The 109,286-nt window shown below is 38.5% G+C and overlaps 4 protein-coding genes across 6 annotated transcripts; 1 reads left to right on the top strand and 3 right to left on the bottom strand.

Annotated features, from left to right (window-relative positions):
* Positions 1 to 554: 554 nt before the first annotated feature.
* LOC102786699 (ATP-binding cassette sub-family C member 12-like) lies at positions 555 to 21,548 on the bottom strand. Its single transcript, XM_087843229.1, has 29 exons — positions 21,501 to 21,548; positions 18,675 to 18,820; positions 18,397 to 18,543; positions 17,586 to 17,733; positions 17,172 to 17,399; positions 16,493 to 16,666; positions 16,098 to 16,245; positions 15,530 to 15,678; positions 15,206 to 15,313; positions 11,867 to 12,094; positions 11,719 to 11,790; positions 11,469 to 11,593; positions 9,478 to 9,550; positions 9,107 to 9,310; positions 7,227 to 7,361; positions 6,976 to 7,075; positions 6,722 to 6,820; positions 6,045 to 6,148; positions 5,175 to 5,357; positions 4,792 to 5,018; positions 4,566 to 4,703; positions 4,230 to 4,419; positions 4,060 to 4,149; positions 3,748 to 3,937; positions 2,550 to 2,709; positions 2,390 to 2,468; positions 2,129 to 2,242; positions 754 to 918; positions 555 to 684 (listed from the first exon to the last, which is right to left on the bottom strand). Exons 1-29 carry the CDS (start codon positions 21,546 to 21,548, stop codon positions 592 to 594), a joined length of 4,065 nt encoding a protein of 1,354 aa, XP_087699355.1. The 3' UTR covers positions 555 to 591.
* Positions 21,549 to 23,215: 1,667 nt separating this feature from the next.
* Positions 23,216 to 80,268, bottom strand: cep89 (centrosomal protein 89). 2 transcript variants are annotated; one of them, XM_087843905.1, is made up of 18 exons: positions 80,034 to 80,078; positions 79,431 to 79,537; positions 78,774 to 78,920; positions 78,379 to 78,571; positions 75,946 to 76,009; positions 74,801 to 74,896; positions 72,935 to 73,183; positions 72,229 to 72,371; positions 70,291 to 70,341; positions 69,690 to 69,773; positions 68,753 to 68,856; positions 67,836 to 67,951; positions 66,635 to 66,815; positions 65,973 to 66,140; positions 64,716 to 64,857; positions 62,885 to 62,974; positions 35,789 to 35,937; positions 23,216 to 24,267 (listed from the first exon to the last, which is right to left on the bottom strand). In XM_087843905.1, exons 1-18 carry the CDS (start codon positions 80,073 to 80,075, stop codon positions 24,081 to 24,083), a joined length of 2,313 nt encoding a protein of 770 aa, XP_087700031.1. In that variant the 5' UTR covers positions 80,076 to 80,078; the 3' UTR covers positions 23,216 to 24,080. The 2 variants fall into 2 exon arrangements, with proteins under 2 accessions (XP_087700031.1, XP_087700003.1); XM_087843877.1 differs by lacking the exons at positions 23,216 to 24,267; positions 35,789 to 35,937 and adding an exon at positions 62,443 to 62,678 and having other exon boundaries at positions 80,034 to 80,268.
* zgc:165481 (E3 ubiquitin-protein ligase RNF182) lies at positions 35,795 to 56,339 on the top strand. The gene is made up of 2 exons (XM_006779709.3): positions 35,795 to 36,077; positions 54,247 to 56,339. The coding sequence occupies exons 1-2, from the start codon at positions 36,014 to 36,016 to the stop codon at positions 54,990 to 54,992; spliced, it is 810 nt and encodes a 269-aa protein (XP_006779772.2). The 5' UTR covers positions 35,795 to 36,013; the 3' UTR covers positions 54,993 to 56,339.
* A 1,108-nt stretch (positions 80,269 to 81,376) lies between the features above and the next one.
* On the bottom strand, positions 81,377 to 108,943 carry rhpn2 (rhophilin, Rho GTPase binding protein 2). Of its 2 annotated transcripts, none has more exons than XM_087843781.1 (15): positions 108,767 to 108,943; positions 103,515 to 103,630; positions 99,037 to 99,165; positions 94,394 to 94,469; positions 92,957 to 93,034; positions 92,547 to 92,671; positions 91,619 to 91,785; positions 89,711 to 89,898; positions 89,354 to 89,510; positions 87,738 to 87,857; positions 87,431 to 87,625; positions 86,909 to 86,985; positions 85,405 to 85,551; positions 84,187 to 84,342; positions 81,377 to 83,536 (listed from the first exon to the last, which is right to left on the bottom strand). In XM_087843781.1, the coding sequence occupies exons 1-15, from the start codon at positions 108,830 to 108,832 to the stop codon at positions 83,270 to 83,272; spliced, it is 2,064 nt and encodes a 687-aa protein (XP_087699907.1). In that variant the 5' UTR covers positions 108,833 to 108,943; the 3' UTR covers positions 81,377 to 83,269. The 2 variants fall into 2 exon arrangements, with proteins under 2 accessions (XP_087699907.1, XP_087699946.1); XM_087843820.1 differs by having other exon boundaries at positions 86,939 to 86,985.
* Positions 108,944 to 109,286: the final 343 nt, after the last annotated feature.

Below are 109,286 nucleotides of genomic sequence, written 5' to 3'. Positions count from 1 at the left end.
TACTCAGGACTGTAAGCTGTCATCTGTGAGGCGTGAGCGGTGTTTGTTTGTAACATAGTTCACGGTGGAGAATAGCTGCTGACATAATGTGGATCCGAAGATCCATAATTGGCCTACCTGGGGTCGAAAGTCTCGATAAATGCACGGCGTTTCGGCGGGAACACCGGCTTCTGCGAGTGTGACGCTTATTTTGAGCGATGAGAAAAAAAACAAAAACAAAAACAAAAAAAAAAAAAAAAAAAAAAAAAAAACACCCGGAGCCGTGGGTTGCCGACCCCTGGGCTAAAAGCTAATAAGATGGGGATGTGTTTAACTCTTAAATTATGAATAATTTAACTCAACATTTTGTCAGCAACATTGGAATATAACTGCAGTAAGTTGGCAAAACATGGTTTTACAGTTTGTTACAATATTTTATTTACTGTAGATTTTTTTAATACAACACAGATACACAATTATAGATTTAAACGTTAAAGACAAAGACAATAAAATAATTAACATTTTTAAATATACAGAATAGTCATTAAAATAGTAATCTAAATACATGTGCCTACTCCACAGATGTTCTTTGGTTTCAAGGTTTACTTTGTTTCACAAATTTACAGTGTTTGAAGCAGTCAGCAGTAATGAGAACATAGAGAATGGCTGTTGCTTCAGTGTATTTGGATCATCCAACTCTGCCACCTGTCATATGGAGCAATTAGTAAGCATAAGATGACACAACATTAATCTGTGCATATTTGGGGTTGTTACCTGTCCATTATCCATGACCAGAATACGATCTGCTTGCACCACAGTGCTGATCCGATGAGCTATTGTGAGCATAGTGCTATTACGTAAGGCTTCTTGGATGGTGTTTTGGATCAGAGCATCTGTCTCTGCATCTATGGAGGCAGTGGCTTCATCCAAAAGAATGATCTGCTCAAGAAGAGGACAGACCATTAGTATAAGCAAAAACAGTTTTAAAGGAGGACAGCATGTCACAATACATAAAACGCCCATACTTTCTAAATACAAACGTGGCGATTAGCAATCTCATACAAACGTGAGACATTACAGAATAGTTTGAAGAACAGGCCCATAATAATCATAACCCTTAACCAATTTCAATTTGGCCTCTCATTCATTCACGGTCATGGGGCCCCGTGAATTCGAGCCCCGGCTCAGACAGTCTCGGTCATCGTGTCCTTGGGCAAGACACTTCACCCGTTGCCTACTGGCGGTGGTCAGAGGGCCTGGTGGCGCCAGTGTCCGGCAGCCTCGCCTCTGTCAGTGCGCCCCAGGGCAGCTATGGCTACAGTGTAGCTTGCCATCACCAGTGTGTGAATGCGTGGATGACTGAATGTAGTGTAAAGCGCTTTGGGGTCCTTAGGGACTAAGTAAAGCGCTATACAAATACAGGCCATTTACCAGTCTCATTCACCTCTGGGCCATTTTGAGCATGGCTGCCCTTTTTTGATTCCTGAAAAGTCCCATTATGAATCAGAGAAGTCCGTAAAAATAATTTGCCTTTGTCTTAAGTTATTTTTTTGTATTTTTTTCCACAGGAAGTTGGCCACAGGGTGGCAGACCTCTCCAAAAGATAACGAGTGAAGATTATGTTGCAGTGGCCATGTAGAGAGGAAAAAACAGACAGAGACAAAATACTGGTGACTGCCTGTGGTGCCACTCAGCCTCCTATGTACGAATTTCAAAATCTTACATCACCTTGTTCTCAAGTTTTTATACTCAAGATTTTTAGAAATTTGAGATTCAACTCTGTCTGAGATCTTTAGTAAATATGTCTGTGGCCTCAATTTGACGCTCCTACGTCACCTCAATCTCAAGTAGCATTCACAAACTTAGGTGTACATGCTGTCCATCTGCCCTGCAAAGTGACGACAATACCCTACCAGGCTTTTAAGGCTTAGGGGTACTTCTGAAGAGGAATCTAAACATTGTACTGGTGACCTCAAGGGGAAAAAATTAAAATCAGGACAGATTTGCGATGTTTAAGGACAGTGCAGAGCATATTGACAGAGTCGCAGGAAATTGCTTTGACTGGCATCAGTGAATGCAGTATGTGACAGCATTGTCCCAGCCAGGTGACAAACCATCAAGCCCCCCACCAAAAAAAGTGCACTCTGACCTTGGAGTTACGGAGTAAAGCTCTAGCCATACAGATCAGCTGTCTCTCGCCTACAGAGAAGTTTTCTCCATTCTCCATAACATGCGCTTCAAGCTTCCCCTCCAGCTTTGAAATCTGAGGAAACAAATCACATTACAGCTCCACTCCACTATCCTAATTCATCATGTATACAAACAAAGAGCAGAGAAAAAAAAAAAAAAAAAAAAAGGGCTGTATAGGAATTTTAAATGTACCAACTTTCACGTTGCACTCAAAACATACCGAGTCCTTCATGTAGCTCTTCTCAAGCGCTGCCCAGATCTCCTCATCACTGTATTTATTAAAGGGGTCCAAGTTGTACCTGCAGGGATGGGGTTCATTAGCCAGTTACTGATCCACAGTGGTCAAACCAATGTGAGATTTAAGGGTTGGCCAAGGTTACCTGACTGTACCAACAAATAGCACAGGGTCCTGAGGAATCACAGACAATTTGCTACGCAGGTCTTGCAGGCCAATGGACATGATGTCCACCCCATCTATCAGTATGGTTCCTGCTGCAGGCTCCACAAGTCTAAATAGAGCTACTCCTAAAGACGATTTTCCTACAGATGCAAACCGCAGATTAGAGTAGCTCAATTAACCTAAAACGGTTAAAATTTACATTAAAATGTGCTACATAAATTATTTTAAATCAGGAATATGGGAGGATTTAGAGTCAGTCACTAAACTTTCAGCACAACCAGGTGTAGGCAGGGGTGCCATCTACCTTAGAGGGTTGGGGTGGGGGAATAATAGCAACAATAAAAAATAAATAAATAAAAAATTTAAAAAAAAACCCTCCTACCATTAACTAATCTTCTTTATTAACCAATCTTCATCTTAATTATAATCAGCTTATCTTTATTAAGAAGTTATTTACCACAGGCCTTTAATGTGGCAGTAATTAAACCATTATTTAAAAGCCATCACTTGACCCAGCTATCTTAGAGACTGGCCTATAATTGGCTAACTTTATCTCAAAAATTCTTCAAAGTAAAACAGCAGTTTCAGTCAACTTTCAGAGCTCACAGTCCAGAAATGGAACAAGTGAAGGTGGCAAATTGTTTTCTTTTGGCCTCCTACAGTCAACTCTTTGTTCTTGCCTTGTTAGACCTCAGCGTTTGCTGTTACAGTTCCACAGGGTTCTGTGTTGGGACCATTTCTGTTTACATTATATGAGTTTCCCTTAGGCAGTGTTATTATAAATAGCATACATTTTCATTGCCTGATGATACCCAGACTTATGAAGCCTGTTGACACACACCAATTAATTAAACTACAGGAATCTCTTAAAGAAATTAAAACCTGGATCACCTCTAATTCCCTGCTTCTAAATTCAGAAAAAACTGAGGTTGTTGTGCACTGCCTTATCTTAGAAACATTACCTTGGCCTCCAGTAACATTGAGGATATTAAACAAACTATGTAGGACTGCCTCCCTATATTTGCACACTCTAAGATTAAATTGCCTGTCTCAGAGTGATGTTGAAAAACTAGTTCATGTATTTATCATCATTTCTAGGGTGTATTGTTGTAAATCATCATCACCCAAAGACTAGATGAAATCAACAAGAGAAACAGCTACTGAACCCAGAGCCTTACCAGAGCCAGTCCTTCCCACGATCCCCAGCTTCTCTCCAGGTTGAATGTGGAAATCAATGCCGTTCAGGACAATTGGTGCATTCTCTCTGTACCTCATCTTATAGTCTACGAAGGTGATGCCCCCACTGCTAGGCCAGTCCTGTGGGATCTGAGTCTCCTTAACATGCCTGGGAGCCTCAGACTTACAATCCTGCAAACACAATTAAAAATTTACAGGGATCAAGCAGATGGGTGTGTAGGATGTTTAATGAACTCTGGCCTTGGTCTCAGCAAAACAATGACAGGTGAATGATTTCAGGACATGAGTCTGACCGTGACATATTCCTGGAGCCGTTCCGCTGAGTTGAATCTTGCTTCCACTTCTATCGAGAATCTGGCTACAAGTTGAAGCATGCCTGTCAACTGAAAATGAGTTCAAAAATTATGTAAATCCATGTCTGAAAAGCAAAATGAACATGGATTCATGTGCTGTCCAAATGTACCTGCAAGGAATAGGATATCGCGAGGCCTTTCAAGGATGGACTGATTAAGTCATTACTGCTGAGCACTACAAAGAGAGCCACAAACAGCGTCGTAGTAGCAGCCATTAATTCCAGGCAGAAGGTGAATGCACGTGTGCCAGCATTAAACATGAAAAGGTATTTGGAGTTGATATCAGTCAAGATATTGAACCTGTAATATAAAACAGGAGTTTTTGAACATCCCACTGTCCACAGTCACCCCGCCCCAAAGAAACATACAATTTACAATGATGTGCTGTATCAAAAACATTGCAAAAGCAAGAGGTGATAGCCTAGTGACAAATTTCAGAAACTCACTGTTCTATAAGGCTGTCTCTTTTACTATAGGCATGGATGGTGCTGAGGCCATGCAAAGTTGAGGTGGTTAGAGAGAACCATGGAGAGAGACTGATGTTTTCTAGATTCTTCATATGACGTATACTCCTCTGGAATACACTGCAGAGAAGCCACAGATATATAGTACCTTAGAGGACCTGTTACTGTCAGTAAGTGTGTTTTATAGATTTAACCAGCATAAACTCACAAGGCAGTAAAGGCAAGAAAAGCTGCCATAATAACTGCAACTACAAGCATGGCGGGGAAAATAACTGAGATGACAAGAATTGTGGATGCGACGAGTAGAGAACACCGTAAGAAAGAGCCCATGACAAGAGGAAGGACCATTTCCACTTCGTCTTGATCTTTAGAGAAACGATTTAGAAGTCGGCCCGTTGGAGTTGTGTCAAAGAAACTCATTGGACTATCAATGATCTGCAATAGGAAAACAAACAGTTCATTTGTAGCTAGTAAACGTTCCCAGTTTTGGATCCAATACATTTGTAATAAGTAAATCCTTATCCATATTTAAAATGACCATGTGTAATGGTGACTAGCAGAGATTTCTATGGTGCTGAGAATTCACAGTACCTTTCTGAACAGCATGTCATGGAATTTGCAGGAGGCCTTCAAGGTGAAATAAGTGTAGATTATGATGTCCACAATGGAAAGTACAACAATGACAACCGCTGTTGTAGCATAAATAACCTGGTAGAAGTGAAGGTGTGGATTTTGAGAGATTTCTCCCTGGACTGCAGTTGTGTTACTGGATGACTTGGAAATAAAAACATAAATTAATAAAAAAAACGAAAAGTTAGTGAAGTCAGACAAAGTCATTGTATACATAAATGAATGATTTCCTAAAACTAGAAATAAGCAGAATTTGAGGAGTCAGAAACAGTTTTTCGCTTGCTACATCTGCCAGGCTTGGTCTATAATGTGTGGCTCTCTGGATTTTAAATCACGATACTTCTCACTCAAGTTCTTGACACTCAGACATACAACGTTACCACAGGATTTCATCTCCTGCTTTGTGAGCATCAATTACTTTTCCTCAAGATTTCCTCAAACTGATTTCTTATGTTTCAGGGATGACGCTTACTTAAGTGACAGCTAAAACCCTTGCTGAAATTTTTATACTGTCTTCAAGCTGAAAGCTGACCCTCAGGCATTCGATGTATTTTAAGGGGCAAGTGCATGGAAACTAGAGTGAGTGTGTAATGACCAAAACAAAGTGACAAAACCAAAGAAGATCAAAACATCAAGTTGTTTCAAGGAGAAATGCTTGGACTAGGCCAAAATAAACATTTTACACTTTACGTAGCAAAATGTAAATACAGAGAGTTTATCTTGCACAACAGCCACAAAAAAGGCAAGACTTCTTACCCTCTTGTGAGTTGAAGGCTCACAGAGAACCATTTCAACGTGTGTGACAGTGATAAGCAATGCAATAATTCTCACCCCATCACCACTTGCCATCCAGAAGCTAAACCACCAATTGCTGAAGACTGAGGATCCTGCCAACAGGAGCTTATTCAGGAGGATAATGAAGGAAACTGTGTAGCCTGTAACAACAATGAGCAGTTTATGCATCACGAGTTTGGCTGTGTATTATTGCTCATAATAATGTATACACAAGCATATGCAGCACTGGGAAACAGGAGTTAGAGGAAGAATTCACAGTGTACTCAGTGGTAGTTATATGGGGGAAAATCAAATGAAAGCTACTGATCAATATGTTATGTTGACTTGAATTTTAATATCTGACCGATTCTCTTGTTTGCTCTAAACAACCAGAGTCTGGAGTAGTTCTTGGTCTCACAAATCCATTCTTGTGAAGCGTTGTAGCGATTTATCTTCTTTGAGACTACAATTCTTGACTTTGCCAAGTTGTTAACAAGTGTCTTGGCAGTTGTGAGGGGATGTTTAGAACCCAGTATATATAGCCAAGCTTGTTTAACACCAGTAAAAAGGCTAATATCGAATCTTTTATTTTAAACTTAAAAATAAATTAAAAACTGACATGCAATAACTTTCTGTGCATTGATAAAACAATTTATAAACAAAAAACATTTAAAATGAAAATATGCAATTTAATTTCATACATAACCCCAACACTCCATGTGTGAATAACAGACCTCCAAGTGCCTGGGAGTATGTGCGGTATATTCTCCAGGAGATGGCACCTTTTGTAGAGGACTCCTGACTCACTAGCCGATTACCAGCTGGGACAGCGGCTTAAAAACAAAACAAACGTATCATTATAGAATGAAAAAGAAAAATACATATTTTTATTAGCTGACATCTAATATCTGAATTAATTTTTTTAAACTTGCTCTTCAGGGAAAATATGTCAGTTTAAATCAAATGTTTTTCTTCCATGCTTTCACACCAGGATTCTCAGTGCCAGTGCTTGCACAATGTCCGAGGTCAATCTCGTCCAACTGGCCATCAATAAATGATGCTAGTGCCCCAGCTTTCTTTTTCTTGATCTGACAGAAGAAAAATAAATAAATAAATATCAGGGACAGTCTTACAGCTCAGTCTGGATAAGCTTAAAACATTGACACTTATGGAACGCACACTTTGTTTTACAGTCAACAATAAGGAAAGTAATAGAACCATGATACATGACACCCTTACTTTGGACTCTCCCATCTGGTAGGTACTGATGAGCTGAGTATAGCGTCCATCGGCTCTCATCAGATCCCTGTGGTTTCCAGACTCCGATACCGTTCCATTGTCCAGAACCAGGATCTCATCACAGAACTCCAAATACTAAAAGCCACAAGGAAGAGCAAATTATCAAAACCAGCTCAACTCTGGTTAGAGCTCTAAACAGTTGTGTGCGTTACTGGCATGTGACAAATCCTTATTCTTTGGAAAAATTGCACCTTACAACTCATGAGCAAAATATGTAGGTCTTCCATACGTACTCAGCTATGTTTCTTTAAACCAGAGCTTCCTAAAGTGTGGGGCCCGCCCAGTATGAAAAGGGGGGAAAATAAAGAAGAAGAAAAGAACGTTTGGACACTGCTAGCATAATGGACAGGTTTTTTGACGGGGCTCCCACACAAACGCAAAGCGGGAGATGAAGCATCGCTGAATATGTTTCCAAACCAACTTCATTCTAAGCCAAAGACTAGAAAATATGGTGAAGCATATCTGCCCTTTAGTTTCACCTGCACAAGTGCCGAGGTAGGTCTCCCCTGCAGAATTGGTTTTCCCTGCATCGGGAGGACGCGCTGGGCTCTCCAAATCACAGACAAACAGTATCCCACATTCTTGATTTTTAATTCACAAACACTTCTTGTAATGACTAACTACTCCTGACATTTTGGAGATGTTAGCTCTTTATACAGTAAAGTTACAGCGGGATACAAATAACATCAGGTCGTTCCTGCCACGATTTGTTCTCTCGGTTCAAATCACAGACAAACAGGATCCCACAGTTGTTTATGTTTTTGAACCCATTTTGCACGGAGAGGCATTTTTTGAAAAATGTACTGATAGCAATGTTGAATATTATTACACAGGAAACAACAGCAACAACAGAAACAGCAACAACAACAAGTAAAATAATCACACCGTGACGCCTCTGCCTTTTTAAATGGAGGGAAAGTAACTGCATGTAAAACCTGCAGATAGTCAGATTAAGAGTATTTTGTCTCTATCTGCCATTCTGCAACTCATCTCATGTAAACAATAACGTGCGCACAGCGTGACGTGAAAAAAGGCACACACCTTTGACGTTGCGTGACAAACTCCGTATTCCTCGTTCACAAGTAAACGCAAAAAAGGAGTTTAAAAAAAACCACCAAAAAAAAAAAAAAAACCCACAATCTTAGTTTTCGGTGATTTGAAACACCGTTTATGTGTTGACAAAAGGCCCAAACGCCCAGAAACAGCTGTGTTTTCAAAAATACTCATGTAGGTGTGGACGTAGCGTACAAGAGTTAGTAGTTCATTTCATTGCTACCTGTAATTTATTGCAGATTACTTGTATTTGCTTAATTGTTTACCAAATGTTTGAGGTGTGAAATAAAGTGCAATGGAGTTTGGAAACAAAATATGGGTGTGTGTGGTTGGAGGATGTGTTTGTGCGAGGGGAGCAACAGGGGGGCCCAGTAAAAAAAAAGTTTGGGAACCACCGCTTTAAACGATAGCCTGTTTTCCCATTAGTACCTACTCTGATCGACTTGCACGGTTTTCAGTTAGGCCACAGTACCTGCTTGCCTGGGGTTAATCCGAGCAGGTACTAAAATGTGACGTTGCAACACTGCATGGGACCGATTGGCTGGCAGCAGCAGGTATATTTCTTGCCTCCACATCCATCTTTTTTGTAGCATTCATGTTGCATATTAATTACGTCGCCGGACACTTAGACGTTTTGTAGTACCAGATTACAATGGAAAACCAGTCGATCCAAGGCAAGTCAATCAGAGTAGGTACTAATGGAAAAGGTGCTTTTGAGCCCAGACAGCTCAGTCTCCACTACATAATAATTTAATACGTTTTCCTACCTGGAGCTGATGTGTAACCAGTATGACAGATTTTCCTCTCAGCTCTTTCTTTATACATTCTTCAAAAATGTGTTTCCCCACATAAGCATCAACAGCAGATAGTGGGTCATCAAGGAGGAAAATGTCCCTGTTGGAATACACTGCTCTTGCCAGGCTGATTCTCTGCTTCTGTCCCCCTGATAGATTTAGACCCCGCTCTCCAATCTGCCCACAAAAAGGATATTTATAATATTGTGAACTTTTGATTAATACTAAATTACAATTTGATCCTTCCACTTTATTGTAGCATCAATTTGCAAGCTTGAGTTACATCTTAAGTGAGTGGGGTAAATAAATACACTTAAAAACCCCTGTGTCGGTGTGTGACTCACCTCAGTTTGGTCACCATATTGCAGGATGCTTAGGTCAGCTCTGAGGCTACAGACATCTACAACTCTGTCATATCTGTTGGGGAGCAGTACAAGGCAGCAAACTGGTTAATACTATAGAGAAGTATATTTTAATAGGATGTGAGCTAGTCATTTATTCAGCCAATTATAACTTGTGGTTGACTGCGGCTCAGTTAGCAGAACAAGAGGTCACTGAATTTATCCCCAGTTCCTCGACATACTGAATAGGGCTGGGTATTGTCACTGATTTCTAGAATCGATTCAATTCCGATTCACAAGGTCCTGAATCGATTCGATCCACGATTCGATTTAATTCGATTCGATTCAATTCGATTTGATTCTGGGAAATTTTGACAGTCAGAAATATTATAATTCAGATCAGTGCATTTACATATTTTTGTATCTATAAAAAGGAAGCTGACACACGCAAGGCTTTATCAAAGGTGTGAGCGTCACAGCAGATGCCTTTGTGTCAAAGTAGCTGAAGATAAAACACAGAAAAACATGAAGGTGATTTTACTAGCCTGGGATTTTATAAAAAATATTCTGCAGTACATCAAAAACGAAAGAAAACCATTAATGAACATATGAACGTTACCTCTGACGTTACAGCGGTTTTATTAGAGACACGGCTAAGCGTTTTGCATTTTGCATAATTTTAAAAAGTTTAAATTGGTTCAGAAGCCTGTTGAACGGCAGAAATTAGGTTTTCTTTTCGGAAGAATGTAAAAGGGGGAAAAAAAAAAAAAAAAAAAAAAAAAAAAAAAAAAAAAAAAACAGCGGCCAACAGCGCTGTAAACAACGGTAGACTTGCGTAACAAGCAAGCGAATATTGAAGAAAAAAGATCTTTAGACGGGAAACTGTTCTTGAAGGAGAGAGAGAGAGAGAGAGCGCTGTGCATCGTGGTGGAAGCAAAACAGTAAAAGTCAGAGGGAATTCATGACGATGTTTATGTGAAGCGTAGTTTGGAGATATTGTTTGGGGAGAGATCAAACTAACAGCTTTAGAATCAGCGCAAAAAGGGCGTGAACACAAAGCGCGGACCCGCCGACAGATCAGAATCAGCGAGCTGTCGGCTTTCAGCCCCTACTGTGAGAAAGGCGACATCTAACTGATTCTGATCCGCTGTGTGTTTAAGTCTTTGTGCAGAATCCGTGTTCCTGCTCTCATTTACTGTCTTAGCTGTTTGGTGGTTGTTGAAATTTTGTGAGATTTCACCAGAGATTCTGGTATTTCGGGCAAAATAAATTTATATTAAAAAATCGATTCAGGATTTTAATAAATCGATTTTACGTTATCCAAGCCAGAATCGATTTTAATCGATAAATCGATTATAAAAACCCACCCCTAATACTGAACCCCTAGTTGCCCTTGATGCCTCCATCAAAGGGTGAGTGAGTGTCTAAGAATGTTATAAATGAAGAATGTTAAACACTGTATAAATGTGTATGTGATTGGATGTGTGCAAAAACAAAATGCTTTGAGTGCTCACCTGAATAGAAAGGTGTTACAGAAGTTCCAGTCCAATTTACCAATTAGCTGACAGTAAAACATGACCAAAATCATTTAACATGTCAAGAAAAATGATTTCATGCAAAATGTTGCATTAAATGTATCAATTCAGTTATACAATTTTGACATATTTTAAGGACTACTATTAATTTATGAACTGATGAAGTTTAGAGCAAACACTGGTTCCTAGTGTTTACCATCTCTGGCAGTAGAGGTGATACTGTCAGAAAAGCAAGAGGACCTCATTTTGGTTGACTATGAACCTTCCACCAACATTTCAGAATGTCAAAATAAAAACCGTTAGAAGTTCCATGGAAGGTATCAAACTTGATTTTTTGTGCCTCCCAGGGCAGATTGGGGATATGCAGTTGGAAAGGGCCACGATTAACTATCCAGACAAAGTGGTGGTTGACAAGCAGGAGATGGCAGCCATAAATGCAAGAAGACGGATTTAACTTACCTGGCCTGATCAAAAGGTTCCCCCATAAGAATATTTTCTCGAACAGTTCCATGAAAAATCCAGGCCTGCTGGCAAACGTACGCAAATGTCCCATCAGCTGTGACGGAGCCCTGAAGAAGGTGCATCTAAAAGGAAAGTGAGCAGGCCAAAAGACTAATGTCACTGTAATGTAAAGTTAGGAATAGTAAAAACATAATGTGAATAAATGCAGACAGATACAAAAACAATAGAACATACAAAAGAAACAAACCTGTTCCAAAATGCTGCAAATCAGTGACGTCTTTCCGCTTCCCACATTCCCACAAACACCAAGCAGTTTTCCCTTCAGGAAATATCACAAAGATTATCATTTCACATCCAGCAGAGTCTTGATAACTTCAGTTATTATTTGATCACACCTTGGGTAGTGTAAAAGAGATGTTTCTGAGGGTTGGTAAGGTCTCAACATTTTCATTCGGAGAAGTCACGTCCATATTGTGTTCCGTGACCTCATTAGCTGCTCTGGGCGGTGACTCTGACTGGCTGCGTTTGGTCCATGAAAGTGTAGCATTTCTCATCACTACAGCAGAATTACTGCCTGCTATCTGCGTCAGGTAAGGCTCAGGATTCTGGATGAGTAAGAGTTTCTGAAACAGTCACAGTGCATTTACAACATCATTCAGGTTTTTACCAATTTTGCTTTTCAGATTTCTAAAATCCATGACAGTAACAACTTTAACAAAACTAAAAAAAGATTATGAATTAAAATACTGTACTGCAAGTCCTAAAAGCATCATGAATAATACGAATCCAGCTTGTGATTAGCAGCATGGCCTTTTTCACTGGTTTGTAGAGGACAAGATTTGGAGAAGTGCACATGAGTGTGTGGTGAGCAGTGTTGGTCAAGTTACTTGAAAAAAGTAATCAGTAACTAATTACTAATTACCTCCCCGAAAAAGTAATCCCGTTACTTTACTGATTACTTCTTTTCAAAAGTAATTAATTACTTAGTTACTTTTTAAAAACACAATTTACAACCTGAATAGGTGATAAAGCGATAGATCTTTCAGCCCAATTCTACTTTTTCTACATAATCCATCATACAAAATGTAATCAAATGGAAAAGTCTCTTTTTAAAACTTGTTTTATTAGTTTTAATCTTTTAACTTTATGCATCAAGCAAAAATTTAATTATATGCAACATTCACTGACTGGAAGAAATTTGTTTAACATTTAAACCTATTTTCTGCACATTCCAACACATAAAATCAAATATTTTTTGTGTTTACACTCACTCTTTCAAATAGATGCAAGTAAAACACAGCAGAAAATAAATGAAGTCAAAGACTAGCAGTCCTTTTGCTCCATTTTAACCTGTAAAGCAGGAGTAGGGTAGGCGGAGGTTTACCCTGGTGCAGGTGTGCCGCAGCGGTCAGTGGAAGAATCCGCGAGTTTCTCTGTGAGTTTCCCATTAGGTGGTAGCGCACTCTGTGCTTGCTTGGAAGTCTAGGGGTTTTTTTTTTTCACTTTCTCTACTATGGTAGAGAAAGTGTGGCCACAGGGTAGGTCTGCAGGGCAAACTTGGCTAGGTCAGCAGTTAGGGCTGGGCGATATGACCCAAAATTCATATCTCGATATTTTTTAGCAGGGTGACAATATAAGATATATATCTCGATATTTTTTTAAAGCCATAAGTCACACTGTTTTCCAGATTTCACACAGGCATTTTTATTTACATACAGCATAGATTTACATGAAGAAATTACTCAAAAATAAATTATCAGCATTTATTAAATAATCATGCTCCATAAATAAAAGAAAACAATGCTGTTTTTGTGCAAAACAAAAAGCTCATAATTGTGCAGTCAAAATGTAAACTAACAGACGCTGAGCATAATAACAAAGACAGATTTCACAGCTGCTCTGTTCCCAACTTCTACTGCGTGACTGACAGCCTTGAGTTTGAAATCCTCTTTGTAACTACGTCTCTTAACAGGTGCCATTTATGGCCCTTATACACACACAATACCGTAATATTACGTTGAAGCACAGTACGTATCACTCCGCGAGGCTCCAGACTACGGTAGCCGTAATGCTCTGACAATCCATCAAGCGCTGCATCTCCGTAGCTTACCAAAGTCGTACTAAAATATCTTTTGACAGATTGCTGAGCGCCGTGTACCACCTAAAATCGGTTCGCGGTCAGTAAGCACAACCAGAATTCATACATAAGGCGCGCTGTCAACTTTTGAGAAAATGAAAGGATTTTAGGCCGTGCAGCCCCTGTGGGCTGTCGTTAGCATGGTTAGCTCGTTAGCGTGGTTAGCTCGTTAGCGCGGTTAGCTCGCTAACACGTTGATGCCGTCCAGCCCCACAACTCGCTAACGGAGATTTGCCGTGTCCATCTTGTCGCTGCCTGCAGGTGAAGCTATGGGGGAGGAGGGGGAGTTGTGTTCAGTGAAGGAGAGGTGAGGCCGAGTAATGTTGCATAGAGACAAAAGTGGACGAAAGAGAGGCAAACTTGTGGCTCCACAAGTATAATTATAACGTAACATAGACTATATCGATATAAAGGATATTGTCACATCTTATATCTCGTATGAAAATATATCGATATTTTTTTTAAAAACTCGATATATCGCCCAGCCCTATCAGCAGTTATCCTATCCTATAGACAGGCATTCTACTCTATTTTACAATGGTAAGCAACATTTTGATGTTTAGTGGTATTGTACCATCCCCTGATTTGACTGGATGAGCTCCATCAGGTCATCTTGACTGTGTCTACATGTCTAAATGAGTTGCTGCCTTGCAAAACCAATTACTTTCCATAGAAATACTTCACAAGTAAGCAATGCTTAAATTGTACTTATATTACAATAGTGATAAAAGTGTGTCTGAAGGTTCTCAGTCATCGTAGTCTAAGGAGCTTGGAAAGAAAAGTGTCTGGACTTCTTTAAGTTGCTTGAACACGTTTCACCTCTCATCCGAGAAGCTTCTGGGCCAGGATGTAAAGGACAAAGGTCACTCTTTCAAGGATGCCAATGTTCACATTTTGGAAATAGAAGACAGATGGTTTGAAAGAGGAGTGAAAGAAGCCATCTATGTCCACTGTGCCCACTCACATCCTGGGCTATTTGACCTCAGGAAATGATAGGGTGGGGCTAGGTTTCACAATGAGCTCACCCGAAACCTTGGCTGATTGTGACCTACACCCGCTTTCACACCTTGGTTTGTGTGATTAGGTAGAGGATCATTAGGGGGTCTCCAAAAGTTGATTCTGTTCATCTGGACGTAGCGTTTAGCGGGAGAAACGTTTCGTCACTCATCCAAGTGACTTCTTCAGTCTCAGCTGACTGCAGGTTTCCCCAATCTTATAAACAGTACATTTGTATAATGACTGAAACCAGCCCACTGAAGGAACAATAGGCTGGGAGGTCAGTTCCTTAATCTTAATTATGCAAATTCTCATGACCATTGATCATTTGGGGGTTTCATTGTCCCTCTTGTGGACACTCCCACAGGGCTTAAATCTGGGACTCTCCACCATTTGACCCTAGAACTGAAGAAGCTTCTCAGATGAGAGGTGAAATGCGTTCAAGCAACTTAAAGAAGTCCAGGCACTTTTCTTTCCAAGCTCCTTAGACAGTGATAAAAGTGTATTAAAGAAAACTTAATGAACAGAAAGACCATAACAAGTGGAAACGTTGCTACTGCTACTACTGCTGGACCTTGAGGAACCAAAAAGAAGAGCTTACCCTAAATCGTTTTAGTGACACAAAAGCGTCGGTGAGCGCCTTCACAGCAACCGGCATGACAGCAAAGGTGAACCTCATGGAGGCGAAGATGGCAACAACAGTAAAAGCCTGGGAAGAAAATATTGCACTATAATCTCACAACACAACCAAAAACCCTCAATTTATGTGTTAGACCTTTTCGGTCAGTAGACCAAGCCTTCTTACAAAATTCTCGCAGTTTTCTTCTCAGTTCATCTCTACTAACAACTTCTCCAAATCACCAAGTGGAAACGCTAACAGAGGCTGTGTTACTGCATAATATTGTTACAGAGCTGTGCTACTTACATCAGATGTTTTCAGTGGCAACCCCAACAAAGTGTGGATGAGAAGGGTGAAAACAGTGGCAATGGTGTTGATGGCCATGTTCAAGTTGCCATTAATACTCTGGATTTCAAGGATTTTCTGTACTAGTTTCTTTTCAAGTTTCCTCAACTCTGTAAGAAAGATCGTTTGCCTTGTCTGTTACTTTCATCATTCTTTGTAGACGCACCCAAACATACATCCAAAGCACTCAAACATTTCATTCAATGCAATTGTTAAGTCATTAACTACTAGACACATTAAGAACCTTCTGATACATGCCGATATGCTTGAATGTTGAATGGAGACACCTTTATATTCATTTGTGATCTATATAGGGATCATTACACAGGGAACCCTTCTGTGTAGGTGTGTTGCTTTAGATGTAAGAGCTTCACACTTAACTCACATCACCTCTTTTGCATCTAGTAACAAGATTACATGCCTGATTTTGTATCTAAACAAATGGGAGTCTATAAATAATGCATGTGATATGCAATATTACTAGATAAATGGAAAGTGCTGCCAAATGGGAATCAGCTGCTCGACTTACCTACAATTTTCATCTCAAAAGAATCTTCCCAGGCATACATCTTGATTAGCTTAATGCTGTTGAGAATCTCAGTCATTGCATGAACACGTTTGTCTTTTATTACCATTGCTTTTGTCTTGAATACATTTGTGAGATGTGCCAAGAGATGCTAGAAAAGAAGAAGAAGAAAAAATTAGTCCCCTGATTGCCAAGATTCCAACAGTAGAAGGTAAGGGTATTTCTCAATGATGACTTAGACCTCACAGCACAGGTTTCAGCATGCCCAATATTATGTTTGGGCAAATTCTTTCATAGTTTATCTACATTACAACTTTTTTTACATTTCAACATTGACTATAATGCTTACCTCAATCAATTTTTGCATTTATCTCACTTTATTAACTTCATGTACATACTTGAATGAGAATACAGATGATGCAGATGAGGACTCCAATAATTGCGGTGTAGCCCAGAATGTTCCAGGCATAACAAGTGCCCGCAACAAGGAGTACAGGGGTGGACATCACAAAGCTCCCATTCACAACTGCCTCAAAAACCGTGTGTCCAACATTGGTCAAAATATTAAGAATCTAGATTAAAGAAAAAATGAGAAAACAAAAGCTTATATTTCACCCGTTTTTCATAATACACCAAATGTGAGATGTACTGAAAAAGTATCTTATTTTCTCATGCATTTCTTTTGGATCAAACAAATCTTAATATTAGACAAAAATTACCAAAATAAATACAAAGTGTTTAAATTGTGCTTCAATTTATGAAGGTAAAGTTCTCCAAATGTACCTGTCCATACATGAAAAAGTGAAAAGTGATAGGTGGTTGTGCCACCCTTGAGAGGAAGAACTGCAATCAAACATTTGTAATAATGGGAATGAGTCTTTCACATCACTGAAGGAATTTTGGCCCACTCTTCTCAACAGAATTGTTGCAATTCAGCCACATTGGAGGATTTTCAAGCACGAAAGACTTATTGATGCCAACGCATCTCAGTTAGATTCAAGTCTAGACTTTGACTAGGCCACTTTTCACAGCAGTGCAGGTAAAGTGAATTCTCTGTGTGTGTAAACCAGTCTTTACCTCTCCGTTTGACATGTCGCCAAGTACTTGCAGAGATGTGACTTTCTGGAAGCCCAAAGAGCATAAGGCACCTTTCAGTCTGATGGCCGTACGCAGTGTTAATGCCCACTGCAAGGATATCATGGAAGTTTTGAGCAACTCTGTGGTGAACAAAGCAAAGGCCAAACCAACACCACTGGTTTCTCCTGGGTCGCAAACGTAGTCCAAGATCTTATAAACGACGACCGCCTGAAGGGACAGAAAATGCTTGATACGCTTCAGAGAGTAGAAATTCTAAAAAAAAATGCAATTAGAAACTGTTTACAGAGTATGAACCACTATTTCTTGAAGTCAAATTTGATTTATAATAAATAAAACATTTAGGCAAACATCAGAAGGTCACAAAGTCTGAAAATACAGATGACGACAACCCACCGGCCCCAAAAAGGCCGCCACCATGGCAAGAATGGAGACGAGGGTGGACAGAATCAGTCTAGTTCTTTGAAAACGAAGAGTCACCCGAATCAGTGAGGCATTCTCCAAGCCTCTCCTTGCCACTTCTTCATTCCATAGCCTCTGGAGCCTGCAGAACACTCACAATCAAATCATGTACACTAAAAATGGGCTAGCATTTAATTTTGACAAGTTAGCCTCGTTCCTTTGACTTATCTTCAAGATGCAAATTTCAGCAGCTACATTAAACTCCTAGGACCTGGCGTCCACATATGTGGACTTCACATTTTGGGTTATTCAGACCAAAATACTCAATTTTGCTCTACAAGGGCCTGATATCCACTTACGAGGACATTATACTGCTACTGTTCTATTGAAATTTTAAACAAATATCCTCATGTGGCTCTTATTTTTCATAAAAACAAAAATAAGGTTTAAAAAAAAAAAAAAAAAAAAAATATCTGGTAATTCTTTGTTTTTACATTCATCGGGGCCCAATATGCCCAAATATCAAAGAAATTAAAAATGCATGCCGTGGAAGAGTTCGGGTCTTAGGAGGTTAATGGTGCGTCATGTCCCAAGCAGACCTACTGTGGGTTTCTGTCTATTCCGCTTAATAATTCTAATAAAGCCCTTTCTTTGTTCCTTGTTGTGCATCATCTCTTTCGTCTGAGGTTTCTTTCCCACATGCTTGTTTACCCCCTTTGTAAACAAAATGCATCATCCATTGAAATGTTAGATTCTGCAAATGCCTTAAACAACAACCAAAAAATGTGAATCTGCAAAGAGAGACCTTTTTGCGTTAATGTCTGCTACATCAAAAGGAGACAGGTGTAGGTCGGATGTATCCAGCTCATTCTTGAACATGGCCCACATTTTGGGGATCATCCACAGAAAGACTGAAAATGATATTAAACCTGCATTATCTACAGCGTGGGACCTGGACAAGACAAAAAGAAAAGAAAAAGCAAATGAGTACTGTACAAGGAAGACATTCTATATCAAAGAAAGTAACTTTTATTTGGCAGACAGGTTACATTTAGCAATTTCTCTTTCATCAATGAAACTGACTCTGGTGAGGAACAGCGGAAGGGTATAAGGGTCTGCATGCTCCGTCGGTATTTTCCAAATGGGCAAGGATGGGGTATTTCCCTGATGTCATTATCTGTATCATCTGAGGCAAGAGACAAAGCACTCAAATGGATCTCATCTTCTCCCTACAGAGTCAGAAAAACAAAGACAGACAGAAAGGTGTATAAGCTCAGTCCAAGTAACAAATCTGGAAACAAACAAACAGGAAAAAAAACAAACATCTAAACTAACAATTAATTGTACTTCCTAATTACAATTTTAGTAGATATGAAACATGATCAGAAAACATAAAACTAACTACCTTGTCATGTCCTAAACAACCAAAATTAATCAAACTGACACAAGTGAAATTATTTAAACATTTTCCAAGCAGAGAAAAAAGTGAATACCTATTTTTATTTATACTACATGCAAATCAAACAGCTCTTCATCATGTTATTCCGCCATGCTCTCCTTTTCTTTGATTTAATTTTTGTCCCTTTATTTATTTATTTATTTATTTAAATGCAAGCAGCCCTTCCCCGGCAACGTAAGCAAAACCCAGAGAACTTTACAGCATATGGAGCTACCAACTTGTGAGGAATAAGAGGCTGCTCAGGTCGATGACACGTAGTACACCAGATTTCTCAGTTTACTGGTGTTCAATGTTCCCTCTAATTTTTCATGTGTCTGAGCGAACACACAAACTCCCTGAGCGATCCCGTGGACCACTGTGAGCGACATCAGACGTGTGCACTGTGGTCACGCCAGCATCTAATCCATCCAAGTTACATGGTTTATTAAAATCATCAAATTACAGCATTTACATTTATGTTAGACTACTTTTAAACAGCTTTAGCCCATTTACAATGAAAATGTAAAAAGAAATCTAGTCATTGGCCTGTGTAGTATGTTAACACTATTGGAAGTAAAAATAACTTGAACTCCAATTTCGAAAACACAACTTTCTTTTTTTTATAAAGCTGACTTGTATTATGAGTACGAGTCTGTGGTCTGGGAGAGAGTCCTGTAACTCTGTCTGCAAAATACAGTATATAATGACCAATGTTGGGCAAATAATTATACAGTTACTCCTCAAAAAAGTAACTGAGTTATGCAAACAGCAAAGTTTTTTGCAGCTATTTTTTTTTTTTTTTTTTTTTTTTTTTTTTTTTTTTTTTTTTAAATGCAGCCAATGTATTTTTAAATAAACATTTCAAACTATTTACAGAACAATCAGCTGTTCTGCATCAAAGTTGATGCCACACAAATTATTTGTGCCACTCCAAAAAAATGTTCTGTCCACTATGAGATAAAGGAGAACATCACAAGCCTGATACCTGCAGGCGTGACAACAGGAGATGTATCACTCCTGTAATATTCAGCAGTCGCCTCATTGTTCTGACACACACAACAAATCTATTGACTACACTACACACGATTTGCGCTAAACGTCTCAAATCTTTCACATCTCAAAACACCACCGTCACTCCTAAAACTTCCCCCATTACAACTCCGGTGTCGGCACATAAGGACGCTATCATAGCCTGTCAACGACGTTGATTGGCTGCGTATATACGAATCCCAGATAGCAAGGAGACATTGAACAGATGTTGATTTTCCATCTGAACCATCAGAATTGAAATGTCAACACAAAACCAATGTTGAAACAACATTGAAATACTGATGAAACCTGACACTGACATTGAAATAACATCGATTCACTGTTGTTCTGTCATCGTTGATTGTTGATCTATTTATAGTTGACAAGGTGACAACAATCACATTGAAAAACCATCGATTTATGGTTGAGTGGGAAATTAAAGCTGCTACCACTTGGACTATTCCATAGCACCCCTATCACATTGGTACATCCCTCCAGGTAACCATTGTCTTGTACAGTACAGCGGGACATTAGATTTACTCTCAGCGGACTGCTGACAGGCACAGCTTAGAGGGAACATTGCTGGTGGTTTTTCAACATGATTGTTGTCACCTTGTCAACTATAAATAGATCAACAATCAACGATGACAGAACAACAGTGAATCAATGTTATTTCAATGTCAGTGTCAGGTTTCATCAGTATTTCAATGTTGTTTCAACATTGTTTTTGTGTTGACATTTCAATCCTGACGATTCTGATGGTTCAGATGGAAAATCAACAGCTGTTCAATGTCTCCTTGCTATCTGGGTAGTTGGTTTGTGTGAGTATGGCCCCCATCTACATCGCTCAGCTCGGTGTTGTGCCAAAACACCGGGCCTGTTCTAAAAACCAAGCTCAGCGCTCCCAAAACGTCTTGTCATTACGCGGCTTCACTAAAACCACCAACTTTCAGGAAGTTGGTTCACGACTCGGCAAATCAACGCAGGTTTTCTCAATTTAGCCGCGAGCACGTTCACACAAAGGGGGTCGCTGCTGGCAGTATATAACCAATCATGAACAGGGACAGGATCAGAGAACTTTGAGAAAATTAGAATTACAGGCCCGCAGATTAAAAGCACTAGTTGCTGCAAAAAATACAAGTACACCCCGATCATGCACATTTCCAGCGATTTTAAATACCATTAAGGAACTTCTCGAAGCCGCTGTCCTGGCAATAAAGCACTAGTAAGTGTAATTACAGGAACAACTCCATTATTTATATTTATTCTTGCAATTTTTCCTTATGCAATGGATGTTTAGTTTCAATATTCCAACAAAGAAATTCCTCAAGCTGCGGCCTTTCTGTTGTAAGCAACAGGTTGTCTACAAGACTTCAGTGCGCTTTTAGGGTCATGCTCGTGCAAAAATCAAAGGTATAACACGGTCTCTCAAGACCTCTTACCCCACACACAACCAAGTCCGCAGGACGCTCCACACGTGCCGACGCCATCTTCCGTGAGAGGTGATTGGTCTGTAGGCGGCGCTTTTATACTAATTGATCGATCTGCAGAGGAGGTTTGGTAATAAGGCTACCTTATCTATGAGCTACGTGGTCTTTAAAGCTATGTAGTCTTTTGCAACAGACAAGTGACTCTGGGGGGGGATGTATCATCAGCTTGTTATATTTGCCAGTCTTGTTGACAGTAGCGGTTTTAGATACGGGCGACACGGGCGGTTGCCCGGGGCGGCATCGTGGTGGGGGGCGCCATCACCGGCATCGGCAAAAAAAAAAAATGCTCGTACTCATGCTGCCCCGACGTCAGCCAGCGCATATTGGGAATGGCATAGGCACCGATTGGTTTTCTATCGCCCATTTGCTGGGAGTAAGGGCGCCCTTCGTTTGCGAGGAGCGCGTGCAGCTTGTGACACAGGGAAGAGGGGGCGGGGCGGCGGGGGTTTTTCTAACCGCAGCATCTAATAACCAACTCGCAAAGTAAAACAAAATAAAAACAAACCAACAAACACAAAAACACCAGACATTATAATACAGACTTATAATTTTCACCGATGTTTTTTTTTATTTTATCTGTGTTTTTTTAATTCTATACACGAAAAGTGAGCGCGAGAGCCCTCGGCGCGCCTGCTCGCTGCTGAAGTCAAAGTAAACTTTATTGTCATCTCCGCTACAGTCCAGTATATAGAGAGACGAGACGACGAGGCTCCAGTTACAGCAGTGCAAATAAACAAACAATATATATAAGAAGAGTAAGAAAATAAATATACACGTTAGGACTCGGGGTAAAGGGATCAATAACAATTTAAAATGTAAAATTTACAGTTTGATGATTTAAAGTCTCACACACAACCCGTCGAAAGGGGCGGTAGGCCCTGCTGCTTCCAAATAGACCACATTTCATTTATAATGTTGTAAATCCAAGTCCATTATGGATTCATGATATGAATCCTGGGTTGTGTGAAATCTCAGAAATGCACCCTAGACAAAGTGAATCTGTGAACTAAGGTGTAGGTGTGTTAGATCATGTTGTGGTGACCCTCGGGTTGAGGGATGGGTGTTCATACTGGAGTGCAAAATTAAAACCAATGGAAGATGGACAAGAAAAGTTCAAAGCCATCAGGTCCTCATTTTAGAAAAAAGAGAAAAGAAGAGGATGAGAAACGAGTAAAAGATACAGGTAAGCAGATGTGTGATTGGATAATGGCAGGTCATCCTGAAACAATCAGAATCAGAATACTTTATTAATCTCTAAGGAAATAATGTGCATTACAGTTGCTCCAAGAAGAAATGGTAAAAATAGTAACAGTAACAGACTAAACTCCAAACAATACATTATGTTACAGTTCTTAATATTAATTAGTCATTGTTGATTTGTCCTGTTCTCATTGTATGACGAATTATGATGGCTGTTAGGTAGCCGTTTGCATACTATGCATACTCCCTCTCGCTTCATATGTGTGTGTACAACAGTTTTATGTTAATGTACAATCCTTAATATGTTTTGTGTGTGTGTGTGTGTGTGGGGGGGGGGGGGGGGGGGGCGCCAGAGGGAGTGTTCGCCCAGGGCGCCAAACAGGCTAGGACCACCACTGCTTGTTGATATTAGGCAGGAGAATAGTCAGATTTTTAAAACATAGTAACTAGTAAGGAAAAAGGATTATTCTAAGTTTGGATTGACTGATCAGGATAGAATAATCCCTGAGGACTGGTCATGGATGGATGCCATCAAATGAAACCTAGATGTGATACGACAAGTGTGGCTTACCATGACTCAAGTCCAGCCATAAAGAAAAGAAATAACTTCTTTATTATTAACATGGTATCTGAAGGGTCAGTACATTGCTGTTTGTGTAATGAAAATACAACTGCAAGTCCAAAACAAGGTCTGTAAAAAGTCTGTAAATAACCGCGTATATATGCACAATTCTACATGATTTTTTTTTTTCCCCTTTTGTCGTTTGAATTTTGTGGGATTAAAACATTGTCCGGAAAGCATTTCTCATTCATTGTATAAAATGTAGACATGACAAATACGTGACAGTAAAAAATGCTGTTACTACATTTGTCCAGCAGATGGCAACCTTCGCTTAGCAACAAAAAAGTAATAACCACAGAGGGCCACTTGCAACTCTTCACTATCCTGTATGGCACTATACTTTGCATGTTTTATAAAACCCTGAGAATAATAATTAAAAAAAATACAAATATATGCAAAAATATACAAAAGTCATTCACTTCTAGACATGAAAGTTATCCAAGATGCTTTTCTTTCCATCACTAGTGCCCAAGCCAAGTCTTCCTCACCAGCTTGACTGTGTTAAGTGAATACTGTTTCTGTCCATGTATTGCAAATATTTCCATCCACCAGACAGATTTCAGGTATCACTCAGATAGAACAACAAAGTGACACAAAGGCAAGCTGCTGGATGTCTGCAGGCTGACATGATGACTATAACAAGTTGACAGTTATCTGAGCAGTCTATTTTGAGCAGACAGGCACACCTGCAGGTTATTGCTCTAGGTATTTCAGCAATAGAAATCCAGCCCATGCTTGTGCTGCTGCTGCTGGGAGGATGCAGTGATCTCATCTGGAGCATGAGCAGGCCAACTGTGGAGGTCCCCAGTGAGTTTGGAATCCAAAAGAGTCTCCCTCATCTGTTGGTTCTCCCTTGTTGCTGCCTCCCACACCACCTCCAGCTCTTCCTCTATCTCCCTGCAGGTGCGAAGAGAGGAGACAAGAAAATGAGTCAGACGATCCATTTGTCCATCATTCTACATATTTGATAAGTTACAGTGTTGTGAAATAGCAATAAAGTTACACAATACCAACTGGACCTGTGTAAACTGAATTTACACCCCTTGGCAGCTAAAGTGGGCACACAGGTCTGATCACTCCCACACCTGCTCAATCAAATCATCACCATTTTTAGAAACATGGATTTGGTTTACATTTGTCAGGAGCAGGAGGAATCTGAATTTTGTCACAACACACCTAGATGATCTTCAGATTTTCATAGCTGAACTGTTTGGATGACAATGGTCAGGATTTTCTATGAGTCGTGTTGTGGCGAGTGACGTACTTTATGCTGTTTCATGCTGGGGCAGCGGGTTGAGGATCGCAGATGCCAACAGACTCAATAAACCGATCACTTACTGGCCAGTAACACTGTGGGGGTGGAGCTGGCGTCAGAGAAGCGGATGTTGTCCTTGATAAGGACAATGCTGGACAATACCTCCAACCCACTCCATGACGTACTGGCCAGTCACAGGAGCACAGTCAGTGAGAGACTGAGATTACTCAAATGCACCACTGAACGACACAGGAAATCATTCCTGCCTGAGGTCATCTCTCCGTACAGTTCCTCTACCTAAAGCCCAAGTACACACTGCAATCATTGCACACCATTAATATCGCATCCTCTACAGCAATAATAAAAAGTCAAAATGATAAGAGGGGCACCTCAGTGTCAACTGTATACATTTAATTTTAGTATAATAGCATATAATAGTATAGTAGTGTAATATACTGGAAGATTTGTAATTAGAGCTTTTTTGCTATATTTTGTATTATTTTATTTAACTTAGTTAGGTACTGTTCTTAGTGTCATGGAACAACTGTGACAACATAATGTCTTCCGGGATTAATAAAATATTCTGATTTTGAATGTTGGGCTGCTTTGCTCCTTTTGCTATGACTTGCTGTAACTGTAAGTAACTTGAAATCTGCTCTCTGAAGATCCTAGAGATAATCCCATGTCATGAGTGCAAACGATGCAGCATGACAAAAATGTGTTTTAAAAAAAGATTTTAAAAGAGGTTAAAGAATTTCTTAAGTCCTCAGCTATGGAATTCAGTAGTCTTGACTACAAAGGCTCAGCTTTAGTGACTAAAAACCCAGAAACGAAGTCATGCCAAAAGATCTCAAGCAGCAATAATGTCATATGGAGTCAGCATCTCATTGATCTAGGCAGGCACCAGAGTGTGTAGGGCTTTAGAAACCAGCAATAAAATCTTAAAATCAATTCTAAAACTAACAGTTAATCATAATAATAATAACTTTATTTATTACAAAGTACTGTACAGCTATTTGAAACTAAAAAGATAAATAAATAAAAGTGTTACAAGTAAAAACACAATACACGTTAAAAAAAAACAGTAAGAATTTAAAAACTAGAAGGCATAGAATTAAGACATGTAAGATAGAGTGAACAAATGTGTCTTCAACTTAGTTTAAAAAACCTCCACAGAACATGCCTGCCTAATGGTAAATGGCCTGTATTTATATAGCGCTTTACTAGTCCCTAAGGACCCCAAAGCGCTTTACATATTCAGTCATCCACCCATTCACGCACACATTCACACGCTGGTGATGGCAAGCTACATTGTAGCCACAGTCACCCTGGGGCGCACTGCCTAATATCTTGAGGGAGGTTGTTCCACAGAAACGGGGCACAAAAAGAAAAAGCTCTCCAATTGTCTTTTTTCTGTCTCTAGGAACCTTTAGAAGGCCAGAGTGCTGAGATCGCAGAGCATGGGATGAAACGCAAAGGTGTAAAAGGTCGGGGAGGTATGAAGGTGCCAGTCCATTTGAGGCCTTGTAGATGAGCAGCAGGACCTTAAAATCTGCTCGAACCTGACAAGGTAGCCAATGAAGAGATCTCAGTACAGGGGTAATGTATTTCCCGGTTCTTGTTATAATGCGAGCAGCTGCATTTTGCACCATCTGTAGACTTCTAAAACTTTTCTTTGGTAGCCCAGAAAGAAGAGCATTCATGGACAAGAACCTCTGCAGTGTCGCTTGACAAAACCCGTCTGATTTTGGCTGTGTTCCTCAAATCATAAAAGGTGGTCCTTGTTATCTCTTGTACATGAGACTTGAAGGAGAGCACCATGTCGAACCACACGCCCAAGTTTTTTACCTTGTCCCTGCAATTTATGACATTGTCTCAATTTTCAAGATGAAATTTTGCAACAAGTGCTGAAATTTTTGTGGTCATTGAAGGCCATTGATGGTCACTGTTTTTTCTTCGTGTTAAAACTCTGGTAGCGACATTTTGAATGACCTGCATTCTGTGTATGCTGAAGCCTGAATAAAGTCCACTATGGTAATCAAGTCTGAAACAAATGAGAGGATGGATGACCTATTTTCAATCGGACTGTGACAGGAATAGTTGAATTTTTTTACATGTGTCTAAGAAGAATGAAACAGAATTGCATGATATTAGACGTCTGTATATTAAACAAGAGTCTTTTAGGTTTTGAGCCTCTTTTCAAACACAAAGCTCAGACTAGAAGAGAGTTCAATACTATTTCTATTGGAGGAAGGTGTAATTATGATTATTTCAGTTCTGGAGTCATTCAGCTTAAAAACAACAACAACCAGATTCAGAAAGAACTTTGAATCTCTGTGAGATCAGCACAAAATAAAGCCAAAAAGCATAAAAAACAGAAAGAATGTCAAATAGTTTTTCAGTTTTGCAGCATCAGTTTTCAATAAAATAATGACTAATCAAGTGAAGTGGAGTTGGCATTAAAGCAAGAAACTGAAGAATGAAGGAAAATGTTTAAATACAGTGAATAATGGCACGTTTGTATATAATAATAAGCGAGGAAGGGGCTTTTCTTTTCGAAAACACTATCCAAAACAGACTGTAGGTTTCTACCATAAACCTGTCATCACCATCGCAGATAATGGAGATGCAATGGCTGCGGCAACAGTCCTCTGCTGTCCTTACATCACTCTGGGTTGCTGGGAAGTGCATGCTTCATCTTCTTTCTCAATTATAGCTAAAGTAGCGCCAGAGGCATTGTATATTATGATTGAAAAAGAGAAGCACACATAGCACCCCATCAGAATGTAATAGAACAGAAATGTAGTTGTTGGTTTGGGTGAATTTCACAGTGCAGGCACTCCAAAATGAAGAGTATACTGTGCAGATAGGAGTATGCATTAAGATAGATTGAGAATGTGTGGAAAATCAGTGCTTTGTAATAGAAAGGTTAGCTAAAAAGGTATTGTTATAAATAAACATACAGCAATGCAAACTGCAGCTACTGAAAAGCTCATTAAGTTAAATGGACACCTCTCCATATTAGATAGAAAATGAAACATTACGATCTTTATAAACACAAGATTCACTGTGGGGCTGTTAGTCAAGAACTAATTGAAAAAATCCATCAGTCGTGTGTTTATGCATGTGTGTGAATGTATAAGCCTAAAGGTTAATGCCAGCAGTCATATCAGCAAGGGTTTAACGTTCAGCTGATCACAACATTAACTGCTTACAATCCAAACAAACACGGGTATAATCTGAGGACTAAATGTCTTCCTGATCCATTAATGACAGCAACTGCAATCGATTGTACTGACAGTTTAAATAAGACTTTGATCCCTTTTTTAAAAATATATTCTACACACGAATGCCTAATTATTTATTCATGTGAGTCTAGCCTGCCATCTGATGTGCATTCTTAATGTCAGCAACAAGCCAGCAGTCAAATTAGAAATGTTACACAAACAACAGGTGATGTATTTGGTATATTGAGAGTGATCCTGGATCTTTTCTACTTATAGCAGGAAAAGAAAACCTGAGTTAAAAGATAACAAGATGTGAGTCAAATTTTCTGAACATGTAACAGATTTTTTTTTAAAACCCATAAAAACAAACAAAAAAAAAAACTAGTTGCTGACCAGATGCATTTTTCTGTTGCTATACAAATATACATTAACTAGAGCAAACACTTTTTAAAGGCTCAGTACTGCAGTGACTGAGCATCAGGCTTTACGGCACTATAACTCTCTTCCTTCTGCGATTCAGTAGCAAAAGTTTATAACCAGATTGACCTATGATTTGTTTAATAAACAGCCTCTGGTTGAACAGTCAGTTAATTAGACTGTGCTGATAATCAGGGGCTTTCGACAAACAAGCACGAGTGTTATAAACTTCATCACTTTCTGTGGCATCTGGTCGGACTTGGATTAGACATCACAAATCTCACAAGCACACAGAGAGCTACCTTCCTCAATTAGAGATTATAAATAAAATATAAAGCTTTTAAAATCAGTCTCCCTGAAGGCTTTAAATCGCATTGAGCACAACACTTACCTCCATGTCAGTAGGGATTTTTTCTTTTTTAGTTGGAGCAGACAAGCACTTCCTCATGAAATTAACTCACCAGGCACAATGCAGGAAAAAGTGGAGTGTTTCTAAATAAAGCAGCAATCACTCTGCTCAGCCAGGGTGTTATATTGCATTTAGATGATATGGGAATAACTGTCAGAGGGAGATGATTGTTGACGGCTCAGATGTGGCAGCATTCACGCATTCAACACCGAAACAAAACCATAAAATTTGAATTTTCTGAAGTATTTTTCCAACTTTTAAACACTCAAACTGAAGAAGACTTGCTTGCCTCATTAGCTCAGTGTGAGATGTGGTAACATTTGAGTTTGGTCACAGCACGGGTACAAAATGAGCAGTGCCAGTCCAAAAATGTAGATGTGGTCTGCCTGTAAAAACATCTGAGTTCATTTCCCACTAACTGAGTTTGTTTTCTGTGCCCAGGGAAGTTATTCACTTCAGCCTTTAATATGTAGCTGTCAGGCTTCTTAGAAGACCCTACTCTAAACTGTTCTGCCTAACCATGATGTGAACAACAAACATAAATAACCTCAATATTTCTTTAGCTGTTGGTTTGCTCTACCAAGCAGGACAGCTGTTTATGATTTGATTGATTTAAGATAAGATACCCTTATTAGTCCCACAAGGGGAAATTTTATGTTAAGGCTGCCGACCTATTGCACGCAATGGCGGCGCCATCTTACCCTCCGACCATACATACATTACACAAAAACATCACATGGGGAAGACAGGTCAGAGAGGTATAACAATGGAAAATGCACCACATGAGGAAAGATAAGGAGAAAAAAAAAACTCCCCCCAGACTGAGCTTCAATAGAGAGATCAGTTTAAGAACAGATAAAAACACCTCTGCACACAGCACATGAAAAAACTCTTAATACACCAAAGACACATGAAAAGCAACAGGGATGGGTAAAGGGTGAGAGACAGCCAATGAAGACAGTACATGGGCCTGCAGCATCGGAGGGGAATAAGCGTTGAAGGCGTTTGGAGGGGGGATGAGTGTACATCTGCATGTGTATATATATGTCTCTGTGTGTGTGTATGTGTCCAGATTTGATACAACATTTATTAAAGAAAATAAATACTGTCTTTATGAACCTTTACTTCCTTTAGATTTGGTTCATGTTATGCGATATTGTTGAAAATATGCACTTTAGATGCACCGATTAGACTCCTTTGTGCATTAGCTGTATTATGTTTAGATCTCTGTTTGAGCTTTAGGCAGGACTGTGGTGAAGCACTTTAACCTTAGCAAATGATCATAATTTTTAACAATCTCAACTGGAAAAAAAAAAGTCAAACTAATACAAAGCAACTCAAGGTCTGCATCAGCAAATGAGTCAGTGTGTCTGGTTAAAAGTCGTAAAGCAGGTGTGTATGGTCACATGTTGTTTGTATCTTTTGCACTCTGACACTTTTCCAGTTGATGCTGTCTGACTATACTGTGCACATGATGACAGTCTGACAACCTTAATTTGCTTGTGAGGACCATATAAGGTGCAGCAAAGCTTCAGAAATAAGCCTAAGTACTCTGGGTTAGCTCCAAGTGTACATCAGAACATCTCTCTGAAGTCTGGTTGCCTTATGTTTACCTGTAAAAGACAGATCAATCTTTTGTCATTGTAACTGTTTTATCTAAGGAGCTTGTAAAGAAAAGCGTTTGGACTTCTATTCTAGAAGTCCAGACGCTTTTCTTTACAAGCTCCTTAGACTACGATGACCTGGATGACTGACAACCTTCACAGACATAACTGTTTTATCATATAGTTTCCGTTCCAGCTCTTACTAGAGTGTCTTTGCATGATTAACACCTCAAGGATCTTATCTTCTATCTGGTCTCATATTAGGCCTTTGATTAGCAACTCAATTCATTTTCTGCCTGAAACAAGCTCATGTAGCTATTCTCCCTTGAAGGCCACCCTCCCTTTAAGCCTGCTTTTTTCTGATAGGCTGCTCCTGACCAAAAGGAAGGTTTGAACTGCAAGTGGGTGGGGTTTCTGTGTTTCTGGGACATGGATATCTCTTTCACTGACAGACAAGAGTAGACAAAAACTGCTGAAACAGCACAACAGTTATAAAGTTGTCTGCCTGTCTGATTGTGAGTGATGGAAAATTAAAAGAAAGAAAGAAAGAACGAAAAGAAAGTTCAATAGGTCCCTTTAAATCTTGTTTCAGGCTTTTTTTCTAAATTCCCAGCTGTGTGAGTTTACTACTGATTGGTGACTTCTTACTTCTAGTTGACTACAGTTCTGGACAAATCTATGATCCTGGCGGTTCATCAAAAGCCTATATATTATAAAAGGCACACATAAAATTTTTATAATGACCAATTTTCCCTGCAATTTTAAAGGCAGGAAAAAAAACCCCTCCAGACTGTAAATTTATCTTGAGAACATTAACTTGACTGTGAAGAAAAAAAATGATCTCATTCCTAATTAACAATGTTCCTCGGAGTGAATGACTTTTGCTAAAAAACACTTTGTCCTTTGCCTTCGGTGAGTAAAGACTCACACGTCTGCTAATTACCTCCAACCCAAACAGTTACCTGGGGCAACAGCTCTCGCCGCTGCTTCCTATGCGGCTACTCACTACTCACACAGAATACAAAGATTAATCTTGGTGCTACGACAGATGGAAAATTCAATAGGAGTGCGTATGTTTGGTGGGATAGCTGCAGGAGCCAAAAGCCACACAGATGCAGTCTGACCTATTGTATTTAGCAAGGCTTAGCAGTAGCTCTGCCATCCCAGCACACCTCCATTACAATAATAGCTTCAGCAAGCTGTCGCCATGTCAGGATTTGGTCTGTTGCTCTGCAGCAGAACGTCTCACTCCTTACCTCCCCCATCCTGTCTCAGTCAGCGAAGACACTAACATCATTCTGAGTTATTCTGAGCTGTTGGGGATCGTAAGGCAAATAAGGCAGAAAGACAGCTACAGGGAAAAACACTAGCATCTCTCCTTAATTATGACTTTAAGCAAGTATTTTGTCCTTAACTAAAGAGAAGTTAGTCACAGCAATACAAATACATATTTACAAAATTTTACTCCAGATAGATATAAGTTAAAAATTATAACTTATATCTATCTGGATGAGTAAAATTTTGTAAATATGTATTTGCATTGCTGTGACTAACTTGATCATTAAAAATAAAAGCAAACTATTATAACAAACACTGCAAACCAATTTAAAATTTACATTATTTTGTAACTGAAAACCAAAAAAACCCCTGAAGAAATGGCATCTTGGTGTTGAGTTGGGTTGGGTTGAGGTCTACAAAAGGTTATGGATTTTCTATGTCAGCTACATGTACAGTTTGGACTACAAAAGCATCACTGCTGTGTGTCAGTAACAGTCCTCTTTCACTTCATGCTTTAGGCTGGAAAACAAATTGCAAGAAAAAGAAACTAGATTTAACATAGGTTCCTCTATAACAGGGGTCTCGAACTCCAGGCCTCGAGGGCCGGTGTCCTGCAGGTTTTAGATGTGTCCTTGATCCAACACAGCTGATTCAAATGGCTAAATTACCTCTTCAACATGTCTTGAAGTTCTCCAGAGGCCTGGTAATGAACTAATCATTTGAATCAGGTGTGTTGACCCAGGGTGAGATCTAAAATCTGCAGGACACCGGCCCTCGAGGCCTGCAGTTCGAGACCCCTGCTCTATAATGTTCAACCACCTGATGAACCACTAAAAGCATAAACATCTTGGCCACTACATGATCCTCCTGAAATACACCGCACCTTTGTGCCCAGAACCATTTAACTCAAGAGGAACAGAGAACCAGCTATTATCCCCTCTGGTCCTTTACTCTGCTGGATAAAGCAGATTCAGAACCACTCGTGAACCTGATAATTAACTACTGCTAAAAATATGTTGATCCACATTCTTGGGCATAGGCATTAATTATGCATGAGTGTGCAAGTGTGCACAACATTAACATAAAATAATGTCAGCAATTTACACGTCTCATTTTCCCACGAGTGAAAACAGGAGAGATTAATGCTGCATCAGACAAAAAATCTAATCGACTTTAGATTAGCTGTTGTAGTTCACTTGAACCTGAAGCTAAAACGATGCTTAAACTCAATTCAAAACGGAATCTATGGCTATTTTACAACATAGCATATGACAGCAAACTCAGTGTAAACCCATTCTCAGGCAGTTCTTAATCTATTGCATCATTTCCAAACAATTATTCATCCCTGAGCTCAAATCCACCCACTCAAAATCCTGAAAAACATGCTAAAAATATGTTTTATCAACAAACACCAAACAGTGAGAGCAGATTATGCATTCAGGTCTTAGCTAGAAGGCTGCAGAAAGAAATCAAACGAAAGCTGAAATGTTTGTTGGGGGGAAGCTAGCTCTATAAGGACTGCTCTTCTATGTTCTGCTTTTTTGTGGCTGGATATGGCGAAGACAGGACTGCATTTAGAGGGGGAAAAAAGTGATCTGAAGACTCAAACCCCTCCTGAGCTCCTGGAAGTCTCAGGCAATGCAGCTTCCCCGGAGGCTACGCAGAACTCAGCATGCAGGCGGTAATCACAACTTATCAGCATCTCCGCTGCTGTATCATGGGCAGAATACAAAGCAGTGGATCAGAGAGAAACGAATGAAGCAGAGATAGATTTTCTTCTGTTCAGTTCTGAGAAGTTTGTCTTCACCCTAGTCAATTCTTATTTAAATCGTCTCGTAACGCCCAAATAGAGAAGAAGGTACTTCTACTCACCATCAGCTATTGCCACAATAACACATTTTATTCTGTGCCATCATTTGGAGCTCAGTCATAGATTCATTCACATGCACTCTGATGACTGGGTAAAGCTGACTCAAGGGTATCTGCAGTTACTCAAAGGCAGCGGTGCAGCGGTTTGTGGTGTGGTAAAGCCAGTAGGTTAGTAATGTCTGTGGTAATGTGTACAATTTGTCATTAAGATGCTCTCAGGGCAGACCAGGACACGATCTTCTAACAATCTGATTAGCTTGCTTTCATTTGATAGCAGCAGGCAGCTGGCCCAGCGACTGAGCTAAAAACAGACTAACAGGGGAATAAAGGGGAAGCGGTAGATTGTTTCAGGAGCATCAGAGTACAAAGACTCAGTGTTCACTGGGTGTCATACTACAACAGTCTAAAAAGAACCAAGAATATAGGATCAACTACTGTATACAGGAAATATTTACTGAATGCATAACGTAAAGTATGTGCTGACATGTTCTCAATCAAATAATATCTATTTACTGAAAATACATTTCTTCAGGCAGTATTCATGTGAATCCTGTTAAGAATCAGGTGCAATTTTTCCACCCTAAGCAGTCCAGCGTCTGTGAGCACTGTGTACAACTGTAGGGTTGGTGGTAACGTTGGAAGAAATTGCTGATCCTGGGGAGGGAGGGCTAATTCATTTTATGTGAAGGGAGGATTTTAGAACGGAGCTGTGGGATCTGCTGTTTTCACCACTTTACAGAATGTCAGCATGTATGTCCTGAATCCAGTGATGAAAGAGAAAAATGCACTGTGCACATACATACACTGGACAGAACACAGAGATATACAATGACATAGGATACTGACGAGATGTTTTAAAAAAGTGATATTTAAAACCTTTTTTGGCTTCTTGTGTTTACAGCTTGCTATGAAGTTGATACTATTTACTCTAGGTAGGGTAGGAGCGTGAGCAATTATCTTAGCAAAGAGATACAAACATCAGCTTTAAACTAGAGTAATGGTCACATCAACAAAATCACTGTAATGTAAACATTTACTGTCTTACTTTATCTTCTGAGGGGAATAGTTTTGGCTCTAAATGCTTCATTATACTTGCAAGAGAGCTAATAATGGTGTCTGAGGGCCATGTGGCACTGAGCAGGCATCATAACGCGGGTCCACATGTCGTTAAACTACTGAGACCAGACTAAAATTAAAGATATATGGGGTCCAGAGAGTGATGTGGATCTGTGGACAAGGAATGTCTCAGTTATGGGTTATGACTTTTTCTCTTTTTTTTTTTTGAATGGAATACTTTTAATTGTGGACAGACCTACTGTCTGCACAAACATGCATGAGGAGACATGGCTGGCCCATAAAATTATGGCTCCAATATGGAAGCAGAAGAGTCAACAGTGAGGTAATGAACCTAGCAGAATGAAGTCTGGTTACAACCGTTTTATTGTCTTGAGTGGAAGAAGCACAGACAATTGAGTAATATAACTGGGTGTTAAATGCAGCGTCACCTGTTCACATTGTAACATTATGTACACACCCCCAGAACAAAAAGCTATACAATAAATCAGTATTGCACTAAACAGTGTTTGCACCTTGCTCCATTTCCACAATGTCAGTGTTTGTCAGTGTACTGATAAGCCCTATTGCGACTTAAGAAATGATATTGCTTCTTTTCTTCAAATATTCGTGTGAATATTGTGTATGTCTGTGTTGTTATTCAGTGCTTTCCAATAAACGATTAAGATGTTTGATCTGGCACGACTGAGCGAATACAGATTTTGACTCGATTAATAACAAGGACACAGGGACACACACATGCACACACACACACACACACTATGAAACTTTACCAAAAAAAGAAAATAAAGTGGTCTCTGACAACTCTATCTTCATATAAAAAGAAATATTCTAAATACTTTCAGCATCTTCAGTTTAATAATTTAGGACTGAGTTAGGAGGAATATGTATTGAACAAAGAATTTCACAGTTGAGGAATAAACCTGTTGATGTAACTGCTAAATAAACTCAAAGAAAATCTTTCACATTTCTGTAAGGCAATTCCTTCTTTTTTATAGCCTAGGCTACGTAAATACTTGAAAAACTTAAAAGTGATCTGTTTGTCTACACACATCTTCTCCTTCTGCCTCTACGAGCACCTGCACACACACTCATGCCTCTCCCTGTCTTCACTCTTTTTTCCAAGCCACAGATACACAAAAATCATCTTTTCCTCGTCCTCCTCCTTCTCTTCCCATTCATGCCTTCTCTCCCTTTCCTCCTCGCTTTTCCTGCCCTCTTGCCTTCTAACATTTCTCCTCCCCCCCCTCTCTCTCTCTCTCCCTTCTCCTCACACCCCTCCTACCGTTTGGACTGCAGCAGTTTCTCCTCTGCCTCCTGTCTTTCTCTCAGCAGCGTCTGCAGGTGAAGGATCTCCGTCTGGTAAGACACCGTCCTCCCCTCCACCGCCTCCTCCAACGCTGCCAGTCTGGTTGACGCCTGGCTCCGGTACACCTGCACATACACATTAGCAGCACACAGGCACGGAGGAATGAGATGTGGAGTGTTGCTATGAGAGGGGTGGATTTACATGAAGGACAGCGCAGCAGAGACAAGTGGAGTGGAGGAGGGGGAGTCTCACACACTGGGACAAGGTGAGAAACAACAACAACAGCACACAAACACGCACACACACAGATCAGTAGATTTTGTGGAAAGGATGGTGTGAAACCCTCTGTATTTCTTCTGCATGTGGTGTTTATTTGTCTGGTGGGCGTGTACTTGTCTTTGTGTCTGTGTATGTCTGTGTCCAGGAAATAGCAGTTTGTTATAAAGTTATACTTCAGCCATTGTGTCTACAGATGAGCAGCTGTTAGGCTGCTGACAGTTCATAACAACTGCTTGTAGTGCAGCACACACACTTCTACAAGTGGAAACAGGTTTGTTTGTTTTTTTACTGTGCCCTGCTTTACTTCTGATAAAGTCAAGTAACAATATACAAAAACACGAGACTATAAGAAAAACTGTGTGGCAGAGAAAAATACAGATGCACAAAAAGACACAAGGACAGTAGCTATAACACATGCTGCTGTTCTGGGCACTGCAGTCAGAGACAACTTAGAACGGAGGAAAACAAGGTCTGAATAAGGACAGATAGTGTGTGTGGGGGGGGGTAGTAGCCATCTCTCAGCCTGTGTATTTGTGTGTGTGTGCAGTGGGAAAATTACAATGTCTGCCTCGGAAAGAGTAAAACAAACATGCTTTTTTTTACTCTTTTACTTCACGGATTAATTGCTTACTAAATAACTGGCTTCCCTGTATTTTATTATACGACATTCTTCACAGAGGCAGTTAGGCAAACTGCTTAATGTTTGAATACTGACGATGAATTTGATGCTGATTTTCCTATCCACAAGGCTATGTCCCTAACGTTTACACCGTTTCCTTTCAAATTTAGCAATTACGATACCCGATTAGAAGACTGTTGGGTTATAATTATCCAGACATGAGGCATTCACCCAAATCATGTTTTGACCCTAACTGCTCCTGGTTATTGTAGACTGAGGCAGAAGTGAAAACTCCTTCAAATAAAGCCTCTCTTCAAATATTTTCAGAGAAGCATCACCAGATGTTAAATGCTTTTTCCTTAGGCTCACAATCATAATCAGTGAGAAAGCAGGATTTGTGTGTAATAAGTATTCCTGCACATGAAAAAGGGATGAAAGCAAAGTACAAAGTAGCTTTTCTCACCTTAATAACTGTGGTCTTGTCACAGCAAAAGTATGAATGAACCACCTGTTAAATAAGTGTTGGAATTACACGGACAGCTTTGTTTCCTCTGTGACCTAAAAGCAATAATTTCTATAATTTTATATGCATGTGGCATGCAGTTTTGTCATTTCCAAGAAATTTAAAATGAGAAACTATTTTTTGCTCCAGCGAAAAAATGTCCTGACAGATAAACAGCTGAAGCAATGTGATTCTTTTTTATTAAATGTAACTAATAATCCCTCTATTTATTTTAACTGATTATGAGTTCATACTACATTATGACCAGAGCTTAAATCTGTGACAAAACAAACAAGAAATTAAAATAAAATTAACAGAAATCAACAGCTTGTTGTGACATGATTATTGGCCGTGTTAATTATGTACCTATAACACATATGTGAACTACTACTATACCTTATCATACTGCCTGTGATAATACCAATATTGATTTTTATTTGGCATACAGCGTCATATCACGACATCAGTGATAAAGTGACGCTATGCATTTACATTTGCTAGCATGCACAACAACGATTCAAGCCCAGACATGTCTGAGAACGAGGGCAGCGTGTTAGCCTCCAGTTACCACCAACAAAGCACAGTACTTTGCAAAATATGCAAGAAAAAGGTGTGAAAGGAGAGCTTTAAGCAGCTGGTTAAATGCTTGAACCAACAAGATACAGTATTGTGAGCACAAGATAGGATTCAATTTCAAGATTCAATTTCATTTTTTTTATATGACACAATGGTGCAGGCTCTTTCAAAGCAAATCACTACCTAGGCTACCTTGTGCTTACATTTGACTTGCACTCTGTTAGATGTCAAATGTGTAATACTATGCCGCCACTATTTCACTATAATTCCAGGTGGAAATAAATTCAGACTTTGAATTAAGTAGTCTGTCATTAGTGACATTAGTGACAGACTACTACTACGGAAAACAAAGCCCTTTGTTTTGTTTGCACTAAGAAACGCTGCTGCCTGTGAGCTGCACACATCGATGTAACATTGTTCAGTCTTTATTTTTTCATTTATTATGATATTATCACAAGTTTCCTCGATATATTGGGACATAATTTCAAGGCTATATTGTCTACTCCTAAAGTGCCCATTATAGCAGTTGCATTGGTCGAGTTGCATGCCAACAGTAACATCGCCATAGCGCTGTACCATTTATACCAGCATACATACAAGAAAATGAAAACTGTCAATAGCATATTATATGTATAGAAAAATGTAAACATATATAACATTATCTTGAACATGAACTGAAATAATTCCCTGCATCAGAGTTAACATGACATATACATATATTTTTCATGTTTAGAAAAAAGATTAATTATCCAGCATTCTACACTGAAATGGACACATATATTAATTTAGTTTTATGGATGTACACCGGCAACATTAAACCAAATATAAGCTTTTATATTTTCCCTGATCATACAGTCGACGCAATTCTCATCAGAAGTCTGTCATACTATACTGCAAGTAGAACCAAAATATATATCTTTTGATTTAAAGCTTGAATCTTAGGACAAATCATGACTTATTTAATTGAAGACATTTTTGCCTTACCAAGATAAACATGTTATAATCCATCCAGCCAGCCGTTTTCTTCAGCGATTCCAATTCAGGGTTGTTATAAAACCAAATCTAAATCATTTTGGTTTTCTTATTAAGATCGGTTCACTATGATAAGTCAGCCATAATTACACTGTGACAACAATAATCATTTATTGTGGGATACCAGCCTTGGTGTTTCAATGCGAGACAGTTATGTTCAGATGACAGCAACTCTTGCACATTAAATATTTGCACTTTTGGGATCATTTTTCTCTTTGGCATGCACGCAATGGTAGTTTTAAGGAATCTATATATTTAGTGCATTATCTGCAGAGCAACTCTAAAGATTCACAGGTGTTTTTCACTCAAACAGCTTCAATGTATCTGTTAGCCTTGTTATCTGCAAGATGCACTGAAAAGGCTGCTCTGATTCTATAAAAGTGTGTATACAAGAGGCCACAGATTGCAAATAGTGTGATAGCAAGACAGAGAACATGCTGCAAGAAATGTATCTGACTGATTAAACGTAGGACCAGTTTTACTTACTAACACCTTATAAGCAAAGAGAGTGAGTTTTAAGTGCAGTCTATGTGTGTGGCTGTGATTGTGTTTTTTGTAATAGCAAGAGAAAGAAAAAGAACAATGTAAGAATGACTAACAGTGCTATGGAATATACAACCACAGAGATGAAGCATAATTAATAATAACAATCTAAATGTAGCTAAAACAAAATAAATGAAGATTATTACATATGTGTAGCCTGTCTGTTCAATTTTACACAGGCTTCACCTGTAATATAACCATAGGCCACATCTCCCACTTAATCCAACAAAGGTGACTGCTCTCTGCAGGAGAACATCTATGTGGTTATTAGGGGGTAGCATATGTCACCATCCGCCACCCTGTAGTTGTGTGATGTATTTAATGCTCTGACAAAGGGACAGCCTGTTTTGCTTTACTTCTCATGGACCAAAAATGACAAATTCTAAAAAAAAAAAAAAAAAAAAAAAAATAGGATTCTCCTTACAAAAATACTCATAAAAATAATTCTTCTCTTAATGTCTTGAAAACCACACAGAACCTAATTAAACCCCAATGAAAAACAACCAATAAACGAGCTGACTTAAGATGCATTGACTAAAACTGTCATTATGTCCTAAGACAACCAAAAAAAAATACATAACACCATTTTTAATGTATTCTTGTATTTGTCTTAGTTTATAAAAGAAAATAGAAAAACAAAGGAGTGGAGTCCACGGGGTATAATAGTGCACACACAGAGAGAAGTCAAACACATGCAAACATGTTTGATAAAAAGGAGAACATGCCAGAAATATTCAAGATGTATTCAACAAATGTTGAAAGCACAAAAGCAGCAGGGCACCGACCTTCACTCAGCAGGGTGGCTCCAAAGCCCCGCCTGACAAGCAGAATCTAAATATTAATCTGAAACTTATCTGACTCCTGTCTTGCCTCCTCACATGCTGACCGCTTAACCATTTAGGAGTCTCAGCCTTGAATATGGCCTCTGTCTCTGCCCAGCTGGCACGCTAATTCCCAGCTGAGCTCAGTGATGAATGGAATCGGTATTATATGTTGTCAAATCAAAATGTCTCCAACTCTCCAGGGAGTCAGCCATCAGCCCAGCTGAACTGGTGACATTTAGCCCTCACAACAAGCTGAGCTGAGCAACACAAAGCCAATATAGCCCCCATTCTAGCTGTATCCCAGGGGCTGCTGACCTTCTCCACACAGTAACAACAAAAATACAAAATAAAAATTCAGTATATTTTCTTCACATAGGTTTCGCTAAGTATAATTTAAGACAGATTAGAGTTGGAGTAAAGGTGGTTTGGGCTAGCAAATGATTTATTTTATTACCATTCTGACATTGAGAAAGAAATGGATTAACTTCTGAAAATCTCAAAAGAATGTATTAATTGAAAGCATGGTATAAAGAGCTCTACTCTGCAGAAGGATTTTTGCATAACAATACTTTAACCCCACATTAAATTACAACAAACAGCCCCAACATAAATATGAATTACATCAACTGTTACTGTAACCTGGTGTGTAAGATCAGATCGCTGACTGTCCACTTTAATCAGTCTAATAACATGTTGTCGGGTCAATGTGGTCAGGTGTTCTTCCATTTTGAAATAACCTATTTTGCTGGCGAGTCAGTTGTGCATAGCTGGATACTGCTGATCAGCATGACCGATGGACAGTCAGACATTTCCCGCAGGAGATGGTCACAGAGGGGTTGAAGGAATAGCACAATGATCATGGAGCACATTGTGCAGAATGCAGAGAACGAGATTCGATTTGCTATCACTCTGAGCCTTGTTTGCAAGCTAGACTATTTTGTTTCTGTAAGATGAGAACAGAAGCTGGTGTTAAATGGTGTGCTTAGCGATCATGCTTGAAATTACTAAATATACATTTCAGCTCAGGTTAAACAACTTTTCATGTGAGTTTGAAAACATTAACTTCCAGCTTGAGCAGCCAAGGTTATGTACAAATTCTCTAGAATGCCCACCACTAGTTGTTTTGTTTGTACCTATTAAAAACTAGCTAAAGTTCATCCTTTTAGTCTTACCACCTGCTCAAAGCCAACCATGTATCTGCGCTGCCATATGTTCTCCCTTTGGCCGAAATACAATCTGCGCTGCAGCAACACTGTTAAAGGCTTCTGAGTACACCGTCCTTTCTTTTTATGTGCCAACTCAATGTTATTTTCATTAACACCTTAAATCTTCAATAACAACATCTTGCCCTTTAATTAAATCCATTAAATCACAAAACCAAATGCTACTTAAATTCAATTCAGCAATAATTCCACCCAACCAGTTACAAAGCATCACTGCGTAAGTAAACAAATTAACCTTTTCAGCTCAAATTGGTTGTCTTCTGTCATTAGCAAAGAAAACATCAGCACATGTAATGAAGCAGATCCATACAGAGCATTGATGACCAAACTCCTCACCCATCTCAGTGCATCTTGATAGGAAATACTGAAATAAATGTAATATACTATAGAAAGTGAATGGTTAGTACTCCTTTAAATGGTAAAGACATGCAGTGAAGCAAAATTCTGTGAGCTATAAGTGCACTCCTAAGCAATATCACTTGAAAGTCTGATAGTTCAAAATATATTACTATACATTTTAATTGCATTTTAATCAGTTTTTTGACCAGTGTTATTACGTTAAATGAATCAATAAATAAATAAAAGTATTGAGTATTTAAAGTATCAAAGTATTAAACTGTGCAAACCCATCCTTGCAGTTGATGCCTCAACTAATATCCTCCTAGACTATTTGGTAAATCTTCTATTATGGTGCGTTATTAAGTTCACATGCAGATCTGTAAAGCTTTGCAGCACAGCAGCTTTATTTCATGCTGCTTCTAACTTAATCAATAGTCGTGCTGTTCTGAATTTCCATGTGTGCACAGGGAAATGTGGGAAGGTCTCAGGAAAGAACCGTACTGCCAAATATATTTTAATATACATAAACGTTGATGGAAATAGTTTTCCTTTGACTATAGTGGTCTTGACTGAACTATATTGACAGTACAGGCCTCATTGTATGAACTTTTTTCAGTCGCTCTTTGCTGGAGGGATGGTGCTGCTCTATGTAATGCAAGAAAACCTTCTCTTTAAAATACCCCAAAGGATTTTTGCACTGGATTAGTAGGGAAACATCTAGACTATATTTGTCTTTAGACATTCTTGTGCAATTATGGTAGAGTGCTTTGGATTGTTATCCCTCTTCAGTCAGATTTCTGTAGACTGGTAGCATTTAATTATATTTACAAGCCTCCATGGTGTGAAAAGCCCCAACACCTTTGCTGTTGCAGCTCTAAATCATCGCACTATGCTGATTTAGTACATAACATTCACCATCACAGCAAACATGCTGGACCCCATCTGAGCCAAGCAAATTTATGTTGGTCTCATCTGACCATAGAATCATTTTGCAATGTTCATCAGATTCAGAGCAAGGTTTATTCCTGGGATGCCAGCCATAAAGGGTGACCTTACACAATGTCCTTGCACTGCGTTAACCTCCACAGAAACTCAGATTACCATTGATAACCACTTTGCCAAGTGTGAAGTAGTTCCAGTGAACCACAGAGCACTGGATAAATAACTATATAAACATAAATATATAAAAATATAAATATACAAACATATAGTTGTTAGGAGCTTTATAGTTTTTCAAATTTCTTTACAACTACACTGATTGTTTTTCATTTGTGGATTTAAAATTCTGATGTTAAATGCCAATTGCCACATCAAACCTACATGAAAACAGGATGAATACGCAAACACCACATCTAAACGTAAACTTGCCCAGGTAAAACCTAGGCCATCACCTTAAAATGAATATTACTGAATAGTTTCTACTTGTTGGCAACTATGGCTGACTCGGAAACTGGACTACAGGACAGAATGACAAACCCCAGGAGTCAAAATGTTGTCAAGTGCAGCAGATTACAACCCAAACACTAGGCATATCGAGACAAAGTTCAAAAACAAAAACAGAGTGAGAAGTTTATTTGGTTTACGGTTAAATGCAAAAAAAGAGAGGGGAAAAAAAGGAAACCTAAAAAAATTCAAGAAGCCCAGGAAGAACACACAACAACACTGACTACAGACAGACATAAGACCCTAACATCCATAAACTCTATGAACAAAGACACAGGTGTAAAGCCTAGGAAAAGGAACACATTGAGTTATGCTAAATAAACTCTAACCAGGATACTAAAGCAAAAAACAAAAAAAAACAAAAAACAACAACAACAACAACAATAAAAAAAACTGAGGAACTGAAATAAAGAACTAAAGGCTAAAGATATAAAGGAAGATGAAACTCAAATATGAACACTAAACAAACTAAGAACCAAATGGAACATTAAACAATAAACAGGAATTAAAAGTAGGTCAAGGACCGAGGACCAGACACTGTGCTGACTTCTTCCAGTAAAATGGATTTGTTGTCACAAAGGTTATGTCCAAATGCTGCGCTATGATAAAATGCTATTGGGGCTAAACTTCCCTGGACAGCTAAATAATTTTTACTTTCCCTTTTAAAAATCGTATAATAGCATGAACCAGAGGCCAGAAGTCTGTTAATATTATCTAGTAAAGGCAATCACGGTGACAGTTCTGTTATCAGGAATAAAACTGTTCAAACCTAAATGCTAATGGTAATGCTCATACAATAATCCACAGGTTACTTACAGAGCTGTTCTACAAATCAGTTGCTTGACTTCATTCTGAAGCATAAATCCCTTTTTTCTCTCTTCAGTAACTGTGAGAGATGCCACATGTGTGATGTGTTTAAATGTGCCACCATGCAGTTTCCTGTAGTTTCATACATACAGCATACAACTTGTTTAGTAACTTCAGTTTTTTGAAAACTTTGTAACCAGCTTCCCTGTGTTTTGTTAAATCCCTGTTTACTCATTTTGTTAGTACTATCTGAGGTACATATTAGGGCTGCCACAAACTATTATTTTGATAGTCGACTAGTCACTGATTATTTTTGCGATTAGTCGACTAATCAGATCATCATCCATTGGACATAAAACGTACAGCTTATTGCACCAGCATGCATCTGCTCTTATATAACTATCATCAGCTTACAGCTTTAAGTGTTTAAGGTATGTGCTAACTAAAAATAAAGACAAGATTAAATGTATTACATTTTAATGAAATTTGCAGATTGTCTCGGTGGAGTTTAATAAACTCAGCCGTCTGCTCCTTGCTATCTAAAATATAACAGGACACCGGAGTATATTCTGGAGCATCTGACACTTCTGATAATCAGTTGTCTGCTTGACATTTATTCAGCTGTGTAAAAACGATAACTTTAATCTCAGCCAAACCGATTTACTCAGGAACAAATAAAATACTAAAAAAAGCCAAACAATATAATTTTTAAGTTATCTAAGTGACTCATATATCATGTTTAACCTGAGTAGCGAAAGACGGCGGTGGGTTTGAAAATGATTTGACGGAGTCCGGTGTTCTCACGGGCTCTACTGAGCCTTGCCCCCGGCTAGCTATCGAGCTAGTGGGTAACAGACGTCTCCGAAAATGTCAGAGCGCTTTTGAAAATGTCTTGATAAACTGAGCAGATATTTGAAGTTTACACGGTTACATTCTCGCCTGAAAATATCTTAAATCTTGAATTCTGGGACACAACTTCTTCTTCTTCGGGGTTTAACGGCAGCTGGCATCCTTGTACTAGTGATGTGCGGATCGATCCTGAAATATCGATTCCTCCGATACCAGTCATTTATGTTCTAGAATCGATTCTCACATTAAAATATCGATATTTTAGTAATTTAGGATTAATTTGTAGTTTATCATTAACAGGAACACAGTGGAAAGAAACTATAACATTCGGATTGTCTACATTCAAAGGAACTACTTCCTCTTCCGCCTTTCATAGTCATGTGCGAAATACGGCTGTATAAATGTCTCGCAGCCCCTTGGCGCGCGCACTCACAACAATGGCTGAGAGTAGTTGTGCAGACGTATTTTACCTCCGCAAACAGCTGAGACGTGGTTTGCGATACATGTGGCAAAAAAGTGCTCCAAGAGTGAGGTGTTGTGGCCATACTTTCCCAACCTTGAGACCTCAGAATTAGGGAGACATTCAAAAGGGCTGTTGGGGGGGGGGGGGGGGGGGGGGGGGGGGGGTGATAAATACATTTTACAGTCTTTATTTATCGGATAAAATACGTTAAATGTCACCGTTATTATTGGCCGGCCCGGAAACAGTGGGGGTGTCCAAATTCAGAGGCTGCTTCCACCTGAGGACCCGGCCTTCGCGGTCTAAAGAAAGCCGGGTAGTACGTCACGAGCTCCCTCGGTGGAGTGAACTGCCGTCTGCTCCTTGCTATCTAAAATATAACCGGGCGCTGGCGTAAACTCTCGACCGTCTCACACTTTCTTTAATTAGTTTTCTGTTTGATGTTTATTCAGCTGTGTGAAAACCCCAGAGGAACCCACCCGATGGATCAATAAAGTTACATTTAATTTAATCTAATCTAATAAATTTAATCTCAGCCAAACCGATTTACTCACGAACAAATAAAACACTGAAAAAGCCAAACAATAACATTTTTAAGTTATCAAAGTGACTTATATATCATGTTTAACCCGAGTAGCGAATTGGCTGGGCCTCGCTATGAATTCTGCGATATGGTTTTTCAATTTTGTTGTCCAGGTGGAAATTTGGGAGAATGGTGGCTCCGGGATTCTCCCGGAAAAATCGGGAGGGTTGGCATGTATGGTTGTGGCAACATCACTAACCTTGTCAAACACCTCAGAGTAAATCATATCACAGAATATGAGGCACGTATGTTGAGGTGAACTGAAGAGGAGGAGCGGGACAGGTGCTGCTAGGCGGAGACAGACGTCTCTCACAGAGTCCTTTAGTGCTGCAGGCAGGCAACGTGTTCAAATAGCGCACAACTTCAGTTTTTTATTTCTGTATGATGAACTCTGCATTATTAAGTGATAAGAACAAGTAATCTGATGTCCTGTAATCATTATGACGCTATAATTTGAGATACAATAAATAAAATAAGTTTTTGTACAAAGTATCGGTATTGGATCAGTATCGTCAATACCACCCTGAATATTACTTGGTATCGGATCGGAAAGGAAATCAGTGGTATCGCACATCACTACCTTGTACATGCAGTGCTGCCATCTTCTGTTTCAGTCCGTTATTACACTCTTAAATCCTACTACTTATTCCTGCGTCTTTTGTGATCTTACAAAGCTTCAAACGACGCGTCGACTATTAAATTAGTTGTCGACGATTTTGATAGTCGATAATCATGGCAGCCCTAGTACAGATTATAGCACAAGTGGGTTATACTCTGTGTTTTTCTCTACAGTTACACTCTCCTGTGTAACTGCACAAGATGGCAGTGAGCTTGGAGACCTAAGCCACAATCCCATCCATACATAATTGCTGCTTATGATGAAATACACTTTGACAACTGTTCCTAACAGAATACTGTTTGTGCCAGATGTCTTATTTAAGAGACACAATTTTGTCATTGCCTCAGCTGCATATAAAAGAACATGCCTGAATGCCAGTTTAAATAACTTTAAAGACAATTTGCAGAATTTGGAGGCTACAACTGGTAATATAGCAGATTAAATATGTTTATACTATAAGTACCCACTGGTCTTTGAAACAAGACCAGCCATAACCATAATTACACTATCAACATTTAGCTGTAAAACGTTATGTAAAATGGTTTGTAGTAGTGCTACTATGTTTGTCAGGTTGCATAATTGTTTCTGTATTCATTAGACTCAATTAGGTATTTATATGGTGGCTGCTGATTTAATGGTTGAACAAACGCCTAAATATTGTGCATTTTCAAATGTGTCATATAGGAGTACAACATATGTGACTAAATGAACATGCAGTTAAATATGTGCCAAGCACACAAGCAGTAATGATAATTTATCAGTATTTAAGAACTCCCAAGAAGAGAAAATCTTCAAAAGTACCCTATTAGAATTGACTAGAATCACTAGACTATATTGTATGTATAAAGCTGTGGTACAATTTATTACCACAGGCAAAAAAAAACACATAGAACTGTTAATGCTTTTAATGTTTTTTAAACAATCTAGTTTTTAAAAAAATCAAAGAAAGTTTGCCTTTGTTTGTTTTTCACACCTAATTGTTATAAACAAGCATGAAAGCTCTGGCAGCAGCATGGCCATAATCCTTTGGATCAATGGCATAATTCAGACAAGCATCACCAAGCGGATATTCTGATAACAAAGGTCAAAGCTATCATCAACAATCCACAGTGAAATGAAGAAGGTAGGGGACAGGAGAATAATGACACAGGAAGGGTGAGGGCAAATGGTCCACTTGCTGTAAACTAAGGGAGTATCAGAAGCCACTGGACAACATTTCTATATGTCCAGCAGCAGACTTTAGGAAAGCAACATACATTAAGGTCTTTTTCACACGATATCTTGCACATCCTGCAAGTCTGTCTATGAAAATCTTGCTATTTTACAGAATGTTTGGAATATGGCAAGAAACCTAAGGTAAAATCAGATGTCTTCAATGACATTGGACAAAGTCAGACTGTACATTTATTAAAACCCGAAATGGTAACCAAGAAGTACCTGCCAGTGAAAAGCAAATGCAAATGGTATTCTTAGTACAATTACATTTTTAATATGGTTGTCATATTAAAAATTTAATATGCTTTTTATTTTCTAATTTAAATATAACATGGCTTTTCAAGATTTACAAAACAATTGCAGTATGTTTAATATACAATTACAACTTTTTTTTTTGGAATACTAGTGCTATAAATGCAGGTAAACCACGTTTGATCTGGTTTTGTCAGGATCTATGCAAAGTATTGACCTGCATAACTCTGGGTGTGAAGGCGCAGGTCAAAGCGTCTAGAGCTCAGTGTTTCAAAGATGTCTGTAGCTGTGATAACACAGCTTAGACTTTGCTTTTATCTCGCTGATTAAAGTCTTTTCCATTATGTGATGAAACGTGTTCCTCAAAGCATTTTTCTTTGCTATTAAAAAGATGGACTTGTTACTGGCTTGAAATCTCAGGATGAGCCACTAAACACCATGAATGCAGGATACAGAGGCAGGCGTGTTTATCAAGGTTATAAAAACACTTTGTTGGGCAAATGGGAGACAGAAAGTGGTCCAGTGTTTTAAAACCCAGTGTAACACTGAAAAAAAACATCTCTTCTCTGCACAAACAAAAAGACAAAAGAGGCTATAGTGTGCGTGTTGTTATGGGTCTCATGCTGAAATGACTGATTCTAGCATTTTTCTTGGTAAACCAAAATGGCTGTAATTTCATGTGTGAAATTACCATCTGACTCAATAAGGGCCTAATTATTCAGTAAAAATGCGCCAGAACGGTAGACTGGCTCACACACTGTAACTAGTCCAACAGATGCTTAAATGTGAAGTCGACTTCAGTGTTAAGAAACCCAGTGCCTGCTGCTGTACATGTGAAGGCTAAAGACTATTTGCTGGCAGCATAAAAGTCGGTCATTTTCATTTCTACTATTAACTAATAGTTCCCTTAACTTGAATAATGCTTTTGTTGCTCATTCACTATCCTTTTGTTTCTATTATCAATTGCATCTTTTAACCAGTGTGTATTAAAGGCTTTCTCTTTAGATGAATTCTAAGGGTTATAGGGCAGATATACCCATTCAACAGTCTATAACAGTAAAATGAACCCCATCAATGGTTGAAACCTGTATGAGTACATTTGTTTACTTTGGGCAACATATAAGGTTTTCAATGACAGTCATAATGTGCAAAAACATATCAAAAGTACCTGGGATTATATTCAATGTGTATCTTAGAATTTAATGTTTCCACGGGTTACTTTCTCTCACATGTTCCGCTTCCTCTTGAACTACACATTAAATAACATATGTTTATGAAGTGGTTAGTAACCTGGTCTACAACAACCTTTCTCAAGGACATACCAAAGCATGTTTCTGGGTAAACAGTAGCCTCCCTAATTATTACAAGACTATTTACAGTATCTCAAAATTCAGATATAAAGAGAGTGACTCTCCACAGTAAAGTGCAATTAGATCCCAGTGAATTAACTACTCAGTCAGGTGTGATTTTTCTATATTTAGTCATGAAATTTAACTACTACAGTAGGCAAGAGTGGTTGATTTGTTTTAGAGTGACACTATGGCTAAAAAGAAACTCTTTCTTTATTTTTGGAATCTCTTCAATATGGGCACTAATTTTTCCTGCTATCTAACCTCAAGTAACTAATCTTCTAAAAAAGGCTACCTTTTATTATTATTTTTTTTTACCATCACTCTGTTCACAGTGACTATTAACAACTAACAACGTCACCTGCTTGATAATTTTGCAACAGCATCCACATTATGAAGCAGTTTCTCATTAGGAGAGAGATCACAGTAGCATTTTCAACACGTGAACAAAACTAGCTGACTTTAGCCGGCAGTGTTTCTGTATTTGCAGCATGTATCAGAAGACATGCTTTCTGCATGGACTACAAACAAAATCGATGTCCTGTTTCTGTAAAAACTGAGACAAGTCTAATATCACCAGCTAAGCTCATAATTTAGCTTTAATTGAATGCAATAACACATGCATACCCTGTCTTCTATTAGTTGAAAACAATACACTTGAAAAAAAGAGAATCTGACTTTTGTGGAAAATCAGGCAGTTCTGCTTACATGATTGATCTAGCGAGAACATCTCCGTCTTTCTGACATCATTCAGAAGGCTTTTTAACTCAACACACAGGCTTAAATATTTAACAGTCAGTAAGTCACAGAGAGTACTATTGGGCAATTGCCAGTGCAAAATCCACCTATTCAATCTATATTTCATGGTCATGAATGAGTGAAAGACTGGCCATTCTTTATATAACACTTTCATGATGGGAGGGGGACTTGTTAATGTCCACATACAGAAGTAAAGTAAGCAGTATCAAGAGGGATGAACTGTGCCATGGCTCTCAAAAGCAATTTCTGAGGTTTTACTAAACCTTTCGTAACCTTTCTAAACCTCACTGATTTAATTTGAATTGAACTAAATAAACTTAGAGCTGAACAAAGACTGGACTACCATCTCCAGACACTGCTGTTTCCTATTCTAACTGCCACATTTAGAGAGAGATACACATCTTTCATTCTGAATGATGGTGAAACAGTACTGATTAAACTGATTATATCCCATTGACTAGTTGGTATCTAATCAATTTTCACACACGCACTTTTGCAGGATATTGAGGTTAGAGTATTTTCCACAGTTATTCTTACAGTACATGCAAGAGGCAGCATGTTAAGTAACCAGCTTTACCTTGTCTTTCAGTTTATACATGTCACTCACCATAGCTCATGGGCTAAGAAGAAAAAGTGTATTAAAATTCATCATATGAACCAACTATCTTTAGTGAAATGTAGCCATAATGTAGGCTCCAAGAAGATGCTGCGCAAAAAACAATACGCAGGAAGTACAGCGTGATCTGTGGTATTTTCAGGTGAGGGCACTACCTATAATGGAGGGGCCCTCAAGGCCAATACCTATCAGAAGTCATGTCCCAGAGGACAATTTCAAGCACTTTTCTAAAAAGGATGAAAAATATCAATGTGTTACTAAACCTTATACAGTAACTGTGTCTGGCCTCAACATGGAATTTAAGTTGTGTCGCCGTAGCACAACTAGCCTAGTGCCAAGAATTCAAGACTTTAAAAAAAGTTGATTTTGTAAGAGAATGGATGTGTTTTCCACACAAGTAGCCTCATCGAAACCACTTTACTTTTGTATGCTAGAGGCAAGAGAAATATACCCAAAACCTTAAATCTACTAGCTGAGCACTATGTGTCATAGCCTATAGCTAACTATGAACATCATTTTTACATATTATTTGACATAACACAATGGGTGCATGAGTTTATGCAGAGTATTAAGTATTAGTATTAGGTCTGTTGACTTGGCTGCAGACACAGTAGCTGCTCATTTGCCCCTTTGCTGTCAGTTGCTCTTGGCACAACTGACAGCGAAACAAACCTAAACTGTGGACTTCTGTGCACACACACACACACACAAGCAGTGCCATGCAGGCATATCCAGATACGACAGGAAAATTTAAAAAATGGAAAATTAGACGGTTAAAAGAGCAGATTATTTCTTTACCTGAAGAAAACTGAGTTTCATATTTCATTTTCTTCTCAAGGCTAAATTTCAAGAGAACAAAGCATAAAAGAATAATGCTGTTCTAAATCTGCAGAAGCAAGGAAAACCTATAAAAAAATCCCATGTGTGATATTGAGAATTTTCTACCTTATCCAGTTTTAATAAACACAACATATACACAGTATGGATAAAATGATTTTGATATTTAATCATCATAAACGACAGACCTCCTGCTAAGTATTTAGTCTCTTTTGTATGATCACACATATTTCTCAGCCCTCAGGGACATTCAAAGAAATCCACAGTGTGGTAGTTTTGCTAAAAAGAAGAAGTGTTTCAGGCTGTAGACGAGTTACCAGAAACCTCATCACGACTCGAATGTGTTAGGATGCCTGGGTCGTTGACCCAGGGTTTTGAGTTTATTGTATTATCATTTCTATTCTTTGGTTTCTTCGTTAGAGTTATGTCTTATGGTTTGTCTCTGTGTAATCCTTAGTTGCTGTCTCCCCTGTCTGCGATATCCCCGTGTCCAGTCAGTGTTTGTCTGTCCTGGTCCCACGTCTCTGTTCCCTCTGTTGCAGTGCCTGCGTGTGAGTCTGTGTCTTTAGTTCAGTCTGTGTTATGTTTCCTGTTTTATTTTGAAGGTCCTTGTCTGATGTTAATGTATCTGGTTTCGCTTCCCCTTGTCTCGTTAGGCCTGATTTGCCCCAGCTGTGTTTCCCTCCTGTTACCCATTCCCTGATTGCTCCCTCTGTGTATTTAAGCCCTGTGTTTCTCTGTGTCCGTGTTGCAAGCTACCATTTATCTAGCTGTGTGTTCTGTCAGTCTTCCGGTGTAAGTTTATTTTGCTATTTCCAGTTATGTTATATTTGAGTTCAAGTTTTGCCTCCGAGTGTCTGCACCTTGGGTCCTATTCCTGTCTGCACACAGCCGTTCGTAACAGAATGTGTTTTGTAATATGCAAAAACAAATGTGACAGTAACAACTGGAGCTGATGTTCAGTAGTTTTTGTATCACAGCTCAATGTCTGTGGAATTAGATTACAACAGTCCTTCGGTATCATTTCCAGTTGCATCAGTATATGCTGAATTAACAACCAGAGCAATGGTCAGTAAGTTCCTTATCATGTCATGTTTGCATTGTTTTCAGGGCTTACAACCCATTTCCAAAAAAGGTTTGAATGGTGTGTATAATGTAAACAAGAGCAAAAGTCTCTGTTCTGGAAATCATTAAAAGCTCCCCAAATTATGAGTATATATATTTTTCTTTTAAATCTAAGCTTCAGTATTGGTCATCTTAATATTATAAAGAATTAAATACAGGGTCTGACTGATTTGCAAATCGGGGCATTATTTTTTTTTACCTACATTTTACACAATGTTACAACCCTTTTTTCTTCGGAAAGAAGGGCCGTATGGATTGATGGATGGTTAAAAACGAGCTATCAATTTTGTTGGACACACACAGATTTCAATTTAAAATTAAAATTGTTTACAAATATGAACCATGAATCAGGAATATCTTGTAACATGATCAGGAGCAGCAACAATGGAGTATGCAGCTACAAAGAGGGGTCCATGTAGTGTGGGGTCTGAAGCCTTCCTCATATGTCTTCAGAGGGAATTTTTGTAGGTACATGACAATTATGACTAATATAGCTAGGTGTTGCTGTTAAATGTTTGTGGGGATGGAAATTGTAAGACTGTAAAACTTCTGTCAAGTAATTAAGCACCTTTAGGTAACTGCAAACATCCTGACTTATAGGTAGACTGGTTAAAATTTTCAGTATATCCTAGCCAATAATGGCCATCATGTTCAGTAAACTAATAAATTCAAGTCATGATTAACTTGCTGGTTTTTGAATGTTCATGGTTGGCTGGGCCTTTCTGCCTGTTTTCCATGTGCCTGTGTGGGTTTCCTCTGCGTGATCTAGTTTTCTCCCACAGTCTAAAGACACGTATACGTGTCTTTGGTGATTCTAAACTGGATGTGAGGGTGATTGTGTGATTGTCTGTCTCTCTCTGGAAGCACTGTGATGAACTGGTGACCTGGGTGTACCCTATACCCCTCCATATGACAGCTGTGATAGGCATTATCCCCACCATGACCCTGCGCTCAATAAACGGTCATGAAAATGAATGCCCTGATGACTAACTCAGCAAACACATTTAATGCCCAATAAAAGAAATCAGCTTGTTCAGGGAGAACAATGAGAGTCTTTCAATGAATGACAATACTCTACTATCCCATGCCCTAACTAACTAAATTAAATGCCAAGAAGGACTTTATATAATCCAATGGATAATGAATAAATATATTAAAAAATAATTTAAGTAACAATCAAACCTTTGGTTCAAAGGCTGGTCATTTATTTTAAGAACTGCATCAACACTACACAAAGATAATGAATCAATGACAAATGTTCACAGAGCAGCTTCCTGTACCATCTCTCCCTGATTATCAATAGCACTACTGGCTCTTACTTTGCTACAAAAGGGCACTAGTATAATACCCTGATTCAACTCCCAAATCATAAATCTTTCATCACCAGAAGGTACACAAAGTCAAAGCAGTCAGAGAGGAGCTTTGACCTTTTCCTGCTGGGCAGAGAGATGCAAGACACTGTAATGACAAACGTGCTCTGGTTTTTTGTTCCTTCTAAATCCAAATTACTTCCTTTGCATACTAGTTAAAGTCACATGTGATGTTCTGTTTTTGTTTCACCCTGTCTCTATATGTTTCCCTAGAACATGACTTGAAGATGAGCTGTCCTCAGACTGAGTTTGAGGAGAAGGAAAGTCCTCCTCCGGAGGAGTTAGAGTGTAAAATCTGTTATCAGCGTTACAATGTCCACCACCGGAAGCCTAAAATCCTGGACTGCCTTCACCGGGTCTGTGCCCGTTGTCTCATTAAAATCCTGGATATTGCTGACAGTGCAGGCTGCATCTTCTGCCCCTTTTGCCGACACCAAACTGAGATCACTGAGCAGGAGATTTCAGCCCTGCCTGATGATGTTAACATCATGTCCCACTTGGTGATGCGGGACAAATCCTGGAACTCCGACCAAAACAGGGAGGTGGTCTTGACTCCAAAGAGTTTCTCCTCCTCCAGCCCATCTCATGACTCATCCAACTGCCTGGTAATCACTATAATGGAGGTGCAGAGGGACTCACAACACTCTCCAAGCCAAAATGGCAGCTCAGATGTTTATGCTGAGCAAAGCCTGGACTCAGTATCTATAGGCTCTAATGGGCCAGGAGATCAGGATGCCTTGTCCAAGTTCTGTAATCATGTCCCACGCATCCTGGTCTGGCTTCTGGGTTTCTTATACTTTGGCTCACTTCCTCTTGGAATCTACTTGCTGGTGATTCAGAGAGTGACTCTGGGCATTGTATGTGTTAGCTTAGTGCCATCAAGCCTGACAGTTTGCCTGGTCTATGGATTCTGCCAGTGCCTTTGTCAAGGCATGTGTGACTGCTCTTCCAGAGGATGATGGGATCCTGAAAACCGCTTGTCCTAGGATAGGAAAGAGTCAGCCTGTGGGAGTACAGGCCTCCAGGTAAAGATGATATCCTCTCCTGCACAGGCATAACAAGCTGAGCAGTCAGTTACCTTCATGCAAATAAAAGGCCAGTGAGACAAAATAAGTCAGTTTTCAGTGATGTGCTGTGCTTTTGTTAGACGTACTGCTTCAACGGAGATACCAGCTTGGTCAAGAGAAACAGAGCCAATGGCATGGTCTGTCAGCAGCCTATACCGACTTTTCTGTGATGCATTTTTGTGACCTTTATTTGTTATGTGTTGTGTGTTGACCTAGTCTAACATAGCATTTGACAACAAACCTTTAATCCTCGACTTGCATAAAAACAACACTGACAAGAGTCCTGTGCCCTCAATTATCAACATTGTTTATGTACAAAAATCTGGGATGCAAACCTTTCTAAATTAAATTTGGGATTGTGTGAACTGACATGAATGTGAATACAGTTTTCAAAGCATTATAATGGTTTACAAGAAAGGTCTGTTTATTTACTCGTTTTTCAAACTCGTTTTAATTACTGCAATTGACAGCTGCCAACGACAAAAAGAAAAATAATTGGGTGTGATTTAGGTCGGTGGTTATCTATGGTTCATTATGAACTAGGCTGCTGATGAGCCTGCTGATCGTGCATTTTTGTTACAACGGTTTAATATCCTACTTGAAACACTGTTCCTCAAAGTGAGTGTGAAGGACAGGTCATAATGTGAGAACTGCAAACACAGTGACTTATCCATCTGGCTCGATTTTTCAGCTTTCCTCACTTTCGAAAAAAACTGTCTGCATGCAAAGCATGTTTTTTGCCATGACAAAATACAAAACACCAATAAAAACCTGTGACATGGCCATAATTTATCTGTTACACAAGTAGCACACAGGCAGAGGTGTGATGAGGTTCTTGCTGTTAGTGAATATGCATTTCTGCACCTCTAGCTCTCACGTTATTCGGGCTACTGTGCAAGGAAACAGTGCATGTGAGGCATAAACTAGGCTCATACCTCAGGTTTTTTGATACTTCCTGTCAAACAACACATCCTCCATTCAGTTTGTCCTTCGGCTATAGCAACTCTGCTATTCTTGATTTTTTGGTACAGGTAACGTGCTTGTTTTGCTCAAAGATACTATTTATGTTAAGATGAGTGTCGTGGTAGAAGCCAAATTTGCACGTTTTGCAACAGCTGTCTTAGTTGTCTGCTGCATGTTTAAAAAAAGGCTCTTCTTACATGTACCACCAGGAAATACTGACTCAATAAATTGTGTTTTAATTCAGTTTTATAAAAATGAAAGAAAAAAAGAAAGAAAGAAAGAAAGAAAGAAAGAGAGAAAGAAAGAAAGAAAATGCTATTTTTGATCAAGTCTTTTCCTTTGTGTTGCAGAAAGAAATTTCCCTTTAAGCTTTGTTTTGTTGTAGCAGAAATTTCTCTTCTGAGACACGTTTAATTGTATCCAGCAGTGCCTGACATTTCCAGAACCAGTTAAAATAGTTTTACCATTTAACTGCTTTATAGGGGCATTTCATTCTGTAAATCAAACTAAATCAAACAAAGTTCATGAGCAGGAGAGCACAGTACGACCTTTGTTGAATTCAAAAGTAGGCTTTATTTTAGTCTTCGGAGAACATTTAGAGTCTTTTCTGTTAAAATGTTGATAACTGAGGGGCCTAGAACTACTATTTTTCATATATCCAATGACTGAAGTCGGGTAATGGTACATTTCATCAAATGCAAATGTAGCATTTACAATTCATTTGAGTGATAAACTTTTTCTCTGTTCTGTATGTCCTGATGATTTTCTGTCATTTGGGCTCTATATTTTTATTTCTTGGATTTCCTTTGTCAACTGCTCTATCTGTTGCTGTACATTTTATCTTTTCTGATTTCCTGTATTTCTGCTTATGATACAGAGACAGCAGCTTAGCACTATGCTACCGAGTACAAGGCAATTAAATAAATTGAACTATTTTCTCCTATAGGTTGCTCGTGTGCATACTTTCCCTCCTGCTACCTCCTGTCTGATTTTTGTGAGATTTTTGCATAGTTAGTCTTTTTAAGCTTAGAGATACAAGATGCCGTCAAACCAATAAAATCATAAAGGCAAGAGCTTATATGTGATTTCACAAAACACCGCTGTGTTCGTAGAAGTGGGATTTTTAATCTTTAGATGATTTCTAGAGACTCGAACTCAATTTTTGACATGATTATCTCCAAACCTTCCAAAGCTTGATGAGACTCAAAATTACTGCCAGGTGTGAGGATAAGAAAAAAGGATAACAATTTCATTCTTTTTTGAATAATGGCAACTGAGAATTACTACTTTGACAAAGATCTTTCATTTTTTAGTGGCATACTATTGTGCAATATTATTTTCACCAAAGATACACAGTAAATATGCCACAATGAGCTTAGACTTGATGAGGAAAAATGATCTGAACAGACATAAGAAGAAGAAACGATTCTTAGAAGAGATATTAGTTATGACAGATATCAGCAGCAGGTCAGAAAAGAGGAACAGAGTTATTATTTTTGCTCTATTTGGTAAGATCTGTTACAAAGACTTTGTGTCAGTCAAGTGTTTGTCCTGCTTGTTGTACAATACAACATCTAAAGGACCCTGCCTTTCATCTTCCTGAGTTGAGTGACAGCTCCCTTTAAAAAAAAAAACCCAGTCTCCCTCCTTACATCTGAAAAGACAAATACGAAATTGGTCCACATATAGGACAGCCTTGAGTATGACAAAACTCTGTGTGGGTAATTCAATGAGCTCACTGTCATTATTTTCCTTAGCAACCGTTTCTCTTGCTTTGAAAATGGTACTAATTACCATAGTCTGTGGTTTATGGTTTTCAGCTGTCAAACACAATTAGCCAAATTGACTCACTCAGGCCATTCTTGAACAGTAGGCACAAAGAAGGAGGAGGGTCAAAGGTCAGCACACCAGGAGGGTAGAACAAATAAATATCCTATGTGATCCTATTATTTAGAGTAATCACTTCTGTAAATGTTCATATAAATGCGATGATGGGGGAAAAAGTGGAGAATATTAAAGTGGAAAAAAGTCATCCCACACTGACGTCAAGCAGCAGAATGGGTCAAACCTGTGACCTGGTTATATTTATACATGCACTCACTAAAATATTTAACATTTTCAGGTGTATCCGGGAGATGGAGGAGCATGAATTTTAATTACACATGAATAATGTAGTCACAATCTGTCTCTCTTTATAGCACACACTTAATGCACAATCCCTATTTTTTCAACTCATTAGGTGGCAACACATGTTACAATCACCGCAGGCTGACAGTAATCACCAAGAGCAAGAGCTGTTCATTAAAAAGAAAGCAACTGTTAGTACCTGCTAGTTTTTCACGTTTGTATTAAAACTGAACCCGTGATAGAAAACCTCTGATCTCAATCAGTTATCATCTATTTAAGTAACTGAGCTTTTAGAGCAAGTCCACATAAGCTGCAATGAGAGAAAGAACAAAAAGGACTTTAGCAGGTGTGAAGATAAGGGGAGACATTTTTGTGGACTCTTCATACCTTCTGAAGAGTGAACTACATTAAGTCATGTTGAAGTTTTATGTGACAACATAATGCAGAGTTGCCTGGGTTGAGGTCGGGTACTAAAGGTTCGATCTGCCTGGTAATTCAACACTCAAGTCTAATCTTTCCTGAGGATAAACTTCATTCATTCATTCATTCTCACAAAGAGTGAAAAAGCTTACTTCCCTATTGCTGTTATTGTATACTTTTCTGCTGTTACAAATGTTTGCCTTGATTTGCCCTCGATGTTTTCCAATTCTAAAAATTTGTGACTTGTTTATGTTTATGTGCACCAAATCCTGTTATCATGTGGCCTAGACAACTTCAAAGGTTTGATTTATCTGGTCATTTTAATATTAGTGGGTTTTTTACCCCTTTGATGGCTTTGAAATTTCTTCATCACAACTATCAGGAATTTATCAGACTATCATTTACTATTCCATTTACTCATTTTTGTTTTTTAATTAACAAAAATAAAACCTTTTTGCTATTTAAATTGAAATTGAAGCCAAAATATGAGTGGGGTATAAACTAGCATTTAAGTCTTTTTTCATGCTTTTCATATGCAGATGCTTTTTTTTTTATCTCATTTCAGAAATAACAGTCATAAATGTTCATAGCTCTTTGAAGAATACGAAGTCTGCAGACCACTGACATGACAAAAGCTTTACTATCATCTTTGGGCTTCAAATCAGCAGGTTTCAGCTGATCTTTGTTACTGGGGATTTCTTCCTTCAATCTTCTTTTCAGCTAGAAAAAAAAGCTCAACAGGCTTTAAATCTGGTGACTGGCTTGGCTGTCACTGATAAAGCTTTGGCTGCACAGGCAATGTGCTTAATGTCACTGTATTTTTGGAAGGCCTGTTAAATGAGACAGGGGAATTGCTTCATGCATAGACAAACTAAATGTTTGTGTATACTTCTGAAATGATTCTATTATAGCAGGGATGGACAATTAATTTTCCCAAGGGTCCACAGGAGAAACTGGGACTGTTGTGGAGTACTTCACCAACAAGCTTATAAAGAGATCAAATTAATACTAAGCAGAACTAAGCAGAGTTCAGCTTGTTAAAATCAATTGCCCATCCCTGTTTTACTGCCACACAGAACATGCCCATAACATTTTATTAGCTTCTTCATATTTGATGAGGTTTGAATCACATGTATTCTTCAGTCTTTCTTTCACTTTCACTTTGAGATATTTTGATTTTATTAGTTCATTAAACATTTGCTCCAAACATGCATAATTCCAATCTAGCCTTGGTATATAAGAGGTATGAATCTCTGTTATTCCACTACAGTAAGCTTTCTTTGAACTGCAGATTGTGATGCTATCCACTCTCAAACTGTTGGTGATATCAGTGATGGTTAAGGGTTGTTGTTGTTTTTTTTACAACTCTCCAGATTTTTCTGTTATCAGCTGCAGTTTTTCTCCGTAGAAGGACCTGCCCTGTGTTCACTTGTTTTGTTTTGTTTTCTATAAAATTGTCCACAATGCTGTGCTAAATAGATCAATTTCCTCTGCTATCATTCCCAGTGACTGTTATTCCTCCTTATCAAAGAGGTGTCTTTTTTTGTCCTAGTTAGTTTTCCAGGTCTTTATGTCTAAGCCCTATAGAGCCACTAAATGCATTTTCAACTGAAGAAAAGCCTGAGAAAAAAAAGACTGGATAGCCACTACACTTCTGTGCACTACAAACATCTGACAATCATTACTGGCATAACTTTACTAACTTTACTAACTAATAACTAACTGCTGTACAACTGAAAGTGGAGCAATGAATGCACTTTTTTTCTGTGAAACAGTAAATTACACAAACAATTATCATAGTTGCTGTTTTTATCCAAATATTTCAGTTAAAATATAACAGAAGCATAATATTTTTCTTAACATATTTTTAGAGTATGTATTTCCCTACCACCCTGCTTTCGTGGTATTTTATATTGTGAAACTGGGTTACTGGCTATTTGTGATGATGCATTATTTACTGCAACAGGCTAAGCGCACACTAATTATTTCCATTATTTAATTTCTCCACAATTGAGGCTTTCGAAAAAGAATGATGTAAGTAGTGCAGTACCGACAAGAACAATAACATGTATGCAGTCCTGTTATGAATGGAAATGAGTAAAAACAGCAACCACTGATGTTAACCTACCAATGCATCATATTTGCTTAAGTAAACTCTAAATACTTTAAACACTGATTAGGTAAGAAATAAAAAAGACAACACAGGGATATTTATCTGCTCTAGCTGGTGTGAATGTCCTCAAAAATGTGAACTGGGATACACCAGTCTGAAATGGGTTTGTATATTTTTTCCTGTACAATCCAGGCGTTTGGTACAGAAGGGAGCAGATTACAGAAAGGCAACATAGCTGTGACTCACAGAGCAAATAAGAGAATGTAAACACTCAGTGACTCGTTTAATTAATCTATAAACTCATCTTAATTAAATTATGTGTATGGTTTCTTTATATAATACTATGCGATGACGCACATAGTACGTTATGGTTGGCTTACAACAACGTGATGTGTGACAAATACAAGGTAAAAACCAAGACTCTTTAACCCTTCACTAAAAGGGATCAAAACATTTTGGAGGAATAATGTTCCATCCATCCAGCAGAGTTTCAGAGACTTTCAGAATCAGTGCCAAATGTGTGTTCGGGCTATTCTTGCAGCAGGCAGTGGTCAAACAATAAGTGCTGATACTCTATCAGGACTTCAATTTGGTTCTTATTTCGTTTTAAAATTGTGTTGAAGACAATTCCTGAGCCATAATGCTTTTGTGAAACCACTACAAACCTTAAAGTCCACCTTTATGTCAGATTTTTTTTGTTTGTTTTACTATTAGGAAAAGAGGGGAAAATGTTGTTTACCACAACATTTACAGCTCTCCTTTTTTCATGGTCTGATCACCACCTATGAGATTCGCATTCACACACCTACACACACATACACTTCTCTCTCTCTCTCTCTCTCTCTCTCTCTCTCTCTCTCTCTCTCCCTATGAGCTGTTGCTATAGAGACCCTAATAAAATTTTTAAACCCACTGAGATGTTTTTCCTTGCTCTGGTTTGAGTGACAAGAACTACTGACAGAACACACATACCACTGGCCGCTGAGCAAGGCACTAAAGCTAGTGTCATGTTTTTTTCATCATAATAAACAATTACAAAAGAAGAATGCACAACTGTACAGTAGCTGATGGTGCACAACAACTGTCAACCACAGTGGAAAGAGTCATATCTGCAGAAAAGGCTACCATGGTGATTTACTATAATAGGCTTCATTTTATTTCTGTGGGAATGGGTGGGATCAATGTGGTTTTGCCAAAGAATGAACAAGGAAGAAAGAGGCTCTGTGTTCTAGTTTACAATTACCTATGCTCATGCATGTGTCTGGTACTGACAACTACATGCAAGTGCAATACTGTACACGAGGGATGAGATTTCATGGCATAATAGTTCAATTTAAACTCTAATTAATTTGAATTTATGTGTAATATAAGTCAACTGACAACAAAATTAAATGAAAGTAATCTAAAACTGAACTAAAGAACCCGTGGCCTGGTGGGGATTGAATCAGGATTTTTAGAAAGGCACAAACATAAAGGAAAAGTGCTGACAGTGAGAAAATGCATGTAAAATAGCACATAACAGCAGTATGTTCTCTACGACCACAGTCATAGAGCACAAACGACACCCCTTTATAACCGCTGATCATTATCATTATACTGGTGCTTTCTTTACATGAAACATGCTTATAATGTATGGTCCTAATCGCATGCGCTCTTAAAAATGAGACGATTATCTAAGAGACCCACTCAAGTCAGCATGAGAGAAAGCAATCTGCGAGACACAAGTGTTCATCAATTTATTCGTGGTGAGTAGTGGAGGCTGACAAGCAGATGGTTTATCAATTCCAGTAGAGTGGGCTGATCAATAGACACCAGACATGAGGACTGAAACTGGAACGTTGTGTTTCAGCCTGATCAGTTGAGGCACCAGATGAACCAAATGTGTTGTTCAAAAGCTTGCCAGGCATCAGAGGTTAAGATCAAATTAACCTGCCTGCCACGTAGCAGTGAAGCTTCTGGGAATACATTAAGAGATTTCTGGCTCCTTAATCATATGTGCAGACATTATTAAGACAAACCAAACCCACTGTAAGCCAGTGAGCCAGATTTGACTTTTTAAAACCACTGATGTATGATTCTTGTGTAAAAAAAAAAAAAAAAAAAAGTGTTTACAGGGGAGATGACTGTATTCTGACAGTGATGTTTTAATAAACAAACTTACTTTGACTTCTTCTTGTAGTTTTCCAAATCGAACTGTGCCACTGAGAATCCTGCTGATGAATCTCTGCTTTTCCTGCTGAAGAGATGATGCCTAGGGAGGCAGACAGGGAAGATGGCGGGTTACTGAGCTAAAAAAGGAACACAGAGGGAGGGTTAAACACACAATTGGATAAAGGAAGTGAGGGATTATGGGAGAATTGGATAAAGGAAATGAATGAAAGACGTCAAACTGTTGCCGATTTACAGAAATCCTGTGCAGCCAAATGGGTGAGGCACGAAAGCTGTCTAACTTCAGGACAGTATAACCAATCTGCAGACTTGTACTAGGTTGGATAAGGATGGATAAGAAAATACTCACTCGTTACCTACTAAGTAACTGTGTGAATCAAGATTTCATAAAAAGTCAAAGTCAGCTAAGGCTCCCCCATGCCAGTCATTCTGATTATAACTGTTTGGTCATGACTCTTTAGAACTCCAAAAACACAAAAAGTAACCGTGAGTCTTCTTTAACTCTGCAATAATCATAGTGCTTTATAGGCAACTACGTATAAATTTAGAAAAAAAAAAACATGTTTTCAGCATTTAAAAACATTTCTACTGCTTACATAACGTACATAATCACAATGCCAAAAAAATATGGAAACATGGATCCATCCTGTCTTGTATCAAAAACAAGGTGCCAGTCTGAGGTGCTATAATGGTATGGGGGATATTTTCTTGACACACTTTGGGTTCCTCAGTACATCACTGGACATCATTTAAATTCCACACCCTGCCCAAGTATTGTCACTGACCATGTTCATCATCTCTCATCACCACACTGTACCCATCTTCTCATGGCTGCTTCTAGCAGAATAATGCATCATGTCACAAAGTTCCAATAATCTCAACCTGTTTTTTTTAACATGACACTGAATCGAATGCACACTTTTGTCACCTATCCTCAGGGGCACCTCCTCCAAAGATTTTTCTTAGGGGTGGCTATATGAGAGCCACTAAAAATACTGGGCTGGCACTCCAAAAACAGAATTTCCAGTTTTATTACACTGTTATCAAATACTACTTGAAAAATATGGCAAAAAAGAGAGAAAGAATAGTATTATATGGCTAGTTAATTTTCTGCTATTAAATTTGCTATCTCTGAAAATAGGTGCATATGAAAACCAAATAAGGTTTTGGAATCATTAATAATTCAGTTTTAATTAATCGATTGACTGATTGTCTGGAAGTCCTAACCATCAATTTAATGATTTTCAGCAGAGCTGAGGAGAAGGAGCTTAAGATTCTTTCTCCTAGAATGGAGTTAATTTTAAGAGCAAACTTGTTCAGGAAATACAAATAAGCATTAGATAATGTCAGTGAATGTGAGTGTGAATGGTTGCCTGTCTATGTTGGCCCTGAGATGTACCAGTAATCTATCCAGGGACTGGCCCCAGGTTTTCTGCAACCATATGACATTATTACCAACAAATTTTGAGGGGTAGCCAGTCTGATTTGCATCTACCAGCAGTTTTTGGGTGCCTATTAGTTTTTCTGTGACTATTTTTAAAATCCAAAATCCTACCTGCCTCCAGACCTGTTGCAACTCTTATGAAATACCTTTACACCTTAACTACTGAATTTTGTTGTCATTTTGGATCAATTGTCTGTAAACAGCAACCAAAGCTGGCATTACTACAAACAGCTTAATTAGTAAGTGAATGAATTGATACTTAATATTCAGTATATTTAGACCTTTTTTTATCAAAGGAAAGTTTCAAGACCCTCATGTTTGTGCATCTATTCAGTGTCACATGTGGTACAAAATCTTTTTACAGTAGCATCAGTAGTACCATGTGTAATAGTCGGTCTCTCTCCTGGGAAATGTGTTCTGCCACAGAAATGACAGCTCCCAGGTAGTGCCGTGTCTTTTCCTCCTTCAACACACACTCTGCCTTTTGTTGCTTCAACATACTCATTCTTCTTTCAGCCTTCCTAATTGATGGAAAGATAGGCGAGTGAGGAAGGGAATTGATTAAAGAGTATTAAAAGAGGACCAAAAACACAGAAAAGAAAGAAAGAGAAAGTATGGAGGCACGAAAATGGTGTGCGAAAGGGAGGTTTGGTGAAAACATGGTAAAGAAAAATGAGCAGGGGTTAAGAAAAGGAAAAGCAGCAGATAGAAGGGTTGAATAAGAAGAAGGACAATAGGTTAGCTGGATGATACTTGAGATCATGCCATCTGCACAAGGTGGGGGGAAATGTTGGTTATTAAACACCTTTTGACAGACTTCACACTTCATATTGAAAGAGTTCACATTAATCTCAGCACAAATCTACAAATCTGGGAAACGAAGGCTGCAGACCAGAACATATTTAAGTCCAGCTGCAATCCCTACAGTTAATTAGATATAATTATACTAGGTGTCAAAACATTAGACAAACAGGACAAAAGAATGAATCACCAGCTGCAATGTTGGACAGAAATATAGAAAAGAAAATAATAAATTAATAATAATTAAATTAATAAAGTAATTATATGAAAATAGAAAGTTCTCCTGTCTTCCATCAGACGAGCTCGTTGGCACTGATCCTCACATAGGATATGAACCACATTTTCCCACATGAAAGTCATGTGCATAACACTTACTAAGTGGACTTCTTCCATATTACTTTATATAGGTTGGATTTTTTTATTTAAAAAAAAACCTTAACACAGAGCTCAGTGTGTGCAGGAGTCTACCACATTATCAGACTGCTTCAATTTCAAGTTATCATGAGTTTTTTTTTGTAATGATACCAAAAGCAAGCTGTCCTAATTATAAACAATAAATAGTTTACATTGATTTTACTCTTGCTAAACATCCATGTACCAGTTTTTATTGCAGTTTATTTCTCAACATATCCAGATGCTGCATATTCTTTGCACAAAAGCATTTTAATATATTGAAAATGGAATTGGTTCCACATGCTGTTATAGTAATCATAACATTCTTTTGTTTTAATGGCTCAAGCAATGCTGAAAACCTTCCAAGAACTGCGTCTCACTGCTGTGTACCAGGTTTCATGTATGTGATAACAGCAAACAAAGAACACTGAATATTTACTACCTGCTGGCTTGCCTTGAGAGCTCCAGCTCAGCCTCCATTGCCCTTGTTTTTGCAGTTAGCTGGGCTTTGTCCAGAGCTAGAATCCTGTTCTCCTCCTGGAGGTTAGACACTCTCAGAAGCAGTTTGTCAATTCCATCCTTACTTCTGCTCTCATGCTGCTCCAGTTGTCTGAGAGTGAAGAGAAGAGTTCATAGAATTATGTCACAACACGTGTCACAATCTGCAATTAAAGCTCCAAAATATAGCCTACTGATATTTGATTTAAATGTAATAGTCCTGTTATTTCATGCTTATGCAATTTATTTTTGATTCATTTGTGTAAACATCAGTTGTATTTTAAAACCCAGGGGCTATGACGATACCTGACCACCTACATTTATTCATTAAATCCCATTTGACTTTTCTATTGCACTTAAAACTGCAGTGCTTCAGGTGCTACTCTTGTTGTAGTTCTTGTTTATCTCTACTTATCTGTGCTACAAATCAACTGAAATAATAATAAACAAAGCTTTCTCCGCACCCTTACCCAACATAAAGCAAGAATGGTCAATGCTTGTGAATATAAATTGTTCAGTCTACAGTTTCTTGTTTGCTCTTTGAAACAACAGAGCAGCTTTAATACTTAAGTATTCAGTTTTGTTTAATAACGTGAGATTAGGTACCTTCTCAGTTTTCCAGCAATGCTGCAGTGTTCGTCCCAGGTGACTGCATCCTTTAGGCGGGCCTGCAGAACTTGAAGGTCCCTCTTATTTTTCTGCAACTCCCTCCTGCTTTCTTCCAGGTCCCCTTCCAAACGCTGGTTTTCCACTTCTAATAACATCATTTTCTTAGACACTTTTGCCACTAAAGAAACAAGAAAGAGATAAGAAAAAAAGAGAGTATTAAACAGAAGAAAGTGAATAAAAGGGAAAATAAAAAAACGAAATAGGGAAGCGAGCCCAGTAAATGTACATTAGGCTAAATGGCCTTTAGTGCTTTCTCCTTGTATGTCACTTGAGTCTTTTTGAGTAATCTTTTCTGAATTTAACATGCTTACAAAAAATGCAGTGAAATTGCGAGTGTGTACATTTTTAAGTTGCATATTCTTGAGGTGGGGCTCACCCGAAATGGAAAATGAAGATTTGTTAACGTTGTGAAAGACTTTTAAAAAGTGATCTTTCCCTATGTTTAACAATGGGTCTTTGTGTTTCTTTGTTGGCTAGATCACGGGGCCAACAGAAAGGAAAGTATGTATTATGAAACCAAAAATAATATGGAAAAAACCTTAGGTATCACCCAGTAGGTGAAAACAACTCAAAATGAAGTTTAATGGTATGAGCATCAACACGTATGATTACTACTCAATAAATCACATCCATATTAGACTGAGACACATGACGAGATGTATATTCTTGGGGCGGGGCTCATCCTGGCAACGATTTGTAACATTGTTAATGTTGTGAAAGGCTCTTTTAAACAAGCTTTTGTTTTTTTTAGCTTTTCCTATGTCTAACAATGCATCTTTGTGTTGGCTAGGTCAAAGAGCCAACAAAAATGAAAGTTTGCATTATATAACTGAGTCCAAAAAGAAACATCTACTGCGTTAACGTTCGAATCTACGACCTTCAAAGGGACATGGCCAACACCAAAAGTAGACATTTAGACTTTTTCTTCGTATGCTGTGTTATATTCTGTATTTCCTCATTTATCCCTATCAAAAAAGACCTAAAAACATTTTTTAAACAAAAAAAACAGCTGTAATTCTGAAATGCATGCATCATTTTAAAGATTTTAGTGTGAGACTTGTTTCTCTTGTAAAAGCTTGTGGAAGAATTTATTTCATCTTTTTAATTTTTTTAGGTCTTTCAGTGTTTCAGAAAATACCTTCAGTGTTATGTCTGCTGTGAGTGTCCTTGGCCTCAGCATGCTGCGCCTCGAGTTGATTGATGAGAACCTGGTTCTCCTGCAAAACCAGAACAGCCTGTTGTTGAATTTGATAACTGCAGAGAGAAAGAAAGCCGGAGAGTGAGAGATTATGTCAATGCTAAATCAGCACATCACAAAACTTGCTAATTTAACAAACAGTAATTATCAGACACAAAAATACTATAAATAGCTTTGCTACATGCTACATTAACCTTTACAGAGATTAAGCTATCTTTCCAAGAAAAAAAATCGTACATAAATTCTGTAATCCTTGTAAGATAACATATACTTTTCTACTCCTGCAAGTTAGTCTTTCTAAGAAGAAACATATTAACAACTTGATGAGTCTACTGAATACAAACAAATGAGTTAATATGATTGCCTACAAGTGTTGGCCTTTGAATGAATTGGACATCTAGTATCATGAAGTATTTATACTTTTCACAAGAGCACTTGAAATAAAGACTATACATATACAAATGTACTGAGAATCAACATGTATGCCTAGTACTTAAGTAATCCCTTATATATTAGATTGAGATACATGAAGAGGTTAACAACTCTAAAATCCCTGATAGTTTACATAAAGCCAGTGCAATTATCTAACTTCTCAGAGTTAGTTTCAGTCAGTGTCAGCAGCATTATATGCTAGAATGATTATGAAAGACAGAATACCAGCAGCAGGGGTGTACCAAAGGGAACAAAGGTTTAGCTTCTTTCATTTTCTTAATTGCATCTATCATGTTTAGCAATGAATAAAGAAAAAAAAACATTTAATTTTCATTACAAGATCAGATGAATGAATGATGATGGCAAATCAAGTTCATACAGTGTTGAAATAACCCACATACACAAAGCTGTGCATTTTTTCTTACCAGTCTTTCTGATTGACCGCTCCGGTCTTGGTAATTTCATCATGGAGTTTCTCATTTTCTTTAATGACTTCCTCTAATTGAACATGCAACTTTTCCATGTTTTCCTGTAGCAGACAAATACACAAAAACCAATGATTTCAAGGCCATAAAGAAAAACACAAAGTAAATGCATCTTCTGCTCTACTACCACCTCTAAGCCAAGGCTTAAAGATCCCCCTGGGGAGATACCATCCTTCACTGAGACTTTGCCTGAGCACACCAGCTGTCCTGTTAGTGTTATACCCACTAAGTCTGGTCTCACCTCCCCCTGTGAAACTGTTCCAAGTCCTTTTATGCTGGAACTGGATCGCCTCAGGACACAGAAACCTGCTCAATCGCAACCTTTTGCAGCATGTTAAACAGAATGTTTTTTACTTTTTACTTGCAAAAATAAGGTTTTATTACAATATTTACATTTTTAAAACATGTGTATTAACATACAGCCACTGCTCTGTCTTAAATGATGGCGTTCATTTATTCAAAACTGTATGTATAAACATTTGTAAATATCATAAATGCAGAAGAGTCTACACACTGTGTTGTTAATCAGAATTAGAAATACTTTATTAATTCCAAAGGAAGGATGTATTATATAGCTACCTTTAAAAGACCCAAATATTTATTAAAAAGACAATAATTACTATTAGAACAAAATATGATTTCTGTTGTTTGCATGACTAAATGTTTACCTCATCTAATAAGATCCTGGGAGCACCTTGACTAATGCATTATATCTACTGAGTGTACTGCAGGTTTTCAACCCATGAACCACATAAATACAAGTTGGCACATCAAATAGTACTTAACAACCCCCACCTCTGAAATAACCTCACCAATTCTCCAAAAAGAAAATATGAAAGATGATTCATTAAAACTCACACAAATTCCACTACTTTACCTCAGTGGTTTGCAGAATGGCATCTTTCTCATTCATCCTGTCTTCATAAGCCAGCAGTAGAGGAGATAAATACTTCATGTCAACCTACATAAAACGGACAAAGAGAAATAGTTTAAACTAGACACAACATGAGTGCCATGAATCTTTTGCCTTGCTAGAGATTACGCCACACAGGAAAAGTTTGTTTTCAATCAAACAGTGACAATAATGATACCTGGTGCAAATGGGCTTTATGATCTTGTTAGGGTGGACAGATACTGGACAATGTGGCATTCAAATATATACTCATTTAAGAGAAAATGCCCAGTCTCTTACCAGTACAAATTTTAGTAAGCTTTGGATGTGATTAACCATGCTACCAGACCAACTGTCAGCAGACTGAAAATCTGCAATTTCACATTTTTCTTCAATTTCATGGGGTACTGAAAAAATCAACCATAGTAATCGAATGACCAGTCAATTTATTTTACAAAATGACTTGCCTATTAGATTAGCCAGCGACACTATATGTATTGATTAGTGACATCAGATTATTAACTTGCTAAGGGTCAGCCTACAGTCAAGCCATAAATGTACTGTACTGTTATATATTTATACTTACCAGCCATGGAGGAGGAGACCCCGTGTTTGGTAAGCCACTGACTTTGGAGTGCTAGATGAATAAGGAGTGACATAGAAAGAAAGAAAATGAAGTTGGGCTTTTATCCCATCACTACAATTTAGTCCTTTACATAGATAAGTTGAATATATCAAAATGGGCCAATAGAGTGTTGGAATCTAGTGTAGCATCAATAACTACACAAGATCTGAAAGAATTTATCTCACAGTCTGACTAAGCTGCTCCAATAGAGGGATGAAACACCATTCTTCCAAAGATGTCCCTTTATTTGGTGTTTTAAAGATGGACCTGTTTCCATGACACTCTAAAATTAAATTTAGGTGCTCATTTGGCTCATACACATCAAATCATTGAGTGTTACCTCATCCCCTTTGAATGGTGGCAATGTCTTGCTGGAAGAACACTCATCAGTTAGGACACGTTATAGGATAAAGATAATCAATCAGAGCAACTTTGTATTGATCTGTACTGATCCTATGAACTTCTAACTTACCAGCAAAATGCCTCCTACAGCAAAAAAGAGGAGACCCACTCAAAGTTTGCTATAGATAATTTAATATGGAAGCAGATCCTTTTAACTGAACCAATTAAACTGATTATGACTCATCCAATCTCTTATAACTGTGTTACTTCACTGTAAAATGCATTTTCCTTTATCTCTTTCTTTCCAGCCACACTTCACTTGTTAGTAATGAGCCTTTGCAGAGACTTGCAGCCACAGAGGCAGTGATGAGAGCAGGAGATCCCCTGGTGTGAAAACACAGCATGAGGTAGTCATGATTAAAACCAAAGGCTGGCTTTCTTCTGCAGCGTTAAACCTACAATAATGTGGACAGACTGTACCAGAGAGACCGCCACAGACTGTAACAAAAAACTCTTTTGGTTCAACAAATCAGATGGAAGGACTGAGAAAAATAAAACCTTACTTCACTCAGCAGGGTTTTCGATCAAAGGTGGATGTGTATCTTAAAAGCTCAGTTATGAAGCTTCGAAAATAAGGAGATGTACTGTAATGAGATTCTCTACAGAATCTAAGAAAATGAGTCTATGGGGAGACAGTTATTAAGAGCAAATGAAGATAATACAGGAGAACACTGTTAGACTGAATTGTTAAATGTCGTCATTTTTATGCTTACCATCTCTACATTGTTTTAACTCTGTGATGAAAGGAATTCTTTTATCCCCCTCCCCAGACTCTCGAGGTTCTGGGGGGGATGTGGTGTTTTTTTGCAGATACATCCTATCTGGAAGATCTGTTTCTTGTGATGTTGCTTCCTGCTTTTATGACCCTTATGGTCAGCAGGAGGCCACACACACACACACACACATTCTCACATGCATACAGATGTTTACACATACACACACATAGTGCCTTGTCTTTGTAACCATTTGGGGGTTTTACGTGGGTGGTGCTTTTGCTGTGATGTGTATTGTGTGAACTGTTTTCCCAATAAAAGGCAGCAAGCGTAGGCCGTCGTTGGGGTCATTTTGTGGTAGATACCAGCGAGGCCTCCTTTGCAAGTAAATCGATCAATCGCTGACTGTCTCGTTTTCTTCATGATGAATAAGTCTCTAAACCAGCGGGGCTTGTGGAAACACAGACCCAACAAACACATATACCTGATTTAAGTTAAATTTGGTAAGGTAGGAGTTAGACAGACTGACTTTTTTTCTCTGTACAACTCCCTAATAGGAACAGCTGTTCGTAACTGAGCTGATTGGTAATATTCACAATACAATTTCTCAAATTTCTTTCAAGCAAACCCTGAGGTTGCATTGCATCTTATTCATGAAAAGTTTCAACTGACCCATATATATATATTTTTTTTAGAAATACCTATAGTTCATTAATTCTCAATTAGCCCCTTATCCTTTACTGAAGTAGTCTCTTGTCATATTCATGTCTTGAGCTTGTTATACCTCTTCTTTGGACAGTGGTCTGAACCGCGCCTGGTAGTGGCTCAGCTCCACATTCAGACGGTGAACTGTCAGTTTGAGGGCATCGTTTTCATCAACCAGCTCCTGAGCATGTTGCCTCAAATTCTGCAGCTCTGCTTGGCTGCCTGCAAACAAAGCACATCAGGTTACAAATTATTTTCCAGATTAATAAGTAGTTTTAAGCCAGTTTCCACATGCCAAAGCATTGAATTAAAGCAAAAAATGTGAATTGTGAGGGCTTGTGATTTTTACAAAACAGTAACAATAATTTGCATCTTTCAGGAGTGTGAGTGGCTAACAAAACTATGCAACACTACAATGCAACACAGCCCTTTCAGGTCATTCCTCAACATGGGTTTTGACTCTACAGTACATGTGGTCTGCCTAAAGATCAGCAAAGTGCTTTTATGTTTCTTTTCATTACTCCCTCTTCTTCTCTTCATGCTGAGGACATGCTGTGGAGTCCAATGATCAGTGCCATTTCTGCCCTTAGCACTATCTCCAGCTCCCTCTTTTGACACTTGTAAATTCCTCCATCCGCTGTAACTCTGCTTACTTTTCCTTTCTGCCTCATTTACATCTGTTTTACTTCCACTGTTACTCGTACATACTTTCCCTACTTCCCTTCATTCAATTTCTCCACATTGTTCCTCTAAACAGTATCTCTCCAGCGGTTCCTCTACTCTACCTGCAGAGGACCTCTGGTTTGAGAAGGCTTTGCTGTCACTAATCTCCCGTTCCAGGCGCTGCAGTCTCTCCTCTTGTAGCTTTTCTTTGTCTACCATCCTTGTGTTCTTTTCCCGACGGTCCCTCACTACCTTCTTCCGCAGTTCACTGTATGTATTGCTGGGTTCTGGAGGAAGCTCACGGAGGTCTTTGGGGCTTTTGGCTTGGCTTGCTTGCCTGGGGTGACCAGCAGTTGAAATGGTAGGTGTTGCTGAAACAGGCAACAAAAATACTTTTCAAAAATAGAATAAAATGTATAAATGAACTGAAGGTATGTACTGTATTGAAAATACCATTTTAGTGCTGCTTTTTGTTACAGCAGAGACAGAAAACATGGACACAAACAGAAAATATCCTAAAACTGTAACATAACTATATGAGTTATGTTACTATCATTTATCTAGTAACATATCTAGGCATCTAGGCAGCAGGCAGCCTGTTTTGGCTTCCCTTCATTGGCTTCCTGTTAAATCCAGAATTGAATTCAAAATCCTGCTCCTCACATACAAGGTCTTAAATAATCAGGCCCCATCTTATCTTAATGACCTTGTAGTACCATATCACCCTATTAGAGCACTTCGCTCTCACACTGCAGGCCTACTTGTTGTTCCTAGAGTATTTAAAAGTAGAATGGGAGGGAGAGCCTTCAGTTTTCAGGCCCCTCTTCTGTGGAACCAGCTTCCAGTTTGGATTCGGGAGACAGACACTATCTCTACTTTTAAGATTAGGCTTAAAACTTTCCTTTTTGCTAAGGCATATAGTTAGGGCTGGACCAGGTGACCCTGAATCCTCCCTTAGTTATGCTGCAATAGATGTAGGCTGCCGGGGGATTCCCATGATGCATTGAGTTTTTCCTTTCCAGTCACCTTTCTCACTCACTATGTGTTAATAGACCTCTCTGTATTGAATCGTATCTGTTATTAATCTCTGTCTCTCTCCACAGCATGTCTTTCATCCTGTCTTCCTTCTCTCACCCCAACCGATCGCAGCAGATGGCCCCGCCCCTCCCTGAGCCTGGTTCTGCCGGAGGTTTCTTCCTGTTAAAAGGGAGTTTTTCCTTCCCACTGTCGCCAAAGTGCTTGCTCATAGGGGGTCATATGATTGTTGGGCTTTTCTCTGTATCTATGAAGCGCCTTGAGGCGACTTTTGTTGTGATTTGGCGCTATATAAATAAAATTGAATTGAATTGAATTGAATTATAACCATTTCAAAAAAATACATTTCTCATTTGAGGTGGGAACTCTTGTTACATGAATAAAATAACAACAAAACATCAATGTCATGCAGAGAATGATGCAGAGAAGAAATAGTACTTTTAGATGGCATATTGCATTTCACATCGAGTTCTGCTAAAGCCATTTATCAGAACACAATGTGCACTGATGACCACAAATAGCATTATAGAACATTATCTACAATACTATGTTAAATATACATACATAAAATGCACGGAACTTAAAATATTTCATTGTTAACATGATTATTTCACCTGACCAATTGAATGGTTTGTTTTACTCTAATATATATATATATATATATATATATATATATATATATATATATATATATATATATTTTTTTTTTTTTTTTTTTTTTTTTTTTTTTTTTGTAAGTTTGTAAGTTAACATTAACATTAACATGTTAACTTACAGATATTGGAATGCCTTCACCCTTTATTGGGTAGATTACAGGACATGAAGAGAAAGGCAAACAGTGGGGTGACCCTTTAATGCCTAATATACATACATTTATTAATTTTTTAATTAAAAATCTATATGTAAAAATGACAAGCAGACACACAACAGGCTACTTTAGTATTTACACCTACTTGGAACATCATCTTTCCAATTTTCAAGAGTCTTCCTCACAGACATTTTCTTCTCTTTGGGTTCTGGGGATTGGCCACTGGTCTCCTCAGTGAAATCTGTGTGATGTGAACAAATTCATTGAATGAATTCAAAACCAAGAGGAGCGCTGATTTCTAAGGGTTTTATTATAGTAAAATCCCTTTTTACCACAATCAGCCAATGGTTATGTAAAAATGTAATTTCTGCAAAGCCTGAAAGTGTTACCTTGCGAATCAGACAGATATTATGTCTGCACTTTAGTTATTAAGGTAGGAGCATTTTAGGAACAGACAGAACATTTTAATTTACCACCACCGAAAGCCTGAGGGTAGCACTGCTAATAACAATTATAATGAGGCTTTCCATTTAGCTCTAATGATATGAGGTTACCTTATGGCTGTTATGAAACTAAATGTCAGTTGAATAAGAGCCGTACTTTTCTGGCATAGAGTCAAGAGTGTGGTGTACCGGTAATTTTGCTATGTGATGGAGAAGATTTTAAAATCAGGTTGCATGGCTTTAATTGTTTTACTAGTGCTTTTCATAGAAACGTCTCCAAAAGCCAATAGTCTTGAATTTCTATTACACTTTGTTTTGGAAGAGCACCAACAATACACAAAAGCAATAACAGAACTTTATGTTTAGTTACATGTTGTTGGAGAGATTTTCAGATTTGCTGTTGATAATTAGAGTCATTCCAATTACTCGATAAACCTATTACTGTCAATGTTACCACCTGTCTTTCACATCACAACCAGCTGTTTTATATCAGCTAAAATGTTTGAAATATGTGGACATGTGCGTTTGCTAGTTGCTACCTATATACAAAAATCTGTTTATAAAAATACATACAGTTTTATTTTCAAGCATTTATACTGTGTTGGATGTGTGAAAATGTACTAGATGAAAGCTAACTGGAAATCAGTGCTTATTTCTGATCTTTTTCAGTGGGCTCTACAATATACAGGCCATATTTTAAATACATAGGTCTTTTTTTTTTTTACCACAGATCAATTCTTTCATGAGCATTGTCCTTCGTATTATCATTATCATTATTACTACTACTATCATGTTCTTCTCCTTATGAAATATGTTAACCCATGTGTCATTATTGTAAAATCAGTACCTGGTGAAGACTCTCTTCTGCCAGAAGTCTGAGTTGGCAGGGGTGTAGTGGACTTGAAGACAGACTGTCAAAATAAATAAAGAGGCAGTCAGTATAGTAAATCTTTTCAAACAAATATATAAATCCCCGCAGCCTGGACCAGTTTGTTTATGGTCTTTGCCAAAACGTATCCGATAATATCTTATCAGTGTATTTATTAAATTGTACAGTTTGAAAGAGCCTACAAAACAACATGAATGAATTTCATTTGTCAGTTCAGTGTAGAGAAGACATATAGCTGAAACTGAATTATGAGGAAAAATTGGAAGACAATTTATTTTTAACACCTCAACTATGATAAAAATTCAATAAATTCCACAATTGTTGTTGAAGAAATATACTGCATTTCTATATTTAGAAACAAGCACAATGTCCTCACAGTGACCTTTACTCTCACCCTGAGTCATAAAGAAAGCAGAAAGTGAAGACCATCCTGTAGATTTATGTGGGTTCGGGCTGATGTTTTTTTGGACCTAGAGGTGGTTCACCATTGTGTAAAACTACTATATCATATGAGTCACCATACTAGGTCTGTTGACCTTAGATTATGACACAATAGAGCCATGATGTCCTATGTCACTTTGACTTGTGGCTGTCATAACTTAGAGATTCAGACACTGCCATAGCCTGGAAAGACAGTTGACAGGGAGAGACCATTGGGACCTTTACAGGTTAGCTATCCAAGTAGAAGAACAACAACATAATAAAACATTTTCTCAGGGATCTATAAAAGGAGACATTTGGTGTAGTGCCACGGACCGAATTAAGAAGGGAACTCACAAGGCAATTTTACAGATAAACTGTACAACACAGAATAGAATTAACTGTGTGGAGATAAAGCAAGACTGTGAAAAACTTCCCATTACTAATGTACTGTGATCAGTGACTACCATAAATCACAATAACAGCTTTTTAAGGCAATTTTCAGGCAATTTGCAGAAGTGCAAGAACTCATCACCTGGATTGTAAGAGCACCACAGACAAACACAGAAACAGTTTGTAGTGGAGAAAAAAAGGGGGGATTCGGGATTTAACCATGTAGATACATAAATTAAATACCAAATGTACAACAGAGAAAACTGTTAGATAGAAGGAAACAAAAAAAACAACCCCACCAACATTTACTAAGAAAAACTGAAAGGATATCTACAGATGCTATAAGCCAAGTCCGTATATATGGCTACTGAGCTGAATCACAGCTGATCGTTTTAGTGACAACCATAGCACAGCATTAAAAAGAAACAAAGTATCGATTCTGAGTGCAACTGTGCCTCCTACTGGATCAGACTGGGATTACAATACCAAAATACCACAGACACAAGGAAACCTATTTAGGAGTAGTAACACTCATTAAATACATGCCAACACTCCAACCTCCCATTAAATAAACCTCATGGGCTGAACCTTTGGATGCACAAAATAATAAGCAATTACTAGTCAACTGTTACATGATGACCAGCCAAGACTCATTGAAAATTGCTGTCATAATTGGCATCATGTTGGAGATTTATAAATGTCTCAGTGAGAATGACTGTAGTGATCCTGAAGGTGAACCAAATGGAGTTTAAAGTAAGGTTTTGGATACATTTTGTGGATTGTCTAAATGTGTTTTGACAACACTTAATGTTGAAATATTTAAACATTTCCAAATTACAGAGCTGGGAAAATTGGGCAAAATTTGCACATGAAAAAATGTAAAAAAATAAATAAATCTAATCTAAGAACTTTTATTCAGCTGTTACAGATTAAGACAGACGTCAGGTAACTGATGAACAAATATATCCAAATAATTATTGTAATATATGTAGAGATATCGGCTGGATTTTAGTTTGATCATCTTTAGAAAAATATGAATGAGTAATCAACAAAATAACCAAAATAATAAATAAAATTAAGCTTAGTTATTTCTTTCATCACTCACCATTTAAAGATAAATGTCATATTTTGCATTGGCACACATATTCATAACTACTCTGCGTTAAAATGGAGGCTCTGCTCTATTTAACCTGTTGCCATAGTGAATCATGACATCTGAGCCCACTGATGATGGCTTTTTTTATTACACAGACATGTTTAGCTCTGCAAATATTCTCAGAGGTGGCTGAACTTATTCTGATTAGATGCTCTGGAACCGAAAAGTTTCCCATTTTAGGATGAATCAAGATTAAAGTTATTCTGAGAGTTCTTGTCTTCTGGAACAGACACCTGGAACTGCCTCACCTAAATGTAACACATGCCACTATTAGGGTTACACTTAATAAATACACAGCCACCCATTTAGCCTCTAGTCTTATAACCACTAATCACCTCTTATGCGATCTGTATTAGAAGCATGGAACAATCTACTGAGAAACCTTCATGCACATAATACAAGCTCTTTCTGCAGCTCCTCACCTTAGCTTTTAGTGGCAGAGCATAGACAGATTCGGTGAGTGAAGAATTCTGCCTTCGGTCCAGAGTGTGGTAGACATGTTCCTCCCCGTCCTCTTCATCCACCACTTCCTGTTCCTTGTCTTCCAACTCACCCTCTGACTGGTCAGGAGAGGACAGACGTGGCCGGCTAACCAAATCTTCTGACCATCTGTCTCTGAGGAAGTTAAGCATGTAAGATAACAGCAGAAGACAATTAAATGTATCTTAGTAGAGGCACAAACTAATACAGCCGCTTTTATGAACAGTTTATTTTCTCTTAAAACTCCTGCCAGAGAAAATGAATTTTATTTTTCTGACACACTGGTGATGACACAAATCTTCACATAATACTGTTGCCATTCCCATATGATGGCTACCTTGTGTAAAGTGCTGTGCTGATGTTTGGCTCAGATGTGAAGGATTCTGATTGACCACTCTCGGATAGAGACATCAGCCGGGCAGGAGGGATGGCCCATGTCTGTCCAGTGAGTGAGGATGATAAAATGGCTGCCGCTAAGGCGGACCTGTAGATAGAAACACATACTTTATGAGACACTATGTGTAACAGAAAAGTAAATGAAATGCATGGAAAGCATCGCATGCAAATTTATTTATCGAGTTTGGATGATGACAATCATCGATAAATGCATCATTTATGACAACAACAACGGCACAAGCAGAGCAGATCATTAACCAAAGCCAGTGCTCTAGTTTTCAATTTAATTAAAATGACTTGGACCTGCACTAAAATTTAATGTTTTTTTCTTTACACATGATCTATCGCTACACAAAGTCTCATGATATTTTGCTTGTTAAGGTTTTTTGTAATAACAGATGGAAAAACAAATAAAGCCCAGCTTGCGGAAGGACAGAACATAACCTCAAATACGGTGGAAATAATCAGCATTTCGATAAATAGCCTCTAACAATCTCATAGCAAACATGAAAATGTGGATTAAATGACAGTTTAGCAGAAAAATGAAACATGAAAGGATGTTGGAGGTTATGGGCGATAAACAGAAAGTGTTAGGTACCTGGGTCTCTCAGGTGAAGGGTTTGGGCTGCGAGGGGGAGGGGTACGAGGTACGGCTGGTTTGGGAGCAATGGAGGCAGCAGGGATCAAACCATGAGCTATATGCTTCTATGCAACACAGAGAGAAGAGTTAGAGGGACATACAGACACAACGCTTCCGGAGGGTTTATATAAGATGACACCAAATTGAGGGGGGGACAAAAACAAAAAACAAAAAACAAAAAACAACACAGATGTTGTGCAGGATGAACAGCAGGGGAAGGGTAAAAGGATTTATTACAGAATCACAGTATGACCACCTGACGACCAGTGATGAGCATAATGAAGGCACAACAGCACCAATAGTTATCCTTAAATTTTACTAAGTAATGCTAGAGCAATCGCTAGTGCACAACCCTCAATTCACCATTTATACAAACTCCAGTTTAAAAAACAGGCAATACCATCAATTAAATACTCATTACCAAGAGTTAGCGGCAGTATTTTTAAAAACAAAGAACTCCTGCTATTATTAATTAACCCTAAGTAAAGCCTTAAAAAACACAAAAAATAATAAGACAAACTACAAAAGGTTAATATCTATCATAAAAGAAGGGAAACTTACAAACTCCTTGTCTTTCTCCCTCCTAAAGCTAAATCTTAACATACTGGAAATACGTTTTACAGTTGCCGTCTACTATATAGGTTAATGTTATTTAATGCTTTTGCGAAGTATTCTTTCAATAAAATAGTTTTACAATTAAATCAGAAATTAAAATTCGCCGAGAAAGGAAAATGCGTAAGCTAACTAAATTCAACAAGGCTGGCTGCTTGCAGTTTCCTTGTATCTAGACGCTTCACAACAAGAAGGAACCGTGCTCCAAACGTAACGCTGATTGGCTAAGTTCGAAGGCAAAAGCCAATCAGAGACTGCTTTGATCCACCTAGCAACGACTTGCTTATCAACTCGCGGCCTGGCCAACAGGGGACGATGTTGGCATATTTAAATAGCACCGTTTGTCCCCGAAAAAACTTTTTTTTTCTTCTTTCACTGCTGGTGACTTTTAATTTGAAGAATGGGGCTTTTTTTCAAGTAGGAATAAGTAAATAAAACGTCATTCTCCCACCTGTATTAGCCGCCTATCTGAAGGCCTGCTGTGTTTGTTCTGTCGAAATTCCCAAACTATTTATCTACTGTATTATAACAGTGGCTACGTTTATAGGTATCCCAATTGCGATCTTTACAGTTCCTCACCAATAGGAAATACGTCAAACTATAAAATCCACCCAATCAACACAAAACCAAATACAGAAGACAACCATAAAGCCATAAACTGTGCGGCAAATCAAAAAACCGTCTATGCCTTTCTTTAATCTTTTAAATAACCGAGACGTTCCTTAATAAAATACAGCTATGTGTGGGTCAGATCTTTAGCCTGTTTTTTGTCATTTGAAGCATAAAGGAACAGCTTTAGAAAAGCATTGTATAAGTATAATTTTAACCTTTTTATTTCTTTCCAACATGAAAAACAGAGTTATTGTAATAAATGGGGAAAAAGTGTAATCTTGGTTTTATTCTGCTTCTTAATTTAAAAAAGCAAACAAAACAACTTTGCCTTAGGAAACAAATAGTGGGACAAATAGTGGCTAAAGTCAACACATTGGTTCCTGCAATATTTACTTTTCTGATTAACATAAAGCTGGAGAGAATTTTATCTTTCCAGGGCTATGTTGGAACTAAAATCACAGAGATGAAGAAAATCTGTGAATAAAATTTAACCACATGGTATTTCTTTTCAGTTTCTGTGGATTAGGATGTCATATGATCCTGGGCTAGACGTTCAATAGTTAAAAGCACGAGTCTTGACTTGGCGTGTATGTGGTCAAGACTCATTCCACGCATTCCCGACCTGATTGGTAACTGGAACCACAGACAGAATTAAAGAATTTTATCTTCCCCATGTGTTTTATTCCTTTTTATTGTCATTTGAACTCATACAAAGACTTATCAACACAGAGCTATGCAGGACTAAGCACAGAAAGGAATAAAGGCAACCTGAAAGCTTTAGAAAAACAGGTACCATAAACCTCTGCAGATACACTAAGGCATTTAGAATTATTAGGCACTGTAACATGAACACAAAGATGTAAAAAAAGATGATCCTCTCCATCTGTTAGTACACTTAACAAAATATGAAGCATTCACTGCACAGACTTGTTACACACTCAGTGAGGCATTTTCCTTCATGATTTAGCATAAATGGCACTTAAAAGAAAGTAACAGGTAAACAGTAAAGAATGTTACATCTTCTCAGTGAAACTGCTTAAAAACATTTAGAATTTAAAACATTGAAATGCAGCAATATATAAGTTCGCTAATGGATTAAGCAAGGCTAGTAAAATACATTCATTCAAGAAACAAATCAAGGACTCTCGCGTGCAAAACAACATTCACAACTTGACCATTCACAAAGTAGCTCTACAACCTACAGCTTACAGGTAAATATATATTTTTGTGTTTTTTATTACATAAATAATTTGATTATCAAATGTGTATAAGAATCTACTTTGTAGATAAAGAGAAAGTCCAACACGGCAAAGTGTCAGTAAAATAGGGAATGTGACTAAGATAAAGACAGGTAGATAAAGAGTAGAAACCCAAATGTGGGATTTGATCAGAGTCACTGTAGGGTGACTGGCTGTCTGAGTGATGCAGGAAAGTCATCAGTCTGCCCACATTCTTCCCTTCTACAGACATAATAAACTTTAACTACATCAAAATTCACATCAATAAAACACAGGTCATGCTCTTCTTAGGGACGCGGGTAGGATGAATCACAAGGGTAAATGATACATCCTTGTATTTCTGGAACTTGGAGGCATATTGGTCTGTGGCATAACTGGTACATTAAGCAAATCTAAAATACCAATATTTGTGCATTTAAAACTGTGTCCCAGGAACGGCACTCAGCAGAAACAACAGTCCTCAAAGACTGTCTCACAAACACAAATGACAGTAATACATAACCATGGTACACATATGATTTTTTTTTAGCAGCTTATAGAATATTGCATTCATCACACCCCTCTTCCCAGACATAAAAAAAAACTCCACTATACAATTAGCATTCCCTCAATCACTGTTTAACATACTGCAACATAGTTTATTAAATCTACATCCATAAATCCATGAATTTTAAATCCCGAAACTGATCAGCGGCCACTGATTTCTACAAAACTGTGGCAATAAGAGATTCCTTCCCATATACAGTATGCACAGCTATGCTCACTGTGTACAGCTCTGTACACAATGGCACTAACAAGGGAGTGCTTAACCCACAATCAAATCACTGCCTTGCAGTCAAGCAGAAACTGGGGCTGGGTGTGTTTGCACAACTTTGTTTTCTTCTTCGATTCGTCTGGAGCATGTTTTTCAGAAAAAACAAAAACAATACACTGAAATTGCAGCTTAACTAAGAAGCCAGTCTCAGTGCTCTGTGTGTGTGTGTGTGTGTGTGTGTGTGTGTATACGTTTTAGTTTTCCCCACAGTGCAGTTTTACTGTGCTGTACATATACTGGAATGGCACTAAATGCTTTTTATTGTGTCTGACGTACAGTGCAACTTGCATCAGATACAGAACTGTGCTGGGAAAGCACCCACATACCATCAAGTGCACCAATATACAGTATTTGGCACAGCCACTTTCCAAAGCAACATACTACATACACTGCTGCTTAGTATTCCAGTGGAAACACCAAAGGTCACTGATAGTACACAAAACAGGTCCAGTATAGGTACAGCACAGTACTGTATACTGGGCTCAATATGCGTACTGCAGACAGTAAGAGCTGCAGTTAGCTCAGTAGAGGCCACTGTCATTGTTGTAGGAGCTGGAGCTGGGGAAGGTGGGACAAGGTTTATTCCAGGGCAGAGCGCCGGCCTTGTCTGCTGTGGGAAGGCTGAGGGTGCTGGCACTCTTCATCTTGTTCTTTAAACCCCAGCTGAGGAATGATGACTTCTTGGCTACTTTGCGAACCTTGGAGTTCTTGTCATCTTCATTATAGGCCAGACAAATCATGGAGTAGGTCTTAGGCAAGTTTCCACAGAAGGTTGCACTCTTGGTAGGCTATGGTACAGACAATGAAAATGACATTTAGTAAAAATAAAAAAACAAAAAGTGTCAGTCAGTATTTTGCAGAGTTATTAATATTTATTTATTTTTTTACACTGCATACCAAACAGTCCTAATTATTTCATCAGTCAATGAGTTATTAATCAGTTGTTAATATCCGAAATCATAAAAAAACCTATTGTGAATAGTTATGAGGGGTTGCAAAACAAGTACAGAATAAATACATAACCTAATGAAGTTTACCACCTTTTAAATACTTGTAGAAGTGCATTACTTTTTAACATACTTTCATATAGTTTCTTAATTTCACTGAGGCACTGTTTCTTTCCAAATCATGCCCCACTGTGGACGAGTTTAAACCTCAATGATTTTAGCTCTTTGTCCACATGTTTAGGCTACTTGGCTGGTGAACTCACACAGCAGTAATTTGTTTTAAACACACACGCAGGTCACAGTCAAGGTCCTGTTTCTCATGGGAAATGATATAAACCATTTACACTGATACCTCCAAGGAGAAATCTGAAACTCTGGACTGAGCAATCACTTTGCACAAAGACCAATTCTGCCGTCACCATTTGTTAATCAAACAAACCTGCTGATAACCTTTCCCTGAACACATTGGACTAAACGAGGGCCTTGCATACCATGGCAGTGCTGTTGTCCATCATGCTGACCACCTGGATATCAATCCCCTCCTCGTCCACGTCCTTCAGAAGTCGCATCACGTCACTCACGCTCATCCACTTGCACTCTGTGTCACCCACAGTAACGATGTAGTCACCCTCTTTGAGGCCATCAGCCTGGAAAAAAAAATGACGAAGAAAATTGAGTTACAGGGTGAAATATCCTGATATTGTAGAAGAGTAAACATTTACAAGTCATGTTGAACTACTTTCCTTCGACTCCCTTGAGGCAGCTACAATCAGCCGAAAAACAACTGAAGTTTAGTCTAAAGTGGGGTTATTTGGGGGGTGGGGTTTTTACGCCTTATTTTTTCAGAAGGCATAACTCATCATTAGCGTGCTGCAGAGCACTCCACTAACATGATTTCACATGTGTCTATCTTATAATGTGATCCATGTCCACCTAAGATAGGTCAAACACTAATGACCCAGCAAGTTCTAAATAAAAATCCTATTTAATGCAGTATTTAAAGTTATGAATAGTCTGACCTAGTTAGCTTATGCAAGACTACTAATCTGTTTCTCTACATAGCTTGCAGGGCCTAATAAAAGTCTGCTCTTTGTCAGCACCTCTTAATGAGCTGTCAGACTGCTGGCTTGTAGAGAGTAACTACTCCCTGATTCTTAATTAAATTAGTAGTCAGAGTAGCTGACAAACAGGAGGAGGGGAAGTCCTCCAAACATTCTTTGAGGGTGAAATCCTGTTTAGGCTTCCAAGAGTGACTTTATTTAATCAAAGGCTCATTGAGTAGATAAGATCGAAACGTATTTGATATTCTGCATGGAAGCACAACTGAAAATTCAAGCTGTTAGATTTTCCACAGCAAACAAAGCTACTCCATGATTGTAATTAATATCGAGAAACCTATGCATCTGATTTTTAATCAAATCTGCCAAGAGCACCAAAAGTGGCCAAAAGACATCTCTCCTGTGCTCTAAAAACAATGAACCTTGTAAAATTAAGATGAGAACAGATATGCCAACCAGTGCGTGATCATAATTTAACAGAGTAATTTCAAAAAAGGAACTTCCAAACGACTAATGCATTAATTATGAATTACACAGAAAGTTAATAAACCATGTAATGTTGATTGTTACATGGCACCACACTGACAGTCACTTAAAATCCTGTATATCTACTCCTGTTCATTCAGTGGTAGGAAATAGAGTTTAACTCACAGCAGCTGCACAGAGAGGGTCCAGTGAAACCACCTGAACCGGTGAGTCTCCTTTCAGTGTGAAACCCAGGTCTCTGTCGTCTGAGCGAACCCGTATTGTCCGTGGGGCAGTCCACCGCTGCTTGGCCGAGAAGACTGACTGCGGGCCCTGTGTGGAGACAGAATGTGGATGCTGGGATTAATAAGGCTACAGGTATTCTTGACTTAAGAAGATAATATCCTGTTGAGTTTGATTTCAGTGAATGCTGCGGGGGAAACTGAAAATCCAATATAATGTCTTGGCTTCTGCCCTTAATACTCACATATTTGAGCTATATTACTGTAGCAGTAAACGGCAGGTAAAGGGCCAGAACGGTGGCTACAGTCTTGTGTATTACCACTTCAATTCAGAGGAGCTGGAAGTCATATGACTGAAGAATTAATGGTACCTTTCACACACCTGAAATTATTTTTCCTCAAAATTTTAGCAGGGATGTCATTTTTCTGTATGATTAGGCAAAAAAGGCAGTGAATCCTTTGAACAAACTGACACTCATGGAAAACCTGTAGGTGTTATGCATCTATCCTTGAAAGTTGATATTTCCAATAATACTTTCTATTTAGGCTGCCCGTCTCTAACGCACTTGTTATCTGCTGGGAAAATCTCTCCTCCATTGAATCCTGACACTCAGTTGTACCTAGTACCAAGACGTCTCTTATCGCGATGGCTTTAGTAATCACCAGAGTGATTGTTCAGCGCGATGGTGCCAGATTAAGCTTTTCAGTCCCACATTCCTCCTCATATCTCTGGGAATATGTTCTTGCTGCTTTTGTAACTGGCACCAGACAGGTACTTATTCACCTACTACTGGAAATGTCAGCTGTGACCCAGGCCCCCCCTTATGAATGATTTCACCTTTTTTAAACATCCCTTTCAAACAATGTGAACAGAAGATTCCAGGGTTAGAGAGAGAAAATTTGTTAGTCACCCATCCCCCCCCCCTACCTCTCACCACCACCGTTTATGAAAGGTACAGGAACATTACTCAATGCATTTAGCATGAAAGACTCCAAACTTGGAATGCGAAAAGTTTGGGAGTTACAGGAAAATGAAGTCAACCTTCAATCTCAAGGTAAATTCACCAACTTCAGTAGAGATTTTTCCTTCAACAGAAGCAGTGAACTGTAAAAAGTTCTATTTTCTCATCTCCCTTTAAAATACCACAATGAGCATGAGCAGACTTAAAGCAAGGACCAGCACCTTTGTCCATGTTTAGTGTTAGTTTTGCATGAGTCCAGAAAGTACTGACAAGAGTTTTCATGTGCCAAAGCTTCCAGAAGACTCATCCTTGGTTGGTTGTATTCAGAAACAACAAAAAATACACTCTGGGTGTTAAAATAAAATAAATAAATGAAACTTTTTAGGACAAAACACAAATCCAGAGGCATTTAATGTCCTTTAATGAATAGACCAGACCAACAACCATGTATGAAATGTGTGAGTAAATTGTTAGTAACCCACGTACCAGCCTCTGGAAAAAGTCGATGACTTTCACCTTTGCAGCTGCGGGAAATTCCATCTCTGCTTTGTGTTCTGTTTTAGCTATAAAAAAAAGAGAGTAACAAAAATAAATTTATCACTCTATAATGTTTACCGTCACAACCACATTTCAATTGTTAAGAGAGATGGACAGGGAGTTGGCAGTATAAACATTACATCATCTCTACTTGGAAATAAATGCCACTTATCAAAGCTAACTGCAGCAGGTGTGGCAGACAATGCAGCTCCCTTTTTACGAGCTGTTTCCTGAGAGACAGTCCTCCCAAATCAACACAGTGTTTTTGCTTCGCTTTAGTGCCTTTTGTTAGTGTTAAGTGTGACACTAAGGTGACTGTTCGGTTTCTGTGATTACCAGAGGATGAATAGCTTTCACCTCAGTGACATTTATTGGAGACTCAAATGAGCTTTAAAATCATTGACAAACTTATCATGTTTCCTTGCATATATTTTAACTCTTATTATTATAACTTATTTAAAAACAACTCACAGATGATTTTTGGGGCCTCCATATAATCAGCGAACTCTTCCTCATTTTCATTTTCACTGTGCTTGTTGACTGAGCGCTGGTGACTGGCTTTTAAAATTTCCTGCAGGACCTCCAAGTTGTTGGTATTCTTACACAATCCATAAATCCTCAAAGCCTCCTCATGACCGAAGATGGCACGACGGATGTGAGCTTTACCTGCAGAAGAGGAGAAAAACTCATCAAGAAAAGTGAAGAAGACAATAAAGAGGAAAGGAGGGACTGAGATGAATACGCAGAGCTATTTTGTTTCGATTTGTGCTTATTTTACCAATCCGCTGACGTTCATCTTTCTTCTTTAAGATGTCCAGAGCAGTGCATCCCTCAGGAAGACTATCATACACCTGTGACAAGGTCTTCTCCTGCTTGTCCTCATCATCGCCCGGACCCACTGAACACACAGAGAGCACAAAAAAAATTAAGCAACTGGAAAACTGTTTTATATCTCTCTTTTTAAAGCATAAATTACAAGCAGAACTATTGATAGTGATTTTGATTATTATGTGGGGTTTGCATGCTCTCTATCGGTACTCCAGCTTTGTTCCACAGTCCAAAGATCAAAGTCAAAAGTTGACAGTAGGTGTGAATGTGAATGGTTGTCGTTCTCTATGTGTTAATCCTGTGAAAGACTGGTGACCTGTCCAAGGTATATTCTGCCTCTCACCCTATGACAGCTTAGATAGATTCCCTGCCCCCAATCCTGAATTGGACAAGCAAATGAATGTTTTAAAAGAAGTTTTAAAATGCAAACTTTGTTCATATATTCCATCATTCAATCTTCCTTTTCTGGTTCACTGGATTTTAAAGTTTTAATTAAATCTATTAAACCAAAAGCATCTGGAAATATCTTTTAGCTTCCTGAGTTTTCTGCTTAGCAGAGACGGTATAGAGAATTTATTTGGAATCGTTTGTGATTAATCTGTTTACTACAGCAATCTCAATTCAGCCCTGCTCTGTAGTCAAGGCCTCTCTACAGTCCAGTGGTTAATTGCTCTATTCTCCGTGTTCACACAGGAATCTGTTAATGAGCTGCCAAACCCAAAGCTGCTTCGTTCCGTTGTTTCCTTTATTCAGTCTTGTCCCACTCTCAGAACCATAGCCACCCACTCTGCTCTATTTTGTTTTTGATTTATTCATTTCCAAATGTACATGTAAAGTACAAAAGGAAAAGAATAAAAACATACAGCGAAACAGTGGACATCAGTAGAAAATTGCATTATGGAGTTGACATAAAGCTGGAGATAAGAAAAATCACCGTTCCTTTCCCTCACACTCTCTCACTTGGTCCCATCTATTTATGTAAAGAGCTGTAAGAGTCTGCATAACTGTTAATCCTGCAGAAGTATACAGCACTTACACTCAGTTGGGTTTTTTTTGTTGTTGTTTTTTTCATTTTTAAATCACCTCAGCTGTCTTTCTTTCCCTTCTCATCATGACCTCTTTTGCTGTCTTTTTTGGGACTCTTTACAATCGTGTGCGTCAGACAATTTGTGAGTATCCCCAAAGAGGCATTATATAAAAGCATCCAAGATGGCTGTGGTACAGGGACATAATCTGACATGACCAACCCAATGGCCCATACAGCACTTTAAGAGATCAGATATTCCAGAGAGCTCAGGAGGCAGTCCAAATCCTGTTACATCCAGCCTTGAACTGCTGTACACATTAACAACCAAGAGCCAAATATCTACTACACACAACCCGCATGAAAACTTACTAAAGGAGAAATGTATTAACAATCTTTTAACATAAACACTTTTTCAGGTAAAGAATACATTTGTGTTGTCTAAGCAGAACAACACAACAGCATTTTTTTATATGTATCTATGAAGAAATAAAAACTTCCCCCCAAATCCCACTAAATCAAAAATTTGAATCTCTTCTTACACTGGTGGTCCAGCAGTGCTGAAGCTACAAAGTAGTGTGCCATGGAGCGGTAATGGTTGGTTTTAATTTGTGACATGGTGGACCAGAAAAATGGCACATTGTCTTTTACTGGTGTCTGGATCATGCACTGATGGACTTGATCGTAGATTTCTGAGACCTGGCAGGAAGAGGATGATAGAGTTACATTTAAAAGTGCATTAAAAGCACCAAGACAGGTACAAAAAATAAAAAGAACTGTGGCGACATTATCGCTTTACATTCACTTTAAGTACAGTAGATCTTTCTAAGTCTGGAGCAAGAACAAGAGTATTACTTGCATATAATGTGAGGACTATGTGTGGCTTTTCTGAAGTTTACCTTTGCAGCCTCTTGTGCAACTTTCATCAGAGAGTAGAACTGGTTTCGGATGCCAGGCAGTGCAATCTTCTCAAACAAGCACTCTTGAGCCTGAGCAAGCATCAGCCGAATCAGCATACTGAGCATGGCTGGACTCATGTCGTAGCTGGGAGTGTGGGTGAAAGTCTCCTTAAGGTTATTCAAGACACCTGGACAGGAAAGAGCCATCGGCACAAGTTGAAATCTAATTAGTGCAAGGAAACTACAATTAGTGCTAGTTATTTAAATCATCAGAGACTTAACTGAGAAAAGAAGAAGAAAGAAAAACAAAAAACAAAACTAAATTACTCCTACACTACATGGAAAACTTCCAGTTTTGGGTTGTATTTTGAAGCCTGCAGGGAGAAAGCCTGCTTTCTCTTTTCCAGCCTCAAGTCTGGGTCAGCTACATAACAAAAGCCACTTTCATGTAATCTCAGTCGTCATGTAATTCCAAGGCTAGAATGGTAATTTCAGAACAGAACCTCTCGTTTGGGATTTGGTTGACATGAGCTATATCTGGAACATGAGTATTTATGTATCATGGCTAGCCCACATTTGACTTTGACAGTAAATATTTGACAGTAGAAGTTTGATATTATAGTTAATAGATTGGGCATAAGCCATATCTCTCTCTCTCTCTTTTTATCAATTACTTAATTAGAAGAAAGCATATATTTTGCTAGTCCACAAAACAACAGATGTGGTTCTGCTGGTACTTTAACCCTAAGAACTGACACCCTTTTAGACAGATGTTTTAAAAGGTGCACAGGTAGACCAGTGCCTTTTTGCTGTTAATAGTATTTCAGCAAGATTAACTATATCTGTGTCTGTCTGTTAAACACTGAGCAAAGAAATAAACATTAAATTAATTCAATTCAATTTTATTTATATAGCGCCAAATCACAACAACAGTCGGCTCAAGGCGCTTTATACTGTACAGTAGATCGTACAATAATAGATACAAGTTACTTTGGAAGAAATGAGGCCATGTCCACTCCAGCTAAGAATTTATGCCTACTGTTTGCCAGATAAAAACCTGGCAACAGTGAGTTGTAGACAGCTTAATAACAGAGCAATGCCTCAGTACAGTTCGCATAAAGACTTGGCAACTCCTACAGTAGCTGGCTTCTCTCATTCACATCACCTTTTGCGTCCTTGGCTAAAGAGCCCTGCAGCAGTTGCGCTACACCTAGCATTCCTGCCTGTAAACTCCCAGCTTGGATTACTACAGGTTCTTGGTCACAATGTTCTTCATAATAACATAATTGTTTTCCTTCACACAAGCCTAAATTAAAGCCATCAAAGCAACATAGTTGAAGCAATATCCAGAGCTATAATTATAGACCAATACTGCCCACACTGCAAAGTCATAAATCTATCACAAAACATTCTGAAACCTTTGAGGGTTGGACAGTCTCTTCATGTTTTTGGTGCTTCCTGGAGCTCAGCCACATGACAAGAAACATCTACATTCATTCTCCGTCACGGAACAGAAGTCAGGGTGGAAGCTGGCCAATATTCTAAAAACAAAACTGTACTGCAGTGGCAATACTTTTCTGAGAACTGTGTTATCAGAGAAGCACTGCACGAGGGTGAAAAAAAAGTCTTTCGCTTTGAATGAAACCCTGTGCCTGGCGCTTTTTCAGCAGTTAAAAGAAGTTCTTGCTGTCACTATTTATTTATTTTTTCTTCTTGGCTTTCTTTTTTTTTTTTGTATCTGCTCCTTTTACTCAAAGATTCAGCTTTCAGTAGCAGTGTTTCAGACTATAGAGGAACAAAGATAAACATAACTTTAAGAAACAAAAGTCTGACTGTTGGCCTTAACACAGGCTGAAAAGAGAGAATTAATATGACTGCAGATCATCAGTTCATCACGTCTCTGCATACCTGCAGCTTTCTGGAAGGAAGAAACAGCCTCCTCCAGGCCGGTTAGTGTCTGTCGATTAGCACGGGTACCGAGCTGAGAGTAGAGGGCGGCCATGTTGAAAAGGATACTGGCCTTCTCTAGTGACAGGTTTTGTTGACATAGTGGCACTCCTGTGAAGGAGTCATACCTAAAGGAAAGTAAACACAACATTAATGTGTTAAAAAAAAAAACTCATGAAGATAAACAGTCCAAAGAATATGAAGTGAAAAATATTTTTAGCAGCAATATAACAGCCTTTCTGTCACACTTTGTGTGTTGTTACATTTTAATGTAACAACATGTATATCATAGTCTTGTCTATATCACTTGTTTGAAATGCTTCAAATTTGCTTCAATGCTAAAGCTCTTTAAAGTCTTTGAGCTCTTTATCTGTGCATTTATCTTTGCAAGAAATTTCAATTAAATTCAGTAGCAATGACTAACATAAGTAACATGACTAACACGCAATAAAACCTCTCTGAAAAGAATGCTTGCCCTTCATTGAGACTCCTTTGTGACTCTTGAGTGTGGAATTCTTATAAAATCCAAGACAGGATTTGTCATGTGATATCACTGATAAGTTAATATGTCTCTCAAGCCGTCTACTGTTTTGCTTTCTAAACAGGATTTCTCTTCCAGGCTTGATACATGACGAAAAAGCAGCAGGAGGTAAAAAAACAAAAAAACAAAAACTGCTGTCAAATGTTTCCTTTTTATTTATTTCATAAAGAAGTTTCCAGTCGAGTCACACCAGCTGACATGGTTTCAGGAAAGCACAGGTGTTCATGGCACCTCTTTGCTTACTTTGAAGTCACTGGATATAGTCTCACCTGTTTCCTTTCTGACAGAGGTTAGAAAGACAAGGTGACATTGTCCAGTTTTGCTAATTAGGAAATGACTGCAGTGTACCATGTGAAGAAGATGCCTGTCTGTCTGGTTGGGGAGAAGAATCTGCTCTCTATCAGAGGAAGATGGCTGTAGTATTTTCCAAGCAGCTCCACCCCGGCCTCACTTCGACTTGGCGTTCTGCATGCCTAGGATATGTAAGACAAAAGCCTATGTTCACAAGTGGTGAACGAACACAAAAGACCATCTTTTTTCTGTGCTACTCGATCATTATCATCTCCACTGTATTTGGTAGGTGGCAGAAATGTCAAGAATGATCTCTCATTCCACCTGTAAACTAAAATGAAGTAAACTCCGCAGCTAACTGCACAGGAAATATGTTTTTGTAGTTGACCCAGCCCATAAAAGTTCAAGTCAAAGGATTTCATGGTTTTTTCCGTGACAGACATGAATAATGGGTATATTAAACACACCTGTCGCAGGTCCATGAAGTCAGCAATCTCATCTTCAAAAGTCTTCCCGTCTTCACTATAGTGCTCCAAGATAAAGTCCTATAAAAGACAGAAAGACAAAAAAAATCAGCATGTAAATACAAGTTCTTTTTAGCATTTGGGATCTTAAGTTAAGCATACAATCTGTTGGTTACACAGTGGTTTTTCTCATACCATCACTAAATAGTACAAAGAAGACAACCCTGTGTTGTGCATGCTGGAGAGAATTTCTTTTCTCTCTGAGCCAGCCACATGTAGGAGAGGCTTGATCAAATTTAAAGCCATATTGTGAATACCCCCATTAAGGAGGATTAACTGGAAAATGTTTATATGGATGAATAACCTTTATCTTTACTGGAATACACCCTTTACTGTCAGGAGAACTTAGGTTTCTTAGAATTTATTCACGAGAGCAACTCTTTGTACTTGGAAGTTTTTTGAATAAGGCCGCAGGTCATGAAAACTGAGGCATGATTTCAGTCAAGAAGTAGAGCAGAATTAACGTGCTCGGAGATCTTTGTCAGAAAACGTCTCACGTGCCCGTCAACAATCCGAAAGAGGATACGACACAACATAAACGTGCCAACTATGACATTTACAAGCGGGCTTACCCCGTTTACAAGAGTTCAACTTGTCTTTGTAACTAGTGACCCACTTTTAGCTTTTTCCTGATCAGGTGATATCCTGGTCCTAAACGAACATTCAGTGACATGACCTAGTAACGTAACATGGCTGCAGTCATACACGCGACAGAAAATATGACTGAAATACGCAATTCAAGGATACTTAGTTTCAAGGATATATATGTAAACATGCAAACTGAAAATACTGCCTACAAATATCAATCAGGTTTTTATTATTATTATTATTTGTAGCTCCATACCTATATTCCTGTTTTGACAGAAATTATAATACAATTTTGTTTAACTGATGATCAAAACACGATCATTTTTAATCCTACAACTGTTTAACTTGCATAGTTCACATTTCTGTGTAACTGTATATCTCAGATTTCTGTATAGTTTTTTTTAATTCATATTTATATCCTGTTCATAGCCTGTACATAGCTTGTACTCACTACAGCCTGTACATACTTATAGTTATAGAATATTCATAACATACTTCATACCGTGTACATTATAACATACCATAATAGACCCATTTCTGTAATATACTTACATATATATATATTATTGCTAATATATATTGTAATATATCTATATCACGGCTAAAGCACTTCTGGATGGATGCAAACTGCATTTCGTTGCCCTGTACCTGTGCATGTGCAATGACAATAAAGTTGAATTCTATTCTATTCTATTCTAAAAGTGGTGTTTTGCATGTACCCAAGTATGCATTTCTGAAAGCACAGCACAGTTTAAGAATGCCAAGTCAAAACTTTTGAGGTTTCTTTTGTACCTTGAACGGAGTAGAGAAGTCAACTTCTTTTGTTTCCTTCAGGCCCAGAGCAATGAGGGGAATGTTGGCAGACTCTCTGAAGGCAACAAAGACAAATATGTAGCTGATCTGTGTAATCCATATGATATAAATTCACAACAAATCAAACACATGATAGCAGGACCTTTCATTTTAAAAAAAAGGGACAAAATATTCAATACAAGTAAGGACAAATAGAAAATATACCAGTGCAACAGATCGATGGTTAAAAAGACGTCTCTATGGTTTGTGTCAATATATCTATCCAGGAAACACCCTTTGAAAGCACACCAAGCCTTAGTGGGTATGTCAGGTCAACACAGTTACATTAGTAAATATTAAATCACACTAGTCCCATCAGTGACAGCTTTGTTGTTGAGAAAGTTGGCATTTCAGTTTAATCTTAGTGAAGTTTAGTTTCATAGGAGGTACTGTACAAAAGGATTAGGCAGATGGCGTTGTGAAAAATCTGTTAGGATTTAAAGGTGAATGAGGCCTCCCATGTCCCTCACTGTTGATTGATTATTCAGGAGTTGCCGCTTTGCTTCAGTCTGTCTTTCTTCTAGCTACTAGCAGGTTTTAACCTCCGATTATAGCAGCCTGGCAAATAGTAAACAGAAGCTGCCATAAAACACTCATAAAACACACTGTTTTGATCTCAGCTACAACCTTAATGGTTTGGAAATTTTCTGGTTTTATGGGGGTCCTTGTTAGTGACAGATGGAAAGCAAGTGCAGCTTGTTATCAGAGCTGAGAGACTATAACCTGACAGAAACCTGCTGCTAATCACAGAGGCATCATTAAAAAAAACGAAACTCTCTCTTTTCCTCAAAGCAAAATAATGAGCTGTTATTAAAAAATGTATTAAAAAAAAAAACCCACCCACTTCTGGAATTGCCTGAAACAAACTTCAGGCTCAAAACCACTTATGTTTAAAAGGATTAATTAACGATCTCAGACCTCATAAGAGACATGATTTTCTGTAAATTCACATCAAAAGGAGGTGAACTACTGTGCATTGTTATTGCAAAATACTGTTTTACACGAGATGTTCAACACTCAGTGATAAGACAGCATTCCTCTGGCATGCTGACGTGCCAGAGGAAAACCTCATTCATCAGTAACACTGGCAGAGAGAGAGAGAGGCTGCAGTGTAATCCATTAGTCCTTGTAGATGAGATCACTCTGGACTTTTCTCTGGCTTGGCAGAGATGGGTCCATGGGGGTTGAGTGTATCTGTTTCACAGGGAATCTGGAGGGAAAATGTTACAAGCCTCTCAGAGACTCGCTCCTCCTCACACACACGCGGGAAACAGACAACTAGTAGTCAAGGGAAGCTGTGGGTTTAGCTACACAGAGCCAAACACTTCTTAAACCCTTTAAAGCAAAAGGTTTCAGGCTGTTGCAATCTGTTCTGACTTCTTAGTATACACCGACTAAGAAGACCTCTTGACCTGTTGAACTAGAACATGTCAATGAGGCTAAGAAGTCAGTGTGCACTCAGTTTGGATATGTTGTTAGCAACCGGATGATGTTAATGAATACTAATCTTCCCTTAAGGAAGAACAGATGAAAACGTATATTAAAATAATGTTATGAAACTAAAAACATGTGATTTTATGTGTTCAGAAGTGTTAACTTCATAAAATGATGTCATTAATATTAACTAAATTTATCTGAAGTTCTAAAACTCACAATTGGTGTCAGAGGTCACAGCTGATATCTTTGTGTATTCAGGACAATAGACAAGAGCAAATTATTCTCTCTTACGCAGCAAAAATGAATACGGTGGCCAGCAATGCTGACATATTATCTTACTGTTTTCATTAGTAATCATTTTAATTCTGCTGATTCAGAAATGTTCTAGGAAAGTTCATTAACTTTGCACAAAGGACAAACTGGACAAATCAGCAACACTTTGGTAGTGTGACGAATCATTTACACTCATACATTGAAATAATGAGCAGTGCTAGTGAGTCCATTTCATTTTTACTTCATAATCTATCAGTGATGAGCCAGGTTTTTTTTTCTCAAGAGGGCAATTCAGAGAGAGCAGAACAAACAAATGTACATTACATGTACTGCCATCAGGCCACAGACTGTATGGCACTTTGTGTTATGCATGCCACAAAGGAGCTGAATCTAAGAAATAACCACAGAAGACACTATACAAAGGACAGTAGACTAGTGGGAAAGACTGTTGGAGACAGGTGTTGTGTTTCTGTACTTAAGAGTGAGGTTGTATTTCAGGCTGAGAGGAGGAGGCTAACTCTCCATTGTGGCTGTACAGCGTCATCCCTATGAGACACCTGCTAGGCAATGACACGAAAGGACTTTCTCAACATATCTAATATTCTCCAGTTTAGGCTTCCCACACACCTGTGCATAAGGCGCTTGTTGACGATGAGAAGACTATGGACCTAAATGGGTTTTATTTTAAGCAGACCCACAATGACAATGACATGACAATGACAATGGTTTCCTATTGTGTGTGCCGTGAGCAGGTGCTTCTCTAATAGTCTGATAAGGAGACTGAAGAGAGGCTGTTTGTTCCAGCACTAATGAATCTGATCCCATGAGACTGATCATGCTAGGACTAACAATTATACTGAGAGGCAGCTGGTGAATTTGGAGGATCTAAATAATCTTAGTGGCTGATGCATGAGGTTTTCTTGATGTCCACAAAGAGAAGGGTTTTTTTGCACTTAAGCAAGATACAAACTACCACAAGCAACACGAGTGTAAAACACATAATACACTCAATATTTGCCTCCTTAGATTCCTAAGAGCAAAGTTCATTGTCCTCCCTGCCTGGTACCCTGCAGACAGGAAACCAAATTTATTACAACCAGGTTGAAGGCTCCTGGTGCTTACAGCACGGAGACTCTGCAGACCAAACAAACTAATCTGGGCTTACTGTGGAGCCAATATGAGTTGGCATTTTAGGTTTTATAAGGTCATCTGCAGATTTATGTCAGAAATTACAACACCGCCCTAACTAGGTCTTTAGCTCAACAAATCGCTACAACAGTTTTTAGAATAGGAAATACACAGTTGGATATTAGAAGCATTACACCTTGTCACCTCAACAACCTTGTTCATTTGCTCAGTATTTTGTTGGGCAAGGATGGGAGGGCATAGAGCTAACCCTAATAACAAATCATATGTAGCATAGACTGCTCTATCTCTACTGGGTGTGCATTTTTTTCTTATTTTATTTTAGTTATGGTTTTTTTGTTTGTTTGTTTGGGGAGTTGTTGTTTTTACACACAGAGTTGTGTACCATGAATTTACCGCCCAGCACTGACAGTAACGTCTTGAGAGATCCTAATAAGACACCCAAATATTCTGATACCATATATATATATATATATATATATCCACCCTACTAGCCACACTGTTCTTTGAGAATGAGCATGCATCACTGATCACCACACGTAAGTGGTCAGAATGGAGTGGGCAAGGTACTGGCTGAGCTAAAAACAATGCCACCGAAGCTTCCGATGGAACAAACTCATCAGTCAAAATTAAATCAGTTATGTGTTTTTGTTTTTTTAATAATGATTACACTTCAAAATGGAAAACTCCACAGTTGTTTCATTTCTTTCTGGAATAAAACCTACCCCATGATTACTTTCAGTCACCCACTTAATATTCTTTACCCACAACTGGCTTAAACTTGTTTGGTTACTTCGTAGCCACGAGGAAGTTTGCAGCACAAACAGATGCATCTTCAAATAAAAATCTGTCACCACTTCCTCATCAACTCCTTTGTGTCTTGCCAAAGTTTCATTTACACGTGAGTGAGAGAATGAGAACATGCATCAACTTCATCCAAACCTTATAAATCTGGCAGGTGTATTTGGAAAGGAAATACTAGAATCTTTCACTGTCACACACCCATACAACACACACCTGACCGTCACACTGAGTGAGAGAATGCTTTTTGCCAGACGATCATCTTGGCTTGCATACAAATTCAACTCAGTGTTTCCTTGTTGCTCTGTGCATTGTGCAAAACCTGATATTCCAGTTTAACAACAACACCACTGTCTTGCACTTTGTCTTTGCGGTTCCTTCTTAAACTTCCACCCCCACCTTTTCCTCCTCTGTCATCAAGAGGCTTTCGTTTGAAAGCGTGCCAGAGCCATCTGTCTCTTGTAGGTTGTGAATGTGTGTCTGTTGTCTTACATCTCTATTTTAATAGTAATTCATAATTTTTCTTTGCGAGTTTGGATCAGTGGTCACCTCACCACAAGAAAACTGGGACCAAAATCCTTTGCGTTGAGCTCCTGGAGATGTGTGGACATTTTAGCATGATATCTATTTGACAGCCTCCTTACATGCACTTAATGTAAAACTACAATTATTCTGGAAATTGTAAGCAATTATAGCCTATTGCCAGCAGCTGAATTGCTACTCACAAGAATACTACCATCTATTTTATACTGGTGGAACCTACACAACAAAATTCTATGTGGTGAACAATCTCGGCCACAAAACTAGTTGCAAATGTGAGGTCATAAGAGTTATAAGGTCATAAGTTCACGATTCCTTCATTCTAAAACCCTTTTTACATTTTGAACTGGAGCAGTAGAAAAGAGAGGAGAAACATTTGTACTTACTGGTTGTTTTGGTAAACCTCCACAGAGCTGTTGAGACCTTCCAACTCGCTCATCAGAAGCTGAAGGTTTGAGTTAACGTAGCTCAACTCCAAGAGAACCATTTCTTTCACCTTGCTATTGGATGTAGCCCTGCAAACAGGTGATTGTAGAGAGAGAAAGATTGAAGGGGAAAAATGGAGAAGGAAAAAAAAAAGAACAGATCAGCCTTGTTATTATCCATTCTGGCTCAGCCAAACCTCACTGCAGCTGATTATTAAAACAAGCGTGTCTCTTCTGGTATTCTGGACCACAGATCTGCGTCACTGCGGCCCACTGTACACTTGCTCTACTCTTCGGCACGCATGCTTGACAGATGTCTCAGACTATGTACATGTCACTACTGTAATAGGACTGCACAGAGGTCACCTAGGATCTGGTCAAGGACACGTGTGTGTAAATGTTAGTCTCAGATTTCCCTGCTTTTAAAGCCTAACCATTCTGAATGAAATACGCCTAGAAATCCCACTAGTCATTAACTTCCATGTGACCATCTGCTTCTGCAACAATTATCATTACTTGCACACATTTAAATGTTTAAAATGTAGTTTGCATTTTTTTAAGTTAGAAGGAACCGTGCACTAAATGTGCCATTTGCATACAGCTTTGTATACGTGTGTGCATGCAGGATGTCTAGAACAAACAAATGGATAAGGTGTGAGCATTTGCTGCATAGCAGAGATAACCCTGCACCAATACCTCTGCATGTCTGTGAATGCTAACATGCATGCACAGAGTGGATGGAACCTTTGTTATGTAGAATTTATGTTATGTTGTCAGTACGTAAAAACAACCTGCAATTAACGTGCATTCATGGAGACACAAGATAACACAAAAACACACACACACACACAATGTTTATCTACATTTTACAGTGAATCCTAACGCGTTACCTGTCAGTCATAATTAATGGGACACTCACACATACCCATCGCCACCTAAAACCTGTCAGTCTCGAGACTCATATCTGTCACCTGATCTCCTTATACCCTGTAATTACAGAGGATTGCATTTTTTAGACATGAAAGGTTACATGTAATGAAGTCATACAAGGAAGGGGTTGAAGGGGGGAAAACCTGGTTAACCTAAGGGTAAAAGAGCAGGTACAAAATAACCACCCACCACAATTAACCACAGTCAGGTTCAGTGGATTCCCTTTGTATGACATGAAGCTAATAATGTCCAGCAGTCTGGATTTTGTTCAGGCACATGGTAAAAATCCACACTTTATACTCTACCACAGCCTGCATCACTTCCTGTTGGCCTGCTGAAGGGTTTCTGAGGAGTTTGGTCTGGGGAACAGATCATGGTAGTGGAGGAAGAGATCCTATGGTTTGGACAGAACAGATGTCTGCTAGCCCAGAGGCTATTATTAATATGTCATTTAAATATCTAATATCATCCTGCAGTGTGTGGGAATCCAACTGTATGCCAGCATCTGTGGTTGTCTCTATCCACTTCTTTGGAAAAGCTTTTGGCAGATTGGCAGTGTGCTGTATTTTAACCTTAGGGGCAGCTAGCTGGTGGAGTTTTATAACTAAAAGCTTTAGGGCGACTCCACCAATTTTACATATACATTTTCATTTTAGTACAATAAGGGCTGCCATGATTGCATCTGCAACTATAAAGCAAATGTGAAAACACTTTCAAATAAAAAAAAAAAAAAATAACCTTAAACCCCTTGTTCCAAGCGGCCTGTATAGCAGGTTAATATACCTTTATCCTGCTAGTTTACAGTTGCTTCATTCAGTACTGACCAGGCAGGATGGTCTGTAAAGTTCCAATATTGGAAATTTAGATTTATTTTTTTATTTTTTTTTTATCTTGTCTTGGTCTCTGCTGTTTTAATTTTGAGAAGAGAAGAGAGACAAGAATAGAAGAAAACCAGTCTGACCAGACTGACTTTCGCTGAAAGGGAGGAATGCAGAGCAAAGCAGAAGAAAAGAAAGGAGGCAGAGCACATAATGGGTGTCCTAGTGGGATAAGATTGCCAGGATATGCACACTCTCACACACTGAGATGGAAGAGCAGAAGTAGACCTTGGGTTAGATTGCATATGATTTAAGATCTTTTAAAAAATAGAGCAGAGAGAATACCTATAACTCAGAAGTAAATCCATGCTGTTCTCTGGGCTGCAGGTGGGTTGGCAGAGGGAGACACACATACAGACACACACATTTTCCTCTGACCTTGCCTGGTCAGAATATGTCAAGTACTAAAGGAATGTGCAGACTTCAGAAGCTGACGGCAGGCTTAGACAGGCCTAAAGACCATGCAATAACTGTGGTATTCATGTACAGCAGTATTATCAGACAAAAGGAAAGAGATTTCTTATCGTGTGCCATCACAGTCACGAGCACAGTGATGAAAGACAATGATTCACTCTTCTAGAGAAAAGCAACCTTTCATCACAAGGTGCTTTCTGACATTCATACTAGAGATGGACTGATCCGATATTACGTATCGGTATCGGTCCGATACTGACGTAAATTACTGGATCGGATATCGGAGAGAAATAAAAAAATGTAATCCGATCCATTAAATATAAAAAAAGCACCTCACAAAACTTGCGACGGCGTAACTCGGCTCATAACCGTAGCACATCGGAGCAGTGTGGTCACATGATAGAGCGGCTGTGTGTATTTGAAGCCTAGCTACCAAACCAGCATTTCATCTCCGAGAAAGTTATAAAGCAAGTGTGTAAGTTCATCTCTGAATGTTTGTAAAGCATTCCCGCGTTAAGCTTAACAACCAATACCTGGAGCGACTGCCTCTTCTCTCTCACTCCTGCTGCTACTTCAATCGTGAAACTGCTTAATGATCAGCTGATCGGCTTTTCTGTCGTGACTCCGTCTCTCTTGTTTGTTTATCGCCCACTTCGCGGCAGAAAGAGGAAACAACAGCAGCACGTTTAAGCTTGATAAGCTGTTGTTAGAATTTATTTAATATTACTTTCTACACCAGGATCTTTTTCTATGCAGCTGACGGCTGGTAACTGTCCAGGGGCGGATCTAGCAAAGATTAGCCAGGGGGGCCGATAGGGCATGAACAGGGAAAAGGGGGCACAAAGACATACTTTTCTTTCTTATTCTCATTTAAAATGTCTAGCTTTTAATAAATAATTATCTGAATCTTACACCCAAAGTTTTAATCTTATGTAAAATATATAGAAGTCCATTACTGTATATAGTAACTGTTAAGTCTAATATACCCTAGTAAGCTATAGTACTTTTTCCTTTGGGAAGATACCATCTGTGCAGTCTGCAGTTCTGTTGAAGGAAGATGTTGAATCTATTTAATTATTCTTGAAAAATAATTTATTTCTGTGCATTTTTTCCACACTGCATCAAATTAAAGTTGATTATGTCGATTAAGCATCATGAGGTGGGGGGTGGGGGTGGTTCCCTATTTTTTGTTTTTTTTGCTGGGAGTTTGCAACCCTATTAGTTAGGTTGCTTCAGATTTCTGCTAAGTACTCTTTAAAATACCAGAATAGGAAGGATGGAGCAGGTTTAAGTTTATTAGATTGATCAGTGTTGCTGAACTATGAAATATTTTGGGTGCAGTGTATTTTTTGCATACAGGTATAACAGAATAGCTTTAGTGTTGTTGTTTATTTAAACTTGAGTATGAACTTATACAAAATGCAGCAAGATATTTAAAGTTTTATTGATTAAAAAACACACTATATCGGATTCATATCGGCAGATATCCAAATTTATGATATCGGTATCGAACATAAAAAAGTGGTATCGTGCCATCTCTAATTCATACCACTAAACAACATCCTGGCTGACAAATTTGCATTATCCTTAAAGTCCATAAACACAAGCAGGATACTCTAACAGGTAGACCCCAGCACAGAAAGCCTCTAATAAAAACTCGTCTTATAAAGTTTATAATTCATGTGTCAGAGTTGTAAACTCAGCTGGGGAAAGCTTTAGGCTTAATTTCTCACATCTTGCTCTCTTGATGTCTTATAATCACTATAATAAAATGGATAAAAGTAAAGCATAAAGTAAAGAGTTCAGTAGACCCTCCTTAATCACATGTCACTGAAGCTCTTTGTTTTCAGATTACAAGGAATGATCCTCTGCGAGATTGTTATCTCTCACCACCATTTACCCTGTCATTTCAATTCTTACCACTATAAATTCACAACAGCTCATGACAGAAAGACAAAAGTGAGGCCAGACATATCAACAGCAACAGTTCCCTGCAATGCAGTGACAAAGGCTAGCTACAATGATGTAACATATGCAAAACTACATGTGTGCTTGGATTCTTAAACCCATCATAGACTTTGCTCTCCTCTTTAAATATTTCCACTTTAGAATGAATCAACTATTACTTAAAAAAAACACATATCTACTTCAAGCACACACACATGCACACAGTAAACCCATATATTAAGTTGGATGCATGTATCACTTTGTTCTTACTTGAGCAGATTCTCAGCTCCAGCCCTCATCCTCATCTGTTTGATGATCTGCTGGTTAAGACTGGCTCGTGTGTTCTGCAGTTTGCTTCGTCCAGTCTGTGCGAATGGGTTGCAACCCTGAAACACAGGAAGGAAAAATGAGTCAGCAAGGAAAAAAACCCAAAAAAAAACCCATGAAAATGTAACAAACAGAAAAACGTAATGCAACAATAGAACAGTTTTACATATTAGACAGTGGCTTCCCTCTTTGCTCTTCTGTAGCAATTGGACAACTACAAAGCTTCTGATACCAAAAGATTCTGCATGATTCTGCATGTTCAAAACTTCAGCTTCAATTTACTATAAAAGATCTATTATATTATTACTTATTCAATGTGATAAAATACTTGACACTCTTAAGGTTTCAACATTTTTCTTTCTGTTAAAATTTTAGGGCTTTTACATCATTTTTAGTTTTTGACGTAAGAAAAAAAATTCCTCAAAGTTGGTTGTGGAAAGAGCTTCACCTTATTATGTAAGGTACCTTATTATCAATTAAGGTACCTGATGTCATTTTCCATGACTACACATAATGGACCCACATGGACTATAGCGGTACTACGTGTCCTTGACTTTATCACAAACGTAAGTTGTCATTCACAGCAGCTCACATAAACTGGCACCAGGAATTCATTCTCACTGACTCACTGAAGAGCAGAGGTGTGGTCTGTGGTTTATTTTGGTTAGTGAAAACAACGTGATGCGAAGAGACCAGTCAGCACAGTAAAACTAGTTAGATTACAGCGATCAGCAGGGGACACCTCTAAGCTGAAATGATCTGACTCACTCTGAGGTCAGCAAAAGAATGAGCTTTAGTTTCTTTTGTAATACGTAATAAATAGACATAGTATGTTTAATTTCTCTGTCCCGTTTTAAATGTCAACAATGAGGCACAAGTTTCGATTATTTAATTTTTTTTCCATAACAGGGAGGATTCCCACAATCATGGTCAGCAGGGGAGAAAACAGTCTGAGTAAATTTTACCAAAAATTTCAGAGTAATGTTTAAATTACTGTTACACTGTACAATATAAATGAACATATCTACATAACAGCTGAAGGTGATCTGTGCCCTGTACCTCTGATTAAGGTTTTGAATCTAACAGCCAAACTCCTCAAAAAACTAAATTAGTTACACCTGAGATGTGTAGGATCACCATAGCAACAACAGCATAATACCAAAGACAAAATATTAATATAAACTTAGTCTGTAAAAATACTTTTTGTAATGTAGTAATGCTTTGAATGCAGTCACCATCTCTTCACTGATAATGTGACAGTCTCTCACTGCCTTGCCACTAGGGGTGGGGGAAAAAAATCGATACTGTGTAGTACCGTGATATTTTGTTTGCTAATAATGTATCGATACAGGGACAGCAGAAATCGATATTTTGTTACAAAAAAGGTTTTTGTGCTCTGACTTCAGAGCATGTTGATCCTTTTTCTGAGCAAGAATCCTGACATTCCTTCACTGTCCAAATGTGTTTAACTTTTTTTTTTGGCAGCAATAAACATGACAGTTTACTTATTTTAATTTAAGACATGTTTTATTTTAATTAAGTTTAAAACTTTTTTATTTAATGTAAAATTATATTTTGTTTTAATTTACCCTCAAATTCTTCAGTTGCTGAAGGGGCTGCATAGTTTTCATAAATTGCATAGTTCAGAATAGCTATAATTGTACCAGATGGTTGCATTCAGTTAAGTTGGACTAGACTGTAATACAAACCGTTCAGTTTGTCAACAATAAAACTGAAATGAGAGAAAGACTGAGTGTGAGACTTTGATATTAGATAAAATGAATATTGATAAAGTTTACATTTATGTACAGAATCTGAATATCGCAAAATATTTTAAAAAATTGCAATAATATCGTATCGTGCGTTAAGTATTGTGATAATATTGTATCATGGGATGTATGGTGATTCCCACCTCTACTTCCCACTACCTAAACTGACTTAATTCACCTCATAAGATGTTGAGCAAAATTTTGTCACAAAAACAGAACCCACACTTTGTTAACACTTTAATTAGTTCACAAGACTGTCCGGAAATTAGATGTTTTGTTATGTCTGCCACAAAAACAGCTTAAATATTCTTATTCATTACAGTTTCTCCAAGTAAGGCTATGGATGTACGTGCGTCTCTGTCACACCTGCCAGATATTTTACAGATAACTAAGTCTCACGTCGATGTTGATCTCAGAGACTTCCTGTAAAATGAGTAAGCAAAGGTATTTGTCTTGAGAACAAATTTCAGCACTGCAGGTCAAGTGGCTTCAACAATAGTCACATTTAGCATAATATTTTAGTCACAGTATAATGTACTCTCGAAACCAGCCTGCCATAATTATTTGGTTCATCCTGTTCAAACGGTTGAACCACCTGAGGGCGTAATGATTAACCAGGTCTTGTTAACTACACAATAGAAGAGTACTGAAACTATCAAGGGTGTGGCAAAACACAACAGATAATTGTAGAATGACGGCAGGCTGAAGACGTTTTGTCCGGTCACGTCAATCGTGACATCACCAGCAGCAGTATGTACCAGGACAAAGGAGTGGCTCAAGTATGACAGCAACCATAGCAGGACATTTTTCTACGTATACTTTGTTACTATGCTACAAAACTTTTTGACATCCTATTAAGTGACACATGGAACTAAACCACTTGGCTGCTTATGCTGCTGCTGCCCTTACTAACCCACTGATCCGCACACTGAACTGAGCCCCTCCTACCCACTGGCACACTTGAACAGAACAGTCTTTCTCTACAAGTGTTCAAAACACTTCATTAGAGCAAAACACAAAGGCAGCGCAGTCCATTACCATATCCATCAAACGGCAAATCAATCTGGTATTATATAACTGATTCTTCATAAAGAACATGTGGAGCAATAATTCATGGGATAGTTGGTTTATACAAGTGCTGATTAGGACTGGCAACGAGCCAGGGAGAGGCTTCAGCCATGACCCAGTTCTGGTAGCAACAGACTCACAGCTCCTGCTCGGCATCATTTAATGATGACATGAATAATGACAAGTTGAAAACTTTTCCCTAAATGACTCTTCACTCCGAATCCATTCCAAGTCTGCATACTGCTGTCAAACAGTGTGTTCTTGTTTCAATTCAAAGACATGCATTTATTTCAGGGGAACTACTGCATGAGTAAATATTTGTTTATGGCTTCATCTCATTTGTCGTTTTCCAATACAAAACTCTACTGAGGAAATCTAAGTGTGCCTCCAAGTCAGCTGAGCTTGTCTGGTTTTTGAACCAGGACACATGTTGTCAATTTGTGTCTGTGGTCTGGCTGAAGGACACCCTCAGGCCAGATGCTACGTCAATCCTCTCACTGGCCAAGGAGGATAAGGAGAAGAAACATGCCTATTCGGCTTTTTGTTCTGCCATCTTTCCATTCTGCAGCCCAAACAGTCGGACACCAGCCAGCTGGAGGTGAAACGGTGGAAGGCTAGGACGGAAGCCCCAAACCACAACAGCTCCCTGGAGCATCCGCTGGAGCCGGTGAGGCCTTGTAAATCATTACACTCATTTTCACCCAAGAGTGAGAGAGGAGCTCAAAAATGGAGGCAAAGACCGACTCGACTTCACTTAGTTAAAATTTGACCCAAAGTTTCCAAATTGCAAATCTCTTCAGCATGACAAAATGAGGGCACAGAACTCATTATTGTGTGGTTTTAGCAAATGTGCAAGCATTTTTATGCCAAGGCCATGAAAGTAAAACACATGAATGTTCAATACAGAAATACACCGAACTAAAAGAAAGAACTTAAAATGAAAAAAGTAGGTGCTTGTAATATCTGAAATGCCTTATAATAATAATAATAATATTTTGGAGGCTCTATAGTCTCCCATCATGTCTTGTGGCAGTGCCAGACCCCAGCTCCCACTGACCTTTTTATAGACAGAGGAAGTGCAACACAGAGCCTAAATCCAGACAGCGTTCAGAAGGGGATTTGGTGGGATTGAAAGAAACAAAGGCTGTGTTCAGATGTCCATCTAAACAAGCTTTTTCTATAAAAACACATTTCAGTTGTGGATACCAGTGTAAATGTAGACGAATGAGACACAGACCACAGCATGGCAGTCAGGCAAGCCAATAAAAACACATTAGATAATCACTCTCTCACTGCCAGCTGCCTTTCTCATGACCTCAAACTGGACAGACCCGGCGCTCTGCAAAATGCTACAATCCCAGGTACTTGAAAAGGTGAAACCAGTTGGAGAGGTTTCTCTGCTGATCCTCATGCAGGGTTTGTCAATTATTGTGCAATGACAATTCACAAGCCTATTTACAGTATGACACAGTCTCAATTACACTACAAGGGGTGCATTTTTAACCAAGTCCAATCTAAATATGTATATTTTACATCACTCTGCTGATGAGGTTATTCAGATTACCTCCCAGGAACTGTGAGATACAATCATTAAAAAGACCAAAGGTTTGCGCTTTACTTGGCTATCAATTTCTCTTAAATACAATGATCTTCTTCTTTTTTTTTTTCTTCAAACAAACCCAATCTGTTTCATGCCTCGGCAGTAAGGCTAAACTGACCAAAGTCCATCAGGAATGTCAACAAATTCTTTTAACTATCAATCATCCTCACACCTCCCTAACAACAAACAGGGAGTTGATTATGTTGATTGTGGGATATTTGGCAGCGGCTCCCAGTATCAACAAGTGCACCAAGTACAGCTATTCTGGGTGTAACACACACACACACCCACGGACACCTGAAGCTGACAATGCTGTGGTTTCTGCTGCGGCTGTTGGTGACAGATAAGGAGCAGCTTTTTGTACTCGAAAGACTGAAATCAAGCATCAACCTATCGATTTTTATTACATCTAATACACCAAAGAATAGTTTACCATGATTAGTTGGTTTCTTTGGAAAAAATGAAAATGGAAGAAAAATAAAATAGCAACTAATTGCTCTTTAAGTGGGAAGCGGAAACAATAAGTTGGATATAAAAAAGGGGGGTTCATTGGGAAATGTTAATTGTCTTTAACATTAGCACAGGCCTTATTAAACGCTCGGTTTAATAAGTTAAAACAGTAGCACGTCAACAACAAGCCTAACCTTAAGTCACTATTTTTCCAGGTTAAACTTAACAGTATACGCTGGATACATTACTGTGGGGATACGTGTCCTGCTTTTGTTCTCAAAGTGGAAGGACGAGAGACAAAAACTCACCTTTTTGAAATAATTTTTGTCTCCGCCGCCGTCGTTGATGCCATTTGATAAAAGAGCGTCCGTCATCCTGAAGGCACGCGCTCCGAGAACCTCAAGAGGAGAAAAAAATGTATTCTTTTTTCTTTTTTAATTAACAGCTTTTAACAACAGGTGAGAACCTCTCTACACCACCAATATGCCTGCTGTTCTAACTTCTCTTCACTCAGTCAGAGATTTTTCCAGTAGGAAACCAGAAGCTCCGCCCACACAAACAGAATGGGTGGTGCTTTCACGGCCCAAAAGAAGCTCAGCGGAAGACACCTGTTTAGTTCAGGCTCTGCGGAGTGCATTATGTGAGACGGCTAGATATAAGATGCTGTTATGCAAGCGTGTAACAGTGAAAAGAAAAACAAGAAAACATATCGGTCTTTTAACTCTTGTATTGCTTTCAAAGTCATATTTATATTCTATTAATACATGTGCTACCCTCATCTAAATTTCCCAGATCTGTCTGACTAAAGGAAATCAAATGTTGAGCTAA

This window comes from Neolamprologus brichardi, chromosome 1, assembly GCF_056152115.1.
Source record: "Neolamprologus brichardi isolate AB-2024 chromosome 1, ASM5615211v1, whole genome shotgun sequence".
NCBI classification, from domain to species: Eukaryota; Metazoa; Chordata; class Actinopteri; order Cichliformes; family Cichlidae; genus Neolamprologus; species Neolamprologus brichardi.
The sequence above is the reverse complement of the archived record's forward strand: the minus strand, read 5'-3'. Positions and strand labels throughout refer to the sequence as shown.

What these genes read in the sequence shown, in the direction of transcription:
- LOC102786699 (XM_087843229.1), bottom strand. Translation starts at nt 21,548, where the DNA reads ATGGCGTCGGCACGTGTGGAGCGTCCTGCGGACTTGGTTGTGTGTGGG. An exon ending in TGGTTACACATCAGCTCCAG is followed by an intron (nt 7,362 to 9,106) that starts GTAGGAAAACGT and finishes TGTGGCTTTTAG; the next exon opens with TATTTGGAGTTCTGTGATGA. An exon ending in AGAGACAGCCTTATAGAACA is followed by an intron (nt 4,420 to 4,565) that starts GTGAGTTTCTGA and finishes TTTATATTACAG; the next exon opens with GTTCAATATCTTGACTGATA.
- zgc:165481 (XM_006779709.3), top strand. Translation starts at nt 36,014, where the DNA reads ATGAAGGACAGCGCAGCAGAGACAAGTGGAGTGGAGGAGGGGGAGTCT. An exon ending in GTCTCACACACTGGGACAAG is followed by an intron (nt 36,078 to 54,246) that starts GTGAGAAACAAC and finishes ATGTTTCCCTAG; the next exon opens with AACATGACTTGAAGATGAGC.
- cep89 (XM_087843905.1), bottom strand. Translation starts at nt 80,075, where the DNA reads ATGTTAAGATTTAGCTTTAGGAGGGAGAAAGACAAGGAGTTT. An exon ending in CTCTGCCACTAAAAGCTAAG is followed by an intron (nt 76,010 to 78,378) that starts GTGAGGAGCTGC and finishes TTATTTTGACAG; the next exon opens with TCTGTCTTCAAGTCCACTAC. An exon ending in GACCACTGTCCAAAGAAGAG is followed by an intron (nt 70,342 to 72,228) that starts GTATAACAAGCT and finishes TTATTCATCTAG; the next exon opens with CACTCCAAAGTCAGTGGCTT.
- rhpn2 (XM_087843781.1), bottom strand. Translation starts at nt 108,832, where the DNA reads ATGACGGACGCTCTTTTATCAAATGGCATCAACGACGGCGGCGGAGAC. An exon ending in ACAAAAATTATTTCAAAAAG is followed by an intron (nt 103,631 to 108,766) that starts GTGAGTTTTTGT and finishes CCTGTGTTTCAG; the next exon opens with GGTTGCAACCCATTCGCACA. An exon ending in GAGGTTTACCAAAACAACCA is followed by an intron (nt 94,470 to 99,036) that starts GTAAGTACAAAT and finishes TGTTGCCTTCAG; the next exon opens with AGAGTCTGCCAACATTCCCC.